Source organism: Pelmatolapia mariae, linkage group LG17 (assembly GCF_036321145.2).
Source record: "Pelmatolapia mariae isolate MD_Pm_ZW linkage group LG17, Pm_UMD_F_2, whole genome shotgun sequence".
Lineage (NCBI taxonomy): Eukaryota > Metazoa > Chordata > Actinopteri > Cichliformes > Cichlidae > Pelmatolapia > Pelmatolapia mariae.
The window spans coordinates 4,861,951-4,983,949 of record NC_086242.1 but is presented as its reverse complement, the minus strand read 5'-3'; the positions used below and the strand labels follow the sequence as shown (position 1 = coordinate 4,983,949).

Genomic DNA, 121,999 nt, shown 5'->3' with positions numbered 1-121,999 from the left:
ACTGCAGCAATATCATCTTTTCTATTGAGTCATATATAGGAAATATCTTCAATGTTATTTTTAATATTTTTCAAAAGGTTATTGGTAGTTTCTCCTGTTAAACCTTCTTCAAATCAACACTAATAACAATATAATATTATATGTTCCCCTGTTTTCGCCCTATTCCTTTTTGCCCTGCCTGCCAGCTGATACTATACATTTACTGTAATAACCGAAATTACACTAATAGCAATGGATAAATAAACAGATAAAAGAAACACAGGGACAAGAGGAGCCTATAGATTATTTATATGCTTGGAAAATCTAAATTTTTCTGCACAACATCGCATTCTAATTCTGCTGCCAGACGTGACAGGTTTTAAGGGGTGTAAAAGTCACCAATAACAATAGCTTCCTCCTTTATCTTTATAAAAATCACTTAGCTTCTTCAAGCACACTTATAAAGAAATCGCTAGCATATTTACAGACCTGTTTGCCAAGGTCTACCTGATATTTCAAATCTCTATGTGCTCTGCCATGGAATAAACAAACAAACAGTGAAACATGGTGGATACTGGATCTAGAAGTTAAAATGAGCTCTCCAGGCTTCTTGGAGTTCTGCTGCTATTTGTTTTTCTCTCTGTCGAGATGATCCCACACTCCTTCAGTAATGCTGGGGAGGCCAATCCATGACTGATAGTTTTCCACTGTGTTGTTTTCTATCTAGGTATGCTTTTAATGCAGTGGGGGTCGTTGTGATGCTGGAAAGTGACGCTTTCCAAATGGCATTGCATGGTGGATCAAAATCCCATGGTACTTGTGTTCATCAGTGATGATAAGATCACCAACACAGCTGGCTTAAATGTCAGCACCAAGCCATGACAGAGCCTCCACCACGTTTTACAGATGACACTCACTGTTGTACCTCTCTTCTGACCTCCATATTGATAATGATTTGAACCAAAAATGTCATTTGTCAAACTTTTCTGTTTGTTTCCTTTCTTTAAGAATGGCTTTCGGACAGCTATCCACTGAGACCGTTCTAATAAGACTTCATTTCTTGGGTTCATGACTTTCGGATACTGTTCATCTATTGTAGATACATTCCTCTGCGTTTGCTCTCCTGTGAACCCACAGTAAGGCTGATGTCTTAAACTAGTCAATATGTAATATAAATCTTGAGTACAGCAACTTCAGACACCTTAATTTTGAAAATAGGCACTTTCCATAAATCCTTAAAATACAGTTCAGGATACTAACCTTTGCATAGTCTTTTATGTCAGTCTTTGAGATTCTCCTGGTCTTTTCGAAGTAACAGAATCCCAGAGGGGCCTCTTCTATGAAGTTATCCCACTGTTTGAGCAATTGTGTGATGAAGTGATCTTGAGCTACCAGACCGCTTTGACCGTCCTCTTTCCACTGTTTGAGTTCAAATGAGAAAAAAAGAAGAGAGCTTTGAAAGGAGCGAAGAGTGAAACGGATAGAAACTGAGAGAGAAACAGGAGTTAACTGACCTCTGGCCCCTCAGATGAGACCATAGATTACGGGGAAGTAATCACAAGTGCTTTCAATAGCTGCTGTCAGACTACCAATGAGCCCAGTGAGGATCGCAGTAGCTCTGTCTTCACTAGAGTTCTGCCCTGGTTGGACTGCAGCTTTGCTTGTGTGGTTTTAGCTTCAACACAAGACAAAGAAAGACAGTAGACGTTTAGATTACCTTCACATTTGTGTAGGCAAATGTGTGAGGCACGGGATTTTCCATATGTAGTTCAAGAGTATTTTGTGCAGACTTTACATGAAAGGATATACTTAGAGTTTGAGTTGTCTAGAGCTTTCTGTAGTATTCTGCATCACTAATCAGATTATATGAAATAAAGCCTAATTAGCAAGACAAGCCTACTGATTAAAATACAGCTTTGCACCACTTATCCGTCTGCTATGTAAAATTTAGATTGCTATTTGAACAAATAATTACTATGGAAGCAGCAACCTACATCGGGGGCAGTATGGAAGTGCCTAAAAGTGTAGTTCTTCAAATGGCCACTAGGGGTGGCTCCAAAAGTGGGTCAATTCTAATGTACTCCCATTTTAAAATGACAATCTTTGGAGCTGAAACAAACATTTTTACAGCCAGGTACAGATTTATTCTCTGCAGAGTCATTCATTTAATTACTTTAGATTTTGTGCATTGGATAGGGTTTGTGGCTAGGTGCTTTTTGTCTTCTTTGCCTTTTGATTGTACTAGCCGGAGTGAGCTGTTCGATTTCTTTAGTAAGTAAATTGTGTTTCAAGCGTGTCTTTTTTGCTAACCTAAGTTAGCATGTAATATCAAAGTGAATTATGAATGCACCTTCTTAACCTAGCTAGCCCAGATCTACACTTTTAAATGAGATATCAGAAAAGAACTGTTGATGTCACCATGTAATTTGGTAATTAGCAGTGGTGTTTATAACAAACACTAATAAATACTGGAATATCACAGTAGATTATCACTACAAGATATTTTCTTGGATCCACATAATGCTTCACCTGTTTTAGAAGTAATGTATTCCAACATGTTGGTTGTTCTGAGCACAGGTAACCTACATATGGTGTTTTGGGAAGTACTTTGGACATTTTATGTAGGCATCATCTAAGAAGGACATTCCCTGGGCTCATCGGACAGAACACATGACAGCACATGGACACAAGGAGAATGTTTGACAAGGAGTGATATGTATGATTTTCAGGTCAGCGTGACTTACTTCAAAGTAGTAGACAGAAAACTGAAAAGTGCGGGATAGCTCAAGGTCATATAAGCTAACTCTGTCACCTTTAAAAAGGGAAAGTTTTAATTTTGAATTTAAAAGTACAGGGACTGTCTGTCTCCTGAATCCAAAGTGGGAGCTGGCTCCACAAGAGAGGAGCCTGATAGCTGAAGTCTACCTCTTAAGACTACCTCTTAAGGAAACACAAGCAGGAGTGACTGGAGTTTTGTATTCAGGGAGTGGGATTTAGAATTTGCTTCACTGCACCACCCTGGATCAGATACTTGGACAGTCAGATAATAAGGAAACCCATTAAAACCAGCCTGAAAGTAATTAATGCACATTTTTAATGTTCATGTCTTCATGGTAAAGTATGTTAGGGTTCATGGACACATAAACTTTGCATGCATGACTTGGAGCGGGCATAATCATCTCTGGCTTCATAGACGGATCGATAGCTGGCTATCGTCTGCATAGCTTACAGTTTTCTAATAGTACTGCCCCTTAGGGAGCATGCATAGAGTAAAAAAAAAGAAGACCAAATACAGAACCCTGTGGAACGCCATAATTCTCTCTTTTTTTATTGTAATCTGTCAGACAAACGTGACTTAAACCAGCTTGGTGCTTTTCCTTTTATTCCAATATTGAATTACAGTCTCTACAGCAGAATGTTGTGATCAAATGTGCACCAAGAGCATAGTACTAATACCTTTTCTCAAGCTAGGTTAAAGTATGGTAGATGTTTTTAACATGCAACTATACTGTTGCGGGAATATTTGATTCAATATGACATCAATCACAAATTCCTTGTAATCTCTATTACATCATCCTCTTGAAGGCCAAAATGAGCCACCTAAACCAGTCCTTCAGTGTGCCCTCTCTATGTCTATGCTTTGGTCCTCTTATCTTTTCCAGGTTATTTCAGCAGCGGCTGCTTTGTCATGACCTTGCAAAATTTGACCTGTAAATACTATGAGGTCCAACGGGATACCGCTCAGGGTTTTCATAGTCATCACAGATTGTGCAGTAACCAAGAGGACTAAAGCTTTTAGATGGGATTCCCCTCAGTCGTGCTTAAAGCGCACACACAGACGCAAGCGCACACACGTACACAACAATGGGCTTGTGGCCCGTGATCCTCTTCAGATGTCTTCTAGCAAAACTACCGCTGTTGAGATTTCCCAAATCCTCCCTCTGCGCTCATTTAGAAATCCTGTAATAAACCTCTTAATCCCAAACCAGCATTTTCTAGAGGGTTGCACAACCGAGCGTGTCTTATGCAACTGGCCGAGCATTCTGAGTCAATTATAGAACAGTTGGGAGGAAGGGGAGGACGGATGACGAGACTGCTGATGCAAAACACATTTAGATAGGACGGCTAATTTAATACTAACATGTTGTTCTTCATGGACTTGTTTCAACAAAGAAATAGTAAGATTTGTGTCTCAAAAGGACGGCGTTTTCCTCCCATAGTAAAATAGATAAGATAGATTCCATCTATCACAGCAGGTTTGATTAGAAAAACATTCCTAGCAGCTGTTTTAGTGTTTGTGTTACTATCGAACCTGTCACCTAAAAGATTCTGTCTGCCTATTTTACCTGTCAGACTGTCTTTTCGGCTGTCTTCTGTCTAGTGGAATTAAATGTTTTATGCTTTATTTTACTTTTTGTTATCTTTTTTCCTTCCAAATTAAAAATACATGCCAAAATAAAAATAAAACAACTTCTTGTTACCTAAAAGAAATTGTCCTGGTCTGCAAAAGAACTTAAAATTTAACCCTTCTTATTTTTTCTTAAAGCTACAGCACGTTTACAATAATGGGTAAACATGTGCTAATAATAACTTGCAACGCACTGAAAACTTTGCAAGGCAAAATACCTACATGACTGGTTTTACATGTACAGCCCAGTGGAGTGCCAAAGTATAGAACACGTTCAGAATATTTAAAAATATATTATTATTGTAGAGCCTGTATTATAGTTCAGTCTTTAGCTTACAATATAAAGCACCTTGAGGTGACTGTCATTGTGGTTTTAGAGCTATATAAATAAAATTGTGATACAATCATTTTACAGCTAAATAAAGAATGCTTTTATCTAGAATTTTCCATGTAACCCAAAAAGCAGCTTCTAAAACAAACAGGATGAAGAGCGGTGTTTTAAAGGCCCTGAAATGGGCAGTAGCATTGCCACCCATCTGGGGCAAAGGAAGGATGTAAAACAAGCTCATCATTTGGTGGCAGCAGTAAACAAACAGCATGTGGCATTTAAACAGCTTGTCCCCATGAGCTACACTAACAATTGTGTATTTTCCAAATCTGTTGGCATCACACATGACCAAAATTGTTACGAAAACTCTCTGAGTGAACAAAACTAACGCACGAGGCAAGAATAATTTTATTCAGGCAAGAATATTTTTGGGCAGGTGGCAAGATCACAAACCACCCACAAAGCTGAGATTACACTCACTCGCAGACGTGCATGAGGATATCTGCAGATATGATTAAGTAGTTTTAATGTGATTTTTAAAAGATTATCTGGAGTACACAATGAGGACGCCTTGAGTGTACCTACTGCAGCAGATATGTGGACACACAGTCACAGCCGAGTGGAATGTAAGCAGGGGTTTGACGCTAACCATCTCATGCAAGATTTCAAATTTAGACTCTAGCCTAAGTGGACCGTCGCATTCTCACAGATGAGGAACACATAACACTTGCAGAAGAGAGCTTCAAACCAATCAGGACACATCTGTGATCGGTCAACCACAGCTAAACAAACTAAACCACCACAGCTAAACCACCTCCATTCAACTGTGGGAGGTGGATCCTTGATGCAAGTCTAAATTGTATCCATAAATAGAAATTGTCTTATCAGCCAGTGTATGCCCTGAGAATGTTCAACACTGTTGCAGATCCATACTACTCAAAAAACAATTAAAGGACGAGTTTAGCATCAAGTCAAATGAAATGAAATTAAAAACAGGTGTCCTAGAGGGACACTGATGAGACAAACCCCCAAACATGAACGGTTTTACAGGTGGAGGGCAATGACATTTTCCCCTCCTCATCTTTTCTCACTGGTTTTTCACTAGTTTTATATTTGGCAACAAGAGGCGACACTTGGACAACACATCAGTATGTGCCGTTACCTGAAGGTTTGCTGTGTCTCCCAGCACAGTCTCAAGAGCATGGAGGAGATTCCAGGAGACAGGCAGTTACTCTAGGAGAGCTGGACAGTGCCGTAGAAGGCCCTTAACCTATCAGCAGGACTGGTATCTGCGCTTTTGTACAAGAAGGAACAGCACAAGCACTTCCAGAGCTACAAAATGACCTCCAGCAGGCCATTGGTGCAAACGTCTCTGACCAAACAATCAGAAACAGACTTCATGACATTGGCCTGAGGGCCTGACATCCTTTATTTGTTCCTGTGCTCACTGCACTGTAAGGTCAATTTAGCATTTGCCATAGAATATCTGACCTAAACCCAAAAGAGCACCTCTGGGACATTATGTTTGTTGTCTGTACCTCAGACTGTCCAGGAGCTCAGTGATGCCCTGGTGCAGATTTGGGAGGAGATCCTCCAGGATGCCCTCACAATGTCAGCGCATCCTCCATACAAGTTTCTGTTGTGATAAAAGTGATAAAGCAGGCCGTTCTTATGGTGCATAACCATGGTGGTTATGGTGGTAAGCAACTCAACTTCCTGTTGAAATGGATTTAAAGTGTTAATGAAGGTGGCAAGGTTGCCTCTCCGGTGGTCCTCCTTGGGCTTTTGCACTCTGGGGGGGCCTGTGGATGTCCTGGCCTGGGTTTCCTCCATGTCTGCTTCATGCTCTTGGGGGCGGGGCTATGGCTCCCCACACCCTCTAGCAGATCATTACATGGATAAACCTTTTGAACTCAAGCGCGCTCATGCACACAGGTGTGCACACGGATGCTCACTGACACAAACTATATCTTCCTTGGCTGCCACCTTAAAGCATATCGTGCGCTGTCAGTCTTGCATGCTGCTCAATAACATTCAATATTTAGTATTTACTCTTACAGGTATCTAGGTTGTTACTTTGATCTCTGTATCGCGTTGTTCTCTTGTTGTTTGTTTACTTTTTTCTTCTTTTAGTAGGTGATCCAACGGATTTTCTGTGTCTTCTCTTACTGTCCCCCCTTCCCCTCTGTTTTTCTTTCTTTGTTTCTTTCTTTCTTTCTCTTTCACCCTTTCTGTCTAGTTGTCTGTCCAATTTGCAATAACTTAAAATAAAATAAATAAATGAACAATAATAATACAGATCAATCAAGTGGACCACTTGAAAAAATAAATTCATTGGGCATCTTTCCTGCCCTTCAGACAACAATTCTGATTGCTGAACAGGACAGGCACAAAAAACAAACAAACAAATAAACAAATAAACAAATTTATATGAAGTGAAAACTTACACTTTCCCCTCACAAGTTGGATTACTGAAGAACAAAACTCACTATCACAGTCTACCACTAGAGGGCACAGTTGTATTAGTTAACGGCTCTTCTTCTCCTGCCTGGTTGTATCCTGCTCATGGACTCCTGCAGGATGCCAGCTTTAGTTCTCATGAGTGTGAATTATTTAGTTTGAGTGGCTGTGATGGGACAGAGATAAAGAAGAGGGTAGAGGGTGACTCTGAAAGAGCTCCAAAGCCAGTTGAAAGTGCCTACCCAACTTCTCAGGTTTAAGTTAGAGGTTTTTGGTTTGGTTTTTCTCAAAGTGAAATACAGGCCACCTGACAAAATGATTCCTGTTTTGACAAAATAATTACAACCGAGGAAGTTAATGTAATAAAGATCATAAACACAGACAAAGTGTTGTCACTGTACACTTAATGTGTACAGGTTTCACGACTGAGGCATCTAATCCCACCACACATCATATTTTGACAGGCTACCTCTGTTCCAGCTACTTACTTTATCTTTTTCACCTGAGGGGAGGACTGGCTTCAGTTACTATAACAACTAAACACCCAATAGGCTTGTGAAACATGACCCTGCCTTCTTACCTTTCTGTGTGCCTGCTTACATTCATTTCCTCAGCAATACCCAGTGGCAGCAACTTTATGTGCAAGGGTTTGTGTCACGGACCTAGCACAGCTGCCTGTTCCCAGACCCTGATGTGGCATCTGATCCTCAAAAACAAATAAAATGTAAAAAAAAAAAAAAAAAAAAAAGCCCTGCAAACATCTGTCACATGAGTCAGCTGAGGTTAGACATGCGAGAAAGACAGAGGGATTCCACACCTTACAGCTGTAATTCACTTAAGTCTCTCATAGTTTAACCAAAAGCATCATTAACAGTCCTATCAGACTCAGTTCTTTGTTCTAAGTCTCCTAATCTTGTGGGGATAGCCATCAACCTTGGAAAGCCAAAGCAGTGCATCTTTAGAGGAACCTAAAGGAGCTTAGTACAGGGCTTTACAGTGAAAGTCATTTATCAAGAACAACCTGAGAACTAAGTATGAGTAAGATTCACTCGTGGCCATTTTATTAAGTAAACCTGTTCAATCACATGTTTACGTGAATATCTTGTTTGTTTCTTTGTGTTCTATTTATTTTGATCATGTAAACAATATAGAGAATTTCATTTAGCAAAAAAGAGAAAAAATAATGCTATACTAGAGCAAAATACATTTCAATATCGCTTCACCTCTTCTGATTCAGTAACATATGGAAAAGGAGTGTGAATTAGTGCAAACTTATTAAATCCCACCGCTTCACCATAAATTATACGTTAATATTTATTTAGCTTCCTTACCGATATAATCTGCCGTAATAATAATGATGAGCTAATCACATGGCACCAACTCAATGGACAATCTGGTGAAGTTCACTCTGAGCATCGGAGTGGGGAAGAAAGGGGATTTCATTGGCTATGAATGTGGCGTGGTTGTTGGTTTGTTTAAGAAACTGCTGATCTGTTGGGATTTTCCCCTCACACAACCATCTCTGGGGTTTACAGAGAATGCCCGAAAAGGAGGTCTGCCTCCTTTGTTGATGTCAGAGGAGAATGGATAGACTGCTTTGAGCTGAAAGGAAAGCAACAGTAACACAAACAGACTCGTGCCAACTGAGGTACGCAGAAGAGCATCTCTGAACTCACAATGCGTCATGTGCGTGGCCTCAAAACTTTTGGTCAATAGAAAATAACAATTGGATGTCTGTGAAGGTTCTCAGTCATCCAGGTCATTGTAGTCTAAGGAGCTTGGAAAGAAAGATCAGAAAGATCATTAGGGGGTCTACTGGACCCACTAATGATCCACTACCTAATCACATGAGCCAAGGTGTGAAAACGGGTGTGGGTCACAATCAGCCAAGGTTTTGGGTGAACTCATTGTGAAACCTAGCCCCACCTTATCATGTGATTTCCTGAGGTCAAATGGCCCAGGATGTGAGTGGGTGTTAAGGCGTCTGGGAAGGGATCTCAAAACGGGATTTTAGATGGCAGACAGTTGGTCTCGTAAGCCACCGCCTCTGTTCAAAGATGGTCGTTCACAGTGGACATAGATGGCCTCTTTCACTCATCTTTCAAACGATCTGTCTTCTCTGTCCAAAATGTGAGCATTGGCATCCTCGAAAGAGTGACCTTTTGACCCTAGAACTGAAGAAGCTTCTCGGATGAGAGGTGAAACATCTTCAAGCAACTTAAAGAAGTCCAGACACTTTTCTTTCCAAGCTCCTTAGATAACGATTGGATAAACATTGCCTGGTCCGAATTGTCTCGATTTTTGCTGCAACAGAAATCGTCATAATTGGTATAAACATCATGAAAACATGGATTCATCCCACCTTGCATCAACAGTTTAGGCTGGTAATCGTGGCATAATGGTGTGGGGGATATTTTCTGGCACTCTTTGGGCTCTTTAGCTCTCTGTAGCCCATCCTGCTTCCAGCAGGATAAGGCACCATGCCGCAAAGCTGGAATCATGTCAAACTGGTTTCTTGAGCACAACGGTGAACACACTGTACTTTGTTGGCTTCCACAGTCATCAGTTTTCAACCCAATAGAACACCTTTTTCGATGTGGTGGAACAGCAGATTGGCATCATGGATGTGTAGCCAAGAAATCTGCAGAAACTGTGTGATGCTGTCATGTTAATATGGACTAAAACCTCTGAGGAATGTTGAATCTATGCCAAGAATTAAAGCAGTTCTGTAAGTGAAAGGGAGCCCAACCTGGTACTAGCATGGTGGAACTAATAAAGTGGCCAGCAAGAATATATCATGTCATACAGATGTGCGTAAAATTGGGAGCTCAGACCTTAACCCTAAGTGTAGAACTATGAAATGAGTAACTTCCAGTTTGTGTTACTCATCATTTGTTAAACCCCTAAACGTTGATGTTACCACATTTGCTTGACTGGTGCACATGTTTGAACCAGCCATGCTCCCTTCCGTCGAACAGACACGCTAAGACACAACGCAATTTAAAAATCCATCATGTCATTGTTTTTTAATTTTACAGTCATACAATCATTTTTTTGTTTCTTTCCAGTGTCTCAAAACCATAAAAAATAAATATACATTATGTTACAAAACATTTCCAGTGTCTCAGATTATACAAAAACACACATCTTATCAACAGCATTGATTACATTAGAGCAAAACACTGGGCGTGTACAGGATGTAAGGTACAAAGGCATTTAGTGACTGTACATTGTAAAAATGACCTTTTACTAGCTGCATAATGCTTCAGAGCTGCTGTCATTTTCAGTTTTAACCCAGATTTGAAAACTTAGCGATTAAAAGGCAGCATCAATTACGCAATTTCTGAACAGACCCGCTCAGTCTGTTTCTTACTTTTACACTACGAAAGATCAACAAATGGCTTTTTAAAAAAAAAAAAAAAGATTCTGCACTAAAACTGAGTTAAACCGAACTGACGCCCAACTCTAATCTGCTTATTCACCAGATCTCATGACTTTGGTAACCAGGAGTGTGTCTTGCATTGGATAAACAGGCTCGACAAACACTGGAAAACAAGGCTTCAGGTTCACAGTGCTCCAACTGCAAAGCTGAGTTTTCAGCAGAGGGGGGAATTCCTCTTCATTCCACATAATTAAAGTTCATTTAGACCGTACTCTTGCGTGTGTGCATGCACTCAAACACAACAGCAGCAGCCTGTGAATGCACCACCGTAGAGTGGAAGCCCACTGCAGCCTTTTACAGTATTGTGTGAGCTTGTAAGGCCTCGGTGCAGCATGAAGGCACGCAGCGCAGACTTGTTGTTCTCTGACTGTTAAACCGGCGTACGATGTGCTTTCTGTTCTTTTTTTTCACTACTGTGTTCTTGCTAAAACTGACATAGAAAATAGATCATTTCTTCTTCACTTTTTAAAATTATCTACATGTTACTTACACTCTAAATACACTGCACCGAGAGGCTGTGGAAGCCTTTCTTTAATTAAAACAAAAAAGAAGAGCACTTTGTGTTTCATAGCTCTGCCCAGCATGAACTGAAGCATGTGTGTGTGAGACATCTGAGGGACCTGCAGTCTTTGAAATCATTTTGGATTACAACTGTGACGGTACCAGCCTTTAGAGGTTCGTGAACAGTGATTATTACATCTGACACTTTGCTAACTTCACCTAATGAAACAGAACATAATGATGTGCTCCTCGCCAACACTAGAGAAGAGCTTCATGTTAGGGCCCACAATGCATTCTGGGTGTCATTCTTCATCTTCCGACTCTTCCTAATGATTTCCATTAGTGGTTTTGGCACACGTGGCTCAACCGTGTCTTTACACAGTCCAGCACAGCGTTCCCTTTGTTATCGCTCACATCTCTGCTTATTTTCTCATCTAAGGCAGTCCTAACGTCTGCAATTAATACTGCTCGCCCGAGAAAGGAAACATGACGGGAGCGGCGATGCTGACAGGATCAGGCTTCTCTTCATCCATCCTTTAACACCTCTCCATCTTGCAACTTTTCCTTTCATGTTCCTCGACTCTTGGTCCCCTCAGCCCCGACCTGGCAGGTTGTTTAGCTCCTCCTCTCATAAAGGCAGGCTGGTCTGGGTTTGCCTAACAGGTCAGATCGAAGTCTCGTTACTGCCACTGTTAACAGAGGGGAACAAAAGGACAGGAGGGAGAGGAGAGGGAGGGGGATGCAAAGACAAAGAAAAGAGGGGAACATGCAAGGTAAAAATGAGTGCAGGGATGCGGGAGGGTCCTCATGCAGCATTTAATCAGGATGGTCGCAGTATTTCATGCTCGAGTTAAAGGAATATAGTCATTAAGAGGATTGTTAACACATTTACAGTTTAAAAACCAGGATAGCTTTATCCCAGTTATACTGGACATAAGCGTGCCATCAGTTTTCTCAACTTACTCGCAACAACAAAGCCTTTATGATGCATGCAATATTGCATTAGCTGGCACTGTGATCAGCTTGATTGTTGCTCGTTTAACTGTAAATAGCGCTTGCTTGCAAGGTTTTTAAACTTCTACAATCACTGTTAAACTGATTTTGAATCTTTTTTTTGTGGACACATGCTCAGGTGTACTGAGCAGCACCATTAATGAGACCTCTCAGTTTCACACACTTGAGGTGTAAGGGTGCTCTGTAGAAAACTGCTCAACATCGATTTCTAGGGGGTTAGACAAAGTGCTCCACATTTAAAATGTCAGTCACAATAGGGCCACACTCGTTTGTGTAAAACTGTCATGGTAGCATCTCGGCAGTTTTGTAAAACTTGCAAGCGTCTACAGTCACGGGGAGTCTGCAGCAGCTTCCAGAAATCACACTGCAGTTTCCCCTGGAACTGCATGTATTAGTCACTACTGTTGCTATTAGTGCTAAAAACAAACAGTATTCTTTTCTTACTCTGAGTCTGACTCATTGCCTCCGTTGACCGTCCCCGACTTCAAGTGCATGGCAACTCCGCCATTTGTCTCCCGGTAGATACCCGTTGGCGGAATCTGAGGTCGTGGGGCGACAGGCGGTTTGATGGGGGAGCCGCTCTCGTGGTTGCCGAGTCGGCTTCCTTCGTTGGAGGCCAACGAAGGCGTCCGGGACGACGGGGTCATGATGTTGACGGAGGGAGGGGGTGGGGAGGTGGTGTTGTTGTTGTTGGGGGGAGGGGAGGTGATGGTGGGCGAGTTGTAGTCGCTCAGCTTCTCCCTCAGACGGTTCTTCATGTTCTTGTCGGTCAGCGGAGGAGGGTAGCTGATCTTGTTCTTCAAGATGCCTGAGTGAGACGAGTGATTTGTGTGAGCAAGCGTGACATAAAGTCGATTCAGATCGGCTCTAAACACTTCTCCCCTCACCTTTTCTCTGCTCTGGCTGGTGGTTGCTGTTAGGCTGACTGGCAGGCGCTGAGTCTTTCATACTGGTAGGAGTCTGTCTCTCTCTCTCCTGCAGAGCCTCCCTCTCTCTTTCACCAACGTGGTTGAGCTTGTTCTCTGGGTGCAGCTCCACGTTCACCTTGGTCTCCACCCTCAGCCTCTCTGCCCCACCTGGGTCCTCGCTGTCACTGGCTGTAATGGCATCTGTTGGCCAGTAAGGCTTCACGTGATTAGATGTTGATTGACCTGCTGAGAAGGGAAGAGAAAACTTCAATTTAATTCAACATCATATGAGGAAAAAGTGTTCATTAGAGCAAAAAGATGATATCTTAAAGGTACAGTCGATCATTTTTTTGATGATTTAATAGAAAAAAAACAATGCTATGAGGGCAATCCCAAAAGTAAGGTCTCCTATTATTTTAGAAATACAAACAACTATTTATTTTCCATAATATTTACCTTATTTTAAAGCTTGAATTGCTATTTCGGGAAATGCATTTTTGTAAACGCTTGCCGCCACCACAGAATCACCTTCCGGACAAATGTTCTTTCAACTTTGGGAACAGGTCGTACTCACTGGGTGCGAAGTCCGGACTGGTTGATGAAGTTCCAACCAAAGTTTTGCAGGAGAGCGACAGTTTGACAGGCAACGTCTGGACGCGCGGTGTCGTGGAGAATGCTTACGCCCTTGCTCAGCATTCCTCTTCTCCGGTTCTGAAATGCCCTTCTGAGTTTTTCCCAGTATTTCCCAGTACCTGTCAGCATGTATTGTGGTCCCAACAGGCAGAAAGTCAACCAACAATACCACCTTTTGGTCCCAAAACACAGATGCGCACTGTGCGTAAGCATTCTCCACGACACCATGCGACAGTTTGCTCAAAATGTCGCTCTCCTGCAAAACTTTGGTTGGAACTTCATCACCCATGCACCCACCCACCCTACAGTCCAGACTTCGCACCCAGTGAGTACGACCTGTTCCCAAAGTTGAAAGAACATTTGTCCGGAAGGTGATTCTGCGGCAGCGGCGAGCGTGTATGACATGGGCATTGCATAACTGTCACAGAGTCTACAGAAATTTATAGACCGAAATGGCCATTATGCAGAAAAACAAACAAGTCTTTAAACTTTAAAATTATGTAAATATTATGGAAAATAAACAGTTGTTTGTATTTCTAAAATAATAGGATACCTTACTTTTGGGTTTGCCCTCCTATAACAATGAAGAATGCTCATAAATATATATTATTAAAGTGAAAGCAAACTAGTTCTCATAAAATGTCATAAAATACGCAAGCTTATTTGTGTCCAAGTTATATGTACTTCAAAGAGAGTTTCACAAGTGCCAGCTAACAGCAGCTAACAGAGGCTAAGAGGAGCTAACAGAGGCTAACAGCAGCGCTTACCAACAGAAAAGTTGCTCAAAAATCCTCAAAATCTCACCTCAGTATCACTGTCATTGGACAAAAGTGAACTTCACTGATTTATATCAGACTCCTTTCAAAAAGTTTTACAGTCTTGCTCAGAGTAAATAAATGTGGGCACTTTTCACCCTGCATTGATAGCTGAGGTAAACAGTAGACTTACTGACAGCCTACACAGTTACTTTGCACACTACAGATGGTTTTAAGGTGACAAGGGGTAAAAACGTATTACTGCAAAATATATAATTAACCACATCTAATTTTTATTTCCCAATTTATTGCCGATGTAACAGAACTCAGCTGACAGTAATCTGCAATCTACTGAATCTTCTGCAATCTGTAGTGGGGAGAATTCTACACGCTGTAACTTTAAGGCTTCTATTTAGACTTATGCATTTACCTTTTGGAGTGCTGTGAAGGGGCCTCTCGTTGTTCCACTTTGGCTTGACATCAATATCATCATCCTCGCTGTCGGAGGAGTGGGAGGAGGCATAGGAGGAGCTGTGTTCATCTACTGAAAGCTCGCTGTCTGAGTCAGAGTCTAATTGAAGAAATGATGGCGAAACAGACCAGTGAACAACAACAAATACAGTATATCAGTAAAATAGACTTGGAAATGAAACATTGGAAATGCAATTCAATATAAAAAGCTTACCATCTCCTTTGGTGCCATTTCTATGGAACAGAGGTCCATCCAAGTCCGTGTGGCCTTTAGCTGTTCCTGAAGAGCCACTGGGCTTCTGACCAGACTCCTCCCTAGAAAAACCAAGGACGGCATAGGCAGGCAAGAGAGAAACAGGAGCAGATGAATAGAGGTGTAGATTTAGAGGAGACACAGAGGGGAAGTACATCATTGCTGGAAGTTAATTCAAGCCCCAACTTGTGGTTTTACACAACTGATGTTTAACAGCTGATACAGCAGACATCTCTCATTACAAAACATCTGGTACTGTTGATTGCCTTGACACAGACAAAGCGAATATGACATTTAGTTTGTGTGTGCTCCTGTTTGTCTAATGTCAGAAAGTCCCAGCTTGATCATTAATACTGAAAAAATCTAATACAGGTTTACCCTCTCTTCATCAGTTACTGGTCGTGGTATAATTATTGCAAGAATTCAGAATTTTAGCATGTCTAGTAATCATTTAATGGATCAAAATGACAAATGGGTTATGTTTTTTTCTCCTCTCCTGCCCTCTCTGTCTGAAGCCGTTTATTCCAGGTTGGAATGAGAACTTGGCTGGAGGGCAAAAACTGCTACTAGAGACTCTGACCTGTCTGATGGCTGATCTAAGAGAAGCTTCTGGAAGCAGCTGAAGACGTGCCAACAGCTCCAGGGAAGAGGTATGCATGTCTATATTACATTCCTACCTCAACAGGTATAATCCCATCACCCCTTCGTTTCTGCTTTTTTCTTTCCACATCTCTCCCTTATTTTTCTCCTCTTCCTCTCTTTATATTTCCCCCACATTTTGCTCTCTTATCTGCTTCTTTCTACGCCTCACCTACAGACAGCTCGCCACATTTCTTCTCCTCCCCAGCGTTACTACTCTTATTGACCTTAGAGTCAGCTCTTATTACCCAGATGACAGCTTTACGGGCTAGGCGTACAGTCAGACCAAAGTGTGATACTGTAAAGCGCTTAAAAACACCAGGTATATGAAACACAAGCCTACTGTAATGAAAGCATGTCAGTGAACACTGAACAGATACAGCTTGTAGAAGAGGGGAGATCAGCTTAAGATGACAAACATCTATATTTTGGCGCAGATTCATCTTTCAAAGTCAACTTTTATAGATGTATCAAGAACACACCTGTCACACAGTCAGACTTAGCTTTACTGATTTAGCTGTACTGCTCAAGATCAAACATTCTAGTAGTCTGTAGCTAGCTTGGACCAAAAAGCTATATAATTATTATTGTAATGTATTCATAGAATAGAATAGAATAGAATAGAATAGAATAATCCTTTAATTGTCCCACAAGGGGAAATTTGGTTGTATTCATGTTATTGCTTTAGTAAGTTCAGTTTGAAGTCCAATAATTTCCAGCAAATTTCAACTGCAGAACATTGCAATAACACATGTATTTAGTTGCAACATTATGAGAAATACCAAGCTAAAATTTTAGTAGCTAAAACGGTGTTACTTTAGCAACATATGTAAAACTAATGGAGTTCGCAAGAACACCGTGACTGTTAAATTTTGAGATTAAATTTCATTCAAAATTTTCCCTTAAATTATAATAATCTGAGTTGATTTCAGTTTGAATTTCAGTCTTTATCATCATATACCAACATGTTCTCACTCCCAAAGTGCTAGGTGACAAATCTTCGGTATATTACGCTTCTGGGCACACAACACATCCCCATATTACGAGATTGGAAAAATGACGAAACATGAGAACCGTTTGGAATGAATCTACACATGTAAATTTATTTTACTTCGATCACTTTGTAAAACACTATCTAACGTCATTAAAGTGGTGGTTAAGGTTAGGGATAAGGTTAGGGTTAGGGCTGGAATACATGGCTGGAACGTCTATTACCACGGGACCGTCGTTCTACGGGATTTCATCCACAATCCGGCGCGTAGCATAGGAACGCGGAAAGTCGTCTTTTGCGTTCTCATGGAAATCAACAAATCGTCGGTATATTACACCTCTGAAGTGAGAATGGGCTCCTTATATATAAACTCTAAAGCACATGGACTCTGTCTGCTCTGTGCTAAAAACTAACGTGAAGTACAATAGAAAAGAAAGCTTTACACATTTTGGTAGCACCTACAGTGGTGTGAAAAAAGATTTAAGTCTAATCTTTTGCATATTTGTCATGCTTATGTTTTAGATCAAACAAATTTTAATATCAGACAAAGATAACTCGAGTAAACACAAAATGCAGTTTTTAAATCATTATGTCTTTTATTAGGTTTGGCTTATTTCCCTTAATAAATCCACTCATCATTTGAAAACTGCATTTTGTATTTACTCGGGTTAGAAAGGATGCAAATACTTTTTCACAACACTGAGGATAAAACTAATGCTTTGCAAAACAATTCTACCTAATCCTACAACCGCCATCATGAAAGTTGTAATATTTCATTACATTTTTGTTAAAAGCACAAGAAAATCATATGAATGTTCAACACTTTTAAATCTGTCTCATTACCATGAAATTACTGCATTTGCTGCTAAAGCAATAAACATACATAGCATAAGTTTACTGCACTATAAAAAATGTATCACATCAAATTCACATAAGCAATAGTAGAATCTAATCATCTCATATAATAACACAGTAATATGGAGGAATATATGTCTATTTGTGTGCATTTAGTTTTTTGCAAACAGGCCATGCGCCATGCATTGGCAAATGTCAGTATAATTTTCATGCAGAAGGTGCCAATATGTGGCAGAATGCATGTGGTGTAAGAAACAAGATACCTTTGGAGAATAAGGGTGGACAGGGCGTGTGTATACTTATGCAGCGTGCGTGTGTGTGTGTGTGTGTGTGTGTGTGAGATGCAGTAAGGTGTGTTAGTCAGCGTGAGACTTCTGCATCTCAGACATGCAAAAAGGGCACCAAAGAAAGAAATTTGAAAGGAATGCCAAGACACGCTCATCACACAGCAGAGTGCAAAAAGCCATGCAGTCAGTCAGCGTGTTGTACCTGAGTGTGTAAGCCAGGTAGCTACTGCGGCTCTTGGCTGACCTGTCCAGTGAGACGGTAGACTCGCCAATGCCTGAACGGTACACTGCGCCGTCCTCTGTGTACATGTTGTTGCAGTTGAGAGAGCGCTGAAGATGGAGGAATAACAAAGGTTATATTTTAAACAAGAGCTATGTGACCGAAAAGCAAATTAAACAAAAGAGCATATAAAGAAATAAGAAACAATGTTTAATAACTTGATGAAAGCTTAAAGATACATATTTAAATGTATCAATATATATGTATAGGGATGGGGATTGAGAAGAATTCAGCGATTCCATTATTGATATCACTTATCGATTCTCATTGGCGCCGTTTTGAGAGGAACCACCTTTGCTAAGGAGCAATAAAGAAATTACATTCATTCAAATGAATTGCATGCTGTGGTTTGAATGTTTGTGAATGTTTGTTGAGGTGTTTCCCCTCTTTGTTGGAGTCATTACTTAAAAAAGTAATTATTACACATATTACACAGAACACTTTTCTTAAAAGTAATGCAGTACGTTACTTAATTACTCCCAGGAAAAAGTAATTTGTTATACTACTTGTTACATTACTTTCATGTTAGTCAGTATAATAGCTGAAACATAGTCTCATAGTCTGAGGCTACAGCTGCACACACCAACACAAATCCCTTATGAGGACACACATCGCTAATAAAAAGCTGACTGCACGAAGCCAAGATGTAAACCAGCACAAAAGAGCGATCTCCATAGTGATACTGCTTTAGAAACGTGAACAGGCAGAAAGGGAGCAGCCTAACTGCTCATCTCGTTGTTACCTGTTGAAGTTAAGGGTCTGGCTGCTGGGGTCGCGATTCACTCAGCTTTCGCTCTAAGTTCTTGGCTAGCTTAGCATCAGCATGCTGTCGGCAGATGCTTATAAAGAACCAAAGTTGTGTTAGCAGCATTATGCGGTTGTTTCTGTCCTGGATGCAGTTTTCCCTTTTACCATTTTTTTTCCTTTAGTGCAACAAAAATAAAAGAAATGTCCACATCCACGCTCTAGACCAGGCTTGTCCAACTCAAGGCCTCGAGGGCCGGTGTCCTGCAGTTTTTAGATGTGTCCTTGATCCTACACAGCTGATTTAAATGGCTAAATTACCTCCTCAACATGTCTTGAAGTTCACCAGAGGCCTGGTTATGAACTAATAATTTGATTCAGGTGTGTTGACCCAGGGTGATATCTAAAACCTGCAGGACACCGGCCCTTGAGGCCTGGAGTTGGACACCCCTGCTCTATACTGTGTCGCTTTTTTCCTCCTCTGACACCTGAACTGAAATCAGCTGATTGTAGTGTGAGTGCAACTGATAGGTGCGATCAGTAGGCAGGCATACTAACTGCAAACCGGTTTTCCACAAGAACCGGTTCTCGATTCCCATCCCTACTATATGCATGTATATAAAGTATATGTTTGTTCACTTACTGTTAGCAAAGAGCCCCTTGTGGTGCTGGACTCGTCTTGTATGCTCTTCTTTCCTTTGAAGATGTTCTTGAGGTTTTTCCTCACCTCTTTGTTGAAGACCACATGGAACAAGAAAATGAAGACTCCCTGAAAAAAAAGCAGAAGAACGTATGTATGTATGTATTGCTGAGGAGAGTAAATAATCAAATGTGAATTGTTTTCAAAAGTGTGTGTGGATTATCTGTGCATCCAGAGCTCGGTGTGGGGTTAGCAGATACCTGCAAGCAGCTCAAGACAGCAAACAGGTAATGGAAAGTCATTACATTGCTGTTGACTGCCATTAGACCGAGCAGCCAGGTGGCACTGATGAGCACCAGGAGGAGGAAGGCCATACGTAGGGCAGGACTGCGTTGGGAAACATAAATGTTTTAACAATGGTATAAAAAGCCAAACTCAAGGTAGCAACTGGATCGTTTGATGTATGTGAAATGGCAAATGTGATGTGGGAACCTACATAGCTCCTGACTTCTCTACAGCCTTCTGTCTCCGACCACAGGAAGCCTTGGCAGCGAGAACAAAGATCACTATGTTCACCTGTAAGGGGAAGGAAAATATGGAGAATTTTAACTAATATGAATATAAATAAATAAATATATGAAAAGCTCTTTTTAGTCAACTGCTGATTGAGACATAATTAGCGTCTTTTATTATTAACCCTTTAAGACCTACCATAGAGCCAAGTCCGCCAGAGCTTATCTTATATATATTTTTACATGCTGTAGTGCCATTTTGGGGAGCATTTCAAGTTGCTATACATCAGTACAACTGTTATAGCCCAAATTTTAATAATATGTATGCATTAAGTCCATAGTAACTACATAAATTGCAAAAAAGTGCAATAAACTACAAAGAAAATTGAAAATAGTTTTTTGGGGTTGTTTTTTTTTTTTACATATATTTCTAGTTGAGGTTTATCCCTCAAAACTGTAAATACAAAAAAGTTGCATGAAATAGTTTCCAGCCACAGGAAATTTACTTTGAATGTCTTCATAGTTTTATTTTTGAGATGCACCAATTTTTATATACTGCAGGAAAAACAAAAATAAATATTATAATGCAAATTTGCAAAAACACAGCATGTGCATCAAAATAAACTATTCCCAGCAGTGCAATTTGAGTTCTAAGCATCCCAGAAACGTTACAAAAAAGCATGAAGTCAAACTTGACTTTTAAAAACACCAGTATAGGCTTATAAGGTTCTGAAGGAAAAAACAACATTTTCCGCTTAAAATATGTCACTTCCGGTTTCGGGCAGGTAATGGCGGACATGCGATAGTTCACGCTGGTGTCTATTCCAACGTAGGAAGTGTTATGAACAGCTGATCGGATCGGCAAAGCATGTTTCTGGAATATATGTGGAAGGAAACCGTGACCTAGGACAAACTAATGGTATAAGATGTAAGTACAACTCCTCCGGTTTGATATGCAAAACGGGGCGTCCCCACTCCAACCGGTCTTAAAGGGTTAAAAGAGATATTGGACATACCAGGACGACTACAAAGATGGGCCCTGCAAAGCTCCAGATGAGTGTGTCATGGACAGAAAGCCAACAAAAATCTGGATTTCCATAACCCTGAGGATCGAGGCCAACTGCCAAACCTACACACAAACACAATGAAAACACAGTGGAGAAATAACATTTTGATCAAATCAGTCTGACTTTATATTATTAAAATATTTTGGATTCTTTTTTTCAGTTAAACATCATAATCGCTCACTAATTTTGTCACATTTGGACCTTCGTATATATTTTATATCTCTATTTGTCTCTTCCAAAAACATAATCCTAGCATCCAGTGCTGACGAAATCACTACATCACACAGCATCTGGTAAGTGTTCATCAAATTTTATAAAAGTGACACAAGAGTGGCACTAAAAGGAGGAATCAGACAGAAGGAAAACAAATAAACATGACACAAATTGTTTAAATTATATATAAATTATATTTACGCCCTTCTTTTTTTCTAATTTTGACACACTGTGAGCATCTAAGTAACAACCATCTCTTTTTCATTGTTTCTCCTGCTGTCTCATTCAGCGATCTTCCCACGGGGATCATAGCCTTTTTAGAAAAGACGAGTCATGACACGATTCTCCCGACAACCTGCCATCTCCTATCGCACTGTTGCTTGTCCTGGCGAACGTGTGTGAGTGTAACTCACCAGTGATGATAGCCGGTATGCCCCAGCCCATGGCGTAGTAGAACCTCATGTGACCGTAGTTGATGTTCCGCAGCTCGGTCAGCATGCGGTAGATATGCAGCCCCTCCACGAACATCCAGGCAAAGGTGCACATGTAGAAGTAATGGAGGAGGATGGCGATCACGGTGCACACAAACTGCGAGTTTGTAGGATGGGAGAAAAGAAGAGAGCGCCAGATCTTTAGGTACAGCACAGTATCGGCCACTTTGGTTCAGCAGTACCATTAAATCTATATATCTATATATCAGTGCAGGAATCAGCCAGCCTTTCAAAATAAGACAATTTTCTGTTTGATCATCTTTGGATATTCAGCAGACAACCTGGAAATAAACCATCCGACTCCAGGAAACTCTGAATGAATATTTTTTTAAAATCTTGAAAGCCTTGTCAATAAACTATTCAATTTGTCAAAAAAAGTGATAAATTCGTGAACTGACAGTAAACGTTTTTATGTCACAACTTCTTTACGTAACACGGCAATGATTCAAACTGTCCCCACATTCCTGTATCTCCCCTCCTCCCATTTTGTGCTGTCTGGTGCTACAGTAAAGAATGGTGTGTGTCAGTGAATGCTGAGATACGGTGTATTTTACTAATGTTTTGTATTGCTGTGGAGATCAGAGAAGAAGAGGGAGAAACTACTTTGACAGCGTTATAAATCATCCCGGGAGATGGCCCTGGGCACACACCGACAGCATTCCACTGCTCTGATGCACGTTTACCTACACACACACCTAAACTTTGCACGCACACTAGCAAGCGCTTACCAAATCAAAGAGATGCAAAAAAAAATAAACCCCAAAGAGATTAAACTTTCTCTTTTAAGCATCTCCTTGCAGACTTGGCTTCCACTCCACAAAACAATACTCCATAAAGATAAAGCAGCATGTGCGTTTACCACCTCATCCCAGTCAAAACATGGTGAGTCAGAACATTTGTACAAGACTAAAGACAAAACTCCCACAACTCATCTGGCGCCTGTAAACTTACTTGCTTCTCTTTCGCTGTGGTGCATGTGCACATTTGTACTTTAGGGTAACCGCAGTTGAGAAAAGGGCAGTTAGCAATGAATACCGATACTCGAGCCGGTTCTGTCAGTCAAATCCAACTGTAAGCTCAGCAGTACATATGTGTGTGTGTTTATTTTGACATCTGCAGATATCCTTTTCTTTTAGATTTATAGTAGGTTTATTGAAATGTGAAGGGGCTGCTGAATCACTCGTTGTAGGATTCATTTATGGGACCTAACCTTGAAATACAAGGCTGATTTGACATCTTCTGTCATGTGAATGATGAGGTGTGAGATAGTCATAAATAAAGCACAACCACCAGGGCTATGCCTCTTGAACAGGCTTTGCTTTCATCCCCGATTCATTACCACTGCAAGTATTTTTCAGAAGCACATGTATATCTGTTTGACAGCTGGGGGTGGTAGTTACAACCCTCCATGGAGTTACAGGACTGACAGTGCATCTCCCGATGCCTTGGGTTAAAACATCTGGTTTAACCAGACTACGTAAAGCTGACTCATTCACCTTTAACATGTTGTACTTACAAGGGTTAAGCTTTAAGGTGCTAGTTGTCCTTTTGAGTTGCTACTTATAGGCTGAGCTAGGATCGCTGTGATTCAGGTTGTTACACAAACCAGCACACAGAGATAAGTATGGCAATGATCTTCTCTAACTCTTGGCTAAAGGGCAAAAAAGTACACCTTTAAATGTATCCTTATATCTCCCTTTTTAAACCTCATTTCTTCTACTTGTCAATTAAGAGATTAATGGTGTTGTCTGTACCACAGACATTTGAGATTTTTATCAAGTAAAAACTAAAGCTGTTTTGGGAAAACCCTTGCCAGGACCTACCACCCTGAGGCCAGCTTTTAGAGACAGGTACCAGTCACAGCACGTCTCCACTACTGGCCCACAGAGGTTTGTGTATGAGTGTGTCAACAGACTTCAAAGATATCCGATACCTTTTGATCCTTTACTGTATGTATATGGAACTGAGAGTAGTTACTAGCCATATCAGTGACTAACAAAGGCTTTTAACTCAATTAAGGTAGACTACATCCTCACATAACATTTATCCAGCAATGGCAGCTCACTAACATATAACACAATATAACACAAGGTTATATTGGAAAAGCAGTTTGGTAAATAGCACATTCCTGACTATTACAGTCATTAGTCGACAATCACAACACATAATCTGTCAGATAAAGAAAGACTCTCAGGTAGGTCTTGGCCCATTAAGTCTTTTAATGCTCTTGTCAACCCAGCGTTAGAGGGCTGCCTGCAGGAAAAACAAATATGGTAGGCTTCATGGAAGCTCTGATACACTAATGAAGTAAACACCAGAAAAAAAGCTCTTTATCCCGCATCTCAGATGCCCCACACCACTCATGTGGTTTTTAGACTATGTGCATGTGTACTCTATATTGCTTTATATGGTAACGATTAGAATTTAATCATGGTGTAATTTCTCCACCAGTAGTTTATTATTATTTATCGATCTTTCATAATGGAAACTACAATTAACTAAAAGCGAACTGACCCAGATTCAGGGTGTCAAGAGTCTAATCCTAGAAATATTCCTACTGTGTTTCAACCAACCCACTTTTGTAAGGAATACTGAAGTATTCCCTACAAAAGTGGTTGTGCAGTTTCTTCTTTTAAGCTGTTAAATTGCAGCTGTGTATTTGGGGGTGCTGTCTGCCAAATCCTGCATGTATGAAGGGAACCTGTAAAGAAATTACACGCATGGTTTGTTGGCTTTGTAACTGATCGTGCAGCTGCTGTGATGGGCAGTAGAGAGGAGCAGCTACACTCCTGAGTGAAAAGATCAGTTCTAATCTGACAGTGCATCATTCACAAGCTAGAACCTGCAGTCCAGCATGCTGTAAAACACTACACAGAGACATTTTCAAATATGTATTAACTCTTAATCTCAAAAGTTTGCTACTGATCAAAGATTTCCAGATGTGGGTAACAGAGGGCAATGCAGATGACGCTCTGCAGGAAAGAAGAAAAAGCCCATCATCAAAGCTGATTTTGATCTTAGGAATATAGAGGAATGTTTGTTAATTTATATAGCAATGGTATTTTGAGATTATTTCACATTAAATATATGATCATTTAAGCTGCTATCTTGTCAAAAGGTGTCACTACAGCAAACAATCCACATGTTCAGGTGTGTTACACTGGATCCCATTCATGACGCAACCTCGTAGGGGATTTAAATCTACAGCTGGAACTAAACCAGCCTACACTATGGAGCCACACACCATTACATACTGCAGTTAAATGGAACAGCTGCCCAAATAATGCTAAATACAAGACAGATTTAATTCTGGCACGTTAATATCTTTGTATTTCTTGAATGAATCAAATATGTCTGAAGAGGAAAACATGAATCTGAGAATACTGCACACATTAATTTAACTTATATTTAAATTCTCAACTGTTCTAGTTGAAGTCATGGATTCCTGCAAAATCCAGGTCAACTTCAGCAAGAATTCTGTGGCAGAGGTCATTTTTTACCAAAATTTTTAAGCAGAGCTAGCCCATAATGCCCTTTGATTTAATAACAGCAAACAAACACTTTATTAGCTAAAAAGATGGCTAACAGGGGGATGCATACACTATGACAAAATGTGAATGTGATCTACAAACAGTTTGCATAGCTAGCTAAAAGTCAATGTTTTACATGGCTAGCTAAGAGCTAAAAGTTAGCTAAAAGTGATCGATAATAATAATGTTACTATCACGATGGTCAGCACATATATGCACAAACACCATCACACATGCAGCAATTAAATATCATCTATGTGTTTTTGAAAGTCTTTTGATTTTCAACTGTATCGTCCACCAATGTTATGTCTTTTGTTTGTGTTTGATTCACATTTTATGTTCAAAGTACGTCGTTCTTACACAATCTAACGGTCACCGACATTTATATTGTTCAACTCACCGCTTAGTAATGAATGAAGAATTTGAAAAACTGTTGCTAGTCAATAACTTTTCAATGGTAATGGTAATTTAATAAACACTGCTAGCTAAAATGTCCACCTCTAAGAAACTGAAGTACTACAAACCCAGCAGAGCTACTAGAATCTAATCATTGTCATAATTCGCTTCAATTAGGAGAAAGATTATTGTTGATGAAGAAATATTCATATGACTTAGGAAGCTCATATGACAGAGCTACAGGACATCTGACAAAGAAGGCTGGGAATAACCGTGCAGGATAAAAAACACTTTGCAGGTAAAAAAAAATGCACTTACCACATTGTCAGTCTGGTTGATGCCCAGGAGGAAGACAAGCTCGGAGAAGAAGAGCGCTGCCACCAGGTTCCTGTGGATGGCGTGGAGGTTGGTACGGAGCCTGCGCAAGAGGCACAGCAGGATGAAGGTGATCAGGAGGAGAAACAGGGACACGGAGACTGTGGTGTACGTGACGATCTTCAGAGGCAGGACATCGCCGTGCTGGTGAGAGCAGTTCCAAGACAGCGAGTTGGTGATCAGTAACAACCACTAGGTGTTTTAAAACAAAGCTGAAATGAGATAAGTTTTAAGCGCTACCTCTCTTTTGGAAATGTCCATCAACACAGCAAAACTGGTCATGTGGTTACACTGACAGCTAATGTGGGTGTTGTTCCTGTTGAGCACCTCGCAGCCTTTAGAGGACCAGCCGCCTGTGCCTCCGCTCCTAAACACGCCAAGGAACACAAGCACAGGAGAGACCAGTAATGTATACATTTAAAGCCATGTGAAAACAATGCATTTAACTACAATGTATTTCAAATTTAACTCACCCGACTGAGTGGTCCCAGAACACGCAGACGGGTTTGGTTCGCTCCTCTGTCTCCAGCAGGGTGTACTCCAAGATGACCGGGGGGTCCAGGACGGTAGGAAGAGGCTCACCTTCGCTGTGGATCGTGGCGCTCACGATGGCTGTGTTGATCACCGGACGGTTGGGGACTCTGGAAATACACATTGTACACTAACATTCGCATAAAGTTTTCTCTGCACCTTCTGGTGTTCACCACTTGTGCGTTCTGAGCAAGAAGTTAAGCACAATAGCAGTAGATGGCTTTCACAGAGGTCAGCCATAGTTTACCTCAGACTCCTGCGGTCTGCGTCGTATCTTTCTGGAAGGAGCTTTCCCAGCGACTTGTACACTATCACCACAGCAACAGGCAGTGGGGCAGGTGGCTCGAGATGGCGGCGTTTCCTGTCTGAAACTGTGTGCTCCTCTTCGAGGACAGCTTCTGTCTGAGCTGGAGGGGCAGGAGTGGGCTCTGCTGATGTCAGAAAGAAAGAAGATGAAGCTTTAAAAGCAGAAAAAATTTGATTGAGGTCTGATTGAGGCATCGTTCCCACCTTTGTTTCCCTGAGTACCGATATTAAACTGTGGGAAGCGGACAGAGGAACCGAGCTCTTTGGGGTAGGCCTCCTGGATTTCCCGGAAGCGAGGAAATGTTGCCCTCTCTGGGTTCGACACATCCAAGTAGTCCACAGTTAGAACTGAAATAAACAGGAGTAGACATGATAACTTGTGTTATCATTTTTTTTCCTGCAGCTGAAGCACAATTCAATTATAGTTTGGAGACTCACTCATGTTTTCAGTGACGATGGTGAAGGGCTTCAGGTAGGTTTTCCGGACATTCTGTGCCAGCGTGTTCGCGTAGTCCTCAAAGTTGCGGAGCAAATGTGCGGTCCCGCTCTCTGTCCTTTGGATTTGGTCCCAGTGGTCCTTGGTGTTGGGATCCAGTATGGCGCTGCCTGCTCGCACCAAGTTCTGGAAAAAACACAAATTGCCAAGCTATGATTGGAAAAGGAATTTATATATACAAATAAAAGCAGAAATGGATAAAGTTGTTCACCCAGTGAGCATCAACCAGTGGAGGGCAGCATGCCACCAATGTTCCCAGTGCTCACATCATATATATTTTTATAATAATAAAGTGCATAAGGCTACCTCATTAAACTCTGCATCCTTCATGGCGGTGAGATCAAACCCGGCCTGGCGGCTTTCGTACTGCAGAACATAATTCAGAAGCTGGGCGGCCATCTTCACGTCATTACCGTAGTAATGTGACGTGTTGTTGGTGGCGCTTTGAAGCAAACGCACAATGGTCTTGGAGCGTTCGCTGTCCATCCTTGAACTGTTGCGGCGGAGATCGTCATTCTAGAAGAAGAGAGTGGAGGATGCAAAGAGAGGGAGAACGGGCAGGTCAAGGTAGGGAAAAGCTCCTCGGGTTTGACGAAACGTCACAGGTTCAGTCTAATAAAAGCCCCTGTCTGCTTTCATGCTTATTTCTGTCTTTTATTCACCAGTTTTTTCAGATGTGTGAAGGCGACGGTGGTGCAGTTGAAGAGCTCAGGTGCCAGCCAGCCCTTCTCATCACTACAGTGGCGGATGGCAGTGCCTGGAAAAGAACAAATAACATAAAAAACAGAGGACACGGAAATCAATTTCCTCACAACTGTTTCCAAGACATGAAGAGAGAAGAAAACACTGTGAGGAAATTCTGTTCTATAGCATTAAAATTATGCATTTGTGCAGTTACACAATTAGAGATTTTGCATTGAGGTAAAAATTTGCAAAAAGGGGCAAAAAGTGTAAGTGCAATCATGTCAGAAAATTTGACTGTTCTACTATGATCACATATTTTCTCGCATACTTTAGAGATTTATGTTTTATTACGTGTTTGTCTATGTATGTTTTTTAAATAACGTATTTCTTATCTTAACTACTTAACAACTTTTTATTGTTGCCTCAAACAGTTTTATTATCTTAAAATACTTTTGTTTCACATGAAATTAGATATGAACTGCATGTTATCTGTTTGTACGGAGGAACAAAACTGACAACATTATAAAACCAAAACAAAAAAAACACAATTACATGGATAAATGTATATGCCAGTAAATGCATCAAAGGTAATATTAAAAAATCATAGACATTATTGAATGTATAAAATGCTACATAAAAAACTATTTTTATGATATATACTTATATAATTATATAGTCCTGTTTTGCTTTTTTCATTTTGTATTTAATTATTCAATATTTGTTTCTAATTTTAATTTGTTTGTATCTTTTAATAGATTAGCTGGAGGCAACTATTTTGTATGGTAACCAATCAGATAACAGGGACAAACTGACTTCCCAATAGACTTTGAATAACAGCCTCCTCACTTATATGAAGAATAAATAAAATATTCAATATTTAAATAAATGAAATTTAAAAAAATGGGGAAAACAAACATAGCAACACAAAGGGAAAATTATACAGAACATATACATTTAAAATGTCACACTTTATATATTTTAAATAATTTAAAACACATTAATGATCACAACTAATTATAACATTCATTTTTGAACAGCAAATTTTCAGAAATTTATTTCTTAGTTATTTTTTGATTTTGTTAGTTAAGAAAGATTTGACTGGGCTAGTAAGTACTAGTAGTAGTATAGTAAGGATACAAATTTTAAAAAAGGCACATTGTGCACAACAAAAAACTCCAATCTGAGCAGAACTGTTCTGAAGATGTGCAGCAGTTAAATACCTGATGAATGTAAGGCCATTCTTTCCTGTCTCAGTGCTTAAATGTAAAACTACACCAAGTCTTTACAGGGAAAGTCTCACTGTTGTAAAGGGAGAAATGCCTACCACTTGGAGCTAAAGGAGGGCACTGAGCAATGCTCACAAATAAATTCCCTATTGAGTGCTGGGAGACAACAAAAAGGGCACCATGGTGACTGCAGTTACCAAGGGAGTAACCAGGAAAGAGGCAACGTTTTACTGGGACAGGTCACTGACCTCGACTCTTGAGCTCACCTTTCTCATACACACAGTGAGCAAGAGGAATGGTATCGCCGTCAGCTCTTAATGTACCTGACGTACCTTTACACACAAACCGCCACATGATTGGCTGGTTAAAAAGCTCCTCTGGACTCATGAACCAATCAGGGTGCTTTATTCATGTGTTGTTAAGCCTTGCAGAGTGAAAGACAGTGTGCAGTTAAAAGTACTCACCAAAAGATCCTTCGGGACATTTCATAGCAGCAGGGCGTCCAAATTTTGTCTTGGGCCACCAGATGCCAGAATCAAAGGCCTTTGGGCAGCCCTCATACACCACTGTGGACAGGAGGGTAAGGCTTAAGAACAGTCTTGAAACACAGTAATTACTTTTTACATTGCACGTGGTATGATGCTTAAACTGGGCCTGCTAAAGACAAATGACAAACTGAGGTTCAATTAGCTAAAAAAACAAAACAAAACAAAAAAAGCATCGCTTTAAAAGGCAAACGTCCGCCATTTTTCCGCTTTAAAATGCGACCCGGCTGATCCGTTTTAACCACCTTATAAAACAGCCAGACGGAAAAACACACAGAAATTCAACCAAATTAATCCTGCAGAGCTGTTGCACAAGCTGCAAGACATAATTCATGTCAGCGTATTTGACAGCCAGGACAAACCAGATTTGGACCTGCAAGCTTGCACAAGCTATGATACATAACTTAGCCAGTGTACTTACTCCAAGCTTCTCCATTCAATACAATAAGAATAATTAAAATAAGGAGTGGTTGAAGGTCATTTTTGAAACCAAATTAACTGTGAAGCTGTGTTTAGTCCAGAACAGATATTGTGGCATGAGGTCTATTAAAGGTAGCTACATCTTAGTGAGTCTTATGAATCTGAAAAAACGCACTAAATCCACTCCAGCATTTTGGCTAAACAACAATACTCAGACAATAGATTAGGGTTTCATGTCCTTTAAAAGTCCAAGCACGTTCTCAGCCTCCAAAAGGCTTCCTATTAGGTCAAACAGTAAGCACACTGACATTCATTTTCTGTTGGGGGACTTTGCGGCTTTGTCTTCTGTTCATCTCTACTGTATTGTGTGTGTGCAGTCCCGGTGCCAAGTTAGCCACTGAGCCAGACTTGCCTCTTCTGCATGACTGGGTGGTGACAAAGATGCAAAGTTAGCTCGACTGCAGCACCAGCAGATGTGAGCGACACCATTTGTCTCTTTTTGACGCTTTGTTGAAGGATCCGGACCCAGTTTGTGAACCGAGAACAGCTAGAGTTAGAATGCACCCGACTTTTGAAATGACCTTTTATTACTGTCCCCTTTAGTTATTCTGACCTGACCTTCATGGCGTTCCTTTTCATACACAGTTAATTATTCATGGGCTTCTATGGGACTCAATAAATGTCTATCTATATTGCATCCTGACTTATTAATTTTTAATCCTTATTCACAGAAGCTGAAGTGTACTCTTTTATAAAGGCTAATTAATCAATGATATTTCTACCTTCTCAAATATTTCTTTCACATACCTTCGCATCCAGTGGGAGTGACTTCAGCAAAGGGATTATCGCACTGGTTGCACTGACGACCGATAACTCCTCCCTTGCAGGGACACTGCCCAGTGATGGGGTCGCAGGTTCGAGACTCAGAGCCTATAGGGAAACAGTCGCAGGGGTAACAAGCGTCCTCTCCCTCTGGACGATAGTGATTATCCTGCAGGAGGTTTGGGAGAGAAGACACCCATCACTGAGCAGGGAGGAGACTTTGAGACTTTAAATATTACATGAATTTGCAGCTAATATGAACTAAAAACCTCCTTCAAGAAGAAACACCGTAATATTTGTAAAATCTCTCTTATTATGCACGTATTTACCTTGCAGCGGCACTCCCCGGTGGTCTTGTTGCAGTTTTTATGAAATCCTCTGCTTGTGTCACAGTTACACGGTCCACACATGGGACTGCCCCACCAACCCTCGTGACATTTCTCTTCCACTCTGCCATTAAAGACAACAGTAGATGTCAAAATCAAACGCAAACTGCAAAGTACAATTACAATGCAAAAGTGATTTTATTTATCAAAATAAGTAGAAGATGTCAACGGCAGGTACGAAAAGAAAAAAATCAAGTTTGCTGTGTTTGCGGAATAGCTTCACACCCCTATCTACACGGAACAGAGATAAGGGTGTCGTGGCCAGGGCGTGCCCTTCTCTCCTCAACCTCTTTCCTCTCAAGATCAGCATTAGCTCAGAGCAGGTTAACTTGATAAGTATAATTCAAGTGATTTGATTATGTGATTATTATTATTTGATTTGACTTTTGCTTTGCTCCGGCTAAACTTTAATAAAATATACTGTAGTCAAAAAGTCTAAATTGTGGACATTCCCTTTTTAACCCTTGTGAAACACTAAAGGCGAAAACCTGTGTATTATTGTAACATTATTCAAAGGGTGAGGGGCGGGGCTTGACCAGAGGGCACCCTCGGCAACCACGCCTTCAGTGGTACTAGGATTGACAGAGTCTCCTCCCCGGCTCCATCCAAGCTACTGGAGAATACTCATAGGATCAGAGACTTTTTAAACAGAGAGCCAGCTCCAGACCTTCCTGTACTGGGACAGGTCGAGATCTGGTACCAGTCTGATTCCAGTTAAAGACACAAATCCCCTTTGGGGTTGCATCAGGAAGAGCATCTGCTATAAAACGCTTCCAAATCAAACATGTAAATCTACCTGCTATGGTGACCCCTGTGACCAGGGTGTGGCTGAAAGTAGCTTTTCTAAAAAGCCATGCACTGCGTGATCTGGTTGTGACACGCTCCTGACTCGGTATCAGCACTGAAAATCCAACAAACAGTCAATTATCTCTTCAGTTTATCACCAAATAAACGGATCTACAGTAAACTTCCTCTACACTTTTAAGCCAGTCACTCAGACACACACGGACTTTCTTTTTCTTCCTCGAGATGGGATCTCTGCTGGTGCAATGCGATCCGACAGAGGACGAGCGGCAGGATGAGGGAAGCAAAGACTAAACACCTGTAGAGAAGCAGTCAAGCATTCAGGGGGAATCCCACATCCTGCTTAAGACAGGAAGTGATGCGTGTCATAGGGGACAGGGTTCACAGGGAAATGAGTGATTCTCGATCAGGGCTGGCTACTTTGCAGAAATGCTTACACCACTGCTCGACTAATTCCCAAATAAATGGCTGATCTGTCCCTCTCTCACTCTCAGGCACCCATACACACACTGTCAGGCTCGGATTACCGACTAATAAAATTCCCCTGAAGGACTGGCAACAATACAGAAAGAGAAAGAAACCTCAGTGAACCAAAGAGGATTAATGAGCTTTGTCTTTGTGGGAGGCAATATCCATTTTTAGTCTGGTTTGTTTATAACATCTGGATATTGTGTCTCGCACACAGGTCTGCTTTCAGTCTGCTAGCAAATTGATTCCATGTTATTAACATTTTATTACCATCTCAATTCACCAGAGTCAATGAAAGTATCAGACCTGGTGCCTATCGTCAAAGCTACCATTCAAATATCACTGCATTGCTCCAGTGGCGTTATACAAGTTGTACATGTGGTGTTGTACAAGAAAACCCTTCTCCCTGCTTGCCCTCAGAAAGAAACCTTACTTGTTTTCACAGTACTGGCCGTAGTAATTTTGTCCACATTCGCAGGTGTAGCCGTGGGAGGAGCTTGGTTTGCGGACACACGTGGAAACGTGCTCACAGGGGTTGAGCTTACAAGCGTCCACGCACTCTTTCCCAAAGTAGCCTGCAGGAAAGGCAGACAAACAAGAACTGAATTCAAGCCTAAAGGCGTGAAATACAGACGTTTACGTTCACACACCTTTCTTAAGAGGCAACGTGTTGAGCTCTCTCGACCAACCTATGTATGGTTTTTTTGCTTGTGCGCCTTACCTGGGTCGCAAGCACAGGTGTGTGTGCTCCAGTCGTCAATGCACTGGCTATTCTCTGGGCAGATGTTGGAGTCGCACGGGTCAGCCAGATCACAGCCGTTTTCCACACGGATCTTCAGTCCCTGAGCCATGTTCACATTGGCCACGTTGTTGGATGTCTCACCCATACGCACACCCTAATGGATAGCACACATTCATGAGGGAGACGATCAGTAAAGAAGGTTGAAGAAGAAATAAAATGCGACATTCAAAGCGCACGCCCACCCACCTGTATGCAGCCAACAAATCCTTTGATGACATTGTTTCTCTCCCCGGGCAAACCCCCAACATGAAGAGTTTGCAGCTTGAGGCCTGGGAGGTCATTGCCGATCTCGACTGACTTCTGCTTAAAAATAAGACAATAATTAAAAATAATACAACCTTTCTTGACTACCTTTATCATCTATAAAGTAAGACGCCCTGTACCTCGTACATGCCGTAGTCCAGAGAGACAGCTGCCATGTATTTGATTTCCTTGCCATCTTTGATGCTTTTCAGTTCAATCAGCAAGTGGTGCCACTCCCCGTCATTGACACGCACTTGAGGAAAGCTCAGCGATGCCACCAACTGGTGCCTCAGCAACACTTCCATATGGACCCGCTGCTCACTCACCTGGAAAGAGGGGGGGTGCAGAAACTGAGAACTTCCCACTCATTTTAGAGTTAGTCTAGAACCTGTATACAAGCTTAAATTGCAAACTGCTGAGGGTGACAATTTTTCCAACAATGCTTCTTACCATGAGGTTGATGGTAGAGGAAGGCCCAGCATTGACCTGCATCAGGGTGCCAGCAGGACGCCGGGTGCGGAACATTAGGCCAATATACCAGGGAACAGCGACAGTGATGTCCGGGTTGCTCCAAGACACCAGTGCCTCTCCGCCAAAGAACTGAGGTGATAGCATCACTGGGAGGGACGACAATCAGGTCGTACGCACAAACTCATTAGTGTTTGACATAAATGTGTTTAAAAGTCAGATGAGAACTGTAGGAACTACATATGAATCAACGCAGCATTAAGCATAAGAAAACATTTTCTGTGGCTGTACATAGCAACCATAGGTAAATAGTAGCAATGACTTTTCTGTAGTTTTTTGGGTTCTTTTTAGCTTTACACCTTTTCTTCTTATTTGTGTATTTGTCTATTTTTAGATGTCATTTAAAACATGTAGTTGCTTTAGTTCTTTTACTTCTATATTTTGGTTGCAGTGTTCAAACGATGAGTTTTTTCCAGCATTTACGTTCCAGCATGTGATATAATTACTACTTTATTCTGGAAAATAAAAGATTACTTCCCAAAAAAATTCTTCCATGAGCATAGTTAAAAAGAATTCTTAAAGTCTAATTAAACTCCTACAGATGTGAGTTTTTGTCTAAGCTCTAATTTGATGCTGAGTAAGCAAACAATGTCCTCGAGCTGTCTTCTCTCCTGAGGGTCAATCTCAGTAGGGCACACAGTGTTTCCACCTGTGTAATCCTCAGCTATACCATGTTCTCTGGTCCCCGGGCTACATACTTCAACTGAAGCATTCACAGATACACTCACGCAAAAGCTGTAATTACGAGACAAAGCATTTATTTGTTCATGGTAGCAGGTAACTATTGTGACTTTAGTCTCCTTTGCTGAAGCTTAGTCCTCCGTGAACTAAAAAACCCTCTTAGTAGATAATACGGTGGCCCTGAGAGGCCAAACGGACTGCAACTTAAAAAAACACCAGCAATAAGAAAAACGCTGCAAAAGACCACAAAACACAACAGAAATAGGAAAAATGAAAACGGAAATGGGAAAAATGTAAACGGAAATAGGAAAACACAAATTTCCAAAAGCACAAGGGAAGTGTTTCTGGGGAGACAATAACCCGACGGACCAGTTGCAGGAACCAAAATATGCTAAGAATTGCACTGGGAGACACTTAAAAGAAGTGGAGAATCTATCGGTTTTATGAGGAAAGAAAAGATGAGAGGTAAGTGTGTTAGCCTAACTATTAGCCTAAAAATCCGTCATCAGTATTATATGAATCATGAGATTAAAACACACTTACCTAGTATATTTCGTTTCCTGCAACTGGTCCGTCGGGTTACTGTCTCTCCAGAAACACTTCCCTTGTGCTTTTGGAAATCTGTTTTTTTTCTATTTCTATTTCTGTTTTCTTTTTTCCTATTTCCATTTTCGTTTTTCCTATTTCCGTTTTGTTTTGTGTGCTTTTGCAGTGTTTTTTTTATTGCTGGTGTTTTCTTAAATTACAGTCCGTTTGGCCTCTCAGGGCCACCGTAAGATAAGCCAGAAATAGTCTACAGCCATGCCATGACGGTGGTCTAAGTGAAATGAAAGCATGTTGCGATGTTAACAGAACTAAAATAAAAAAAATAATTAGCATGCATCTGTTAGCATGCTAATCCATGCTAATTAGTTCTAAAAGTGTTATGTAGGCTAACCCAGAGTTTGACTTAATGATGCTAGCTGAAATGTCACAGAAAAAGTTAGCCTCTACGGACCATGAGTACTGATCAGAATTGACTTCAGTCCTAAAACACTTACAGTAGTAGAGTTTAAATACATTAAGATATTTTAGTCTGGACAGCTTCATGTCTGGAGTCACAAGCGGTGTTGGTAGCTGGGCAACATTAAGAGAACCAGATAAAAGCTAGAGATAAAGATAACACCTCAGCTAATATGAGTTGCTGAAATGGACTTCTTGATGGTTTCTTTTTTCATATTTATCTGACAAAAAATAGTGAGGTTCCAGAAGTAAAAATCCCATTCATATTCTCCATACAGATTCTTATTATGATCATTATGCTGTGGACTCAAGACTGTTTATTGTCACTGTTAGCATACAGACGGACACAGTATGCTGAAATACCATGTCCTTTAGGTCTACCTGGTGCTGGCCAGTTTGGACATGAATAAAATATATTGAGAAAAATTAAAATACACAAAATATACTGTATTATGAATACTAAAAAGAAACTGGCAAAAACAATGGCAACCACAGTGCTACTCATCAGCCTCCTAGTAGACACCTACATTGCCTTCTCAACTTGTCGCAAGCTGAGAAGGCGATTTGTGTTTTATGTTTATGTTTTTTATGTGGTTTTTTTTTCAGAAAACTTACTCTGACCTTTTGGTCGGGGACGGTATCAATTTGAAGCTCCTATGACACCTCGTTCTCCAGTTATTGCATTCTCAAACGATAATACCCCATCAGCCTTTTAGAACAAAAAACATCTATCTATGTATCTGGGGCATTTTCTGTCTGTGCATTGCACTTGTAATCCAAATATGATCACCTCTGACTGCAGAAGTCATTGCAATTGCTACCTCCATCTTTTACATACAGTCTGTGGAATGATAGCGAAGGCACATTAGAGCAATTGAAGCAGGTCTAGGGACGGGTTAAATTTCTTAAAAAATACACACACACACAAACAGCAAAGTCTAGTAGTTGGTATCAGAATCAAACAAAACCAAGCCAAGTGGGTGACTACCAGGGAGATTCTGTCTCTTTGTGTCAGTCTAGTCTTGACGATTTTGGCTCCACAGCAACAAAATCTCTCGTTTCTCATGTGGCAGCGAAGTGTGTGAAGCCTCAAACCAAATGTGTCAACAAGCAGCCTAGCAGCCAAAACCTCTTCCCGGCTTGCTATGATCCCGGCCCAGTTCAGATACAGGATACTTGGGCCTGGCACTGACTGGGCGGCTACCTCATAGACGAGAGGGCGAGGATAGGTATTCACACCTTTACACATTGTTTGGAACTCGCCCTGAAGCAAGAATTCAAAGATTCAACTTTTTATATAAGAACACGAGAGGGGTTATGGAGCATAAATAATAATAGCTGTTGGCAGATAGAGATATGGATATCAAGATACCCTTAACAAAACCATTACCTTACACTTTATCTTTCAATATTGTTATCTGTGTACTCTGATTACCCATCTATTTACATGTACCTTTTCCATTATAACATAAGCCGCTAGTCATACGTGGGTTGAGGTGGCAACAAAGACAGTTATGCGATCAGTAGAGCTGATATCACACAGAAATCTGTTACACTTTATTTCCATCTTCAGTCTGACACTGTGTGTTTACTCTAATTAATTTCCAAGGATGAGTCCTAATTAGCCACTAGTGACCAGTGTTTGTGCCTCAATGTCTCAGTCTCGTGCACACACAGCCATGCGAACTTTGAGAGGCTTCCAAAAAAACCACAATCCAATTTTCCCCATTGGAAGTGTTCAGCTTGACAGTGTTTAGCAACATCTTTAGTCCCGCCCATGGTGCTGATTGGCTAATCATTAATTCCACCACAGCTCTCATTGGACTTTTTAAACTGAAAACCTACCATCACATGTCACCATGCCAGATTAATCAGTAAGAGCACGCAAGATTGAAATTTTCACAGCCCCAGGTGAATGTGTGTTTATCTTTCATTTCAATCTGTGAGTCTGGGTTTTGATAAGTGACTCAGAGCCAAAGTTTGATCTTTTGTCCGAAAACTCCACACCTAAGGCTGTGGTGAGTGATTCTGGTGAACAGAGGCTGCATGAGTCACGCTGAGTCAAAGAAAATGCTCCTTATCCCATGTGATCCCCCAAACACACACCATTTCCTGGAAATAGGTAAACAAATGTACACACACACACACACACACACACAGATGAGCAAGCGGACACTTGCACCTTTGGCCAAAAACACGTCTGTCTATGAATGCAATAATATATTTGATTGATCTTGCAAACTCATAAGGAAGCACAATGGATTTATTTTACACTGGATTCCCAAAATCCCCAAACACACTGTCCACTTTTGCTAAAAACCTAAACAAATCACCCACACACATTTCTTACCTTGCTCACAGTTCTTGCCACCGTAACCAGTAGGGCAGTCACAGATGTAAGTGTTCCACTTGCTGACGCACGTGCCTCCGTTTTGACACACACCATTTGTGCAAAAGTCCTTCTTTGCTGGACACCCTGAGCATATAAATGTAAATAAAAACAGGGGAAATTTAAGCTTTGTTTTTGATGAGAGCTTTAAAAGTCAGTTCCAGAAATGAGCAAGGATAGAAACGCTGCAGAGGGAACATCTTAACCTTCTGTGGTGCCGTTGTTAGCAATGAAGCTGCCCATGTCGATGGGCTTGCTGTCAATGCGCAAGTTTCTCATGCAGCCTACAAAGTTCCTGTTCCTGACTGGGAAGTCCTCTGGCAGGTTGGGAACCCCACCCAGTAACAGCGGCCCTGTCAAGTCCAGTGACCTGCAAGAAAACGCAGACAGACAATGAATGAGACAGATCAAAACTGCAAAATCTTCAAAGTGGGCCTATCATGATGTTTTCCACCTACTTTTAATAAATGGAGTTAAAGAGAGTAGTTTTGGCTTCTGTGTTTTAGCTGCTCCATCATTAACCTTCATTATGATCGGTATTTCTGGTTAAAGGTTATTGTTTTCAAAAGCCGTCACAAGGCAGCTAAAAGGCAGCATTTCCAAGGTCAGATTTAACGTACTTGGTCATATATGAAGCCGCTTAAACCCAGAGCTTCTGAAACCATCAAAATCAAAGGCCTAAAGACATTTATGTGGGACATTAAATGTGAATTTTGCTTTTACAGTCTAAATCAGCGGATCCCAACCGGACTGGTACCGGTCCGTGAGTCGTTTGGTACCGGGCCGCAAGAGTTGAGGCTCGGGTGTGAAATTTATGGTTTTCTATCGTTAACTCTGTTTACCCTGTGTCTTTTCCCGTGTTGTAGTTGTGTGGCTTATTTTGAATGAAATATTTACGCGTTACCATAGCGACCAGAGAGCATTAAGGGGCAGAGATACGCTGCTAATAAAGTTACACAATTACACAGTGAATCCTCGTTTATTATTATATTTAGAAAATACCACAGTTTTTGTCTTGGTCGTATCATTTTATTTTGTTGTATTTATCCGCGACACCGTTCTGTGCAAATATTGTCTGACATTAAACCGGTCCGTGGCGCAAAAAAGGTTGGGGACCGCTGGTCTAAATAACATCGCCTGGTTGGGAACATGAAGGCCTAGACGTTCAGCAAATCAGCAGAAATCTGCAGGTTTCTTTGAACTTCAGCGCTCTTGGGTGATATCTTAACAGTTGTCTAGAAAGTTCAGATTTTCGTTTTGTTCTTTTATTTAAATACACAAGAATGCAAAAACCATAATGTCAGACACTCAAAAGCCCGAAATTCAACTTACAGCTATGATCCAGAATTAATTTGTATGAATATTAATATAAATATATAGCAGTAGAGTTAATGGGTTTTCTTTCTTTTTTTTTAAGTATTGAAGGAATCCGTGTTGGGGATATTTGTGAAAAGATATCCAGTACAGAGACTCCAAAATGTCAATACAGACCTGTAGGATATATTAAACTAGCCTTAAAAATAAACAGTCTTTAAATCCAAAAGGTTTCTTTTTCATAAATTTGTTGGGGTTTTTTCCCAGATACTCCTGAAATTTACAGCAAGAAATATTGTTGGGAAATCCCACCCAGCACTCTACAGTTGTGTCAGTGGAGTCATGTTTTTTCTGCCTCAACAGGCCTCACTCTGCAGCTTAAGTCACACTCTGGATTCTGTCAAGACAGCTTCGAAAGTGAAACCTCTCAGGCTCTCGCCACTTTCCACCACATAAGACGCAGCGGTCTAATTATTCCAGCGTGATCACATTAAAGCATCCTCAAAACGCCTCTCAGCGTCTGTGACCGGTGCAACAAGTTCCTGAAAGTATGTAAGCTCATTAGCTCCCCTTTGAAGCTTTCTCTCTCTCTCCCTTTCAGTCCCCACCCTCTACAAAGTAAATGGGCCTCAGCATGCAAGCTTTCCAAAAGACTCAAAAAAAAAGGCACACTGTAAAAATATAAATTGATGAGTGTGTAATAAACACACAGTTAATCCTGTAAAGCCTGCGCTGAGATGAGCTTTTGGTTGTCTGACAGCAGAGAGGCCACATGGATGAGCACGGAGATTAGGAGATAAAAGCGGGAGAGGATGGCAGAATGTGAGTTGTGTAATCTGCTGTAATGAAGGCGATTTGGCGTAGCCCCTGAGGCGCAACACATTCCCTCATTAGTCTGACTAGTTTGAGTGAATGTGTGTGGGAAGAGGTCCAGAGAGAAAAGAAAGAAAAGAAAGTTGGTGAAAGAGGTTCCCTCTTACTTCTTCTGTCCAATCTGGGTACCCTGCGCGGCGCAGGAGTAGTTCCCGATCTGCTTTCCGAAGCGGATCGCCATGGATATGTCACAATCGTCAATGGCGACCATAGCCACTTTTTCTCCGGACGGTCCAAAAGGGTTCCCCACGCTCACCATTTTAGGCTGAAACACAGAATGAAACACAGATCATTCATCGGCATTTAAGAATGATAGTGGGGATTTGAGAAATCCCACTCACTGTATCTTATTCCCTGTGTGAGTGTGCTTTGTTACAGTAAATTGCCTCAGCTGACTGAATTTGGTTAAAACATTTAATGCTCGATTTCTTTCTTTGTTTCTTTTCACACAATGTTAGAAATCTGGCAGGGGCGGCAGCGCGATCAGCGCGGGTCAGCGCTACACAAACAACGTCTAGCTCACTTTAGCGGCGGCGCTCAGGCCTCTCCGGGCTTAAGATGACAAAAAAGCCCATTGTGCATTAGCTCGCACCTAATGATTACAAAGTAGCCTAATTCTTCCATCAAGGCCCGTGGCCGACGAACGCTGATCTGAGAAAATGTGGCTCGGCTTAGAAAATCAGGCCACAAAATCGCTTTCGAGTTTCTAATATCGAACCTGAGAGTGAAGTTCAATGGAGCATTTCCCTAACAATAGCGGCTTTGGAACAAGAGCAGAGTTTAAATCCAAAAGAGTTTCCACCAGGAAAAAAAAGGAAGTGCATTCATGGTTAAAGCTGAGATTTATTTCAAATTCTTTACAAATGAAGCACTCGTATTTCGTTGTCTTGCGTTGAGTGCCTTACAGCAGATGGAATCATAAGTTATGTCACTCTGCTATCTCTGCTAGGGTTATGGTATATTTCTGCAGTGCATAAAGACGGCGGCACAAAAGCTCTGAGATCTGATCGCCGTGCTGTGTTTATATAAAGTTTACATAAGGCTGACAGGCTGAACAATAGCAAGAGAGACTTTCTAACCACTTAGCAATAGGGGTGGGAATCCCAGAGTAAATCAGAGAAACTACACTGAAGCGGCTGAAACATCCGGGGAACTGAAGGAGAGCAAAACACCCCATCAAAACTCTGAAAGCAGGGATCGAGTATTTATTCTCAACACTGTGGTATCAGGGTTTACATGTCTAGTTTAGTATATTTAATGAACCTGAGTGAAGGCTTTATGGTTACGTATGACTCTGCATTATTTTAAGATGAAAAATTAATGCAATAGAAGAGATGAGGAGGCACAGATAGAAAGAAAATGTGTGTGTGTGCATTCTCTGCTACATTAATCGGTGTAGAGTAATGAGATACTGGTGGGGCAGATACAGGAAACAAAAGAAGAACACAGAGGGGGGAAAAATGGCAAAGGACAAAAAAAAGGAAGTCCAGAGAAAAGAGACAAAAGAGAAAATGGCAGACGGGCACAGGGCTGCACTGTCTTCTATTTTGGCTCAGGTGGACTCCGGTCCAGGCATAACTCTAACCCACAGGGAGGGTTTTTTTTTTGATCACGGCCACTCCCTTCAAAATGCCCCATTTCCACAGATTCTACAAAACACACTTTCACACTTTCAATAAGAAAAACAGGAAGTATGGCACATCTAACACCACTGCTGTTTTCTTTCTCTTTCACATGTAATCTCATTTGTACAGGCTTTAGGTGGAAACGTCGTGCACACATACACATAGAGACACAGACAGATAAACAGCTGAGTACAGACAGAAAGCACGAGGCCTTATCGGGCATATCGGGCATGGTTGAGCAAGGCATCATGGATGAATTCTCTGATTATTGCCCGTCTAGAATTCATAGAGTGAATCGATATGAACAAACAGTGAAAACGACATCAAAATTCTCCAGACTCCAAGGACGTGTCTTAACAGGTTTTACTTTCCTTTTCTCCACACAACAAACAGCAACTTTCACGTCTGAAAAATGAACATGAAAAATGAGCACATGTGCCAAAAAATGGAGACAGCAGTTCCTTGATTGGCCGCTTGGATCTGGCCAATTTAACAGCAAAATAAACACATTCACAGCCTGCTGCAAACTCTTCTGGTCTTTGTGGCTACTTTTCCCATGAAAACGCTTAATGAAATAATCTTGTCAAATCTGACCATCACTTCAGTTCGTTGACTTTAAAAGAAGGCTATTGTCTTCAGGTTTCTAAATTTGAGCCTCTGGGTGACAACAGACCGGGTGGATGCTACCACATGATTAAATTCTCCCCTCCCAAATAATTAGGTGGTTTGGCTCAAACAGCTTGAGCCGAGTCTAAAACCCGAATCACAAAAATGTAAGACCAAGAGGAAAATTAGTGACTGAAATCGTGGGTCCTGCTTTTGTTCCTCACCATCTGAACAAAACCCAGGCTCACTAAGCTCACTGTAGGCAGGTGACACCCCACAAACTCCAAATATGAATCTCTTGCTGGCTGAGCGCAATGCTTTATCGCTGAAAATCTTCAAATGTCAACGTCATTAGTAAGTTACGTAAGTTGGACTGTTCCTCCTGAGCGGACATGTCGGCAGCCCGTGGTGAGACGCTGCACTTTGGGAAACCTGCTTCATAGCACCACTCAGATGAAGGAGTTAAGACACAAAGTATGTGCTTGACAGGCTCGTGCCAGATTTGACCCTGATAATAACGAGGACCTTTACTGCTTAACCCCGCTGTGAAATATGCACAAAAATGTCCCCTGTGGGCCATTTGTGATTAGGGGGACCACTGGACTCCAGAGGAAAATAAGAGCAACATGTGGCTTTCTAAGCTGTAGAACAGGGTTATCAAACATAAGGCATGGGGGCCAGAATCGGCCAGGCGAAAACTCTAATCCGGCCCACTGGACAAATTTGGAAAATATGAAGGAAGAGATAAATTTGGGGCTTTTAACTATATTTTACAACCTTTCTTACTCCACCATGGCCATTTATACCACACCAATGTAATTAAGGAATAGAGAAACAATTAAATAGCAGGCGCTTTTTCACTGATTATACTGCACTTCTTTTTCTTATACTGAGATATTTCAGGGATCAAATGTGTCATTAAAAATCTTTACATTGGTACAAGGGGAAGTTTCACTGGTCCGGCCCACTTAAGATCAAAGTGGGCTCTATGTGGCTCCATGATGAGAAATGAGTTTGACATCCCCGCTTTAGAAAGTGTTAGCACAGTGTTAGAAGAAGCTAAACACACCTAGGTTTAAATGATCCAAATACACACTGATTTTTAGATCTGGACCTTTATGAAATCTAGAGTTGATCGCATCCAGATTTGATCAAAAATAAAAAATAAACAAGGAAGGAGAAGTAGAAAATGATCCGCTTTCTTCCCTCGAGCACTTTAGATAAAATGAGATTAAAAAAAAGAAACTAATGATTAAACAATGTAAATATGAGCAAGCGTGGGAGCAGTGCTGGAGAAAGGCTTTAAAGGGTGAAACAGAAGGTTCTTGACCTGCAGCTACTCTGATTAACGTCTTATCAGCATCTCTTTAGATTTCAGTGGATGGTGAAATAAAAGCAGGGAAAAAACAACAAAGCTGGTGGAAGAAGAAGAAGAGGGAAACCTGAAACCCAGCAGACTCTTGCAGCTGTTACAGGTGCTGATCACACAGTAAACTCACATGGTATAATGTACACTACATTTACTTGGAGCGTGTGTGTGTGTGTGATACTGAGAGCATAAAGAAGCATCGACACACACACAGAGTCAAAGTGTACGTGCTTTAATACGTGAATGTTTTTGCCACTGTGTAATGCATACTTGCAGCTAAAACTAAGACTCTCCTAATTCATGTAAAGCTGATCACGAGCTAAAGATATGGGTCAGCGATGCATACTGTGTGTGTGATGTGTAAGCATAGTTCAGAGTTTAAGGTTTAAACGAGGCCAAGCAGAAAGAGTGAACGAACGTTGGTCATGTATCCAAGAGATATCAAAAACATCAGTTTTTGTTAACAGAGCTTTGAGCAACAAGACTGTTTCTGGATCACCAGAAATTCCTTTAAATAAACATATTTTCCTATATTCTGCTGAATAACACTTGAGACTTCACTGATTGTCCCAGAAGCAGCAGACTCAGAGCTGACAAAGGCCACACAAGTCAGCCACTCACCATAAACTCCCACGCTCAAGCACCAGATGTCGAAAATGGAATTAAGATGTTTAATCCACCTTTTTGGTCTCCGTAGCCATCTTTGGTGGTTGGATACTGAATGTGATGACGAGGGTGAGTATCTGGCGGCGAAGCTGCACGCTGGGATTGACCATAAATTTTAAAAAATGTAATTAGGATTGCATTCAATATGAAGTCTTCTATAAAAATCATTAAGAGAATGCAGTTTAGGCCCCACTATAGCTCACCGTGCACTGAAGGGCGGAGTCCTTACTGGATTCTGCCCTGGGCACCCACCCCTCCAATAACACACACACACTTCTGTCCTCACCTTCTACTCAGCACTGTTGTCCAGTAAACTAACGGACAGTTTACAGCTTTTGTGTATTCACTTTTCACATCCAGAAGTTACATCTATCTTTTACAGTGTCTATGGATGTATCTGTGGATCCCTACTGGCAGAGTTGTCATGTCTGTATGACATAAACAGCCCAACATCTGATCATAACTAGTCTACTAGTTGCACCGAAGTCTGCCATCTGTCAAAGTTTTATAGTTTAGGCAGATGCAAAATCAGTTTGTGCTGCTACTTCTTTTTTTTTTTAATGAATTCTCATTTAAATTGCTGTAAAATGTTGCCATGTCTATAACTGAACACTAAGTGTGCCTGTTAGCTTCAAACATGAGCTGTTTCAGGCTTCTCTCTGACCCCTTCTTTTAAAGTGCACTTGGCCCTCGCTTTGAGGGGCCCCATGAGAGGCTCTCATTTACCTTCCGCCTGACTCGGGCCGTTGAAGATTCCCTCTCTCTAAGGTGTCGTCTCCAGGGGTGATAGGCTTGCTGCAGCCATGGCAACGCACTTGATCCCCACAGCTTGCCACAAAGACGAGGAGGGCGGAGGGCATGAGGTGATTGGCCGAAAACCCGCATTGCGCGAGCACATGCACGGATACACACAAAGTTCTAGCTTAGGCAAAAATGCAGGAAAAGTGTACACTATGTGTGTGTGTGTGTGTGTGTCTGAGGGGGACACTTTCAAGCCCACACACCGTTTTCCTCCCACCAACACAGACGCACACACTGACAACTCCATTAATACGCGCCTGTCTGTCAAAGCCGACATGATAACTTAGCCAGCCCCGCGGCCAGGATAAAGAGCAATGCTGCACAGACTGTTACATGTAGCTCAATGACTGACCCAGAAAACACCTTAAACACTGTCACAATGAGCAACAAGCAACCTGAAAATGTGTGTGTGTGTGGGGGGGGGGGGGGGGGGGGGGGGGAGTGGGCAGGACAGAAGTGGTGATTATGTCCTTGTTCACGGATGTGCTCGGGGAGTATGGAAAGGATGTCTGCAGAATGCGTTTACAGGCGTGCACATTGAGTGAGCGAGTGGCGAGCGAGTGCGTGCGGGAGCGATGCAGGAAGCAGCGAGCAGAGCTGCAAACGTCCACATAGTTCACTGGGATCATAAAGGAAGGAGAGCGCGCAGTCTTTTATTTTATTTGCAGTCGCCTGAGGAAACGCCATTGTTACTCTGATGACTGGATGAAAATGGATGCCTGAAAATGTGCCCTTGATGGTTTTTGGTGCTTGCGGTTAAACTGTGCAAACTACAAAATAGGACCAAGCGTGTTTTTATTTTCATAAAGTAGCCGCAAAAGAATGGTTTTAATCAGGGAAAAGGCTGGAGCCAATATAAAGACGGGCACAGAACCAAAACCAACTCTGGTGTTTGTGTATGTGAGTGAAGTGAAGTGATTTTCGATCATGTCACGCACGGGCTAGAGTATCCCACCTTCCCTCTGGCAGCAACAAACTCTATCATGTCCACATTACCTCACCTGCCCTGTGGCTGCGTAAACCTAGAAGTGTGAACACACACACACTTTACACGAGGCTACAATGTACCATGTTCAAGAATATATGTTACTGCCATCCCCATCGTCTCACGGCCTCGATCTATCTGTCAGTGTAACAGACGGACAGCAGCCATTGTTGGCTCGAGGCTTTCAAGAGGCACAACAAACATGCAGACGACACATAAGCGGACGCAAGAGTAACTTTATCCTGTTTGGACCCTCTTGAGAAAATTCCTTCCCCCTAGTTGGCAAAGTCAAACTGCCGGTATGCTGACATCAATGGCATTACCTTCTGAATGATGCGTTTTATCTGCTTGTTGTAATGCTTGAGGTATGTCATAGGCGCCTTTTGTCTGCCTCTTTGTCAGCAAGCTAATGCAAAACTACTACAACTGAAATCGTGAAATTTCTGGTGGAGGATGGAGGATGGGCAAAAGGAGAACCTGAGGAAATTTTGGCACAAATCTTGATCACTTTTTTATTTTTTAAAGTTGACCTTGGTGGAAGCACAGTTCATAGGCAGGCTTTGGCTCTTTGTCTTCTTTTGCTTAATTAATAATAATAAACTTTTGCTCTTCTTTTACATTACTTACTTACATACACAACTTTAGGACTCTGCCTGGTATATACATGTACATATGCAATTAGTAAAAATCCTATTTTTTGTTGCATCCAGACTTTGGCTAATTATGATCATGTGACACAGAGGTCTGAATCTGGCCTCTGAGGTATTAGCTACTGCTGCACAGTGACCATCTAATTGTTGTCTAAAGGGCCTCGCAGAGCTCACAGCATAAAGCGATTAAGGATCATCAGGATTGATGCTAATGTTTTGCAGGAAAAAAACCTAATGGTGCAATAAAAGCCAGATCTGACAGGAATCACAGAAGAGATAAAGAGACGCAGGGAGAAGAATGAGGAGGCCGAGAGGCAAGACAGGAGGAGGAGAATATTTTACTGCAGGGAGGGCAGAGCAGCTATAAACTGTGTGGATTTTCTCTTTCTCTCTTTCTACTTTTATGCCCACCTCCCCACAAAAAAATTCCACTGAATCACTGTCTTTTGCACAGTTAATAAGAGGTTTAGGTCATGCTAGGTGAGGTGTGTGAAATTTCCTCCCCTTAGTAACACCCACACACACACACACACAATATTTCACATTGCAGCAGAGTTAGGAAGGAATGTCAAAAATTGGAGAAGGTGCAAAAAAGCAGACATAAGACAGAAAGGTGTAGTTACTGTATCTCCACAGTCCAAAATACACAATCCACTGTTCCTACTGACCGCCAACTCTGCAGAAAACAAACCCAACCCAATTAGCTGCAAATGTACTGCATTCATCTAACATCTCACTACTGTTTCATTCTGAGGGCAAATCTTTGAGCAACACAACAGGTGATTAATGATAGCATTTGAAGTTAGATGACAATCTAAACAGAAGCATGCAAGCTCATGATGACATTTATCGTCTGTTATCATTACCAGAGCCTAAGCCTAAAGTTTAGGCCTGCCACTCTGATTTTGCCAAGGAAAACACAGCCACTGCTCAGTGGGTGTCTACCCACCTGTTTGTCTGTCTGCCTGCCTAGACTCGAGCGTGTTTATTTCACCTGAGTGAATGCTTATATAGGAAGGCAATGAGAACTGACAGATGATGAGCAACAGCGGTGTAACTGTGTCCTTTCTGCTTCTGCACTGTTTAGGTATTTGTAAGTAGTAGACTCTCCAGGCAGGCGGAGCAGTGGAGCACAAAAAGATACGAGTGCTGCATGAGGAGACTCCCTTAGCTCTGGGCAGTATGTTTCTGAGTATTAATCATAAAACTGAATATCATGACAATGTTAGTGCCTACCAAAACTACAAAGCAAAAGCAAAAACCTTTTAATTAGATGTTACACGTAAACATGAACTCCTAAAAAAACCCTGACATTGACTTTATTTACTTGAGTATTTTTGCACCACCACCTTGTGCTAAATATTGTTTTGAGACAAGAAGAAAAGAGGCTCAATACATAAAGCTAGACTGAATCATGGAAAGACACGAGCGTACGCATCAACTGCACCATGTGAGTTTACAGCTGCAGAAGCATAGATTGTATTTTAAAGATGGCCGTTCCCATGATGATGTCAACCACCAGTTTCTAAAATCTTCAACTTTAGCTTCAATGTGGTTTAAAGCCTTAACTTTAAACCCATGTTGGCTTTTTTGGAGCCTGGTGTTAGCATTTTTACACGAGTACTAAAATACCAGCTAATGCTAATCAAGGTTAGCTAGCTTTAGCTATAAACTGTGTGGGTTCAAAACAGAGATCATTTCTAGTTTGAGCTAAGTATTATACTAATAAAATGCAAGAATGCACTCACCTAAACTGAAGTACAAGCTGAAGACACACTATTTGTCAGATAATTCCATTAAAAGTCTTTTAAGAAGGCAGCCTAAAATATGAAGCCTTTTAGGCAGCATACCGATTCGCCTACAAAGAAAACAAGTTCCTAATTTGAAGCTTCAACAAATCTTAAACAGGTATAGAATTTGTTTGTAAGTCCTTATGTTTATAGGTTCCTGTATTTTTTTTTATTATGAAAATGTTTTGGACCTGGGTGTACATGTTGAGCATTTTTTGAGTATTTTGAAGCCAAGTGGCCACTGGAGGAAGCAAAATTTTTGGTACTTTAGTCTTGCATTAATTTTTCATTCCTTGAGATTGAAGTTTTCTAGTGAACAAAGTTTCCAGGTCTGAAAAATGACACAAGCAGAACTCATCAAATAGACAGGAGATGGCAACTCCTTAAAAATGGACTGAAAGTCTAACTAGACAGTCTTCTACAGTTTCCAGCTGGTCCACTTAGAGGTCGAGTGGATCATCTCCCTGTATTTTACCTTGTCCATAGCATCCTCTTATGTCACACCTATACTCTGCACGTCCTCCTTCACTACATGAATATTCTCTTTGGTCTTCCTCTTTTCCTCCTGCCTGGCAGCTCCATCTTCAACATCATTCATCCAATATAGCCACCATCCATCGCCTCTCTAACTTTGTGTCTAGCCTGAGCAGGTCCTCTTCCACCATGCCAACCTTCAGCTTGGCCTCCTGTGTTTTATAAGAAAATGACCCAACTTATCACTAGATTTATGCCCTCATTAAATTTTGTATACACGCTTTATGGGGTAACTACCTTGTGACTGAGAAGTGACTAGTGTCTGTGGATGCAATGCCCTCATTTTCTTCAGGTCCCTTTTTTGACATCCAATTTTTAAAAAACAAGGTGCCGATGGCCTCAATGTTCAGTTCAAGTCTTCACAAACCGATGCATGACATACGCATTAGCTAACTTCTTTATAGTGTTGGAAGAACACTGTGGAGCAATGTTATGACTCGTGGGTCCCCCTTGTGTTTATGGATAAACACAGGGATGACGTAATAATCATTCCTTCTACCAGTGAAACATTGTTATTGGCACGTTGCGGTAATATCATGCAAAGAAGCAAGTGTCCACAAAAGCAGTGAAGAAGCAGACTGCTAGCAAACATGTAAAAATGTTACGATTTAACTAAATATTGAAAAAAAAAAACGGCCTTAAAAGTGATGCATGACTTCATAAAGAAGTCTAACAGAAAAGCCAGGTGAAAGCCTTCAACAGCCAAACAACAAACCAAAACCACACCATCTACGACAGCATTTTCTACAGTGGAGACTAGACCAGAGCCATGTGACAGAGTTAGTCCAGTGGACTGTACTAGAAGCAGAGCGAGGACTAAATGAGACCCAGGCGAAGGGGAAAAAAAGCCCAGTTGGGGACTAAGCTAGAGGTCAGAGGTTACCTCCTTCTTATTGAGCTCCAGCCAGGCGGTATAGAGAGGGAGCCGCAGAGCTCCGCTGGAGTCCACCAGACTCCACCCGTCCTGGGAGAGAGACACCGTGAGAGAGAGACACTGCATTAGACCTGCAGCTCACAGCCAAGCCTCATCAGCATGCGTGTATGCTCTTTACTCACGTGAACGTGTAATTAGTGCATTTTTTGTGATTCTTTTTATACTTTACTTTTTGCTTCTTTTGTATGTGCAGATTAATTTTGTCTTTTCATTAAGAAAAGCAATAAATTATGAAAAAAAAAAATCAAAAGTGCGGTGACGGAGTGCGTCTGAATCTTTGTTCCCATCAGCACAACAACAGCGCTGCACGCGAGATGCCTTCATGCACCGTGGTTACATTCGCTACCGACCAATTTGCCAACAATAACGACATCCTTCTTGCCCACTTCAAAAACACCTCTCCCACCACCTCGCACAATAGGCTACAACTCATGCACTGCCGCCTTTGGACAAGAGCGACTGTGGCAGATTTACGTCACGCTGTGAAATGCAACGCTGTGTGAAGAACAGGTGAAATTTACAGCAGGAAAAAAACAGTGGAAACATTCAAGCACGTGAAAGCCCCGAAACCCGGCTACCAGCATGTCGACAAAGCCAGTAACACAACAGCGACACAAGAACATGTGCAGCACTATGTGATGATTACAGTAAGTTAGTAAAAAGTGATCATGAATGATTAAAATCAATATTTTTTCCTCTGAGGGGATGTAGGTTTACCTACAATGTTTGGACATGAACACATGTTGCTGTATCGTATTACAGTTGGTAAAATGGCAGCTAAAGGTAGCTAAAGGCACTGTGTGTGTTTATGTGTGATGATAACCTCCACTGTCTAAGGTCTGTGGAAACATACATCAAGAAGAACAAAGAATAACATGGCCTCTTCCTCTGAAAACACACCCTGACTGGGAATGCAGAGTCTGGGGCTTCACCTTAAAAAAAAAGAGAACTACTTAACCTTTTTTAAAAGCACTTAGTAAAGACAACACACAAAACCTTCACCCATGTCTGTGCAGGAACACGAGATCTGGCAGTTTAACACCATAGCACACGCACAGACACAATGAGCCCTGTGCCCTTCATCTGCAGCAAAAACTCACACAGAAGTGTGTGAGTGAGCGTGACACAGTTAAACACCTAAAAAGGAATGCGTGCCACTCTATTGTGCGACGGCCACCCCGGCAAGTTGATGTTAAAACTGCAACTAAAGGAGGATGGATGACTACTTCAAAACCACTGTCGGGCTCTTTGCAGCGTATCTTAAAAACAGTTATCCACTGAGCACCAGTATGTAAGGCTGCATGTGCGTGTGCGTGTGTGTGTGTGTGTGTGTGTGTGTGTGAGTTCACGCTGCAAACCCAAATAAATCCTGAAACATCAACAAAGAGATGGAAAGAAGCACGAAGAGGAGGGTAAGAGTCTGTTTATTTTACAGCACAGACTGAGATAAGTGTTTGGATCCACTCTTCTGGTGACGACAAGTAAGACAAAGCAAAAATCTGCATTAATATATTTGTATTTGGTCTTTATATACAGAGACTGTTACCAGGAGCCTCCAATGTTTTACCCTCTGAGAACTAATAAAATTTCGGTATGCATGTATTTTGAAAAAAGTTGGGATGCCGTGCAAAATGTAAATAAAAAGTCAATTAAACTGACAAAATATGGAATGGATGGGAGCATTTAATGCTATAAACCTGTGTACACCTTTCACCACTGACGGTATACACCAATTATATAAGCTTCCAACTATATAAACCAGGCACTAATGTACCCCCATACCACCAGAGATGCAGGGTTTTGAACTGAGCGCTGACAACAAGCAGGATGGTCCCTGTTCTCTGTATGTTTTCCAGAAATAATACCTTTCTAATTTCCACAGATCAGTTTTTCAATTTTGCCTCAGTCCATTTTAAATGAGAGTTGGCCCAGAAAAGATTGCAGGGTTTCTTTCTTTGCAAGATAGAGCTTTAACCTCCATTTGTAGATGACACGGTAAACAGTGATTTCTGGAAGTGTTCCTGAGTCCATGCAGCGATTTCCACCATGGAATCATCACCTGAGACCTTGACAATCACAGGGATCTAACACTGACTTACGCACAGAGATTTCTCCAGATTTTCAGTCTTTTGATAAAATTATGTAATGTGGATGATGCCATGAATACAATTTTAAACTGAGTAACATTATTCTGAAGTTGTTCTACAATTTGTAGGCATCGTTTTTTGCAGATTGGTAAACCTCTGCTTATCTTTGCATCTGAAAAACTCTGCCTCTCTAAGATTCTCTTTTTATACCCAGTCGTGTTACTGATCTGTTACCAGCTGATCTGTTATTTAAAACTGTTCATGCAGCTCTTTGTTTTACTTTTCCAACGTTTTCTTACCCTTGTTTCAATGTTTTTGAGCTGTTTTGAGAATATTTTGACAATAATTGCTACGTACATATTGTTTAACAGATAACCAATAACTTAACTGAGCTGAAAAACAAGCAGAGTGAAAATCAACTTTGTTAAATTTAAGATTTGTACGTTTTTGATACCTTCATAAAACAAAACTATCTTTTTAAATAGCAAAGAAAGCCTGTCAGTAGGGATGAGTAACAGGTCTCTAATTAACCGAGAGGTTCAGTCCTGCAGAGGTGGAATGCAAAAATACACACACAGTATATTAAAAAGCATTTCACACTATGCTGTGAAGCAATTTGCACTTATGTTCTGATGATTAAAACGCCGCCACACAAGCAACCTCGGTGAGACCGAGGGAAGAACAGCAAAGGCAAAAGTAAGAGTGAACTTATGATACTCGCTAAGCCTGTCTGGGAATGCTGTCTGCACACCCTAACTGCAATTATCACAGTCAATATTAGCCGGCACGATACTATGAGCATGTCTAACATCATGTGTGAAAAAAACTATCATAAAAATACTGCAAACACATGGGCACGTCATGTCTGCAGACGCTGAGGATGGGCTACATGACGGTTAATTATAGGTTATTTTTACATAGTTTGGCTTTAAATAAGAATATGAATATGTTACTAAGATTGCTGCTGTAAATTCCACCTTATTAATCATTTCGATGGTTCCCTTGTGTAAATGTACTAACCAACAACATATCAATAATAATAATACATTACGCAGGATTATTGGAGTACATCATATGTGGGCAGTAGCAAACTTATATTTACTGTTACCACTCTGATAGTAACTCAAGAGGTACCTGTGGAGTTCATGAAATTAACTTTAAGGTTGTAGTCGCTGCGAGGTTCAGTGAAAACCTCCATGCAGGTGGCCTAGCAGACACAATCACGATACAACTCACATCCTGCTCAGTGTCCTAAATTGCATCATTTCCTGCAACAAGAAGCATCACTTCCTGTAGTTAACACACATCAAAACCCAGGAGAAAACCTCCAGCTGCTCCAGGAATATCCCTTCAACACACTTTATCTGTGTTTGTGTCTGTGCATCCTGTTTGAGTTTGCTAACACAGTCGGCTGTCCTTGAGTCTTTGCTCTATGGAATCTCAACAATGTCTTTATCCTTCCACTGGTATTGTGTGGCATTCTCTAATAGGTGTACACACATTAGCACACATTCAGAAACAAGCGCACTCTCGATTTGTCTGCCCCCCCTCCCCCGGATTTAACCGCATGCACACCCAGCTTTCCAGTCGACTCTCATCACCGCAACGATTGCAAATCCATGTCTGTTGTCATGCCAACCCTCCCCTGACCTTTGACTTTCAGTTTTTATTAGAGGCACCCTAATTCTTCAGATGACAGCTACAGAGACTTGAAAAAGGGGGCAAACATAAAGTCGTACACCGCTTCACTCGCCTCATCGTTTGACCCAATAAACCATGGTGTGTGTGCATGTGTGTGTGTGAGGACTGCGTGAGCGTGCCGTTAGGGCCGTTAAACAATACAATTAGATTGTATGTGGGGCCAACAACCCTGGATTAAGTTGCACCTCCTTGGGACAACTGCTAACTTGTTTAAAGCCAGTGATTAAAAATAAAGCAAGCCATTATCACAAGCTATTACAGGCTTGAGGGAGCTTTGACTTTACTTTGCGTGTGTTGTTTATTTTCTTTCTATACAAGGAGAAATATCAGTTTTGGGTTTAAAAAAAAAAGTTTGCTTTTAACTGGTTGCTCTGAAGATGGCGACCAATCCTATGACCACTTGCAGTCAGTTCTGTCTTTAAAACAGATATTGGTGCATCAAGATGGCAAGAAAAGAGCAATAAGATGGAGTTGATGTGCTATCAGTTTGTGACTGAATGGGGTCAAGATGGCAATCACACGCAATCTGTTTGAGATAAGATGACTGTGTTAAATCTGCTGTCATCTGCATACAATGAAATTCACATTATCTACTTCATTCAGAGTCCAACCAAAACCTCAGATACACAGACCTCATGAAACAGAAAATCCCTCTATTAACAGTGACCTAGTTGCTGCAGAATGGCAATTTAACTGCAAAAGGACATCGGCAACCTTGCTTTTATACAGGAATACAACCACAACACAACTCGTTGGTGCAGACTGACTCACACACTGCGTGTGTTTGAGACAAAGACAGAGATATCCTATGTGAGGCTTCATCATGTTCCTACATACACATGTCAACAGGCCTAATCTATTGTGAGAACATCACTGCTTTCTGCCATATTCATTTCCACTAATCCCCCCGCCAGTGCTTGGAGGATTATATTACCATCAGTCAATCTGACTTCTGATCATTCAGCACATGAGGAAAAGCTGACCCGGTGTCAGCGCTGCAGTCGGCCTTGGGCTAATTTAATGGAATGTGTCGCCAGCTCTGAAAATCACTGGTCTGTATCAAGACTGACAGAAGCGAAACGCACACGCCCCCCTTCTTCACACACAAATAACGCTTGTGATACTGGGGCTACAAATGCGTGCGTTCATGTGCTTCCTACTTGTATCTGCATGCTGGGGAATCGAAAAGGAAGCCTATAGGATCAGTAGAGTTAAATAAAAAAAAACAAAAGCAAACTGCACAGAAAGGGAACAAAGCAGGAAATCTGTTCAGACATGGGAATTAATCTCTCGTTTCCAGGGTGGCGTTCTTACAAATACCTGACAACCCCATGGACAAACAAAACACAGAAGTCTTCCATGTCAACAGACTGTATCCAGAAATAATACCTGTAGTAGCGATGAGCCTTGTAGCAGCACCGAAGCAGGTTTGAACCATTGTTTCTACAGCATCACTATTCTGTTAAGAAGTTGACAAAAAGGTCATACAACCTCAAACAATAGACGTACAGATGTAACCCAGAAGCTAACACATAAAGTGCGGCAGCCCGATTCATCAGCTTCGATGAATACGTCCCTGTCAAGGCAACCAAGCATGCTCGGGGATCTATAGCTCGTGGACACAAGAAAGGCGAGCAACCTGTGCAATGTGAGAAGCTGTGCATTGTAGGCAAGTGTCAGACCAAGAATCAGGGTACTCTCTTTAACAGGTTGCAAGACCCAGGTGCTGCAGTAATACGATGCCGAGTCCGTGATGCTACAGCTTGCGGCCTCACGTACATTTAGGGAAATCACAAAAGAATGAAAAAGATGGAACAATATTTTTTGGATAGCACGAGCACACCTCTTAGCTTCCAAAGAGTAAAGGCAGCACATGCTGATGAGGACAGGATCCGTTAGCGTTGGGAAGATGGTGCATTTAATGCTGTTTCAACTTTTAGACACTGACTGAGTTGATGCGTACTCTGTTTTGACAGCAAACATTAAACGCAGTTATCAAACTTTCAATTTTACAGCAACCAAACACGACACAAAAGCTTGTTCATCCTCAAAAATAGAGCGTTCTCTTATTTCTCGTCTGGCTTAATATTATAAGAACAACGCCTGCAGGGTGGAAGTTTGTCAAGTAACACCAGGAACTGACTGCAATGTAAACCCTTTTAATATAATATTGCAGCTGAAGAGGATACTCAAGCTACACTGCGAAATAATCAAAGTCGGGGTTTTTTCTCATTTAGAAAACAGGACCATCGTGGGAACATTTTACAAAATCACTTTGAGCTGTGAGTGAAACAAACTAATAATTCCCACGGATGTCGGTGATTAGGAATACCTCTAGACTGTGGCATTATGGAAATATGCTTGGGCTGCATATGGAGGTCATTCACGCTTAACTAAGACAGACATGCTACATTCACTTTAGTGGCCCAATGGTGAACTTTAACACTTGAAGCCAGGCTATAATTATGAATTTAGGACTGAAACACAGGGGAAAAACCTAACTACACTTTTAGATAATCTCACAAATCACCGGTCAAGATCAAAGAAATCCTCTTCAATCCCACAACACAATTCCTGAACTCACTAACCCTCAACCCTGGCTAAACACACTATCACCCCAGTGTGATATGGATCGCACGCCAAAACAGGAAAAAAAATTCAAATTCAAGCACAAACACAATCCTTTGTTTTAGTGGTGAGAATGGAAAAAGTTTTCTGGAAGAGGAGGGAAGAAAACACGGAAGTGACCTGACTGCTTGCATTTCTTACCTTGTTGTAGTAATGGAGCTGGACTGAGTGCCACTGACCGTCACTGACTCCACCCGGGACGTAGGGAGCCACTGTGGTCTTTGTCTCACCTACATGAGAAACAAATTGTTATTAGTTAATTCTGCAACTTGATTTGTGCACATGACTACATAGGCATGCTACTTCTCGATTTGTACACAAGGGCTTAAAATAATCAAATCAAATTGTCAATCAGTGTCAAACTGCTTGCTAAAATTTGCAAAGCGGAGCTACTTGCAAACATTAGCAGAAAAAGGAAGGGGGGAAACCCCCCTGAGAATCTTTTATTTATACTAAGGCTGTACTCTTTTTCTTTTAAAGGTTAAAAAGTTTTACCTCATTGTAACACAATACACGGATCACTTACTTCAATTTTTAAAACATAAACCACTGGCTATTGATAAGTTACTAATAAAGATTAACTGTGTCTTCTTGACATGAACGCACACCACACAGATCATAAATCAACACGCATTAGTCTGCAGTATCAGTGACTCTCAGTGTGAAGACTGTAGCGCACAACAGCACCAGATTTGCAGAGGGTTTACCCTGTTTGTCAAGGGCAGGAGCAGCCGGGGCACACATCCCCTGCGCTGGAAAATCAGTAAACAGCGCGGCAACATTAAGGACTTGAGTGTGTGTGTGCAAGTCTTTGTATAGAAAGATAAGGAGCAAACACGAATAACTGATGTCCTACTTCGCCAATGAAAAGCACAGAAAGAAAATTACTGCAAATAATCCTGAGAGCTTCCCTCCTACTCCTCTCATTAAACGTGACTCATAATTCAAAACATTTAATTTGATGATTCATGCGTCGAACGTTTAGATATATGTCAGTTTTGAAGCAGGGCACAAGGACTTGGCTTCTCTCCCGAACAGGCTTCACCCAAAATAGTCATACTGAACTGGATTCCTCCCTGTACGCGACCATGGGAAAGTAGACTCAGCTCGGAGAACATGTGTTTGATCTGCATTCAACAGTTACCAGTTGTAACAATGATGCTGGGTGTGTGAGCACACTTGAATGAGTTTAAATGCGCTAATGTTTGTACGAATTGATCTTTCAAAAACGTTTAAAACAAATAAGTTGCCACTATCGTGCTGCTTATGGACCTTAGCCATCATGGATTTTGTGGTGGTGTTTTTTGGCCAGTTAGGTGTCACCATTAATCAGTCCTTTCAAAATAAAACACTCCTATCCTTTAAAGCATCATGTTCGACTCTACTATATTTGGATAATTTGTGTATGCACTAACGCGCCCTTGTCAAAAGAAAGTGGAGATAGATAAGAATTATGTACCTACGTCTCTGTAAAAGTCACTTTAGATAACGCGCACTTACGCCGAATTAATCTGCTTATAATGCAGCTGAGAACTGATACGCAACAGTCGCACACACAAAAGCAGACGATCACGCATTACAGGGCCTAACCTCCAGAGAAGGTGAGCTGAATCTGTTCATCGATGATCTCCAGGGCGATGAAGTCATGTTTCTCGTTGAACCTGCCGTTGTAGAGGAGCAGGGCGTTTCTTTCCCTGGTAGCAAACCTGAAAAAAATTTTTTTTGTAAAGATGATTAACTTTGATAAAAGGAATTTTCAGATATGTGTCATAGAAAGGGCTGCGTGAATTACAGCTGTTTTTCTTTACGGTGTGCTCGTGTTTCCCATCACATTTTTTAACGCCTCTCCAACCCAAACAGTGCGGGACTGAAAGGTCGAGAACCTTGCAGAAAGTTTTATGACGAAAAGAACCGAGGCGTTCTTGAGGACAAGTCACTTGGAAAGGAAAGGAAGGATGTGTAAAGCACAGAGGAAACAGCGCTTCTGAAGTAGACGGTGACTGTGTCTACATGTGAAAACGACACAAAAGACCTGGTAAATGAGCCAGCACCTACTTGTGTGTGTGTTCTACGGGGTTCAAAGTTCAGATGTGTGTGTGTTTGTCTGTGTGTTTGGAGTGTAAGGTGAGGGCAGTGGAGTCAGCCGGCAGATGCCAGTGAGCCCAGGAGGGCAGGAAGTCAGGATGGCTGAACCAAACACTGATAAGGGAATCTAGGAAACAAATCACACAGCCTTTCCTGTTTTCAGCTCACTGGCAACCTTTCTCACCGTCACTCTGTCCACAGATTTACAAAATCGTCTCACCTATTACTGGTAAAAATGAGTTAAAGTACTTCTTTTTGTAATATTTACAGTACGACTGTTTTTCCTCTGGCGGTTCCACTTTGTTTTAAAAAGTGTGAAAGGCACAAATCATAAATCTTCATGTTCAGATGTACTGTGTGAATTATACCTTGGTTGTTCCTGAATGTGCATCTCTATGTACGTATTCAAGGAGGTGAGACACAATGGAAAAGTGCATGCATGTCTCAGCACGTCCCAGCTGGCACACTTTAGTTTGCTGACTTCCACTGTGTTTAAATTGCTACTTATGACACGCACAAATGCTCACAGGTGACTGAATTTTAAATAGTGACACTAAATTCTGAAATCGTTCGGAAAAATGTCTTTTTCCATAATAATTCTCAGCTGCAATCATTAGCATGTCCAACTAACTAGCTATTATCAGGGATTTAGCTGAAGTCATATTAGTTTATCATGTATATAATCATTGTGCATCTATTGGCTTTACAGCTGCTCTGATCAGAGTTAGCTGGAAGCAACAAAAAGTAAGACAAGCGTAAAACTGTGATACTTTGCTAACATTAACGCGCTTAGCTATCAAGCTAAAGCTGCTAAAATTTTCTTTTTGCTTTTTTAGTAAAATCATCACTAGGCTACCTGTTAATGAATGCCAGAGCTGTTTGGGGTAAACACTGCGTGCATTGGGATTCAATACTTAATTATACACAGGGTGCAATTTTCTGATTATTTTTTTATTCCCACAATATGATCCCATTTGATTTAACTTCATTATCCCATCATTTTACTACTGCTGTTTAAGAGTGAAAACTACCACTTACTAAATAAAGGAGAAATTAAAGGCAAAGGCATGAACTTGCTGAACTGCAGGTATACACTGGGGTTGCTGTCAATTCAATTCAATTCAATTCAATTTTATTTATATAGCACCAAATCACAACAAAAGTCGCCTCAAGGCGCTTTATATTGTACAGTAGATAGCACAATAATAAATACAGAGAAAAAACCAACAATCATATGACCCCCTATGAGCAAGCACTTTGGCGACAGTGGGAAGGAAAAACTCCCTTTTAACAGGAAGAAACCTCCGGCAGAACCAGGCTCAGGGAGGGGCGGCCATCTGCTGCGACCGGTTGGATGTCTGTTGCATCCTACATTTACCAAGAACTGCTAAGAAGGGCATCTCTGAATAATGACTATTTTTGTGAATCTACTACAGTGGAATATTTATTAATTCCCTTTTTATACTGACAGCATTTATTGCTGTTATATTTTGAAGTTATTTCAGTGTAAATACTGAAGTTAAATTGGCCAAGTAGTGATAGATGGAAGGGGAGTTTAATTGTGGGACGTTAAATAATGTGTACTGTAGCATTTTACTGTGAGTGTCAGAAGAGGAAAACATGAGGCTGAGACTATTGAATGTATTCATTTTATATATCCAGGGGTGCACATAAGTGGTCCGCAGGTGCGCATTCGCTGTCAAAATAAAAAACGTGCACCAGATAAGAAGTTGCAACACGCGTTTGCGTACATAAGATTTTCTGGAGGAGCACAGACATTTGTTTAGAACTCTTAAAGATGTTGAAGAAGCTCCTTTAAGCAATTACTTTGGTGTTCCTCCACCTCCAAAGAAATGTCAGAAGGACTCCGAACCGCAAAAGAAGCGCGTATTCTCGGAAAAGTGGTTGCAGAAGGTGAGCTGGCTTCAAACAAATGATGAACGCACAGAGATGTGGTGCAGAATATGCCATGAAAATCCCACTCTAGCTGACAACTTCTTATGTGGTGCGACTTTTTTATTTTGACAGCGCATGCGCACCTGCGGACCACTTATGTGCACCCCTGTATATATCCCATAGATTCCATATGTATATATATATATATATATATATATATGTATATATACATATATATTAGGGGTGCAACGATACACAAAATTCACGGTTCGGTTCGGTTCGATACTTTGGTGTCACGGTTCGATATTTTTTCGATACAAAAAAATGTTCATGCCTTTTTAATTTGTCATTTATTAAAATTATAAATATATATTTTAACTCAAAAGTACAGTTTTTAAATTTAATGTTGCTGAAATGACAAAGTAATAAAAAAATAAATATCTGATGGAGAAATCCCTCATCTTTGGAAAAGAAAGTTTATTACAGAGAAATGGCTCTTTCCAAAATAAAAGCTATACTATACGCTTCTTCTGGGGTATATTCTCAGCAGCATATTAAACATATCAGGTCCCCATAAGGAGAATCATGTGCTAACGGCTGTCTAAATGACTCGGGTAAAGTCTGTAGCATGCGTGCTTGTTGTTTTTGTCTGCTTCCACTTGTCTTTGCACTAGGATGATGTCGGAGTAAATGTGCAGTCATATTCATTGTGTTCCCACTAGTGCTGTCAGCGTTAATCTGAAATGACGTTAACGCCACAACACGGCAAATCTCCGTTAACGAGCTACCGCGGATCGCCCCGTGCGTGGGGCTGGACAGCGTCAACACGTTAACGAGCAAACTGCACTAACGCAGTAGTTCCCACCCATGTAATTGAACACTGCGTGGCACATCCGACATACTGTTTTACTTTTGTCCATGATGCGCTTACCTTCAGGGTCATACTTCACATGAAGACCAAAATAGTTCCAAAGGCCAGATCTGAATGAGGGTGGGGGAGGTTCAATTTACCATGTTGCAACGAGGTAAGCTTCTGTCTTGCTAGCTTGCGCTGCGCTCAGTGGATCTGCGCTCGACAGTGCAGCCTAGGCGGAGTAGTCGAACGCAGATCCACTGAGCTCTCAACACAGACAGCATCGTCAGAAGAAAAGTTGATAAAATAAATTAAAAATCTTGTATTGATCGATACACATGCATACCGAACCGAAAGCACTGTATCGAACGGTTCAATATCGATACGAGTATCGTTGCACCCCTAATATATATATATATATATATATATATATATATATATATATATATATATATATATATATATATATATATATACATATACATATATATATATATATATATATATATATATATATATATATATATACACACACACATATAAAATTTGATTTCATAGAAATCACCAGCTTAAGTAAAGAAAATGTCCTTCCCTCTCACTCTGATCTGATATTTTTGGACCACTTTTGGTGCTAAAAGGTGAAACACTCACTTTGGTTAAACAAACTTTTCTGCACACATGACAAACCCTTTGTTTGTTTGTTTTTTCATAAAGGTGTGGCTTTTTAGGCTTCCTCTTATCATGAGATCTCTTTGTGCAGCACTAGAGCGTGAGACTGAAGGTAAAAGTGTGTTTTATATGCCAGATGTGAGAGTTGGCAACCATGCTCACATAATAAACTGTATGTGTGCCATATAAGAACAGTAATCTTGACAGGTGTAGTGGTGATTAGTAAGCAAAGAGGTAGACACAAAAGATACCAAACTTACATGAAGGAGACGGTGAAGTGGAACCTTTGCCGCAGGCCTCTGAAGGTGATGAAGGACTGTCCAGGAAAGCTGCGGGTGGTCATCTCACAGTAGGGCTTCTCATACTCCCCGGGTGGACACTCGCACATGAAACCACCTGCAAGTCGGTTGATGCACGTACCACCATTCTTGCACACACCTGGTACACAGCGGTCTGATGATGCATTAATCTCACAGTGCTCGCCTGCAAGAAAAAGAGGGACCAAGTTACACAGAGCCGTTCTGCATCTGATTCGTTTATTGTATCTTTTTTACTGTGAGAAACATTTTGCTGTTAATTGATATGACCTGTGTTTCTCAGCTGCAGCACTACCAGGGGCGGAGCTAATGGGGGTTCTGGGATGGCACTGGCCCCAACACTATGTTGACATTTTAATGACATCATGGATGCAAATTGTTGACTTCCTCAGTGCATTGCTATGAAATGCATAACTAAAAATGAAATAATATATTATGTACTGAAAGCTCTTGTGTCAGTAACAGATGCAAAATGAAAAAATTTGAACTAAAGCTTGCATGAGATCATTTTTTTAAATTTTCCATTCTTGCTGGTGCTTGGTCCACCCCACCCTCAAATGCAATGTAGCAGTGATGATAAATGTCATCTGATTGTCTCATCAATTTGTTATCACCATGTTATCTTTTATGTGAAGCGTACCTTCCACAGTTGACTGAAATACAGACCTCACTCAGCCTTAAGGAATCCAGTTGTTTTAACAAGATGCCTTTGATTATCAGCGAAGCACATTTATTCAGCTAACATGCACACGTTAAACATGGCATTAACTTTCTGTTGTTAAAGTCCCTCCAAAAACATCAGTTCAAGAAAGGCACGCCTCCCTCTAAACAGTTAATAACACTGACAAAACCTTGTTTACTGGTCTTTTCTGAGAAGCACACTTCTTAGCCAGAAGGTAATTTGGCCATGTTTGGAAAGAAGAGAGAGTTTGGAAAAAAGAGTCACGATGGAGGGACAAAGACTGCAAAAAGAAAGCAAGCTGACAGGGATAAGACTGCTGGCTTTCCTTCACTAAGCTCAGTGCATGGCTAAACTTATATTTAACTGCACTTTTTAAATAGCTCTTAGAGTGATTCAAGGTTGGGGTTAAGACAAAAGAAATCCACTTTTGGATGAGTGCATTCCTGTTTGTTTTGCCATCCTGATAATAAACCTTAGGTAAAGTCACTTTGGCAACATTTTCTGATATGCCCGCAACTAAAGGCATAATACCCCTGCAATTAAACAGAATTTTGATATTATTTATTTATTTAGCTGCAAAGGTAGGCACACTTAAGGCTACTTAAAGGTAGTTACACTAGAAACTACCTTTGGTTCTTACAGGAAACAAAAAAATAACTATGCTAAATTTACTAAATTTAAGTACTTCATTAGCAGTGTGTGATTTCATGTTAATTTTGCAGAAAAGCAAACAATAATTCCCCATCTTACATCATAAATGCGCTGTAGTTTTTGTCTTTTCATTCATCTGTGGCTGCTTTGCTTGGCTTCCTGTTCAGAGCTGCTTGAGGCCTGGTCAAACTTACTTGACTACCCATTGGTCATGAGGTTATCGCTACCCTCATAAACTTGTCCTTCACATGCTAACTGCTTAACTGAAGCTGCATGGTGGTATCAAATACATGATATATTACATTATCTAATTTAATTTCGCAACAGGTCCGGGAAGGGAAAATTCCTCTAAATGACCATGTGGTTTTAACTTTTCCAAAATCAGCCAACTGGCCCCAGCTTCCTGGCTCTGCTCATTTAAAATTCCTATGTAAATACGCCAGCAGGCCTCTTTCTGACTGTAATATTTGTGATAGGTCCCATGCTGCGTTTTGTGTCAATCTGCTTTCTAGACAAGCTCTCCTCTTCCAGGGCACACACAGACCCCCAAAACTGCACAGCTTGGAACCAGGTAATGGCCCTTCTCTCCTCAGCATAATCCTTTTTTCCTAGGTGGAATTATAAGGATCTGTTTCCCTGTAATGCAGGAAACCTGAAGAGGACAAAACAGGCCTTCCCCTTGTCATCAGCCCCATAATAGTCTCTGATGGCCCTTGAGTATCAGGAGTTGAACTGTGACCTTCAAAGAGCGGACACCGAGATGTAGGTAAAGGAAATATGATGGTGGGTGGAGAAGATGGACAGGGGCACAAGGAGGAGAAGGCGAGAAGCCGCATGAGTGACAAAGTCAGATATAATCAGGTAATTACTTCAGATAAGATGGGGGATGAGAACGAGAGGGGAGGCAGAGCGTCGGGAGACACAGAGGGGTGGGAAGCAGGAGGGCTGTCAGAGCCCCTTTAGGCTCTATTAGGGAGAGAAGAGTGGAGACAGTCAGGTATCAGATGTACAAGGGGGAAGTATGGGAGGAAAATCACTGATATTCGGAAATATTTTGCAAAGTGCTTGAATGTGAATGATGAAAGCTTCCAAACTTTCCCATAGCTCATCAACTAACTGAGTACTGAGTTACATTAACACTTGCAAAACACTTGCAATCTCAGTATTTGGAATATTTAGCTCTGCACTGTTCACGTCCATGTTTGAAGTTAGCAGGCAGCTTGCTGTGTTTTGCTAGTGTGCTTCTAAACAACTAAATGCGTCTCATAACTAAGATCCTGCAGTGGTTACTTTGTGTTTAGCAAACAGAGCTTAACGTTTACCTGATGTAGTTTTTCCTTTTATTTTAGACCTCTTGTGGGAAATGTGCTGCTGATATGCTTTATAGTTCACATTTTTAATGTAAGACTTTTTAGACTTCATGATTCAGTTTTTCATGTCGTCTTCTTGGTTGTTTTTCCATCATACCTTAAGGGTAGAAGTTTTTCTGTTTCAGTTAATCGGTTTTAATCTAGAGGAACACAAATTCAGTCCTTGGCCCTTTATTCTTTAACCTTTGTATGCTCCTGCTTGGTAATATGATAAACAATACCCATTACCACCATTCACACACAGATGACACACAGTTGCACTTGTCATTTTCCTCTAATAATCTAATTTCTGTTCACAAACTAACAAGGTCCAATTATGACATCAACTGCTGGAAGTCTCAAGACTTCTTAGAACTGAACAGAGACAAGCTGCTGTAGGCTCAAAAAGTCAGAGACAGAAAATGTATTCATGTTTATCTTCCTTTTCTCTGAGTGAGTAAGTCAAGAACCGTGGTATTATTTTATTATACTTTATTATTTCTCAGCTCTGATAACCATGTTAATGTCACCAGGACTGCTTTGTACCAGTTTTAAAGAAATATAAAACGTTAGGAAATTCACTTCTGAAACTGACTCCATGCAATCCAGCAGGATACACTACTCTAACACTCTTTTTGCAGGATTACCCAGATCATTAGTAGGATGACTTCTCATTCAGACTCATTCAGAATGAAGCAGCAGCCAGACTCCTTACACCAGGGGTGTCCAAACAAGCCTGCCTTACACGCAGGTGCTAATTTGCACGTGCTGCCCTCTGACCTGAAGTCAATTACACCTGTGTCTTAATTCAGAAGAACACTTAAACCTTTTAGTCTCACATTTCTTTTACATTTCACTGTATGTGTGCATTTTAGCTTATATTTACATCCTTGTAAAGTTATTCAGTATTTACCGCATTGAGTTTATGTGTAAATAAATTTGCTACATAAATAAAACTGTTAAAAAGTTACGGGTTAGAAAAACAAAATAAAGATGAGCATAAACACGCTGAGATGCTCTGCAGTGCCAAGCTGGATTACAGAGATTAGCTATAATTCTCTGGATTTGTCCCTACAAGTCATTCCTTTTTTTCATTATAACTTTCCCATTGTTAATAGAAAAATATTGATAGGCGCAGCTTTGAATTGTACTGATCTGTTGAGTCTTGGTGTGTGACTCACTGATATATGAGGATTAACAGGCAATTTGTTTACTTGCCAGTACTCTTTACTCGTCAAAAGAAATTAAAGCTAGTGTGGTTTTGGAAAACAGGTGAAATGTTATTTCAGATGAAGCTGGTCTAACTGGTGTAGTGAGAATTGTGTACAACCCCTTTCCAGCAATAAATTCCATGTACTGTATGCATGTGTGGACGCAGGTGGCTCTATACCTGCGGTACTACAAAGCATGTCCTTTCTGTACTGGGGTCAACCTCAAGCTACAACAATGGGCTGTGAGACCTTTTACAACCCGTCTGTGCGGTTTAGCAGCTTTGCACAGGTTATTTAAACTGTTATCACAAACAAAATGAGCTCTTGTACATGCTTATAATAGCCTTTTCATATGGTATTGTTGTATATGTGTAATCTGGGATGCACACAACATAGTTTAGGCAAAAAAGGCAAGCTGATTGACAGATTTGAATCATTCAATACCTTCTTCTTTGTTTATTTATTTCTTTTTAACTCACCTGTGAAGTCCTCCAGGCACTCGCAGGTATATCCGCCCTCTCTGCTCCGACACCTCCCGTTGTTCTTGCAGGGCCCTGAATAGCAGAGGTCGATCTCGGTCTCACAGTATTCTCCGGTGAAACCGACCGGGCAGCGGCAGCGCAGCCCGTTGATGGGGTGGATAGGTCGAAACAGAACCGTGTCAGAGGCGATGAAGGGAGGGGAGCTGTCAAACTTTAGCACTGATACACACTTCATATAGTTCTCGCAGGGCTCCCGTAGGCAGATGTTATCATCAAACGGCAACACCTGAATGGAAGAAGGAATTTTAGCTACATTTATTTCTTCTACTAACGCTTCTGATGTTTTTGACCTCAGGACTGTGCGTTACCTCTTGAGTGGATATGAGCCTGAGTCGAGTCCTGTGGAGGTAGATCTGCTCCTGCAGCTCCTCAGATGGGAAGAACATGCCTTTACCAGGAGCCCCTCCGGGCTGCAGCGCTGAAAAGGTTACGTTGAGGATGGAGCCTTGGACGTCGGTGTCGTTTTGGATGTTAAACACAAACACTGCTTCCCGCTTGGTGGAGAGTACATCTGCCACTCCCTCAAGAAAGAGGCTGAGCAGGGGAGAAAGAAAACGCTCCTGGGACATGTTCTCCAGACGAACCGTGATGCTGTTTGTCAACATGTCATCAGTGATGATAGTGACCCGCAGTGTGCAGAGGGCAACAACACGATGGATACCATCTGGAAAAAAAGAGAAGGCAGATATTTTGCCTTTACTTACGGAAAGCTCCAGATTACAGTAAAAGTCTAACAAGGTAAAAAGTTCAGAGAAAACAATGTACCTTTTTGGAATAAAGAGCCCTCAGATATAACAAGCAATGAAGTGAATTCATACAAAGGTATAATGACAAGCAAATTTACAGACAATAGCAAAAGGAACCCAACCACAGTTTACATGGTTAAACTTAAGGCTCACACTGATCTTGGCTCACAAACATAAGACACAATACCAAAACTTATTATCAGAACAGAAGAAGGTCAGAACAAAAGTTGTAAGCCAAAATATTCAATTCAATACATTTTTTAATATAGTACCAAATCTTAACATCAGTCACCACAAAGTGCATTATATTATAAGGTAAGGACCCGACAATTACCGAGAGAAAACCTCAAAAATTAGACGGCACACTAGGAGCAAGCACTTGGCTACATTAGAAAAGAAAAACTCCTTTACATGTCATTGTATGTAGATTTTAACACAAAAATAATTTCACCTCCTGAATAACTTCACATCTCTTCTCTCATTTCTCTCCTGTCTCTTCACCCTTCATGTCAAGAAAAGTCAGGAGGAATCACGTCTGTTATCTCTGCCATTTCCAGTCTGTCTTTATCTCCTGAAGTCCAAAAACTCATCCAACAACTTGTATTTGAAAATAAAAATTTCCAAGAGTTTCTTTGAAAATGTATTTATTTAATTTAAAAAACTGAATTACTCTGATTTTGGACAGCGGAGGACAAAATCGGGTATTTATTTTTCAGCTAGCTAAAATGTTAGCCATTACTATCAAGCCTTTTTTTCGCAATAGTTAGCTTGCTAATTAGCCATCATCATATGAATTCATAATGTTTCTCAAAGAGTCAACAGCAGATTTACATTCCACTTACATTCTGGTACAAGTTTATAAACTGTAGGGCAGGATGAAAACAGGCATTGTATTTTTTTCATCAGATAAAATTACAATCATCCATGGCTAAGTTTATTAGCAATAGTTAGCCAGCTAATAAATGCGCAGCTAAAAACTCTGCCCTTCAGGAACTTTTAATAGCTCTTCAATGAGAAGTTCACAAAACTTTTTTCAAAAGCAAAATGAATAATTTGTAATTTCTCAGGTTATTGTGCCTGGGAGCCACTATTAAGTATGTCTCAGCTACATGGAGTACCTTTAAGCCACATTGTCTGGACCCAATCCCAAATCTGCACTACTGCTTGACAGCTTGACTTGTTTACTGTGTAACACTTTTTCTGGTAGATTGAGTTAAGAAATTTCAAGTTGGTGTAGACTCAATCTTATTCAAGCCTTGACTCAGAGTAATTAGATTAGTCTAGGATTGCCGCCCCAGGGTCATGCCTACTTCTTGCAGAGCTGTAAGCTCTGTTGCTTATGAAGGGAAACAGAAGGCTCTAGGCCTGAGTGAAATACAGCAGGCAACAGGTGGTGGGGCCAGATGAAATTTGGTGGTGGGGGATAATACTGTTGAAGCTACGAAGGGAGATGGGTCACATTGCACAGCTTTGCTACTCCATACTGAGCACATGAGTGTGTCATATGTGTGTTCGGGTTCACGGTGAGGTCCGACCACAGGTGCCCTGTCACTCTCAGGCTTGCATGAGATCACTTCTCAGGCACTTAAACTCTTCTCGCACACATGAAGATGCACAGTCAGTCAGAGCGGGGTGTGGACAAGCGAGTTCTGGATGCCTGCTAACCAGACTGGAGGTCATTTCCAACCGCACACGGACGAATAACTCACAATGGGAAGCAACATGGGGGTCGGCTATTTCAAAGCAACTGAGAAACTGCTAGGTTGGGGCTCCAGGGATTGTAAGAGAATCATCGGCGGCACGGATAAAACAAAACAAACACACAAGTGTAGACACACATTAACGTCACTCTGCAGGGCAGTGAAATTACACAGCAGCTGCTCTATATCAGACTGCTGTAATGTGCTGGAATGGAAGTGCTCATTCAGCACAGCACTAACAGACTAGCTGCTAGAGTAGCTGCTAGCCACTGTGTTTATTTGTCTAAAGTTTTCAGCACCTGCCTCTCAGTGTGTCTCTGGGAAAACAATGTTATCTCACTTACTGCAAGAAATCCATCACCTGGTATGCTTGAATACACATATCCTGCACAGATGCAATAAAATATAGAGAATATATGAAGTTATCTTTTAGAAACTGATTTTCGACTTTGATTGCTTAATGATTTTGTACACTTCCAGTGCCAAGTGAAGACATTATACCAGAGAGGCCTAGCTGCATCATCAAATAACTGCCTAAGCATGCATAATAGGTGTAGACACAATATTTTATTGTTTTCCCTTATGGTAAAACAAGCAGATCTTTACAAATTGTTAGCTTCTTAGACCGTGTGAGCGGCATATGAGCAGTAACACCAAAGAGCGCTGTGGGAGCCTGGCACTGGGTCTAAAAGTGATGGACCATGACAGAAAACATAATAAAATTTGTAAGGCAAAACTCACATTGGCCATGCACTGATGGATAGCCAATCGTAATCGACACAGTGTGACAATTCTGTGTGCATTATGACTTTTTGGCCAAGAAATAATGCAAGAACAAGTATTTACACTTTTAAAGGTTTCACAAGATGTTTGTTTCCTTTGGTTTTCCAGAGACATCTCAGGCCAGGCTATTTATAGAGCCCACCAGCTGCTAACATGGGATCACACACATGCAGAGGATGGGCTGGACCGTGGAAAGGGTGTGTCCCAGGCAGCAGACGGCATGGAAAAAACACATTCTGCGTAAGTATGCCACACACACACTCACACACAGACAGACAGACACACCACAGTCACACATAGGTGCCAACAGGTCAGCAATGTTTTAATAGACAACCCTCTGATTAAAAACAAGCTAGCAGCATGAAAGCTGTGCTGCTGGCCACTTTGGATGGAAACAGATTATTATATACACGTTCCCTTATCTTAATTAGCTGGCAATATTCTGCACTGCTTAATTGACTTGTTAAGTTCAGTAATGATAGGCAGCACGTTCAGGCTACATTATGACTCACTTATTGCACCTTTACAGTCTTACAGCGTCAATAAATATGAAAAAACACAGATTAGAGACAGACAATAGACAACAGAAAAGGAGACTCATCAATGGGCCACACATGCTTTGCAGGTGGTGAGGTCTGCAGAGGTGATAAGACCTGTTAAAGAACTGTGAGGCAAGCCACACTGGTGACAACTGACCACACACACACAAACAAACACACACACATGGATGTATACTCATAAAAACCTTATAAATGTGTCGATCAACAGTTAGTGTGCTTCCCTGACCACATTTTGCTTAAAAGCAGAGAGGCTGTCTATCTCCTGGAGAAGAACCCAACAATCAGATGATCCCCTATGAACTGGCACTCGGCGACAGTGGGAAGGAAAAAGTCCCTTTTATTAGGAAGAAACCTCCAGCAGGATCCAGCTCAGTAATATTGCAATACAATATAAAAGCGGCTCGACTATTTGTTGTGATTTGGCGCTATATAAATAAAATTGAATTGTACTGAATTGTTCTCGCTAACTCACACACTCTGTGTTTGTGGTTAGCGCTGTCGTATCAAACCCAGAGAGCTGACACACATTGTGGCCAGCAGTCACTGTGACGGTCACAACGTGTGCAAAAACAAACAAGATGCACGCATAAATGCAAACGTCTGTGGTTGTTGAAAAGTAGAAACGTGCATACGCTGCAGTTCAGCTTCACTTTGATTTACATCAACCAGTAGTAAGTAGCACTATTAAGCCTTACAGTTTGAACCTGTGTTCGTGAGGTCACGCTGTAGTCCCTTTCAACTCTGGTGGCAACTGCCTGAACAGTGTAAAAGCCAGCGCCGGTGTTTAGTCAGGGGAGGGCGGGCAGTAAAACAACAGAAAACAAACAAGACATTTGTATCTGTGGCAGCTTTCAGAGAGGTGACAAGCCCACCAGAGAGAAACACACACACACATTTCCCCCCATCAGCCCCCATTGAAAGGTAGAAGCTAACATACGCTTTCCTCTCTAACATTAGAGCACTATTTTATTCATCTTTTCATTTTAGCTTCCCCTCTGAAGATAACTCCATCCTGCTGGCATTTATATTTATTTATGACTAAAGAGAATGGCATTTGAGAGCTTAAAATGTCACAACCACAGGGGACGCCCCCTATTAGAAAAGACGGAAACCTGTAAGGAGACGGGGGGTTGTGAGAATTCTCTATATTCCAGCACAGTTAGTTTTATAGGTTGTTCTTTTAGCAGAGTCAGCTAATTTTTCCCTTCAGTTTTCTCTTTTTTTCTCTTCTGCCTCTGGTTTAGAAGAAAAAGTTTCAAATTTTTGAACCAATACAAAGCCTGTAACCTTTACTGGCTTGCAGCCAATCGCTGGGCTGAAATTCAAACAACAGCCCCTCCTTCTTGGACACACCTGAACACCTTCAGCCTATCAGGAGGGGAAAACAAACGCCAAGCTTGACTTCAGAGGTGATCTAACACAGAGACTCTTTGAATAAGGCAAGCTGGCAACGTTCCACCCTCTCGTTTTCTCTTTTCCGTTTTCTTTTCCCTGTTTTTTTCCAGCCCACCAATAGGAAACGCTGCCCAGAACAATAACTTTCAGGTGCTCTGAACTGATCTTTCTCATCTTTTTGCTAGTCCGCTCTGCCCTCTTTATGTGCTCCATTAAAACGTTTTAGCTTTCCTCAAAGGAAGCCGTCCCCTCAACAATAATCTACAACTGTTCTGTTCGTCTGTTCAGCAAGATGTCAAGTCTCCTCTCGTTTCCTCTCTTCTTCTCTCTCACGGCAACCGGCGCCAACATTGGATCACATATCAGCAGCCTGCAAACACACGTACAGACATCCTGTATGCTGAATGTGGAGGGAAAGCACACTGCAAAGAGTAACTTAGTTTTGCTCAATCAAAGGGTCATCAATCAAAAGACTTAAAGCCAGCATAGCAGAAAAAAAAAGATGAGCGGAAAAAGGACATTTGTGAGGGCAGGAAATGAATGAGAAATGCCTATGCAGCACAGTACCACCCGAAACAAGTGAAAGAGTGACCCTAAAACTAGAAATGAACTCAGTTGGACTCAGTGTGCAAATTGTTGAAAATCAAAATCGCTGTTGCTGTCTACATAAAAAAAAAATCACATTTTACTATCACATTTGAGCTCAGCAACCTTCGAGCTCTATAGGAATATATCCAGAGTCGAGTCCCAATGCCAACACATTGGTCTGCAAATGTCTGCATTTGTAAATTGGATAGCAATTACTTGCAAACTTTCAACAATCTCTCTGAGAGCGATTGCAGTTAGTCCAGGTCAGACTGCAACTGTTAGCAGAAAGGTTGCCTCCTGTCAAGTGACCTGTGCAAACACTTTGCGATCGAACGTGGTCATGAATGTGCACAAGCTGTAATCCATCGCAGAATGTGAAAAAATTCAATTTAAACACCAGACACCATCTTTTTTTTGTAGTTGCAAGGAGGTCGTTGTCCTATTTTTACTCGTGTGACTGATCCATCAGCTTGCTCTGTATTAGGAAGCATCTTTGTCAAGCTAAGTGTTTCTAGTGTTTTTTGGTTGAACTGATTTAATGTAAGTTTGCTTGGCTAACGTTATTTCAGGAAGATGGTACATGAGATGAGCCCTCGAGTTCATAGTAGTCTCAGAGTATTTACAAGATAGCTTTTATTTAGTAAAATTTGGTGTCCATGCATTGATACAATTAAGCTAAAGAAAATATGCTGTATCCCCCGCCCTTTATTATGCATCCCATAACAAAGCATGATTTACAGTTAAATGTTTAACTATGACAAAGTGGTCATTTTAAATGCAAACATGGGTTAACCAGGGGTTAACTGCAGGAATGTCACAGGCAGCAGGTTAACAGATACAGAAAGAAATAATAATTTACTGGTTCTAAGAAAAGTCTGTTAGGTCACATTATAACAGTGCCTTTTCCCCCCTCCCGGACATCTCAAAACAACTTTTTTTCTTCATGCAAGAGGTTAAATTCTCGAACTCTGACAAAGTGATTTCTGGAGGAAGAGCACAAAAGTTCAACTGCAGCCAAGCATACCTCGCTATCACAGCTCTCCCCTTCAGCACTATGGAGCTTCACTCTGCAGCCACTCGCCTGCTCATGAGTTTGAGTGTTTTCTCTCATATCTGGAAGCACTCAGCGAAAGCCCCTCTCATCTCCTGCCATAATCTGTCGGCCATATTTTTTCTCAGGTATGCCTATTTGATCAAAGTGTTGCAGAGAGAGTGAGGCTAAGTTTTGAACCCTCACACTGACACGTGGCGATAAAGCTGACAGACGAGCGGCCGTGCAATCATACGGACAGGGGGGAAAAGGGAGGGAAAGAGGAGAGAATCTCTGGACACGGAGACAGTGAGAGATAGGGAGGAAGGCAGTATTATACCACATGTTGTTTCACATGCAGTAGTTGAAAGGGAAGCTGATTAACTGCAGGGATGGGGTTATCTTGTAGCTCTCAGGGTGTTACACAAAGCACCTTCCATCCTTCTCTGACTGTAGTAACCATTAGTATTCCATCGTATTAGTACGATTCCCTTTCCTTTAATTTATATCGTTTCTTCAAGTTATCAGAAACCCCCCAAAAAAGTATACAAAAGACTCCATTCACCCCTGCACTGAGTGGTGGAGTAGGGAAGGGGCGTTTGTGAGGTATGGGTGTTGGGTGGATGGTTGAGTGCTCAGGCTGTCAGAAAGATAACATCCTGGCCACAGCCGGAGAACAGGTGGGATTACACGCAGACACACTGACTGAACCAGGGTCAGTGAGAGAACAAATCAAACAGAAGGCAAACAGGTGGGATGTCAGAGAGAATGAACTTTTGGGTCCCACGGCACAAATGTACAGCTCACATTAGAGAGCCCTCTTGCTTTAAGCTGCCCACCAGTTCAGTGGTAGTTCTCTTTTGGTCCCAGTGACAACGTATTTCCTTTGTTTTTTTGATGACTATCCAAAAATTGCTCTTATATGAGAAATAAACCATGAAGGTTTCGCTGTCCACTTCCCACTGTTATGATATTTGTCAGCAGATATCTTCCAGATAGGGACTGAATACTCTGAACAAAAGGATAATCACAGCATGGACAGTATTATCAGCAAAATACTCCAAATGTATGAAATGTACCACATCAGAGGTAATTATCTTCCTAGGATTAACCCGTGTTACAGCCTAATGCATTATAGCATTATGCTATAACACATATAATGCCAGTGTAGACTAACCTACCATGAATATTAAAAAATATTTACTTTAATACTACTGATGCTAAAAATTATTATTGGATTAGCATTTAAGCATTAAAATGATAATGTTAATGTTGCAGCTAAGGAAGCAAACGTCATCAGTCCAGCCCATTTTTACACAGTATTAATTTAACAGAATAACACAATTATTTGTCAAGTGCAACTTTCTTTAAATCCTTGATTCAAGCCAAGAAAGCAGCAACTAGACAGAAACAGTGGCAGCGGGCCTTACCAAACCAATCAGATCAGCACTGAAATGTGGTGCCAAGGCACCAGAACCACAGGAAGTAAACAGATCTGTAGCTATATTGTTTGAATCTTTATTTTAAAAGGTGTGCCTCTTAATTTTGCATAATTTCCTGGGTTTCAGTTTCAAGTTTGAAATTCTATGTCTCATGACAACCTTACTTGAACCATCTGTACACATGATTTAGTATCAAAAGAACAATTAAAAAATGCAAAAGTAGCCACATAGCCCCATGTCATGTCCACACTCAGTAAAGCCACCTTTTTTTCTCTCCTAAAAACAAAATATTTCCAAAATTGGTTTTTATAATATATTAGAAAACTTTTTTTAAAGACTGCGAAATGCTGGTTTGGGTACATTATAAAGTGGAGTGGAGTAACACTTGAAGAAACACCTGTTGTAGACCAACTTATTTTCATCCCAGGGTGTCAGATACTCTTGTTTTTGTTGTTGTGTCAGTAACACAGACAAAGTTAGGAACAAAAATGGGCATCGTACCCGAAAGTTCATAGTTTTATCCCATATAGTGTGTCATATGAGTGATACCCGATGCTGCATCTGAGAAGCCTGGCGACGTCTTGACACAAAGACAAGCATATTAGAATTTTTTTTCAGATCTTTCGTGCCAGTTTGATCTGTCCTGTTGAGTTTTTTTCGACACCTCTTCGGTGCACAACTCTGAACATTGTGGAACAGTGACATAAAACGCTATTATAACAGATGTTTTCTGATCTCAGCATTAAGTCATAAAAACCGTGGTGAACAGTGTTGTATAGATTAAATTTATATACTCTTCTTCTTGGTCCTACCCACATATCTGTAAGGGTGTACTATGGCGGAAACTCCCCCTGTATAAAACCTTTGACTTGCCACACAAGGGAGTTCAAAAGCTCCCACTGCTGTATCAACTACTCCTCCACCTTCACCTTTAATCAGAATGGACTTTCACAAGCTCTCCACAAGTGCCCTTAGTGGCAGTACTTAAGCAGAGCACTCAGGGGCATCGAGTGCCAGGCCAAGAACCCACCCGGCTAGAATATCTATGTCCCATTTAGGATCCCTGGGAGAGAAGGGGTGAAAAGAATAGAAGCACTGTTCCTTCCCAGACAATGCTAAACAAGCCCGGATAGGGAGGCTAGACAATGAAAATGAGCCCAAATGAACGCCTGGCTTGATTTTGTGCCTGAGGGTTGACTGGTATTAGTACACTTGTTAGCTCATCGCCTTGTAGACAACTGCCATAAAATGGTAATTAATCACAGACCAGGAGTGCAGATTTGGACATGAAATTGAAATCAAAGATTGAGGGAAGAAAAGGCATCTGGTTTGTTGTTGTGACAAGATTCTTGATGATACAATCATTACCTGGTAGCGACTGACATCACATTCTGGTGTTAGATTGAGAACACCCTCGAGATAGGTCGAAATGGGAGGATGGGAAGTGAAAAAGAGGAGGGAACATTTTGGGAAAACAAATTTACTCATCCACCCAGTCAATCAATGAGACATAAATTCTTTCTCTTCGAAATTAGGTAGATGTCATGTGGCGCTTACCCTTGCCTGGATCACACAAAGTCAATAATAACATTTAAGAAAGCCAAACACCAGTTTTGTTGCACGACTGGAGGAAGCCCAAGCTCGAGAGTGAGCTATCACCCAACATTAGCACTACAAATGTGCAGGCAATTGAAAGTGCTATCAAATCTCTCTCAGTGCAGCACTGCTTTTATAATTGATTTTAAAGCCCTTTAAATCCACTTAGCTGAGCACTCTGGGACTTTGGTATTTTAGTTGTCTCTGCTCTCGATCTGTCTTCCCAAGTCGTCGCTCTCCTGAGTCAGCTAATCAACTTAAAGCCCTCCATTTCAGCTTATTACAGGTTCAAAGGTCACAGCTTCCAAGCACAGTCTGGCTATGCTTTCACAAGATGATACAAGAGCAAATAAAAGGAAAAATGAGAGAACAATCCCCTAAGGCAAAGGTCTGGGCAGAGTTTTACCCCATACATTCTGCAGGTAAATTAACAAGACAGAGAAATGATCTGGGAACTGGTTCTCTGTCTTACTCTGACAACTAAGAGACAGGTTAATTGAAGACTTTATTACAAATTGCCTGTTATTTTTTATTATTCATTCAGTCTCTTCTAATCCAAAGGTTAACTGTCACACGGTTTCCTCAGGAGACCTTCAACTGGTTTCAAAGATAGATCTGAGTGCTAACTTATCAACTGTACAATAACTTTGTGGCACGTTTTAATAAATTGGGAAACAAAGGAAAGTGAATGAAGAAAACAATAACTTCAAATACTTAGCAGACTCAGATCAAGTGCTGAGATGTATGGCGAAACAGCTTGTATCAACTGAGGCAAAGAACACATCGATTTATAAGCTCTGATATAAGTCCAAACTCTGCTGGGTGGTTCTTAACATCGTATAACACTTACAGTGAGCATAATTATGGCCTGTCATGACTAGAAGGTGAAAAGAATCCAACAATGTGTGCCTTGATTTCCTGCCCTGGTTGAGTTGGTTCAACTGTCCGCTCAGTCAGGTGTATTTGGGCTCATGGGAAAGCTCTCCATCGACCTACAACACAACCACCCTTCAGTGCACACTCGAAAATAACGTCCAGTTTTAATTTACATAAAACAGTTCCTTATTCAAAAGAGAGCAATGCAACAGGGTTGGGTTACAATAGAAAATAACATGTTTTTAACAGGTGTCCAACCAATTACTCCAAACAGCCACAGGTCAAAAGTGAAACAGCAACAGAGTGACACAATGTTTACCAGTGAGCATGAATTTTCAGACAGTTTTGGTGTGCTAGACTGAGCTGCAAACTCAAGAAGTGATGATAATAGTAACTGAGTTTTTACATAAAATTACTTTTTATCTTGTTTTCATCTTCAACCTGTTAGTCATATTTCATATTATATAAAGTCCAGTTTCCTCAAATGAAAATCCCCATGAACAATGAATGTAACATTTCTTTGTGAAAGTAGAGAATATAAAGAAAAGCCTAAGGCACGGCTATGTGCAGCGTGACTTCTTGCAAGTCATCCAGTTTAGGTTGTTGTACTAATGATGCAGGACGTCGTCACCACAACTCTAACAGGCCTGAGTTCTTCAGTTCTTCCTGCAAAGTCAATGTCAGCCAACCCTACTGGAAAATTTCATATGGAAACAGACATTTAAACTGCTTCAGCCTACATACAGTTGCTGCAAGCCACTTTGCAACCCTCTACCATTTCATGCTATTCATGCTGTTTCTGACTTGATAACTGCCATGTTATTTATGGGTTAATGTTGCTGTGCTTTCTTTTTTCCTCTCCATATATGCACATGGAAAGTCGGGGAGGTCCCAAAACAGAGGAACACCACCAAATATGAATTACTGCAGATGGAATAATATTCCTATTTTAACCGAACTTGATCTCTATAAAACAGAACAGAAATAAATAAAACAAAAAATTAACTTTTTTTATTTGACTTGATGCAATACATCAAATTAAAGATATGAATTGTTGGAATTTTGCCAGGCTATTAGCACAAGAACCATGGATACATTTCCTTTGATTTAATTTCATTATGTTTTGCAGTGAGTTCTAACAATCTCCTGCAATATTCTTTTGAGCCTGTTATCAGGCAATTCTAAAATTCTATCCTTGGATATGATAGGATAGTTTTGGTTTAAGTTTGTCTATACTAAAGTTTCCTACCTTTCATATGTAAATTAGGATATGGGATGCACGCTCACAGGCGCACACACATGCAGTAATGGTCTTCATGGACAGGGATAGCTAGTAGCCACTGATGTATCACCATGGCGAAAGTCCTGTCAGTCTGTGTGTGGCGGTTGATTAGTATTAGCAGTATAAGATCTTTCCCAAGTCCCCATTCAACAGATCACAGAAAAGGTGAAGAGTCAAATGGGCCTTTCTCTGTTTCAGTGGAAGGGATCACTCAGCTATGACCAGGAATGTGTGTGTGTGTGTGTGTGCATGCAGACACACACACACATACACCCAAACCAGAGCTCTTGCTCTGCCCACACAATCTCCTCTCACACAAACATGTGCTGTCACATTTCAAGCAGCCAGTGCAAACAAATATGATTATACACATATATAAATGCAAAAAAATTTAAATCAGATTAGCATTTATCTAATTCACTACAGCGCACACACTTATTTAAATGCACATGCTGCTCTTCCTCTCATGCACTCTCTATCAGTGATCCCAATTTGATAAGCTGACAGCGGACAAATAGTTGGTTTGGTGGGAGGTGCACGCTGATCAAAAGCCTCCCAACAGGTCGGCTCGCACCGCTCTCTTAAGAGCTACCCAGCCATGAATGGCCTAATAGGACCCACGTATCCGTTACACTGACACTAGATCCCGTCTTTCTCTCTGCTTCTTTCGTTAGTTGCTGCCTTCCCTCTCTTGTCCCATCTGTCATCCTGCAAATCTGTATGTGTTATTCAGTTTTATTAGGGATGGTATTTGAGTAAAAATTTTAAGATTTGAAGTAGTAAAGTATTTTAGAAGAGTACCCATAACATTTTAAATACATCCAAAGACATAAGATAATGCTAAAGATATAACATAACATAATCATCAACTGATTTTTTTTCTGGAAATTTATTTCTTCCGTTTTTATCTCTTTGCATACTTTTCTTTCGTTGTCTTGTTCCAACTCTTTCTGCTTTCCTCCGTCTCTTTCTCTCAAAGGAGGTGTCGGGTTACAGTTATTGTTGGTGCTGGTTACTGATAAATAGGGTGCCTAGTTACCAGCCAACGCACGATTGGCTCTTTTCAACAAAGCGCAGAAGGAAAAAAAGAAGGGGGTGGGGTATACGAGGGTCGCCCAGGGAAACCATGAGACTTGTGTCAGTTTAAATAGAGAGTCGGGCAAATCTTGGAGGCATTTGCGTGTGACTGTGTGTGTGTGTTCAAATGCGTAAATGTGACTACGTTTCATCATTACCGCAGGGACAAAGCTAGGGAGACACTGACCCCTCCAACGTCCCTGAATACCGCCGTCAGCACCTGCTGAATGCCCGCTGTGTACCCCTCCACCCCTGCTGGCATTAAAGAAGCCCTGTGCCAAAACTCCACCCACAAAAACACAGGCTGCCAGAATAAAGGGACAATAGAGTGAAGTGATCTCATCTGAAGCTAAACTGTTATCACGAAAGAAGTTCACACCGATAGACATATAATACTGAAACCTAAGATGCCAAAAAAGGTAACTGGTAAATGGCATTTTATGCAGAGTATAAATGCTGAAATTATATGAAACCCATTCTTCAATAAACACTTGAATATGAGGACTGAAGCTCTCTGGTTAACTTAAGGTTAACATAAAATGCTCACACTCAGGTCCATTAAAACAGGTTAACTTGCTATAATGTTCAAAACCATTTTTTCCTGACATATTACATTGGTGCACGTTCTCATCTGAAACACTCTGTTTTAGTTCTAATCTCTTTAAATCTTCCTCCGCTCTGATTGGTCAGCAATAACATGGCATGGTTACACATTATAACTCTATGAAGATGACCTATAGGAGCTAATAGCTAACAAAACAACTGAGTTTTCGTTAGCCAAAAAGACCATCCTGGATCCTTGTTAATGCTACTGCCCATTCTTCCTTCAAGGGTGTGTCAAACTAGCCACTAGTTGGACATTATGCAAATGCATTACATAGTGATGTAGAAAAGTCGCAGAAGGACCGCGTAGACTACAAATAAGACAAAGTTTGCAGTTAGGAAAATGTGTTTTCTGTAGGAGAGCATACCTATGTTTGGCATGTGCTTGGGACTTTACAGCTTCATTTTTTTATACACAAAAAAGCCAAAGTGCACTAAAGGAAAGGGGAAAAACCCACAAAACAATGACATTCTTCTGGTAAAATGCCCTGACGTATTTATAATTTTAACGGCTAAAATTGATCTTTCAGGGATCTTTGCATACATATAGTATTTTATCTCTGACAGCTTACTTATTAGGCTAGTTTTTTCTTCAAGTACTGATCACACATAATACCACATATCCTCCCCCTTTTTGTAGTTACCTGGACCCCAAGCAAGTGGCAGGATTGCTAGTTACAAGGATGAAAAGAATAGCTGACATTCCTCATTTGCTGTTTTTACCAGGACAGGAAAAAGCAAATCAAACATGAGGGAATAAAATAACTTTCACAAAAGCAGACTGCTATAATTGTTAGTTTTCATTCCTAATTAGCCACAGTAAAAATGTCTCATCCTCTGTTCTCCTGTTGAGTGCTTGAGGCCTGGAGGTTTGCTCTCAGCCCTGCTGTCAACTTCAGGAAGTCTACAGAAATATTATAAATTGTTAATGTATTAAGCAGAACTTTGATGCTGACAGTTGAAGAGTGAAAGCTAACAATTATCAGAAGACAGCAACACAAATGCTGAGCTATCACAATCTTTAACAGACTAAGGCGTGACCTTTGAGACGCTCAGAACAAAAATCACTACGGTATATATAGTGATGGTACGCAGTTACCTCTCTTGTAGTTTTTAATGTAAAGTGGTATGGAGTGGTATGCATACATAAAACAATTAGTCTCATTGCTAGCTTCCTTTGGCTAACTCCCCTGACTGACCCACAGTAGCAACATATGCCGTATATCAGCTGTTAGTTTCTGCTAGCCAGTTGGTCTCCCAGCCAAACATTTGTTCAATCAATGAGTCATTCATGAATTCTATTTAGTGTTTAAATAAGTCAGCAAGGCAGCAAGTGAAGCAGTCAAAGCTCACTGATTCATTCATGCGTTCAGTTTATCAGTTAGTCACCAGCAAACCAGCAAGCAGTCCAAAAATGCGCTGAAACAGAGGCAGATGTCTCACTGCTGCTCGGACTCATCCGGCCCACCTGGAGCTGCTGGCTGCCAGCTGATCTCTTGATGTTTCTATCCTCCCCTGGCCCCGTGCCGCCACCCATCCGAACCACATCTGTGACATCTTACTCACTCTCATTCTTGGATTAAAGATAAAGACTGCGGAGGGGAGCTTGGGTGAATTTTTGAACCGACTGCTGTTTACATTACATGTCCGTTCTTTATTGTTAAGGCTAATAGTGGGTTTAACTTCATCGTGCTTGTTTTTGTTTTGGAGTGGACATCTTTGCTTTCATAACCAGAGAGAAACAAAGAAGCACGGCACCATTAAAAGCTTTTGAACAGAGCTCTTACTAAGACTACTCTCTGTGGAAGCAATAAGTAAATGCAGCCACGATGGGGGCTGCAGAGGGAGAGGACTAGAGGAGCGAAAACAGCAGTGTAACAAAGTGGTACGGTTGAGCGGAGAGGAATAATTCCTTCTCACCAGGAGTTTCTTTGAAGTCAGTAAAAGAGGGAATGTGCGGGTAGAAAAATGGAGATTGCCCCCCTAATCTCTTTCTTCTCTCTTCCCCCCTCCTATTCTTACTTTACCTCATTTCACTCTCTTCACTCCAACTCTTATCGCCGCCAGAACTCGCATCCCTCATCCTGTATCACTCTCCTCTTTTTCTTCTCTTAGCTTCATTTTTCTCCTCCCTTTCTCTTCTCCAACCCCGGGTCACTTAGATGTCACTGTATTGTACTGGCTGACATGCATGACAGGAACAGTGTGTGATAATGAGTCAGCTTCAGGAAAGAAAGGAGGGGTGGTAGTGAGAGGTATTAGTTTCAACAGCTTACCTGTTGAGCATCTGCTTACATGTCTACTGTATTAGACGGTATAACAAGAGTACAGTTAATTTTTCATTTCACTGGTGTCTGCTATTAATGCAGCTAAATAACACTCTAGGGCAGGGGTGTCCGACTCCAGGCCTCAAGGGCTGGTGTCCTGCAGGTTTTAGATATTACCCTGGGTCAACACACCTGAATCAAAGGATTAGTTCATCACCAGGCCTCTGGAGAACTTCAACACATGTTGAGGAGGTAATTTAGCCATTTAAATCAGCTGCCCTTGAGGACTGGAGTTGGACACCCCTGCTATGGGCCTAGGTCATCAATAAATGGGCCGCGGTCTGGATCAGGCCCCACATGCTGTTCTTTACAGTTCTTTATAGTAATCTATACAGTATAGTATGATTTATAGTATAGTAAACTCACCTGTTTGAACTGTATTAAGGTTGCTAACACTGACCAGTAGTTGCTAGCTGTCTGCTATGCATCATCTCAGTGTTTAGAAATCACTGTATGAACCTCTCCACTGACTTTTGCCTACTTTGATTGCCATTCTTGTAGTATATTATTATATTTTAGCACTATTAGATGGTAACTGTGACTGATTTACCTGTACAGTCTATGGATTCTCCTTGCTAACCAAGCTGACTAGTTAGCTAGTGTTAGCTGAGAGCTTTACCCTGCATTCCACCCTCTCATTCATATATCAGAATCAGATCGGAATCAGAAAGACTTCATTTATCCCCAAGGGGCATTTAGGATATAACAGAGCAGCATGACGTTGAAGATAAGGACAGAGCATAAACAAGCAATAAGAATGAGATTATAAATACACAGAATATACAGTATATATGGTCACTTTTGGCTCTAAAAAAGCAAGATCAAGACTTGGAGTTTGAAAACGGCAGTCCATAAATCAGTGGATGACATCACCCCATAAATACTATCCGACATATATACAGTCTATCTGCGTAGTCTAAGTCCTTATATACTCATTGACTGGAAATTGGCACATCTAGGAAACATAAGGTCATTGGCTGCTTTCTGATTAAACACATTTCCTTCTTTCCCTCATCTCATTTTTCATTCTGTCATTCATTCAAAACCTTAAGGCAATGCTAAACAAACTAATAACCACATCTCGGCAGGAATCTCTCCCTCCCTCTTTATTCTGCTACTCTCAGCCCCTTCCTCCTCTCATAGTAGGGGATTTATTAGGGTGGGGAAACAGTAAATTATGACTTTGACTAAGCTTGCAGAGACACGCCTCGACATCACACAGCCATTTAGCCGACCCCCAAAGAGACAAATTTTAATAGTCCAAAGAATTACGGCCTCAGCACTACACCTCTGTCAAATGCACAACATCATCACTCTTGAAGGAATGATTGTTATTGAAGTTTGGAAGTTGTGCTATGACATGTTTTAATTCTTTCAAACAGAGCGGGGAATGGGTTCTAGGTAAAATAAGAGAAGTGTGATCACTGTAATAACACTCAGGACCTTAGGGTTTTTTGGTTCAGGTGTGTGTGTGTGTGTGTGTGTGTGTGTGTGTGTGTGTGTGTGTGTGTGTAAGCATGCTGACTGAACAGTAGGCGGACAAGAACATTTTATAAGGCGTCTCCATTGTTTCTTTGGAGCAATTTGCACAATTATATCTGCATTTCCTGAAAACACACTACGTGTATGCAGATAAGGATGACTGTACATGCACACACAAGCACGCACACTGTCAAATTATGAGGATGTTTCTTGGTTTTGCTTACAGGTGAAGTCATTCCTGTGGTAAAAGCTGGAATGCTGAGATTATTAAAAAAGCCAGCGAAAGACATCCAAACTATGCCTGTTGATCCTGCACTAACTACAGCTAACAAGATGTTGCTGAATCAAAGTGGGAGGTCCACAGTTTAAGACCGAAAAAGAGAGAACAACATTGAATTTGTACAGTTGTAGAAAATAGTGGGTAGTTGTATCTGTATATTCAGCCAGTATGTCTATGTCAGAGAGAAGACTGCTGTGGTCTGGAGTCATCCACACTGGTTACAGCAACCCTAGTCACAGTTATTAATGTATCCACAGAATGTCAGATATTTGCTATATTTGCCAAATGGTGGGAAAGAGTGAAAGATTTATTGTATTACCCTTTACAACTAGTGCAGCTGGGACTTTTAGAGAATGGGATTTCTCAATCTGGAACGTTGGGATTCCAGCTGGAATATTTAACAAGATTAACAGTTAAGCCAGTCACGAATAAGAGCTAGCTAGTGATGTGTCAGGCTATATTAGTAATGATCATAGTAAGGATAGTAAAAACTGTATAGTAAGGATCTCATTAGTTTTGTAGCTATGTACTGGGAAATTCAAATATAATATGTCATCTGGTAATGATAACTAATAACAAGTAACTAAAGTTATTGGGATCCACACTTATATATGGTAAATGGCCTGTATTTGCATAGCGCTTTACTTAGTCCCTAAGGACCCCAAAGCGCTTTACATGTTCAGTCATCCACCCATTCGCACACTGGTGATGGCAATAGGGCTGCCACGATTAGTCGACTAGTCACGATTACGTCGACTATCAAAATCGTCGACGACTGATTTAATAGTCGACGCGTCGTTTGAAGTTTTGTAAGATCACAAAAGACGCAGGAATAAGTAGTAGGATTTAAGAGTGTAATAACGGACTGAAACAGAAGATGGCAGCACTGCGTGTACAAGGATGCCAGCTGCCATTAAACCCCGAAGAAGAAGAAGAAGTAGCTCTGTCCCAGAATTCATAGCGCAGCCCAGCTCAGTTTCCAACAATGGCGGCAGCTAGTTAGTTTTAATATTACTCTTATTATTCTTTCTGGGTCACAAAATAAACGTTTAACATATTTTCAGGCGAGAAAGTAACTGTGTAAACCTCAAATATCTGCTCAGTTTATCAAGACACCACATATTTTCAAAAGCGCTCCGACGTTTTCGGAGACGTCTGTTACCCACTAGCTTGATAGCTAGCCGGGGGCAAGGCTCACTAGAGCCCGTGAGAACACCGGACTCCCGGCAAATCGTTTTCAAACCCACCGCCGTCTTTCGCTATTCAGGTTAAACATACATAAGTCACTTAGATAACTTAAAAATGTTATTGTTTGGCTTTTTTTAGTATTTTAATTGTTCCTGAGTAAATCGGTTTGGCTGAGATTAAAGTTATAGTTTTTACACAGCTGAATAAACGTCAAGCAGACAACTGGTTATCAGAAGTGTGAGATGCTCGAGAATATACTCCGGTGTCCCGTTATATTTTAGATAGCAAGGAGTTTATTAAACTTCACCGAAACAATCTGCAAATTTCATTAAAATTTAATAAACATCTTGTCTTTATTTTTAGTTAGCACATACCTTAAACACTTAAAGCTGTAAGTTAATGATAGTTATATAAGAGCAGATGCGTGCTGGTGCAATAAGCTGTACGTTTTACGTCCAATGGATGCATGATCTGATTAGTCGACTAATCGCAAAAATAATCGGTGACTAGTGACTATCAAAATAATCGTTTGTGGCAGCCCTAGATGGCAAGCTACATTGTAGCCACAGCCGCCCTGGGGCGCACTGACACAGGCGAGGCTGCCAGACACTGGCGCACCGGGCCCTCTGACCACCACCAGTAGGCAACGGGTGAAGTGTCTTGCCCAAGGACACAACGACCAAGACTATCCGAGCCGGGGCTCGAACTGGCAACCTTCCCATTACAAGACGAACTGCCAACTCTTGAGCCACAATCGCCCCTATATGGGCCGATATTAGCTATCTGCCATGGTATCAGCAAAAAAGTCAGCACGAAACAGAAGAAAAACATTTGAGTCATTAAAACATTTGCATCCCACACACTCACTTACCAAAATGAATTATGGAATAAAAACGTATAGCTGTGCTACGTAGCAACAATGTGAGTGATCAAGAGAAAACTACAGAGTACTGCTGTGCAACACATGACAGCTCTGAGGTATGCCAGTGTGTGATACCTGCCCACAGCTCCTGTCATCGCTTTAGTAATAATAGGCCATTTCCACTTTATCAGCCCTGCAGCTTTTTGGACCCCACTGACTGAAGAAAAGGTACAGAGGCGAAGACTAGACTGTATATGTGTTCATGTTAATGTGTGTGTGTGGCAAATGATGATCATCACTAAACCGACTTCCCCCTGAAGCAAAACCACAACTAACCACAGCACTGCTCTCTCTTATTTTATTGATAACATCTCACAAGTCTTGAGTCATGCCAGTTTATCCTCAGAAAGCACACTATAGATCACTTGGGAGTAGAGACATCATAAAGGCACAGATGGTCCTCATGTGTGTTTGTACACAAAATCTGTGGAAAAGGTGTGCAACGGAAAATGCTAGGTTTGTTTCGACGTGCCTTTCCTGACCTTAAAACACGCCTCGTTGAGCAAATAAGAGCACAAAGCAACACAGCTCAAAGAAAATCTGTGTATTTCTTCAAGAGCTTAAAAATCAGGCCAACTTATGGAGTCAGAGTCATGAATCATCAACAGCCAATCAGATGTCAAGGCTTTGTCTTAAAAAGAAAGTTGTATGTACAGTATCTCATTAAACCTTCAACTAAACATTATGCAAAGCAATGATATTCTTTAACTGCTGCTTAACATATAAGTCAATGCTATGCACACTTTATGGATGATAAACTTGCTTTGATTTTATTTTCAAAGAATCTGCTGATTAGTTTCTTTTATTCAGTAAAAGAGTTTCTTTAAAAAGAATGAATAAAAATGTTCCCATTAATGGAAAAGTACAATTAAAATTGCTCAGTCTGCAAAATACAGTTTACACATGCTTCGATTTCTTTTCTAACCTGTCTTGACTATTAGGGGGACTTTACTGCTGCTCTCTGTGTGAGTGTTGGAAGAGTGATGGATCTGTTCTGGACGTTGCAGTGAACAGCAGTATGTCAGGCATTGAGAGACAGCTGTTGGACCCCCAGTAAGGAAACTGTAACCAATAGACTCTGGAGCCAAACCAGCTCATTCCTCACATCACACACATGGATGAACTCTGAAAGCGTCTGTTTGTGCCCCTGGCTATCCTTCCCTCCAGTCTGAAATACACATGTGGTTTAAGATATATAGTTGAGGACTAGAGTCCAGTATAGATATCAATATCAGTATATGTTGCCCAATATGCAATGATTTAAAATTTTTTGGTGCACAGTCAGGCAAAGTCTGACTAAATAGCTAATGAACTCGATTGCTGTGAATTAATAAAGAAAGACACACTAATTTTCTTTTTTAAACATATTTTTAACACACTACTTGTGTATACGCAAGGTATACCTGTTTGTTAATGCAAGTGATTGGTCAATCACATTTTGGCATGTAGACATGGTCAAGACAAACAGCAAATGTTTTGCCAGACAGGCTGGTCTGAGTATTTCCATAACCGCTGATCTACTGGGATTTTCCCACACAGCCATCTCTAGGGTTTACAGTGAAAAAGATGTTCTTCTAGTGTTATTTAAAAAAGCATTGCCTGGTCTGATGAGTCTCGATTTCTGCTCTGACATTCAGATGACAAGGTCAGAATGTGGTGTGAGGAATATGAAAGCACGACTTCTTTCTGTCTTATATGAACAGTTCAGGCTCCTGGTAATGGTGTTACAGTGTAGGGGATATTTTCTTGGCACAATTTCACCTCCTAATACAAATTAAGCATCAAACCTGGGTATTATTACTAACCACGTCTTTCCCTTTGAGATCACAGTGCACCCACCTTCTGATGACTGCTTCCAGCAGGATAACACACAATGTCGAAATGATCAAATTTCAAACTGTCCTGTTAATATGGAGCAAAATACCTGAGGAATGTTTCACGCAAGTTGTCGACTCGTACCAAAATCCATCAGTTCCTTTTATCACTGCTAGTAACTTTTCCTGACGGTTGCATATTACAGCACATTAATGCCAAACTCATGATAGTGGAGTTTTTGGACACCTCAGTCAAATAAACACATTTCTTTCTACACCTTATTTTAGACTATGCAGGGCTACTTTTCCCCCCCAATCAAATCACAGGGTGACAAACACAACCGACGGTTTGTGCTGTAATAGCAACAAGACCAATAAACAAGCTCAGAATAGTGAAAACGACCTGTTGTAATACTGTAATTTCATTCTAGTCATCGACTAGGTGTTAATAATTGAAATCACCCAAGAATCATGTAGAGGAAAATTGAAAAAGGCTTCCATTCATTCCCTTTTCAAATGCCTCGTCTTGTGATCCCATTATAACGTGTGTGAGTCTTCACACGTTGAGACAAACAGCTCACACCTACAACACAATGCTCCTGATGTCCTGGGACTATGTGTAGAAAAGCAAGCAGCTTTTAAAGAAACATAAAGATCCAGGTGTTAAACCTAATCAACAACAGTGTGGCTCAGCAGAGAGTTAAAGAAAAAGTGGATGAGAACGGAAGATGCAAATGAACATAACTTCTGTGAACTCTCGCTTTCCCTGAAGGGCTGGGAGTGGTTAGTTCAGACTGCAATCTGAGTTCTGTACCTGCTTGGCTTTGCCACCTTTATGTTGCACAGTTCAGTTAGAAAACAACACAAACCTGAATTTCCTGGACCCAAGGCTGTAAATCATTACTCTGAAGTGTAAATGATTGTTTTGGTCTATCCATTAACTGTTTTCATGAGACTGGAATTTAAATGTCTAATCCACGAGAGCTTCATTTGGGTGCACCAGTGATATATGACAATAAGTATTTATCTGGCTACTGAGAAAACAATTAAGTGTATTGCACAAGGCTGTGGCCATATAGCGAATCAATAGGAGTGTTGTTTGCATGGGGGAATAGTAGAATTAAGTACAGAAGAAGCAGAAACACAAACAGGAGCCAAGAATAGATACAACCAAGCAACTTTATCTGAAAAGAGCTTTTGTGATTGTCCATGTCTACAAAGAAAGACTGACATTATCTCAGACACACAGAAGGTAAGGTAGAGTGGCAGTTCACGTGACCCTGCAACAAGTGGAGTTTTAATCAGATAATGCCACTGTTCACAGTCGCTGAGCTCACAGCTGCTACAATGTAGGACCTGCATTTTGTTCAGAAGGTCAAATGACAATAACCAGAGGTCAAGAATGTCTGACCTGCAATGCTTCATCAAGTAATTTTACAGCCAGACAGAAAACAGATACTAACTGGTGGCTAAGCTTGATTGGCAAGTTGGGTTTTATGATTGACTGAGCAGCATTTACTGACAAATAATTAAAAATAGTGTGTAAAATGTCACAGCAGACTGCAAAGCTTTGTGGAAGGAGATGATTAATCAGTGAAGCTCACTTCTGTTGGATGACAGAAATACTGAGGTGGTGCTTTTCTCTACCATGTATTTTTAATGGATTAATTCTAAGTTTGTGAGACTGCATCTGTCTGTTGGAATACATAATTACACATTTATTAATGCATATTTATGAGTACAATATTTTTTTTCCTATTAAATAACCTAAGAAGAACTGACAGTACCTTTACCATGCAGAAATTCAGTATAGTTTCACATTTGGCCCCAGTGATGTGCAGGATATACCTTGCTTTTTGGTCAATGTTAACTGGGAAAGGCTCCAGCTCCACTGCAAGCCTAAGTTTGAAAAACACACTTATGAAAAAGGATGGATGGATCTTTATAAACTCTATCTCAAAACTCCTTCAGCTTGCCTGCATTAATGTTTAAGTGAGAGGAAATGCTGTAGCTCATCTGCAGGCATTAAAGTTCTATAATGAGTCTATTAAGAGACGATCGCTACATTATAGATTTGGCAATCAATCCTGGCAGTGTTTTAGAAGACCCTGAGTAGAGTGTAGTGCTCAACATCCCAGTGTACTGGCGTTAGTACCTGGGGAAGGACACTGAGCGCTTCTCTCTCTCAATGCATTTTTTGGAGGGTTAGGAGTTGGCGAAAGGCCTAGGACACTAGTGCAAGTAGCACTGGCCAATATCCTACTTTGCTGCACTGCATTACAGTTTGCACTGAAGTATCAGAAGAGAGAGGATGGAGAAGTCACAGAGGGGTCAGTGAGGTTGCAGACGTTACTGTTTTACAGTTCTTATCTCCTCCAATAGGAACTATCCCCCAATAGCTCCTCTAATGACTAGGAGCTGATTCTTACCATGAACGTGATGCACACACACAGCCAAACACACAAACAGATCTTCACTGTAACCCAATCTGTAATTTGATTAGAGGCTGAAGGTAGAAAGCAGCACGGAGGTCATTTTCAAACATCACATGGGATGATGGGAGATAGAGAGAGGCATTGTTGTTTTTTGGTTCTGCTCCGTAACAGAGGTGTCAGGACTGCTGCTAAACATCGAGCTGTTTTCACACATGCAATTGCAGATGAACTGAACTTTTCTCAACATTACCTGGTGGAACAGCTTTAAAAGAATCAAAATGTCAGAGTAAGTTGCTACTGACATTAAACAAACCTTACCCTAGCAGCTCCCTTACTCCCAATAAAGTCAGTGTGGAAATTAAACAGGTAACTATTCAGAAAATTCAAGGTGGGCAACCTAAGAAAGTGACCAGACTTGATTCTCCCAACACTGTCTGGAATTTGGGCGTGAAAATGACGATTCGATGGATATCTCCCAACGATGTGTTTTCATTCATCTTTAACACTCTACATCAAAGGTCTTCTGCAACTGTGTATCTATTTTCAGTGGTAAAAATACGTCTTTTTACTGATTTGAGTTTATACAAGCACATCTATACACGAAGACTAGAACAAAGACAACACAACAGTGGATTGGAGCTCATCGGGTTTGTCACACACTATTGATAAGAAAGTTATCACCAAATATGAGAAACTGTACATCAAATATTGACTTGCAACTCTTTTAAAGGCTAATGTGTTGTCCTGTCCCCGAAGGACAAAATTTTACTTCAATGCATGTGTAACTGAAGACATTTTGGGAGGGTGAGGCATTTTTTGGGTTACATATAAAAAGAGGAGAGGATCTCTGTGTGAAACACTCAAGGCGAGGAGATCAGGTGCTGCAAAGTCCAAAGTGTGATCTACATCAACATGAAGGCTGTGAGTGTGCTTATACATGCTTCTGTAGAGTTTACAGATGAGTATGTGTAAGAGTCACACTATCCAAAACGTAACAGGAGGATGTCTTGGTTGAAAAGAGCATCCTGACAATGTATCAAAAGGCAAAGGAAATCCATTATACCTCAGACCTCCCTCTGTCTTCATCTATGTATCTGTATCTCTAGCTCCCTGTTAAAAGACGAGGCCTGGAGGGCTGGAGAAAACATACAAAGCTTCAATCCACACGTCTTAGTCAGGTCCTTTGAAATGCTTACAGATGCCTAAGCCGCTCCGCCTGTAGGTGCCAAGTGTGACCGAGGGTGTGGTGTACGATTTGCCTACTCCACCTCCGCTACTCTGTATTAAAAAATAAGCTACTCTGGACTGTTCCATGTGCACTCATAAATAATGTCTGCTTGATTTGACTATGTATAAGCTCATACAACTAGTTCCTGTTAGTTCTATGGTTACACGTTAATGTGTCACTGTTTAAACACAAGAATTTTTTCCCCTTAACTTGACAAGACGGAGTTACTGTCAGAGTGCAGCACAGTGTGCCAGGAGGTTGAAAGCTGACACAAATGATGACAGCTGTGTGGCGACAGATATTGCTATGGATCAGGGTTCAAATCCCCTCATGATAATAAACACTCAGGCCGCAGAAGTGCCTTGGAGCAAGATCTAAAGCTAAAGAGTGATTTTTATGCATTCTAAATGTCCGATCATTTCAGAAACTGGCTTCATCAATATGTTGAACATTTAAGATAATGTTCCTCGTGCTTAGTTTCAGACAAACTCCTGACTTTTACTCGGAGATATTTGTTATTAATGTTAATGGACAGTACAACAGTGTTTTCAAAAATTTAAAAAATCAGAGAAACTACAACGTATGTTTGGAGCCAGTCATACATTCTAGTGGGCTTTAGAAAACATCTATTACTGTAAAACTGTGCATCAGTAAGTGGGACGATATGGGCAACTATCTGGCTTTGTAAAGTAATTGTTGTCTCCTGCTTTTCTCTGACAGAGCAGACACCCCATAATACATTCAGAAAAAAAGACACCAAGTCAAACCTCAGATAATGTTAACATTTTGTTAAAACATGACTTAGACTCATTTCTGGGGAATGTAATTCAATACAACCATGCTAGGAGCCCTAGGCTAATTGCTAGCAAGCTAGGTACGGAAGGGCTTTGAGCTAATGGTAGCATTCTGGCTGATGCTCTCATAATGAAACTTACATTACTTGGACTTGAGTAGACCCTCGCAGACTTTCAGAAGACACAAAATTCACCGAAACAGATAATTCGCCAAAGTAAACCGTGAGGAAACTACCACAAAAATGTCAGAGCCAGCTGAAAGCCCGCAGCCTCAGTATGAGCAATAAAAGGATTAAAGATGTAGCTATCAACATTATCGAAATGAGAAAAAAAGAGAAAGTTATAAACATACTGGAAAATGATGCAAATACAAGACATTTGTTTTATTCTACAAATATGTTGCACCTGCTTTTGGGTGGGCAGGTAAAATATATCAGGTAAAGGTGAGCGTACAGCAAATCATCATCAGTTAGTTATCTGTACGTCTTTCGAGCTGCAGAGCACTTCATTTTGAGAGGTGTTTAAAATAGAGAAGACAAATAATAAGTCATAATCTTAAATAAAATTATATCATTTTGCATTAAATAAAGGCTGATTTTCACTTCTATGTGGTGTCAGTTATAGTTCTCAGAAATAAAATCTGTTAGCAGGTTACATGATCAGCGCTTCTCTAATGAAAATATTTGCTTATGAACACAGACAGTGATATTTTAGACAAACTGAAATTATGAACAAGTGATAAAAAAGTTTTCTTTTAAATCTGCTGTGTTTGATTATAATCCATCTATTCTAGGCAGCTAGAAAGGTATAAACAATCTGCTTTCAAATTAGTAAATTTGGCTGTGGATTTTTGCTGCCGGCCATATCTGCACAGATTAAAGTTGATAAGAGACCACAGAAACATCAATAACAACAATAGATTATAAAAGACACATGCAGGGATTTCATGAAAGTGTAACATTTTGGGAAAATCAGATGCTGACAGCAAGTGAGACAAAAAGAGCCAACAATTTGAGAAGCAAGCGTGCATCAACACGTTTGCACACAGAAATTAATAACTGTCAAGATTACACCTGTCACCGGCTTCTTCCCTGGCTGAAGGGGAAATGACTAAAACTGACACCACTGTGAACACAATCTGGCATGAAGTCCTTCTGTGGAGTCCAACAACAACACTCACACAGGATCAGTGTTAAAGCCCCAATCAAGGAGGTTTTCTATGAGAGGGTAATTACAGAGAGATATCAGTTTTCAGGAAAGCTGCTGACAGAAACGTCATCAGCCAACTCTAATGCAAAGGGGATTTCTACTGAAACCTGGCATTTAATCCATCAAACAATATATGGAACAACCTTCTTGATAGTAACTTTCTTTTATTTAGAGTAAGGAGAGCTATGCTGGTCACTTTTTATGAAATCTTTTTGGACAGCATTTCAGCAGAAGGGCACGTTTTTGTTTAGTTTTTTAATCAAGCAACGGCCCTTTAATGCCAAACAGATATTGGTCTGTTTGTGCTTATGAACTCAATCCATTTAAGCCGTTTGACATTTCATCCTAATACCCGCATTGTCAGTGCCAATGCCAAGTCTTAATAGTTGTGACGATCACAGCCAAAGGTACTGCACATAGGGCACTACACAGGTATCAAAAAATGTTCCTTAGCAACGACTAAGATTACATTTCTTGGAAAAAAAAAAGGAATGGTGAACGGCAGAACAGAGTGGGTGGAGTACATTTATGAAATGTTCTTCTTACCTTCTTCCAAGCTTTTTAAAAGTAGTTGTGGTTTTTCATGTGAAGCATGACGGCAAGTTATGGGTTGATGGCAAATTCTCTGTACTGAACGGTTAGTTAGCCATTAACATTGACTTTCTTGAGTTGCCTGCAACATCATGATGAGTTTAATAAGCATAAGATGTTTTCACATAAACTCTGGAAAGCATGTAAGAATGTAGCCAGGACTTATTCTGAAGTTGTTCTTCACTTTTTGAAGTACTGTGTGGGGTTTAGACTAAGGTGTAGAGCAGGCAAGAGACCACATACATAATGATTTGCTTGCTGGGAATTCACAGGACTATTACCTGGCACTATTCTTATGATGTCACCAATCAGAAATCACACAAGCTTTGTAATTGGGAGTTTGCAAGTTTAACGGTGTTAAAAATTTGACTGGATTGTGTTGAACTTTTGTGTTCCCCCATAGTCTTGTAACGTCTGGAACATTTCAGGGCTGCTGAGGATGTGTACAAATAGCTTTAGTTACACAAGCCAGCTGACTGCTTTAGCGTTACATCTACCCGAGAAATGGAAAAGGTGTATTTGTTAAAATATCAGATGAAATTGCCTACTCCTTAATGCAAAACGTTAAATATAGGCATTGATTTTTACAGCAAATGGCAACTTAGTATTTATCTGGTATTGTATAAAGCAACAGCATGGTGGTTGTGTTTGTCAAATCACAGTAAGAAGGCCCTGGGTTCAAATCCACTGGCTGGCTGAGGCCTTTCTGTGTGGAGTTATACTCTGGGTACGCTGACTTTCTCACACAGTGCAAAGGCTAACTGATGATTAACCCAATGACCCTGAATTGGAAAAGTGGAAGACGATGGAAGGACCTTCAAAAGCCACTCAGAGCACACTAACATTATGATAGTAAGGGCAATTTCTGGATAACTAGGTCAGTGTTCACAGTCTTCCTTTCTTACATGTAGCAGTAAGCAGTTGCACTAACTGCACTTTGTGTTGGATACATTCATACACCTCTGCCAAGTGAGATCCCAAAAAGTTCAGGGCTGCAGTGCATGTGTGAAAATGGTCTAAATGTGATCCACCGGCATTAACAGCAGCTGAATTGTTTCAGCTGCGGACCAGGTGGCATCTTAAGTATTTAAAGTAGAGGTTGGAAAATGAGTTTATCACTTTATGGCCCATGAAAATGAATGCTTTACTTCCACTGGCCTTCACTCTAAAGCTGAGAGCGACCTGGACACTACAGGGTAAATATCAGTGATGGACCTAAAAGCCAAACCATTCAAGGTTTACAGTAACATCTTTTAAAGTTTGCCCTAAAAGAGTTAGTAGCAACTAAAATTTGCATTAAAAAGTTTTAAACTGATGCTACATACTGTATGTTTCAAATATATCCTCATGCGGTCTGAAGTTTGGTAATTGGCATTCCAGAGCACAAGTTGAACAGAGTCACATTGTTTTTGTTACCAACACATATTAGTACAAAATCTGGACACACGGTATGCCACCTACATGTGACTGCTATTCTAAATTTGTCAGTGTTGCTCTGACAACAAGTCAACGTCAACTGCACTTGGAGCCAGCGTCAGCAAGGAGGAAGGGAAAATAAACAAGAGGGTTGTCGCTAAAAGCAGGGAAGCAGAACTTTATCTGGCACAAGTTCTGACTTTTCTTACTCGGTGTTTAATTCGCTTGAGGGTCATTCTCAAAAAATGAGACATGACCCTCCTTCTCCATCACAGTCGCACTTGTCATTCACTCAGGTGGATGACAAAGTAGGTGAAATTCTCACCACCCCTCCCACCCGCCATCGCCACTTAACATTCCAGCAGCTGGTCATAGCATATCGTGACGCATGTAATGTCACACTCGTGAGCCGTTAGCGAGCAGCAGAGCCCCCCCCCCCCGCTGTATCACCTCCCTGCTGTGAGACACAAAGAAGAGTATTGTGTATTCTGAGTCAGAGAGAATTAAAAAGAAAGCGAGACAGAAGAGAGAGGTGCGTCCAGTTACAAGGACCACCCCTCCACCACTCAAAACCTGTCACCGTCTCACTGTCTTGAAGCATGTAAACAAGCAGCAGGCAAACAACAGATAGCCTTACCCAAGAGTGTGTGTGTGACCGAGAGGGAAGGGGGGGAGGGGTCGTCTTTAAACAGCACATCCTTCGACACAATTCAAAAATACACAAAATCACACACTCAAACTTACAGAAAAGCCAAAACTCTAAGGTAAAACCACATTTTTACTTCTTAACCCATCTCTAACCCAAACCTGGGCATGGGTGTTTGCAAACAAACACCCCCACTCCTTTGAAATCCCCACAGCAAACACACTTGCATGATGGGAAGGCACCTCACTTTCTAGCTGACTTTCCGGGCAGCTACAAGAGATTTCCTGCTGGAAACAAAAGCATGAGGATTAAGTGTGCGGGAGGAAACGTGTCTGAAGTAAAAAAGGTGGACGGATAAGGCAGACTTGGATGTAGTTAGATAAGCAGATAACACTGTGGCCGGGAGGCACAGTCGATGTGAAATATCGTTTTTTATCTGGGAGAAAGTAAAATGAAATCTCCAACGAAGTCACTTTTCTGTCATATTTCAGACAAATTAGAAGCGATTTCTTTCCTTTAGGGAGAAAAAAAAGTGGATCCTTGTCTAACTTATCAGTGTGCGGCCATATTTCTTTTCGCAGCCAAAGACAGCATCAAGCAGACAGCTTTAGATCCTTAAACGTCCCTCGACTCTCTAGCCTGTAATTGAGCATTCAGACATCAGTGGAGCTCCACAGTGACCTGTCTTGATCCCCTGGTATTTACACTTCAAACTCTAGACTACAGCCTGGAGGTGCACATGCCCACATAGCAAAACACACACACACAACTACAACACATTAGCCCACAGTAAATGTACAAGATTAAGCATGAATGCGATTCCTTTCTCGCTCATTGAGCACACAAACAGAGACGAGGGGATACGAACACTGTTATTACACTTGATCTGTGTTCTTCTCTACCCCGCCTCAGGGCAAAGACTCAATTGAATTTTCAGTTCTGACAAATAAGGTGCTTTAGACACGGCTGGCCACACGTAGGGCAAAAGTGTATGGAGCAAGTTAAAAACATTAATATAACTGTGATATCTTTAACCTGCCATTTTGAGCATTTTTTCCATCTTTATTTTCCTGTTAAAGACGAAAATGTGGGAGAGAGGTCCCGAGCCGCCCGCTCAACCAGGTGAGCTAAACTAGCACCCAGAAAATCCGCCTTCTGACTTCAATTGGAACGCATTAATTCACTTCCTATTGCTCATGTTACTGCCAGGAAACATACATACAACGTATCGTATCGTGAGTGACATATTTCATCATTAAAAGGGGAAAGCCAGGCTCAGTGTGATAACTATTTATAGGTCCTCAAAGACTGAAAACAGTCTACTCATGAGGACATCTACTCATCCCTACTCCCAACAGCTGCCCATGTGCACTTTCACAAGGGTTTATAATCCCAACATAAGGGTCTACACTAGGATCCCCTTTAGGACTGTCAATCCATGCATGAATTCAGTGTGGACCGAAGCATTGAACCTACTAATCAACATCAACGCATTAAGGCCACGTGGCCAAACCTATAACATTAGACACACGCAAAATGGAAAGGACAAGCAGCTTGACAAGTGAGCTAGACAGAGACAGACAGGCATGATAGAGAAGGGAGGACAGTAATCTAATAAGTTCCTGTAACGACTCAGGACAGATTTAGCCTCAACAGCCACATGGAAGGAGAGCAAAACTATGCAGGCGCATGTTTGAGCAGTGGGAACCTTTTTGAGGAAAGTACATGAAGTGACAGAGATAAAAACACAGTGATAGAGAGGGAAGAGTCTTGGGGAAATCGGTTATCGGTTGCTGTGCATGCCAAACGCCAAACACACAGACACAACAGGAAAACTTTTAAGCCAGTGTGATTGGCCAGTTAGAAAGTTTGAATATCACATATCAGGAATAGTTGTGGAACACGTTTCAAGTTAATGCATTTCTATTTCCATTATTGACACTGACTTAAGAGACCAGACTTTTATCCAGCTGTTGTTGGTGAAATGCACAGAAACAGCTACATCTCTCTTCCTCCTTCTTTTCCCTATAGTCCGCCCCTCTGTCTGTCCCATCCATCAGCCTGAGGTCATGTGTCATGTGTAGAAGAGCACAGAGTTATGTCTCAGCACTGACTGTGTATGTAAATGCCCCATGTCCTGCTTTGATCTCACATCTGAAAGGTCATGTCTGCCTGTGCATCACCACAACTGCTTCCAGTAGAGGAACTCGAGGAAGAACACCAAGAACCAGGGACGGGGGCCAAAGAGAGGAAGGTTGGATTAGACTATGTTTTGGCTAAAGAGATAGAATGAAAAGCCACAAAGAGCTGCGTATTACACCCAACACTCTGCAGTGTATGATACAAATGCAACTACACTTGTGTTTCCTTATAAATTGTAAAGCTGTGGTTCTCACAGGAATGTTTTTAAGTGGTCTGCCTGCTGAAATGAACCAATCAGCATACATTATTTTACTTGGCCTGAATTTAGAGCACGCTCAAAGCTGAAGTTCCTGTGTTAAGGCAGAAATCGAATTATGCATATTATAAAAGGGGAAAGCACAGAAAGTGGTGGGGGTCGTACAGGGACGAGAACAGAAATGTTAAAAAGCTCTGCTATGCAACTCTTCCAACAGGATTAGGAGCCAAACCCATTGCAGGGAGGCTTGGCAAAAGCCCCATGGGGAAAAGATGGGGAAGCAAAAGGAGGCGGGAGGTGGAGGGAGGAGTGGGGTGAATGCATGCGTGTAGCATCATGCCGTCTCAGCTTGAGTGGAAACAGACGATTTTGCATAAATCATTCCTAATTGTTTAAGTAACGACGTGCTTTGCTGCATCAATGAGTGATATGGCACAACTCCTCCTATAGCCTGTTATTGCATGCTTTAACAATTATAAACCTTGCCCGAGATATAGTTTCCCTGGAAAAAGGAAAAAAAATAGGCAATGCGTTTTGTATATATGCTTGAATAGGAGCTACAGAGATGAATAAGCTAGCAGCTAACATTATTGATCTGCCCAGTCCTAAAAAGGAACATGCACCAGCTTTATTGCTATTGACATTTGCCTTTCCTATGTGCACTGTGTTCACAGTGGTTAATGAAACAGACTTACTTCAATCACATGTAAGATTTCTACTGAGGTCAAACATTAATTAAGATATGTATAAAGTCCCGTTTCACCAACACTTAAAGGAGCAGTGTGTAAACTCTCACCAGTACAGATCAGCAGACTGCATTCAAGTGATTTCTGGTTTTTTTTAGTGCTCCCAATTGAAGTGCATAAATTGCAACCACTGCAGGACAAACAAATCTGGCTGCCGTTCATCTGTAGTGAGTGTAGCCTGACAGCCCACTGTGAGGCTGCATATAACAGGTATCCATGTTTATTTATTTACAGGTATCCATGTTTATTTACACCTGGCCACCCCATCACAAGAGCTGGCCAGGTGAGTTGTTGAGGATATTCTGAACTTTTCTGTGACAAAGTGTTGGTGTATTTTCTGCTGTTAGCCTCTGTTAGTGAAACTTCCTTTAAAGTGGATCTAACATTGCTAAACTCCAACAAGTAGTGAATAAACTTGCATACAGTGTGAGAATGTAAACAACTCTTTATCAGAGGAAAAGGTAACATTAGCTGGCATGATGTTAGCTAACAACCAGCTGTTGCTGTTTAGCCAGCTCGTTGTCAGCTGTCCGGAGGATCACATGTCTAATCTGCTGACAATAACTAATTGTGACAGTATCAAGAATAAATAAGTATATTTATTTAATTTTTTTGTGTCTTACAGCTCTGTCTTAAGTTCAGGAGTTAAGGCCTGAGGTGAGGAGGAAGAGGATGAGGTGAAAATGAAAGAGCAACGGTGGATAAGGCAGATGACAAGGAGGTGGAGAAAGGCATAATGAGACGAAGAAAACATACATGTACAAGTGTTAAATGTCATATATAGTTTGAAAGAGCTATTTGTGATCTTTAAATTAAAGTTAACTTCAAGCTGCGTCTCGAGACACATACATAAAATGTGATTAGGTTAAATGGCGATGTCTATCTCGCCACTGCATTCAAGATGGCAGGGCAACGTGGCGGAAGATGTAATTATACACTAATCTATGTATATTTGTCAAGAAAATGTTTTTTGTCTATGAAAGAACCTAAAAAAATTGACTTACTGTACAGTTAAGAACATCAATTATTATTCAGACTGCTAACTTCATGACAAAAGACAATCTTGGCCTTTAGTTTTTCAATTCTGGCCACCAACCAGCATGGTTTTACAGCCGTGAATGGAACAAAAGAAAGCTGGCTGACCAGTTTCATTTACAGTAAAACTCAAATTGTTTCTTCTATACCCACTCACAAACCTGTCACTGTCAGGACTTTGGTGCACCAAAGGTTTACATATAATATTACATATAGCAGAAAAAAACAAAGAGTAGGTACATTACACTCAAATAAAATACAGCTATGTCTTTGTGCTCATCATAAAATGACAGATACTCATCTTTTAGAAAACAGAGAAACCCCAAAGGTTTAAAGTGAAATTTGACAAGCTAAGATAAGAGCTCTTACAACCGGAACACACAGCCCTCAGCTGTGGAGCAGAGCTACCACACACACACACACACACACACACACACACACACACACACACACACACACACACAGGAATACTGAGGGAGAGATTGAGGACAGATGGAACACTGTTGTGGCTAGCAAAGTGTGTTAAGTGAGTGTATCTCGGTAGAGTTATCAGAGCATTCTTGTGTTTCAGCAGAGAGCTCGGGAAACATTCTCAGGCCTCCTGTTTGTCAGAAGAAAAGCACCTGTGCATGACTTACACAGGTTTTAAGAGTAACTTTGATTAATTGCATAAGAAGAGTGACAGCTTTCAACCTTTCCCTCTCTAAATGAGACAGTGCTCACTTCAATACATCAATAAGTGGTCTTATGTTCTGCTGATGAGGCTTGTTTAAATGAAAATAATACAGTGTCATCACTCTCATTGTCAGATGTATAGCTAGTCGCAACCTATTCAAATGATATGTGGAAAAGGTACGCACACCCAGAGAAAGACCCAGTATGAACTGGGCCTGATGAAAGGGATACAAAGAGGTCTGCCAACAATTAGACTGGATCCATACGTATACACTGTATAGCAATATGATTTGGTTCTGGTCCTGAACTGGAATTTGGACCTAATTTAGATTTGCGACAAAGAAGAGGTCAAAACATAACTACACAAAGAGGGGGAAAAAGCCAGAGGGAACCTAATTTAAGACGGACTGAAACACAGCTGGCATACTGACTCGCAGTACTTGTTAACTTGCTGATAGCCTAAAATTCCCCAAAGGCTTTCCTCTCCAGAAAGCCCAAAGGTCAAAAGGCCAAGCCATCAGCAGTAATGGTTGCTTAACACTTGACATCACGAAAAAAAAAGGGAAAAAAACAGGGGGTTGGAGCTCTTCAGTGTAAGTGTGCACATCTGTTTAATTGTGCATGAACGTGTGCTTACATATATTTATGTGTTTGGGCGCACAAGGCCACAACTAATTAAGAACCCCCCCCCCCCCCCCCCCCACCCCCCGCTTAAGGGACCATCAAGAGGTCACTGTAGTCAAGGATACAGCAAGACCCGTCAGCTGTCAATGACAAGCATGAAAGCAGAGACAGCGATTGAGGGCTTTACAGCCGGTAACCTGCTGAGCCGCTGGGGTCTCAGATGCTCCACAGGTTGACTACAACAGCAATAAAGCACTTAGAAAAGGACAGTCAGCCTTTTGTCTGAGACAAAGACAAAGGCACAAGTCCTCCAGCAATGAAGGGACTTCTTGTGAAAGCCTTGCACTGCCCTGTGAACCATGACATGGAGGTCAAGCTCGATTCCAGCTGCATTATCACACCAATGTTTCTGTCAGAATACAGAGAGGAGATTGCAAGACCAATATGGCTAACTGACAAAAAGACACACATTTTCTCACATGTAATTTCATCTTAAATACTTTTACCAGTCACAATGATCTATAGTGCAAAAAGCTAGACTGATGGACTGGGAATTCAGATTTCCCTGCTATACCATGGATCATAGCAGCTCATTTGCATTCTACCAACATGTGCATATGTTAGGACACATGACAGAGTAACAAAAAAAAAAAGCTGGGAGAGCTCAACCGATCAAGCTGTGTTAGGCTGTTCGCCCATTTTGGGGGGTTTAAAGTGCTCTGGTTGATCAAGCAGAGAAAGCTTGAGAGTGAGAAAAGAATAAGAAAGACAAAGAGAGAGAGAGAGACAGCGGAGAGGTTTTGCAGCTACTGTCAGGTAACAGGAGAGCTAGAGTAATACATTTATTCTTCTTGATTAATAGCTAAGTGTGAGCCTCATCTGCTCATCTGTGCTGTAGTAGGTATCCTCTGAGTTTAGGTGTGAATGTCCAAATGTTTGCATTTGTCTAATCTTTAACTTTAAAGAACAAAGTGTGCTTCTGTCTTGGAGAAAAAGAAGCTCAGTGCAAATTCTTTCTACATGACTTAGCAGGGTTTGGATCTAAGCCTTCAGATCCAACCCCCCACCACAGAAACGTATCCAAACTTCTCTTCCATTCAAAAATCGATGTGTGAAAAACATGCGCAAAGCATGAAAAGCAACAAAAAAATCTTCATCCACCCCCCACTCCCTCCTGCAGTGAACCTGCACATTCATCCCATGCACTTTAAAGACTGATAACATGGACAAACTCCAAACAGTCAGAAAAGGAAATCATCAGCCTTCATATATCTGCACTACATGCATGTGTGCGCTCTGGCTTTTTCACTAAAACCCACATAACTGCAACAACAAAGCCACTGAGCTATGAGGGTGCCCTGTGTACGGCACCTTTTTATTACCTCTACCAACCACTTGCAGACAATACATTTATCAGCCATTACATAAAGCAGCACAACCGGATGCTGCACGGAGCCTGCAGCAAACACTTCACTGATCATACGGTCAACACTGCAGCTGTCTCTATTCATGAGAAAATTCTACACTGACTCCAAAGTGTGGTGATGAATCACATATTGGGGGAAATTTCCATCTTTAACACATTTTATGAAACTGACAAGAAAAGTGGGATTTTCTCAGAAAAACATCGGACTTAAGAAATGGTTGACTGCTTACCTGAAACAGAAATAGTCATGGGTGCTTCCAGAGCCCTGTCATTGTCCAAATCCCTGCTCAACCTCAGATCCCCAGTTTCCTCATTCAACAGCAGCAGACTGAGCTCATTTCCAGACTCAAACTTGTAGCGCAGCTTATCCGACACATCCGGGTCATGAGCCGGAACCTTTCCTATTATTCCAGATGGAAAACTGTTGGACTTGTTGGTGACATAGTTATTAAAGAGAATCTCAAAGTTGTGCAGCACTGGTTCGTTGTCATTCATGTCTACTAGGCGGATGTGCACAGTAGCACGGCTCACTAACGGTGCTGATGTGGCCTGAACGACTATCACATACTCAGTTTTGGTCTCATAATCCAAGTCTGTGAGTGCAGTGAGGTCTCCATTGAAAATATCCAGCTGGAACACTTCTGGAATATTTCCTTCTACAATCTGATACATGATCTGAGCATTAGTGCCCTCATCGGGGTCTGTGGCAGTGATCTGGGCCACGACTGATCCCACTGGGCTGTTCTCTTGCACGTCAATAAAAAGCTCATCCTTCTCAAACACTGGAGCATTGTCATTTATGTCTTGGACTACAATATGAATAGAAACAGCAGCTTTCAGAGGCGGAACACCCTTATCCACGGCAAAAGCCTTCAGGTTATAAACAGGAACGTTTTCCCGGTCCAGCTTGCGAGCGGTTCTGACGATGCCAGAGTGAGGCTCTACGTGAAAATCCCCGTCACCGTCATCCCCACCTTGAAATGTATAGGTCACCCTGCCGTTTGATCCACTATCTCTGTCTGAAGCAGAGATCTGGAGCACACTAGTGTAGACAGGTGCATCCTCAAGAACACTCCCCTGGTAGATGTCTCTGAGAAAATGAGGAGCATTATCATTGGCATCACTGATGATGATCTCTACATAAGTGATGTCAGATTTCTGGGGGATGCCATTGTCTTTGGCAGTGATGGCTAAAGTGTAGGAGGCCTGATCCTCATAGTCAAGCTCCATTTTGGTTACAATGGCACCTGTATCCGGGTCAATTTCGAACTGAGGAACATTGTCTTCCATTACGTACGTGATACGAGCGTTTTCCCCCGTGTCTTCATCTGTCGCACTGATCACTATCACAGTGCTGCCCACTGGTTTGTCTTCACTGATAGACACATGGTAGCTGGCGCTTTGGAAGACAGGCCGGTGTGTGTTGGCATCGGTGACATTGATGAACACCTGGGCGGTATCGTAAAGTGTTCCATCACTGGCGGTGACTGTCAAGACATACTGGCGTTCCAGCTTGTAGTCCAGGGGAAGGGCTAAGGTGATGAGGCCACCGCCACTCTGGCTAGTGATGGCAAAGCGGTTCCTGGTGTTGCCACTGGAGATCTGATACGTCACCATGCTGTTAACATCCCTGTCCACAGCGGTCACTGTCAGCACACTGCTGCCGACCACAGCATCTTCATTGATCTTCAGTGAGTAGGTCTTCTCTGAGAATGTGGGCGTGTTGTCGTTCACATCCAGCACTGTGACGCTGACACTGGCAGAGGAGGACCTCACAGGTGTTCCGTGATCTCTCGCCTCCACGCCAAAGGTGTAAAATTCAATTTCCTCCCTGTCGAGCGGCTCACTAACTGTAATCCAGCCTGTGCTGTTGTTGATAGTGAACGGAAAACCTGGCGCGGTGTCGGTAATGCGGTATTCCAGGAGAGAATTTTTCCCTGAATCGGCATCAATGGCTTGAATGTGGATGACAGAGTAACCAACGGCCACATTTTCCAGCACTGTAGCCTGGAAAGGTGTGCTGACAAACATGGGTGTGTTGTCATTGACGTCCACCACTTGCACCACCACCATCCCTGTGCTGTTTATCAGCGGAGGCCTGCCTCCATCCTGAGCCTTAATTCTTAAATTATACTCCCGAATCATTTCATAGTCAAGAGGGTTGATGACATCAATGACACCAGTGGGGGAGTGAATGTAGAACTGTCCTTTAACGTTGCCACTTATGATGCTGTAGTGAACTTTGGCATTGTTTCCCTCATCTCTGTCCGTCGCCTCCACCTGGATCACTTTGGTGTTGACTGGCACGTTCTCTGGGACCTGCACCACGTACCTCTTTTCAGTGAACTGTGGGTAGTTGTCATTTTCGTCTTCCACGGTGATGTAAACTGTGGCGGTGGCACTGCGGGGACTTGGCTCCTTCCCCTGATCGTTGGCTTCGACGATCAGTTGGTACTGGGCCCGGGTCTCCCTGTCAGGCCGCTCTCTGATCCTCACCAGGCCGCTCCGGGGGTCAATTTCAAACACAGAGTTGACTTCGTCTGCATTCACAATTTTATAAATCATGTCGGCGTTGGAGGGAGCATCACCGTCAGTGGCCCGGACTGTCTTAACTTCAAAGCCCACTTCTACGTTTTCTCGGATGCTGACTCGATATTCGTTTTGCTCAAACACAGGGGTGTGGTCGTTGGTGTCACTTACAGTGACAGTGAGGTAAGAAGTGGCAGATCTTTTGGGGGTGCCATTGTCCGTCACAGTAACTTTGAACACATGGGTGTCTTTGACTTCTCTGTCCAGAGCCTGGATGGTTGTTATGCTTCCAGTCTGTGAGTCTATGTAGAAAAAGTCATCAGACCTTTTATCAAACAAGGCTTCCATGCTGTACTCCAGCCTCCCCGCTTCTCCATCATCCGGGTCGTTTGCTTTTAGGGTGATAACTCGCGTCCCAGCGGGCTCATTCTCACGCACAGACACCTGATAGTTGGGAAGTTGGAACTGGGGAGATGAATTAACCTGCCGCTTTCCCCTTCTGATCAGCACAACAGACTGTCTGTGGATGGTTTCTGACGGGCTTTGGTGTTGTTTGCGCGCTTTAACGAGCGTCAAATGAAGCTGCACAGAGAGCCCGCTGCCCGGAGAGCTGTGCAGCGCGCAGTGAAGCTTCTCCTCCGACTGTCCACTGTGTTTAAGACACAAGTCACTAGCCAGGAATAAATCTCCGTGCCTGAACACCCCGACAACGTTTCTTCCTACACACTCAGTATCCAAAAAGGCAGTGTTTCGCGTGAAGGAGGGTAAAAGTTTTGTTACATTCAAAATTAGAATACCTGCAGGTAAGCAGGAAGTTGCCTCCAGTTTTGAAAGGTGTTTTATTTGAATGTCTGGCTCACCTGACGCTTTCTTTCTCTTGTATTTAATAAAACAGTCCTGGCCGTGAACGAACACATTAAAATGCGTCAGGATAACGTCTCCGGACGCGGAGGAGACAGTTTTGAAATAAACAGGCGCAGGATTCCTGGGTGTGCGCGCACACTGAACTTTGTGGGACAGACGGATAACACCGTCGAGCCTCCCAACTTGGAAAAAACTCTGAATGAAGTTGGGAGATAAAGTCCTGTCAAGTTTATAAGTCCACCCAGGGCCGAGCGACAGGTTGGCCAAAAGGCTCCCGGGCTGTGAAGTCTCCGAAAGGTGCATCTCCAAACATCCCGCGAGCGGCGGCACGGTGAACAGAACACAAACCCAAACCCAGCAACACATCGGCGGCTCCATGCTTATAAACCTGCCGGATCCCGTTCAACTTCACCGAAACTCCTCCGCAAAAAAAGTAAAGAAAAACATTAAGTCTCCCTCTCCCAGCACCGCGTCTTACTTTTCTCCCGCATGGTGAAGTTTTTCTCAACGTGGAAAAAGACGCTGGGTATCCATAGTATCAGTGTGTCCAGGCGCGTCACGGCTGCGTAAACACACACTGAGTTTAAAATGAGTACAAAATGGCTCCGCAGCTCTCCTCCTCCTCCTCCCCTCTCCTCCTCAGAGACTTATTACCATAAACCTGCAGTGTTCCCCCTCTGGGACGCTTTCGGGTGGGGTGGTGGGGTGTTGGCGAGGAGGCTTTCTTTTTTCTTTTTTTTCTCATGGAGATTTAGGAAGTGCCGCTGTCCGGGTGACCAATACGCACAGGCGCATTGTTATTACAATAGGACGAGAGGTGGGTAAAATTCCTGCTGCGCGTTTAAGTGTCGCTCCCTCTTCAACTTCTGTGTGCTGAAGCGTTCTGAGCTGTGATGGTACAATTAAAACAGACCTGAGGCTCAGTGAAGGAAGACTGAAAATGTCATCATCACAGCTTTAACCAGCTCCTACTCATCTATGGAGGGGAAAAAGGTGAACAGGTATTTATATGTCACATCAATGTAGTAAATATTAGACACAGGGAACTTTGGACTGCACCACAAAACTATAGGAATGTCGCAGAGGACCTCACTTCCTTCATCCGTGCAGTTTACTTGTGTGCGTCATGGTCAGATATGAGTGGGGTTTTTTTCTTCATTTGTAATACATCAACAACAATATAATAATAATGATGATAATAATAATAATAATAATAATAATAATAATAATAATAATAATAGGTAAAATCAGACAGCGTTTCAGGCATCTAATTTTTTATGATTTTAGAACTTTACGTTCATTCAAACACATTTCCTCACATTTCATTTTGTTTTGCCTCAACAAAACGATTTTTTTTTTATTTAAAGTTTAAGCTGACAAAAAATGACTTTTTAATAAATTGTAATCTATTCTGGAAAAAAAAATCCCACAACAACGATTATATGCTGCACTTTAACGTGTATCACGAGGCAATGCCGTTACTCTCGGGATTCGTTATGTTTGTGCTAAACAACGTTAACTCCAGAATAACAGTTGACGTTAATCTTGTACAACAGCGCCCCTACGAGGACCAGGAGCTTTACAACAGTGGGCCCACAGCTGCCGTATCTACTGATGGACTTCCTTACGCACACCTTACTGGTGCCGGGTTGGACCCGTTTTTACCTGCACAACTTCTTTAATTCTTCGTTGCACAGATTCAGCAAGGTCCTGGAAACATTCCTGAGATATTTGAGTCTGTATCAACTTGACAGAATTACAATTTCGATCCCTGCCTGCTCCAGTCTGCATGCCAAGCAGTTGCTTTCCAATGAAGTGTGAATGTTAGACAGCATGTCGCAAAGAGTGGTTGTGTGTAAAATTCTCCGGTAGAGTAGAAGTGCTCTAAAAACCAGCACATGTACTCTATGGCACCAACAACCATGTCATTTTCAGAGTCACTTAAATCACCTTTATGTTCTAATGCTCAGTTTGAACTTCGGCAGGTCATCTTGACCATGTCTACATGTCTGATTGGCTGATTAGACGTTTGTGTTAGAAGCAAAAGAAAAAAAAAAGGTGTGCCTAACAAAATGGCCATTATGTATATAAACTAAATTTTGCCCAAGAAAAATCACGACTTTGGACAGAACATGGTATGGCACATTTAAACACAGGCGTGTGCAGGGAAAGCAAATATCACTCTTCGCATTTATTTATTTATTTAAGTCCATTTTTCAAATGTACACTTTGTACAGAGTTCGTTCTCCTGCGCCCGAAGAAAGCCCTATGTTGTTTTTTTAAAAACAGTTTTCCTCATTAACCTGGCATTTTAAATGCAATGCAACATTAGAAATCATCTTTCTTGTAATTTACAACAACTGAAATAAATGGCACAACTTCAAAATCTTACCAATGGATAAAAACATCCAATACTCTCACATTTCCTTTCTCTCCTATCAAGCATTTTTTTAGGTCATAATTTAACCACCGTCAAATCCACAACAGACTAAACTTGGATCCTAGAAGTTGTGAAACATAAAAAAATAATTTCTAGTAGCCTTCAAAGTTTTTAGCTGGTCTGAAAAAAAAAACAAACCAACCTGAGCAGCCTTAAAACTTTTAAGACAAACTACATAAACTCTTATTACACCAATAAAGTAGAACAAGGCAAGAGTTACCCAGATATGCCCACAAGGTAGTGTCCTCTGAGGAAACGTGACCGTTCTGACAGCCCAGCAGAACTTCACAAATCTGCACCCAGGTCTCCCAGTAAAGAGAAAGCAGAGCTCAAGGCCTCAGACCACAAAAAAAGACGCACCGTCTACAGTTCAGGAAATGTTCTGCTTAACAATGTGAGCTCAGTTTTGGTTTCTGCTTTTATGAAAACACACAGTGCACTGTAGAAATGCACAAACCTACTCGTTTACACAATTATCAATTAAATAATCATATTTCACAAGTGCATCTTTGTCCTCGTAGTGAAGCCAACAACAAGCAGTACCTGGAAGTTATCGCTGTGGTGTTGGCACAGATCTTGAACGCAAAGATTATATTAGGTTAAAACAGCAGAGATCTACTTACGTAAAAAAAAAAAAACCATAAACAAAACACTGCTGTTTCCTGGAGCCTTTAAAAAGCCAATCAACCCTCTGCTGCCTCCCTGAGCATCTGCCCTGTGTCACTAAAGCCGGTCCAAGCATCTCTTGGACTGGCTTATGTGCCTCACAGGGTGCTCGCAGCTTATGTGCTGCACAGAGTGCATTTCCTCCACAGCCGGACTGTGAGCTCCTCTCAGCTGTCTGGTTCAGGGGTCGACTGCTCTTTGCGCTGAAAGGCTGCTACCATCCGCTCGCGGCCCTTCTGCAGCGTGAATTCGCTTGGCCCAAGCTGGGTGATCTTCCCACTGCCCAAACACTCGTCCCCTTTGTAGAGCACGGCAAACTGTGGAAGGAAAACAAGAACACTCCGATAACACAAAGAAGCCACACATGTAGTGTGATGTTACAGAACAGTCCTGAACACTTTAGCTGCTACCTGTCCAGGTGTCAGAGCTCTGACTGGCTGGGAGAGCAAAATCCACACAGAGCCGTCCATGTTCAGAGTTACTGTGCAGGGAACTGGAACGCACAGTTGAAGCTGTGTTTAATGTTTGAGCTGATTTTCAGTCAGCATTAATAATCTTCTCGCAGGCACTGATAACACAGAACTCACCGAGCGGCATCTGGTGGATGAAGCGGAAGTGACAATCCATCATTTGGGTCCTGGCTAGTTCGAGGGGCGGGTCTTCTGTTACCCAGTGGAAACGCTCCGTTCGCACGGTGTCGCGGAAAAGAGCTGGGTGATTGGTTGTCGGAGCCTGAGCCGCAAGAGGTGTAACCAATAAAGTACCCGATTAAAAATGGTCACGAATTGCAACACGTTGCTCAAGAAACACCAAAAATGAATACACTGCCTCCTACAGGGAGTTACAGGTATTACTATCCTCTGCTTCATTAGACAAACCTGGTTTTTAAATCTACAAGTTGACACATTCATGAACATTAAAACTGGAAAAAAAAAGAAAAAGAAAAAAAAAAAATCGCTCCTAATTGTAAGGGAACATCAGGAGAATGTTAAGATGGATGTTAAGATGGATGTCTGTGAAGGTTCTCAGTCAAGTTAAGATGGATGCGTTGACATTTGATAACTTAAACACAGATGTTCTCACCACAAACACATCTCCAGTAACGATGTCTTTGTCCACCACAAACCAGGCGTCTCTCTGCCCGCCTATCCTTGCCCTTTGGCCCAGTGTCAGTGTGAACCAACCTGTATGGACAGAAACACATAAGAATATGAGAAAAGAAGGGACAAACAGGTGTCTGATAGTTTTATACAGGTCCTTCTCAAAAAATTAGCATATTGTGATAAAGTTCATTATTTTCCTGTAATGTACTGATAAACATTAGACTGTCATATATTTTAGATTCATTACACACAACTGAAGTAGTTCAAGCCTTTCATTGTTTTAATATTGATGATTTTGGCATACATAACTCATGAAAACCCAAAATTCCTGTCTCAAAAAATTAGCATATTTCATCCGACCAATAAAAGAAAAGTGTTTTTAATACAAAAAAAGTCAACCTTCAAATAATTATGTTCAGTTATGCACTCAATACTTGGTCGGGAATCCTTTTGCAGAAATGACTGCTTCAATGCGGCGTGGCATGGAGGCAATCAGCCTGTGGCACTGCTGAGGTGTTATGGAGGCCCAGGATGCTTCGATAGCGGCCTTAAGCTCATCCAGAGTGTTGGGTCTTGCGTCTCTCAACTTTCTCTTCACAATATCCCACAGATTCTCTATGGGGTTCAGGTCAGGAGAGTTGGCAGGCCAATTGAGCACAGTAATACCATGGTCAGTAAACCATTTACCAGTGGTTTTGGCACTGTGAGCAGGTGCCAGGTTGTGCTGAAAAATGAAATCTTCATCTCCATAAAGCTTTTCAGCAGATGGAAGCATGAAGTGCTCCAAAATCTCCTGATAGCTAGCTGCATTGACCCTGCCCTTGATAAAACACAGTGGACCAACACCGGCAGCTGACATGGCACCCCAGACCATCACTGACTGTGGGTACTTGACACTGGACTTCAGGCATTTTGGCATTTCCCTCTCCCCAGTCTTCCTCCAGACTCTGACACCTTGATTTCCGAATGACATGCAAAAGTTGCTTTCATCCGAAAAAAGTACTTTGGACCACTGAGCAACAGTCCAGTGCTGCTTCTCTGTAGCCCAGGTCAGGCGCTTCTGCCGCCGTTTCTGGTTCAAAAGTGGCTTGACCTGGGGAATGCGGCACCTGTAGCCCATTTCCTGCACACGCCTGTACACGGTGGCTCTGGATGTTTCTACTCCAGACTCAGTCCACTGCTTCCGCAGGTCCCCCAAGGTCTGGAATCGGTTCTTCTCCACAATCTTCCTCAGGGTCCGGTCACCTCTTCTCGTTGTGCAGCGTTTTCTGCCACACTTTTTCGTTCCCACAGACTTCCCACTGAGGTGCCTTGATACAGCACTCTGGGAACAGCCTATTCGTTCAGAAATTTCTTTCTGTGTCTTACCCTCTTGCTTGAGGGTGTCAATGATGGCCTTCTGGACAGCAGTCAGGTCGGCAGTCTTACCCATGATTGCGGTTTTGAGTAATGAACCAGGCTGGGAGTTTTTAAAAGCCTCAGGAATCTTTTGCAGGTGTTTAGAGTTAATTCGCTGATTCAGATGATTAGGTTAATAGCTCGTTTAGAGAACCTTTTCATGATATGCTAATTTTTTGAGATAGGAATTTTGGGTTTTCATGAGTTATGTATGCCAAAATCATCAATATTAAAACAATGAAAGGCTTGAACTACTTCAGTTGTGTGTAATGAATCTAAAATATATGAAAGTCTAATGTTTATCAGTACATTACAGGAAATAATGAACTTTATCACAATATGCTAATTTTTTGAGAAGGACCTGTACATGTGCATATGGACCAAAACAACCTCTGTAACCTTTAACATGTGACTGCATGGGAAATAATTTGACTTTGAAGTCAGCCTCATGTGGCCATTCAAGGAACTGCAGGTTTCAGCACCTCAGGCGTTGCTTTGTTTTTAGCTCCAGAGAATGCTGCCTGACTATAATACACTTTACACAGGTGTACAGTAGTGGCACACTTTTATTTTTTTAAAAATAGATGTTCACAAACACACCTTTGTGGGTTCCCATTACAGTCCCATCCTCAATGGAGACAAAGTTCCCAGGTTTGGGTTCCAGATACTGAAAATAGAAACAAAGCTGAAGATCAAAATGATCTGAGGTCATCTTAAAAAGAGATGGGAGGTTTTGTCCTAAATCCTATGAAAATGAGATACTTTTGCCATGTGAAATAAATACTTACCTCCAAGATGAAGTTTTCAAAGTTTCTCTCTCCAATAAAGCAGATACCCATGCTCTGAAACGACACACAAGTCAATTTAAATCCTGTGTTCCTCTCCTCTCTCCTTATTAAAGTCTGTAATATATTTGAGCACCTCTTTCTTCTTCAGCACGTGGTGAAACCCGGCCTCAGCAGCGATCTTTTTCACAAATTCTTTGGTGAGTCCAGCGAGCGGGAACATGGTTTGTCGTAAGGCTTGTTGTGGGATCTGACTGAGAAAGAAGGTCTGGTCCTTGAGGAGATCGGCCCCTTTGTACAGCTTCACAGCTGGTGACGGGAACACAAGAAAAAAAGACAAACTTCACTCGCAGAAACAAAAATAGTGGAAATTAGTGTAAAAATCAGAGATATAAGAGGTATAAAGTGAAAGTGACGCTTACGATTTCGGATCTCAAATCGATCTCTGAACAGCGTGGTGGGCGGAGCTGTGTGAGGCTGTTCGAAAACTTCGTCATCTTCCTGTGATGTCCTGGCATAGTGGCCTGTTGCCATGGCATCAGCACCTACAGGAAACAATGTGTCTCTTGGAGTGTGTCTGAGACTTAAGTGATCATATTTTATATTTCAACCAATAAGCATGAGAATGAAAATAAAACAGCGTACCCAGGGTGTCGATGGCGTATTTGTGGAAGTGATTAAATTTGATGTGCTTGTTGCATAGTATGTCTGGGTTTGGTGTTCTTCCCCTCCCATATTCCTTCAACAGATTACTGCAAACCAGACAGAGAGAAACTGCATTCAGTGCTCAACACTGGATAAAAAAAAACAAGTTCAAAATTTTAGAGATTCCACATTCTGATCTGAGTTTTTGTTCTAAATCTCACTGAAGTCAATATCAATTTTAAATGTAAATCAGAACATTTATCAGGAATCCTGGAAGCTCGCCTCATATTGCACTTTAAGCTCTTCCAGCATGCACACAGTTGTTGCATATCTGCAAGCCACTTTGCAACCAGCCTCCAACTGAGCTACTACTTTTTAATGCCGCATATGATCATTGTGGATAGGTTGTCTGTCTGCCTGGATGACCTGCCCAGGGTGTAACATTCCTCTTGCCTTATGACAATTGGGACAGGTGGAAGAAAACAGGAAATAGATGTAGCCCTTCTTCTGTGCTGACTGCCACCTACAGCTTTCCATGTATGTACACAGAAGGGCAGGGAGCCCACACAACAGATGCATCCAAATCTAACTTACTGCACACAGAAATATCTTTGTGTATCGTGGTCCAAATGACCTGCAACTGTCTTTTTAGTAGCTCTTTAAAGTAGAATGTTTAGAAATGATATGCTGAAAATCACTTTGGAGCATTTTCACAAAAACGCCATTTCTCAAATTTCATTGGGGATGGCGGCATCTGTACTGGACAAAGTATGTTGAACACGGCACCCACAGGACGATATACAGAGGAGGCAGATAGGGGATGAAGGCAGATGATAAGCTGCTGTGAGCCCTAAAGGCAGCAGACAGAAGAAGACAGAAATACCTGAAAACTTCGTGCCAGTACTCTTTAACATAGGAGACTTGATGAAAGGGGACATCCAGGCTCTGGCACACTCTGTATGCGTCCTCACAGTCCTTCTCTGTGGTGCAGACCCCCTTCTCATCCAGAGAATCCCAGTTCTTCATAAAAACTCCAGTCACGTTGTAGCCTTCAAACAACAAACAATCACAATGAGACTCACTTACAGCTTTACTTTGGTTTTTCTGACTTTATTTGATTGATTTCTTTGATTCGTATACAGCGGCTTCACCCGTCTGGCTAACCTTTTCCCATCACAAAGCCAGTACAGGTGTGCTTCAGTGTTTCCACTGCCAGCTCTTCTCACCTCGTCTCTTCAGCAGTAACGCTGCGACGGAGCTGTCAACGCCGCCGGACATGGCGCACACCACGTGCTTTATCAAGGCCATGTTTTCATATTACTGCAGTCCGGCTCTGAACATTTCCTCGCTCACGAAGCTACAACATTTCACCCAGCTGCTCTACAGAAGCCGCCATGTTTGCGGTCCGCTCAGCAATAGCGTCCGACTTGAAACGCATTTTATGCCGGAACCATCATGCTGCTGAGGAGGGAGCCGAAAAAGTTGTAACACTAAACTTCAAGGAGCTGAGTGAAAACAAATAATAAGGTCTGTGTAAAATATACCAAACGAAATAAATATACATTTTTGGTTTCGTTTAAGGACGAAACAAGTTGTTTTATATATAATTTAACTTTCACGTTTTTTCCTAATAAATCAGAGGCTCGCGAACTGCTTACCAATTAAATCAACTCAATTCTTTACATTTTCCGATGATTAAAACTGTGAACTAATGGTTGAGAGCTGTAGTGGTTACATATTTTTAAATTAATCCTACAGTAACTGAAAAAACATATTAATTAATAAATGTCTTTTATATGCTTATGTAAAACTAAACTACTGTGTGATGATGTTTCTCTGTTTCTGACCCACCCAGATGGGTGAGGTGTCTGCAGACGCTGTCACTCTGGACATGCTAAGAGAAGCAAGAGAGACGGTGAGGAGCAGCCCTCTGGGTGTCATCGACACCCCCATGATCGCCTGGAGCCAGACCACCTTGCCTCTCAGCATCAGCTGCAACATCCACATTAAACTGGAAAACATGCAGAGAACTGGTTAGTGAAACCCACTTTGTTTGGCTTCCCTGACACTTTGCTGCAGTTTTATTGACCTCCTGTTTTTGAATGACAGGGTCTTTTAAGATAAGAGGAGTAGCCAATCAGTTTGCCAGGAGACCGGCAGGTGGCCGTTTTGTCACCATGTCTGCTGGGAACTACGGCAAGTCGTTTGCATATGCCTTAAAACACTTTGGGTCAAAGGGCAAAGTGGTGATGCCTGAAACCGCCCCAGAGAACAGGTCCATCCTCATACAGGTCAGAGGTAGTTTGTGGCACAGTTAAGCAAAAGACAAAAGCCTTGAAAGTTAAATACAAACAAATAAATTTGTACTTTACTTACTAGTAAGTGTGAATTTATTACTTTGTCATATTCGTGGAGTGGTTATTCTTGTCCTCAGAGTTTAGGGGTGGAGGTGGAGCGAGCTCCTACATCCTGTCTGATAAACGTGGTGAACCGTTGTGTTCAGGAGGACAACATGACCTTCCTGCACTCCTACAATGACCTGGATCTAATTGCAGGGCATGCCAGGTACAATCAGGGCTGGATGCTAGTGCATAAGAGTGCTTCTATCTTCGTGTTTTATAGGTAACAATTAAATTTTTAATATCGCTGTCTTTTATTAATTGCATGTGCACATGCATTTAGTCTAGGTATGGAGGTGCTGGAGGTGATGCCGGAGCCTGATGTGGTGGTGGTGTGCTGCGGTGGAGGTGGGCTGCTAGCTGGAGTAGCTGCTGCCATTAAACTGTCAGGTTGCAGTGAAACCAAGATCTACGGCGTGGAGCCAGAAGGAGGTAAAAAGTCACCAACAAACTGATGTTTAGCTTGTTTTTGTGTCCAGAAACTTTAAGTGTGTTTCTGCTTAACGCAGCTTGCACAATGTACAAAAGCTTAATTGAGAAGAAACCAGTAGGAATGGACAGCAAGAGCATCGCGTCAGGTCTTGCACCACCTTTCGCAGGTAGTTTTTTGTTAAATTTCTCTCCTGCATATCTGGCTTGTATATGAACAGTTCTTTTAAAATTCCTTGACTTTCTGTTTGTGATTCATGAGAAAATAGAAGAGTTTTCTTGCTCCATCACCAGGCAGGCTGCCCTATGAGCTGTGCCAACGTTACGTAGAGGGGATCGTCCTCGTTAGCGATGAGGAGATCGAGGCTGCCGTGTCCACGCTCTACAGATCTGGGCTGGTGGTGGAGCCATCAGGCTCTGCTGCTTTTGCTGCCATTGTTAACAACAAGATCCCGGAGCTGGAGGGGAAAGATGTTGTGTGCATCCTCACCGGAGGGAATATTGGAAAAGCCGAGCTTATGAACTTTCAAGACTGAAAAACTACAAATCTGTGACTTCTTACAAATCTGTGCCAGTAGCTCTCTCACATAATAATTCAGAATAAACATTGTTAATACATATGTTTTTACTGCTGTCGTAATTCTGTGTCTTTCTGGTATGTTTCTTATATTCTTAAAAGTCTGACAGTGTGAGAGAGTGTGCTGATTAGAATGTGTAGATAAGTGCTTGGCTCTGATTGGTGTGGCCCATACCCAACTCAGTGGTGATTGGCTCCAGCCCGATGATCACACCCTTCATGGCTGCCATGTGGGTACAGGATCATTTACAATGTATTGCCAAAAGTATTCACTCACCCATTCAAACAATTGAATTCAGGTGTTCCAGTCACTTTAATGGCCACAGGTGTTTAAAATCAGCACATAGGCATGCAGACTACTTCAACAAACATTTATGAAAGAAAGGGCCGCTCTCAGGAGTCCACAGCGAATCCTCCCTGATCTTATCTGTCACTCTGTATATCACCACTGCAAACAAGAAGGGGCTCAGTAATCTCACCCCCCACCTTGAAACTATCTGTCACTCCTACTGCACACCTCACCACATGTCCTCACAAGTGTCCTGCAGCACGCTCACATACTTCTCTGCCACTCCTTACTTCCTCATGCAGTACCACAGTTCCTCTTTTGTCAACCTATCATATGCTTTTTTTTCCTATTGTTTGCTTGTTAAATTATTTCAATCATGTAAACAATATAAAAGTTCATTTAGCAAAGAAAAGAAGAAAAAAACATGCAAAGATCCCAAACTCCTTCTGACCTTCTCTATATTTCTGCAGCAACACTCTAAAAGCTCTTTCTCAGCACAAAGCCATAACTGCTTCTCTGATGGCAGGGACATATTCAAGGATGGCAATTCCAGGAATCGTGCCAGGAGCATCATCTTCAACCTTGGCTCAACCTCCACAGCATCCAGATCTTAACCCCACTGAGATTATTTGGGATGTGCTCGAGAAGACTTTACATGGCGCGTCCTGTCATCAAGTTGGCAAAAAATGAATGAAGCTCTGGAAATAAATGCTGTGACACTGCATAAGCTCATCAAAATGTTGCCCCGGAGGATGTGCACCATGCTCAGAGGTAAGGGTGGTCCAACGAAATATTCAGAGTGTGTGACTATTTCTGGATGGGCAGTGTAGCTTACTGTGTTACATACTGTTACATTTGAAATACTGTGATTCTCATTAACACTTTGTAAATGAATAATAATCACTTTGTGAACTATGAACATTAACATGATTTGCTGCAGTAGAATGCCAACTGATGATTATAATGCAACGCTTTGTAATCTATAAGCATCTGAATGGTTATAATAGTTCCTGGTCCTCCTTCACTACGTCCATGAATCTTCTCTGAGGTCTTCCTCTTTTCCTCGTGCCCGGCAGCTCCACATTCAACATTCTTTAATAAATATTTCTATTATTATCATCAACGGCTGTAACATTTTTCTAACAAGGATCAAATACCTGAAACTGAGTAAAAAGTGTTGAAATGTGTGCTATGAGAATTTTCTGATGTCATCAGAATGTGTTATTGCATCTTATCAGCTATATTAAAAAAACATGATTACCAGTTTTATAAAACAAAACTGTAAAAATTAAAATTTTGTCAAACCTAACTCCAAACTTTTTAAAACAAACAGCAGATTTATTATTCATGCCTCCCCAGGCTGACAGCCATTGGCTGAAATTTGGCTCGACTGAAGTGCTTTCGTGATAGTGCTTCGGGGCATTTAAGCTTTTTTTTTTTTTTAATTATTCAGAGGCCTGGCTCACATCCAGCTCAAAGCAATTTGGATTCATAATTCAGCTCTGCTGGCAAGAGAGCAGCTTTACATTGCTGTCCCCATCAGTCAGAAAACTAACCTTCAGTGTACAGAACCAAAAAACACAGTGAATGAAAAAAGTTCAAAGGTAAAATAAAACAAAAAATATGATGATGCTAAATAATAAGAAACGCAAAGATTTCTAGCTACGTGCTACGACATGGCCGCGGCAAAGAAGAGATAAAAAAAAGAATAAACAAAGATGAGTTCACTCAAAGGTTTAAGAAAAATAAGATTTATTTTGACTGAGCCCAGTGTACAGAGATCAAGACTGACAATTTCTGTTGGTTTAAACTTAAGAGCGTGCTGGGCTAGTATTAAAAACAGACATAGATCTATTAACAACAGATCTATTGTTAAACTGCTGTGTGAAAAGAAAAAAAACAAACACATTTTCTCAGATATTATTAGGTATATCCTGGTCTTACAAGGTGTGATCATAAAGTTCTGCAACTCTGAAAAAGCAAAAACAGTCCCCTCTCGAAGGTGGTCTCTGGTGCAGCACTGCATGAATGCGTTACATTTGGCTTCATTTTAGAGAACAGAGTCGTATCTGGCTGTATGTAACCAGTGGTGAGCTACAATTTGGTTAGTGTGACCAAAAACATCCCAACCTTTGGTGTTTTCGATTTACAGTGTACAGATTTACGTCATTTCTACTAAATGCCGTCCCTTGAATGCCTCAGGATATTAGATCCTTGAATAAGTCTGACCTTGGTGTACAACACACGAATGCTGGGGAAAAATCGTCTAGATCCTGATGCGTTGCTTTTGGACTGTGTGCTGTTTGGTTGGTGGGCTGTAGGTGGACAAGCCGCTCTCATAACCTTTGATGACCCTCCGAGTCAAAGCTGTTTCAGCCTGACACAGAAGTTAACGTTTGAATTGCTTCAGTGGACAGAATGGGACGTTCAAGGAGTGATCTAAAAATAGCAGCGGTGCTGGAAGTAGTCCAGTCCTGCACAAGGACAGTGTGTTGAAGTGGAGCTCAAAGCGCAGTCTTTCATTTCTTTAAGGGTGAAGCCATAAAAGTCACAGAAGTTTATAATTGCAACTAGTATATCCCGCCGAACCTACATAACATCCTTGGTGGCCATTCTGCATACGACCGCATCAAGCAGACTCCCACATTTCTCCTCCTGGGGAGTGACTTTGTACAGCTGTAATGGAGGGGAAAAAAACTTAATTAAATTATCCTTTAAATTCATCAAGCAAAGTGTTAAAGGGGTAGTGAGAAAACTGCAATTGACTATGTACTCTGTGGGTTATAACATGATTTTAGGCCCAGTTTTTTTTTTTCTTTTGTCAGATCTTCCCTGAATTTTTCATTTAGTCTGGGACTGGATATAATCCACATCTGAGAATGTTTTGGGAATAAAGCAACATTAGGAGAAACAACTGTGCAGCCTGTCACCCCTGTAACATAACAAGATACAAGTGTGGAACGCAGATGAATTAGAAGCAGCAACCTTTTTGATCTTTGCGTGGTCTGACAGTGAGGAAAGCTCTTCCACTGGAACCTGCCGGCCCTCCACCCTGGCTGCAATGTCTGACACGACCTGGGACTCATCTTTGCTGTCAACCATAACAATCAGAACGGAGTCATCACCATCTGAGATCCCAAATCTTTTAAAGGCCTCTGAGATCTATATTAGTGGAAGCATACAGATAGCTTACATATCTAAAACTACGTTAAGAGTAACATATTTTTTCAAAAATCGGAACATGGATCACAGAAACATCTGCTTCTTCTCACTTACATTATTAGTAGGGGACAGATTGAAGATGATCTCCGAGTAAAGAGTTCTTGTCTTCATTTTTTCAACTTTCTCTAAGTGAACGGCTTTATTGGCAGCTACCAGCACTTGAAAAGGATCCACCAGCTGGAAATGGAAACACAGGGTCAACGTAAGCAAACAGCAAGACTCCAGGTAATTCTCATTTCTTCTTTTTCAGTGAAAGACACGAGTACTTAACGGTTTTATTAGTATGTGTTTTATACAATAAAACACAGGCGTACTTTGAGAAAAAGCATTGCTAAAACAGACGGAAAAGGCTCACCATCGTAGGGTTGATCAAGGCACCGTTTATTTTCCCTTCCATGGCGCTTTTTTTCAGCTCT

The 121,999-nt window shown here is 41.4% G+C and overlaps 4 protein-coding genes across 8 annotated transcripts in view; 1 reads left to right on the top strand and 3 right to left on the bottom strand.

Annotated features, from left to right (window-relative positions):
* Positions 1 to 10,216: 10,216 nt before the first annotated feature.
* celsr1a (cadherin EGF LAG seven-pass G-type receptor 1a) lies at positions 10,217 to 108,146 on the bottom strand. Its single transcript, XM_063501242.1, has 36 exons — positions 104,468 to 108,146; positions 67,632 to 67,987; positions 67,261 to 67,549; positions 62,832 to 63,054; positions 58,659 to 58,774; positions 57,210 to 57,298; positions 40,800 to 40,957; positions 38,712 to 38,875; positions 38,467 to 38,592; positions 34,356 to 34,522; positions 34,046 to 34,231; positions 33,849 to 33,962; positions 33,582 to 33,756; positions 33,294 to 33,435; positions 31,532 to 31,652; positions 31,188 to 31,371; positions 29,880 to 29,981; positions 28,168 to 28,262; positions 27,812 to 28,021; positions 27,448 to 27,631; positions 27,214 to 27,357; positions 26,951 to 27,134; positions 26,646 to 26,813; positions 26,413 to 26,539; positions 26,116 to 26,316; positions 21,794 to 21,968; positions 21,117 to 21,229; positions 20,085 to 20,164; positions 19,849 to 19,975; positions 19,592 to 19,717; positions 18,127 to 18,254; positions 15,114 to 15,214; positions 14,859 to 14,999; positions 13,020 to 13,286; positions 12,577 to 12,940; positions 10,217 to 11,807 (listed from the first exon to the last, which is right to left on the bottom strand). Exons 1-36 carry the CDS (start codon positions 108,006 to 108,008, stop codon positions 11,783 to 11,785), a joined length of 9,213 nt encoding a protein of 3,070 aa, XP_063357312.1. The 5' UTR covers positions 108,009 to 108,146; the 3' UTR covers positions 10,217 to 11,782.
* A 1,671-nt stretch (positions 108,147 to 109,817) lies between these two features.
* trmu (tRNA 5-methylaminomethyl-2-thiouridylate methyltransferase) lies at positions 109,818 to 116,065 on the bottom strand. Of its 3 annotated transcripts, none has more exons than XM_063501115.1 (11): positions 115,894 to 116,065; positions 115,551 to 115,716; positions 114,668 to 114,774; positions 114,445 to 114,567; positions 114,159 to 114,331; positions 114,026 to 114,079; positions 113,838 to 113,904; positions 111,820 to 111,920; positions 111,324 to 111,468; positions 111,147 to 111,229; positions 109,818 to 111,053 (listed from the first exon to the last, which is right to left on the bottom strand). In XM_063501115.1, the coding sequence occupies exons 1-11, from the start codon at positions 115,973 to 115,975 to the stop codon at positions 110,904 to 110,906; spliced, it is 1,251 nt and encodes a 416-aa protein (XP_063357185.1). In that variant the 5' UTR covers positions 115,976 to 116,065; the 3' UTR covers positions 109,818 to 110,903. The 3 variants fall into 3 exon arrangements, with proteins under 3 accessions (XP_063357185.1, XP_063357186.1, XP_065325557.1); XM_063501116.1 differs by having other exon boundaries at positions 115,832 to 115,939; XM_065469485.1 differs by lacking the exon at positions 111,147 to 111,229.
* A 72-nt stretch (positions 116,066 to 116,137) lies between these two features.
* On the top strand, positions 116,138 to 118,091 carry srr (serine racemase). Of its 2 annotated transcripts, none has more exons than XM_063460192.1 (7): positions 116,138 to 116,194; positions 116,523 to 116,700; positions 116,777 to 116,958; positions 117,171 to 117,232; positions 117,350 to 117,498; positions 117,576 to 117,665; positions 117,790 to 118,091. In XM_063460192.1, exons 2-7 carry the CDS (start codon positions 116,523 to 116,525, stop codon positions 118,029 to 118,031), a joined length of 903 nt encoding a protein of 300 aa, XP_063316262.1. In that variant the 5' UTR covers positions 116,138 to 116,194; the 3' UTR covers positions 118,032 to 118,091. The 2 variants fall into 2 exon arrangements, with proteins under 2 accessions (XP_063316262.1, XP_063316261.1); XM_063460191.1 differs by having other exon boundaries at positions 117,102 to 117,232.
* Positions 118,092 to 120,132: 2,041 nt separating this feature from the next.
* tprkb (Tp53rk binding protein) overlaps positions 120,133 to 121,999 on the bottom strand; it is a 2,622-nt gene continuing 755 nt past the window's right edge. For both annotated transcript variants that reach the window (XM_063501425.1, XM_063501424.1), the window contains 4 exons: positions 121,939 to 121,999; positions 121,638 to 121,760; positions 121,347 to 121,523; positions 120,133 to 121,037 (listed from right to left, as the gene is read on the bottom strand). The exon at positions 121,939 to 121,999 is cut by the window's right edge. In XM_063501425.1, the coding sequence (XP_063357495.1) occupies positions 120,951 to 121,037; positions 121,347 to 121,523; positions 121,638 to 121,760; positions 121,939 to 121,999 (448 nt within the window). In that variant the 3' untranslated portion in view covers positions 120,133 to 120,950. The remainder of the gene's footprint in view (positions 121,038 to 121,346; positions 121,524 to 121,637; positions 121,761 to 121,938) is intronic.

What these genes read in the sequence shown, in the direction of transcription:
- celsr1a (XM_063501242.1), bottom strand. Translation starts at nt 108,008, where the DNA reads ATGGAGCCGCCGATGTGTTGCTGGGTTTGGGTTTGTGTTCTGTTCACC. An exon ending in AGCTCCATTACTACAACAAG is followed by an intron (nt 40,958 to 57,209) that starts GTAAGAAATGCA and finishes TCTGTGTTTCAG; the next exon opens with CCTAAAATGGTGAGCGTGGG. An exon ending in CCTCTACCATCAACCTCATG is followed by an intron (nt 34,232 to 34,355) that starts GTAAGAAGCATT and finishes CCCTCTTTCCAG; the next exon opens with GTGAGTGAGCAGCGGGTCCA.
- trmu (XM_063501115.1), bottom strand. Translation starts at nt 115,975, where the DNA reads ATGGCCTTGATAAAGCACGTGGTGTGCGCCATGTCCGGCGGCGTTGAC. An exon ending in TCGATTTGAGATCCGAAATC is followed by an intron (nt 114,332 to 114,444) that starts GTAAGCGTCACT and finishes TCCCGTCACCAG; the next exon opens with CTGTGAAGCTGTACAAAGGG. An exon ending in TTACTGGAGATGTGTTTGTG is followed by an intron (nt 111,469 to 111,819) that starts GTGAGAACATCT and finishes CTTGCGGCTCAG; the next exon opens with GCTCCGACAACCAATCACCC.
- srr (XM_063460191.1), top strand. Translation starts at nt 116,523, where the DNA reads ATGGGTGAGGTGTCTGCAGACGCTGTCACTCTGGACATGCTAAGAGAA. An exon ending in GGAAAACATGCAGAGAACTG is followed by an intron (nt 116,701 to 116,776) that starts GTTAGTGAAACC and finishes TTTGAATGACAG; the next exon opens with GGTCTTTTAAGATAAGAGGA. An exon ending in CTAATTGCAGGGCATGCCAG is followed by an intron (nt 117,233 to 117,349) that starts GTACAATCAGGG and finishes ACATGCATTTAG; the next exon opens with TCTAGGTATGGAGGTGCTGG.